Consider the following 133,626-nt stretch of genomic DNA (forward strand, 5'->3'; position numbering starts at 1 on the left):
AGTGTAAGATCAGGAACATTCTGCTTTCTGGTCCAGCTTGTCCCAGCTCACAGAATGGACCCTGGCTGACTCCAGCCCTGCAGCCCCAGCATGGCTCCGAGCTCTTTCCTCTGAGCGTGGTGAGTATCCTGTTTGCCATCCTTCCTGCTGCTCTCTGCCATTAGCACGATAGCATCAGCTTTTCCACTTAAGCTCCCACATCCTTTTCCTGGTCAACACTTTGTGCAATTGTTCCATTGACCATGTTCTGATGGAAAAAACGTACTGAGATTGAGCCTCATCCCCCGAAGGGCAGGACAGCAAGGGGCTGGTTTCCTTCTTCCAGCCTATTCTGGTGAATTTACCCAAAACTCTACCACATTCTCAAACAACAGCATTTTATAGGATTTACTTCACTGCATCATTGTGTATAAATGATTTGCAATTTCTGCCTGTAAATATGTGACAAGGTAGGGATACCCACAGAGTCTTGTTTTACAGCCTGGAAAGCTATGCCAGCAGTCGCTGTTTCCTGATGTGTTCTAGCAGACCCAACACCAGCTCGTGCACTCCTCCCACAGCCAGTGATTCCTCCAGCCACGTCCTCATCCCTGCTGGACAGCTACAGGACTCCTCTGCTCCTACACAAAAAAACACCGACGGGAGTTTCCTGGCAGAGCTGTGCTGTCGCTCCTGCCTGGCCTGGCCGTGGTTTCCTCCACCAAGTGCCGCCTCCCTGCAGCACAGATTTGTGTCTGCACATTCCCTGTGACAAATCCATTAATGTTTTGCACATCATGGAGTTCCCTTTGCAGGCTGTGGTGCAAAGCTTGCAGACATGCACCTAAGCCAATGCACAGGGACTAAGTCTTGACCAATGTGTGCCATCAGCCCCTGCTGTCAGCCCTGACCGGGAGGTGAGGGCTGCCCAGGGAGGTGGTGGAGACTGTCCTGGAGGTGTTCAAGGAATGACAGATATGGTTCTCCTTGCTCTAGTCTAGCTGTCAAAGTGGAGATCAGCCACAGGTTGGGCTCAGTGATCCTGGAAGTCTTCTCCAAGCTCAATGGTTCTGTGACTGTGTGAGGACTCTGTCCCAGCGACTCCAGCCATGTCACCGCTCCAGGAGGGCTGGCTTTAGTGGGGAACTTTGGCCTCTTGCGAAGGGACAGATGATGCTGTGCAAACACTGCTCACATGGCAGGGAGACACAGCACCCGGGGCCTGACCTGGGCCGCGTGGAGCATCGGGGAGCACAGACAGACACAGAGGCACAGATGGACACACATGGACACACACGGACACACATAGGCACAGACAGACACACACAGGCACAGACACACACACAGACACACACGGTGCCCCAGGAGGGCTCCAGGCCGTGTTTGGGGTGCCGCTGTCCCGCCGTCCCCTCACGGCCGCCGCGGGGTTTCCCTGCCCGCTGCTGCCCCCTGGCGGGGCGCGGGCCCGGTGGCGCCGCGGCTGTGGAGCACCGGGAGCGGGGAGGACGCGGGGTCGGGATCGGAACCGGGATTGGGATCGGGATCGGAACCGGGATCGGGATCGGAACCGGGATCGGGATCGGAACCGGGATCGGGATGGGCCCGGCCCCGCAGCCCCCACATGGCACGGCTGGGGGTACCTCCGGTGAGCCCGAATCTCCCGTTTTTCCCGGAGGGAGCATCAGTGGATTCCTGCTCGTTAGAGCCCGCCTGGCGCTTCCATAGCTGCACAGCCCGGACCTAGGGAGAGGCTCTGGCTGAGATTCCCAGTGGAATAAAGAGAAGCCTGAAGGGCTGTAGCACACAGGGGAGTGCTTGGACAACCTTTCTGGAGCATTTAGTGCCCATGGAAGGGAAAAATCCAGAGCCCCGAAATTCTCCCCCATTCTCTCGCAGAGAGAGGCTCCTCCCCTGAGTGGGAGCATCCCTCCAGCCTCTGCCTCCTGTCTGGGACGGGGTTCCCAGGCTGCAATGGCAATTACTCCTTCTAGCCTTGGGCAGGGACATCTTCCACTGTCCCAGGCTGTTCCAAGCCCCGTCAAACCTGGTCTTGGATACTCCCAGGGATGTGGCAGCCACAGCTTCTCCAAGCAACATGTACCAGGGCCTCCCCACCCGCAGAAGGGACAATTTCTCCCTAAAAAGGCATCTGTGATCCAAACGTATCAGTATCACTTACCATGGGATTAGAAAGGCTCCTGGAAGTCAGGTTCCCCACTGCATATGCACACACTGGAGCAGATGTACATGGATGCTGGCTCTGGACCTCCCCAGTTCCTGGAAAACCATCTCCTGATGGCATTGTGGAAGACCACACACTAAGGTAACAGACATTTGAGTGAGCAGGCCACTGGTGGTTACATTTATCAACATGAAGTTCACTTCCCTTCTGCATCTCTAAGAAACAAGTATCATGGTATTGTTATTTTGTAGATTAATACCCTTTTGAACACACAAATGACTGGTTTGTCCCCAGTTATGTGACTAGATAGCAGTGCTTTATTCACACCTGGGAGTCTCCACATCCAGCATCTGTCCTAACAACAGCAGTCCTGGCTCCTTCACTGACACAATACACATCACCGTATTGGTAGAACACAAAAAAAAAAAACATGCTTTGAGGCAAACTGTAACATGGAGATATTTATTGCATTGCAGTCTTAGCAATTTTAAATATAAACATTTATATCTGGAAAGCAGAATATTGCAAATTCAGTATTATCCAATATGTTTATAGCAGCATCAGCTTCCTAAGAAACAAAATGTTTAGGAAGACAGAGAAGGAATTGTTACAAACAAGTTACACCCTCATTTATCACCATCTGACCCAAACATGGAACTGCAGCTGTGAAACAGATATTGAAGTCACCAAATGTGACCTTGAAGACATCAGTGATTTCAAGACTGAAGAGTGTTTTTGTACCTGATTCCCCACATGGTTTTTGTGTGCCAAGGTGAGGTTAACTAACAGTCACGAGCCTGGAGAGGGCAGAGGGTTGATGTGTCTGCATTTCCTGACAGACAGAGTTTTGATAACAACGCTTGACACTTGTATAGCGTTTACCACTTCCCCAGCTCCTCGTAAGACAGGCAAGGAGTGCCCTTGGATGTGTTACAGCTGTGGAGTCAGGGAGAGGGATGGAAGCGACTTGCCATGGCCGTTCAGTGAGAGAGAGGCAGTGAAAAGAGCGGAATTTGTCAGCCCCTGACATCCACATCAGTCTGGTGGCTCATGCTGCTCCTCTGCAGCTCCCTAAGGAAGTTTTACAGGTGACTGATTGGTTAACAAGTCCCAATCCGTGCAACTACAGTGGGTGTGTGCACCACCTGAAAAGAGGTCAACCCATCTGCTCCCCTTGTAATGCCCATTTTAGTTTTAGGGAAACCAAACATTTCTCTCATCTCGTCCTCTTAGAATAATGTGTCAGCTGAAGACACCTTGGCACAGCTGCACTTTGCTCTGAAGCAGTGGAAATCAGAAGCAATTGCTATAGGAGCAGCTTTCATTTCTTTCCTGAGGGAGAGCACTGATCTTTTGAGAGGAAAAAAGGATGGATATGTTTTCACACAAACTGATCAAACTACTTTTCATTCTAAACGAATAGAAGACTGACTAAAAGTCTCAGGTGTACTAATTTTTTTCAACAAAGTCATCCAGGTATACACCAGAAAGCTAAAAGCTAATAAGATAGTTATCCAGGAACATCAGGAGGCATTTCCTTTCCCTGACAGGCCTTCGATTCCACGAGCTAAGAGCAAGAGCACTTACAGTGACATCTGAAAGGACTTACAAACATCATGAGACAAGCACCTCTGCTGTTTCCCCATTAAAGCAGTCCTTTCTCCTGCACCCCAGGAGGCCAACAAGGAAAGCCAAGCCTCCTCCAACCGCACCTCAAAAGGGCAAATTTGTTTACTTCCATCTTCTCCCACTGGGTTTCCCATGCAAAATGTTAAGAGGCACGATCATTAGGGGTGGAGCCTGGCAGAGATTCCAGGGGCAGTTCAGGTGCTCTGAAAGGCTCACAGCAAAAGGGAGGCTGCACTCAAGAGCTGGCTCAGCATTCTCCCCTTCATCTACAGAGTTCAGCTGCACAGTGCTGCCAGGATTGTGCCCCAGGCATAGGCTAGAAAGCCTCTTCCCATGTCAAGGAGTTATCACCACCTGAGTAATTCCTCTCCCCTCCTTTGCCTAATATCCCATCTAACGCTACTCTCTGTCAGTGTGAAGCCATTCCCCCTTGTCCTGGCACTCCAGGCCCCTGTCAATAGTCTCTCTCCATCTTTCCTGTAAGCTCCCTTCAGGTACTTGAAGGCTGCAGTTAGGTCACGCCAAAGCTTCTCTTCTCCAGGCTGAACAATCCCAACCCTCTCAGCTTTTCCTGGTTTGCAATACTTTAATTACAATCAGAATTTCACAAATCCCATAAAAACTTACTTTTCCAACACTATTTCTAGTTAGCAGCAGCCTTTCCTAAAGTTCTAATGAACTGTCTTAGGATTGCTATTTGTACAAACTTGAATTTTTTAAGCCAATGTCAAGAAGCGAAAGCATGAACTGAAGTAGTTCTGGGCTGCAGACGCTGCAGACCTCAGCATTCATATTTTACATTTGGCAGTGCAGGCAGGAGAGAAAACATCCTCATATTAATTGGCAGTATTTGCAGTTACGCTCTGAGGCAGACACCGGTATATACCTGAGCAGATTCTCAGGCAAGAGCTGTCCTGGCTGAGGGAATCACTGCATCACCTCTGACAAGGTGCAGGGCTGTGCCTTCCAATTTTATTCAGTGGCAGAGCTTGCAGTGTAAATTGGTGCTTATAACTCTGATCTTTTTAATGAAAGACAGGAATTTTGCCTGGAGATAAACATCTTCATAAACTGTGTTTTCAGTCTGCTGTCCCTGCTCCATTTTCCTTCAAGATTCTGGATGAAATACTTTCCACCTGTCTCAGTTAGGTCAGTGCCATGAAGAAACAGGGTGAGTGTGGGCAGAATGTTGGACAGAATGTCAAATTCAATAAAAATTAGATACTTTCTTTCTGGTTTTTTATCCTGCACACCTTTTAACCCAGTGATTCACATGTGCAAGTGGGTGACTGCAACAACAAACTAGGAAAACCTAACACTTTGTGAAAGAAATAAAGTAACAAAATTATTTTTAAAAATATTCAAAAAATCAGCTTACTCCAAAAAGTAATATTATCCAAGATAAACAATTCTTCTGACCAAATAATTCCAAAAATTTAAAGAGAACGGTATGAAAATCAAGAATAGCTAAAGGCTCTCTGGACTCAAAACTGGATGGGGTAAAATTCCTTAGGGAAGGGTAAAAACCACTGGGCACTCAGACCTGTTCCTGCTGAGACACTGCCATGCTGAGGGGGAATGCTGCAAAAGAAACAATGAATCCAAACACTGAAGGAGAAGAAGCAGATGGAAAACAGCACTCACTGATTAATTCAGTAATCACCTGCCGAGGACATGCTAAGTATTTCACTGTAGGTCAGAAAAAAATCTTCCAGACAATTAACAACCTGGACAAGTCAGTTGAGAGAAGGAACCAAACACACACTTTTTTATAAGCCTTTTCTCCCCTTTGGCCTTACCTTCTTTACTACCACAGCCAAAGAAGTGTTTGATAAAAATGAAGCACCTGTGCAAAAACATTTCCTAAGAAATAATCCCAGAAATGAGAAATTATTTTAAAACTTTCTCAAATTATCCCAATGCTTCTTCAAAGTTATTGCAGAAAACTTCTCCCTGCAGTAACTGGGTACCTCACCCCAAACACACTTTAAGAACCTCTGCTGAGCACCAGGCTGAGTAAAGTCCTAGAGATACAGGACAGGTGGCAACCTGTGGATCCTTTCCAGGGAGGATTTCACATCTGCCCAAAGCTTTTTCACTCTCACATTGCTCTCTGTTTCTTACTCTTCCTTAGCACAAAGATTTTGGTGTGTCTGTGCTCACAGCATCACTGCAGCAAGAGAGGAAGGGCTGGCAGCAAAGAACTTTTTGAACAAAAAATTTTATGTTGAGTTTGGAAAAGGAAAACTATAGAAAGAAACAACCAGAAACAATTAAGAAAAACACTGGAAACCAAAGCTCATTTGTTTTAAAAGCTTGTTTTCTTTTTAAAACAGATTTAGGAGAATACTTCATTGAGGTAGAAGAATTCATTTCTGAACATGACATTCAACTTTAAATAAAGAACAACATTATGTGCAGTATTGAACAAGCAAGTGACAACACACCTACAGGATCACTTGCTTCATCAGAATCGTGATGCTTTAAAGAGACTAAATCTGTAAGATAGCATTTTATTAATGCATTTTAAAAATATGCAATGCCAGAAAAAGTGGGAAAAGGAAGATGTTTTGGAAGATCTGAAGTTGTAGAAAAGGAAGCAGTAATTAGGAAGCAGCTCAGAAATAATGAGAAAGGTGGATAGGAAAGTAGGAAACAAACAAAGAACCAACAAGTAATTAATTAAATCTAAATTGGAAGAGAGCAGTTTAACCAACTTCACAGATGAGAGGAGGAACCTTTTAACAATGAGGTAGTACAAAAAAAGCAGGTAAACTATTATCCTTTACCAGGTTTGCTCACCATGGTGATGATTCTGGAAGAACAGGTAAGGGATGATATAAAAATCAAGGCACAAACTTAAGTCTAAGCACCAGCATTTTTCATAGAATGTAAACAAAGAAACTCGTAGATGTGAAGCAACAAACATCTGTAAGGTTTCAGGGAAAAACCCATTATGAAAGGAAACACTGAGACTTCCAGCAGCAACTGAGAACTTGGGGAAGTGTCAATGGACAAAGAAGGGCAGCACAGCCACAAAAACACTCATAGTAGTTGTATCTTAGTTAATGTCCAAGACATAATCTAGGCAGACAAACAGAATTAAGAATATGAAGTGAAGAGAAGCATGAATTCAATGAGTTGTCACTGTATATCAGCCTGGGGGTGATCTGACACCCTTTGGTCAAATATGAAAGAAAGAGGAGAGATCAAAACCAGAGGCCTTTGGTACTAACAGAAAAGGCAGAGAGGAGTCATCCCAAGCAGCTGAAATAAAAACAAAGCTGCCAGACAACAGAGAAGAAATCCCCATAACCAAAACATAAGGAAGAAAATATTCACTTGCAATAAAAGCTGCTGGGAAGTCAGGAGCAGAGATAAGCACCTTGTTCCTAGCTTCACATGTTTCTAGTAATTTGTGAGGGTTCTGGTTAGTACATAGAAAGCCAACCAGGAAAAAGTGCAGAAAGCCAGGACAACATGAACAGTCTTTGTAAACCAGAGTTTAGAAAGTCCTCAGGAGACAAAGTACTGACAGGAGAAAGGGAGGGAAAAAAAAAAAATGAAGAAAGAAAAAAAGGGAGAACCTGCAGAGTACATGAACAGTAAAGAAGGGAGGGGAAACAAGAACCTCCATGAGAAGAATCTTTTCAGTGCCTAGTCTCAGTTCACAGAGGGATGGGATTACAGCAGTAAAGCAATGTTTCAGAAGAAGCTGTAGAGAATGTTTATTTTTTTTTCTTTTCTTTTTTACCCATGATGAAACTATTTTGCCTCAACAGTACTTTTTACTCTGTCCCAGGCTGAACTTGGCTTTGAGCTCAGTGGCTGAGCTCATCAAACCCCATGTCATGTGAAATGTTGACATAAGTTTCAAGCTCCCCCAGAGGCAAACAGCTGCTTTGTGTGTCCAGAATGCCTGCTAAATGATTTCTGTGATTTACCCAAACACCAGACATATCCCTAATGACCAAGCAAGCAGAATGCTGCATCTGCAGCAACAGAAATCCATGTCACCTACATGTACAGCCACTCAATTTGAGAACTCAGGGCATCTATATGCAATGTAAGTCCTGCTATAAAGCAATTTCCTATCTTCAGCTTAAACACACAGAGTTGCTGCAAAGCACAAGGCAGTTGAGATGAATACAGAATAGCAGCATGAAATCTCCTTTGACAACAAAGGGGACAGGCTACATAATGGAACAGCTTCATTTACTTCTGCAGGTAGGTTTTTTGGAAAGCAGTTTATAGCTGCAGAACCCTGGCCTGGCCTGCAATAATTTAACACCCTTGCAAAATGACATACTGATGAGTTGAGTTTAACTTCTATACTTCAAAACCTTTTCAGGCACATCTCCAAAGATGGAATTAGATGATGCATCCCTCACATGGACAGGAAAGACCCATGAAGATTCCTGTTCCATGAGAACTGCTAGAGACACAGCACCTCTGATTTCAATAGAGGGAGCCTTGGAAGGTGTTTAAATACAGGACAGGTGTGCTCAGCACAAACACACCTGAGAAAAACCCAATCTTTGCCAGCTTCACTGCTACACTAAGTAGCAAATAGGTGAAATATAAAAGGATAGTTTTCCATCTTCACCCACAGATAAACTCCAAACAGGGATGTCTCTGGATCAGCAACATCATCTGCTTGCTGGTGACACAGAGCCAAAGCACAGCATTACAAAGAGAGCTTAAGCTTTGTTACTGGAAACAAGTTACAGTCCTGCCATCACCCACATTAAAAGAGCAGTTTAAAATTAAGAGGTTTTCTATCACACATTACAGAGCTAACTATGACAAAGAGGCCAGTAGCCATCAGCAGGATGACTCCTATGTTTTATAAACTATTTCAAAATGGCTGTCAGAATTCTGCCTGGAAAAGAGGACATCCATGTAACAGCAGCAGATAAACGGTTGGTTCCTTTAGCAATTTCCTCGTGATATTACTCAGAATGTGCAAAAGAGCATTTCTGATTTATTGCAGGTCCAGATCTTATCCTTAAATGTGTGTCACAAGTAGCTCCTGTAACAGAGTACACCAAAATTCTCTTACAACCCTCCCCATTTAGCTCCTTTTTAAGAAACAGTGGGATCTCTGCTTAACTCCCTCATATCACAGAAACAACTGCATTGCTGACCTTCTCCTGAGACCCCCAACAGGGATCTAAGGAGGCTGCTTTGGCATCAAGCCCAGGATGCTCAAGTTACAATTCTTTCCCCTACCTTGTGGTGGCAATGGGAAACCAGCCACAGTACATCCTACTCAATGACAACTCTAAATAGCAATGGGAGCTGCAGCAGCAAGTCATGCTATCAAATAAATACTCTGACAAAGGCTCAGCCAAGTCAATGTGCTAAATGGACAAGCAAGACATTCTCTCCTCGAATAAAGATCTGGTTTATGTGGCGTGTGAACACCTGCTGATAATCCACCTTGGGCCGCCTTCTCCTCCGGGACTGGCTCCTTGCTCGGGCCCCAGCAGCACTGGCCCCCTCTGTGTGGGCAGTCCTGCTGCCCACATCAGCTTCACTTCTGTCACCTGGGGTCTTCTTCTCTCCAGCTCTGCCCAAGTGTTTCTGCCTCTCATGCTCCTCTTCTGCTCTCCCTCGTCCAGATCCAACTTTCAAACTCAGCGTCTGAGAGTCATTTGTCAGGGCCAGCTCCTCTGAGACAGTCTTTGATTCAGCTCCCTTCTTCCTCGAGGATTCCTGCAGCTTGAGTCTGTCAAACAGCTGTAAAAGAACAATTGTATCTATGACCACACTCTAAAAACAAGAGAGGCCACTTACTCCACGCTTCTACATTGTATTTTCACGTATCATCCCAAATCAGCTCACAAGACACAGTGACAAATCTCCACCAGCAAAAAAGACCATGGTTGCTTACCGAAGTCAAACAGTGAGAGAAGGTAAATAAGTCTCTTGCATGGTCATGACTGTCTTAATGTGAGCACCAAGGAATTTAATTTGGGGTGCAACACTGCTTTGTGGTAGCCTTTAACCTTGGTCAGGAGAAACAGAGATACCAAGTTGCTCCTACAGCTCACTTTTCCCCATGTTCTTTTAATGTTGTCAGTTTTAGACAGATCTCCATCCTTGTGACATGAATCCCTAAGATAAGGGGCCTCCATTAGCAAAGTCTGTACACTGAAAAACTGAGGGATCTTTTGTGTTCCCCAAAACAAACTAAAAGATGACACGTGGGTATTTGGGGAGGTGAGCAGACCACAAACAACAGAAAAATAATAAAAGCTACAGCAGCAGACCCAAAGCACTGCATGAACTCATTAATCTAAGAATACATGGTGCTGAAACTGGAAAAGAAATTGCTTTTAATCTGGCAGCAGACAAGCTTTTATGAAATAATGACAAATGAGATTTTTGGTTAGCTTCTCTCTTCCCAGCAACAGGATGGAAAGCCAACGCCTGTGAGAGTGAGCTAAGGGAACAATGACAACTTGATTATTTTTAGCTAGTCTTTAAAAAAAGGAAGGGTGGGATCTATCAGAAAACAGATTTAAATGGCAGGAATTTGAAAGCAAACTCCTCACAATGAAACAGTTTAAATGTTTCTGTGGTGCTTCTCTGATGTTCAAAAAGCCCGGAGCTGCTGCCATTCAACGGGCACTGCCCTGTCACTTTTTTTTTCCCTTCATTGTTCAGAAGTTCATCTATCATCTCTTCAGTTGTCAACGTGGTAAACAACTCTATTTGCAGTTGGATCCTAGAGAGTGGACAGCTTTGGAGATCTTGAGCTTCACAGTACCCAGACTGGAAGCTCAAGTTACCAAAGAGCTGTGTTGTTTCTCTGGATGCAGACATAGACTGTGCCATGAAGAACTTCAGTACCAGAGGGATGCTCTGCCACATTCCCTGGCAAGACAAACACGGACCTGATCAGTCACAGGTGCAAAAAAACACAGAGAAAAAAATCGCACTTCAAAACCCAGAGTGAGCTTCTAGAAGCTCAGCATGTTACATTAAGCAGTGGCAGCAACTCTGATCTGATTCTAAAGTGGGGCTTCAGTAACACCAAACTCCTAAAGTACTTTCAGAAAGATCAGAAAACATTTTGGGTATTTTTTTTTCTCAGTTCAAATTATTTTAGAGTCATCTGCAATAAAAGGAGGTAAAATATTTCAAATATAAACATGGGTTCCAAATCAGTGCTCCCCTTTTATTTCTTTGAAAAAGGGGCTCCTAATAAGAAAGAAAACAGGAGATGTCACCTACTCGGGTCAGTGAGAGCTGAGGTTCTGCATAGAAGGCTTTGCCCATTACTGGTTTCCTGTAAGTCTCATCCACATCTGTCAGGGCCTAAAAAAAGATAAAAGAAATTAAAATATCGAAACTAAAATAAAAAATGAAGCAGCTTTGGACCAGCTTTGTGTCAAAGCATTATGAAATTATGTTCTGAGAGAAAATCCATCCCAGGAACAAGCTGTGCTTTGGAGCTGGTTTGTTAATCATCTAAATTGTACTGAGGTATAAAAGCAGCAGCAAAGTTCATTCTGAACTACTTGCAAAATCTCCATGATCCTTGCCTGCAAAATCCTTCCCTCCTTCCCACTTCCAAACTTTTCACACCTCCAGGCTCACAAATATTTAATAGCTTCTTTTCCATCTATTTCTTTAAGATCTTCACAAGGTAGAAAAGAAGGAAAAGCTTTTGTCACTGGCAGCTCAGTGACGTTGTGAAAGAAAACAGAGAAGCACCCACCCCTATAGAAAGATTGGGTTTTGCAGAGAAAGCTCTGGAAGCTTCTGATATTCTTCATATTCCACCTTCCTGTGTTCTTATACAAAATCTCTGAAGATGTTGGGAACTCTTCAAAGCTTCTCTCTCACCTAAAACCTCTCTAAGATGGTTGGGCACCTCCCAGATGTACCAGTCCAACACCAAGTACCACTTCAGTTTGAAACCCAGCACCTGGTACCAGAGCAAATTCATTTGTGAACCACAAAACCACATTAACCTTCCCCATATGTCATTTGCTTAAACCTGTTGCAAATTTCAAGTTTTCAATATAACAGTTACAAATCAAGGCCTAGAACAATAATTACCATATTCCAGAATTTGTCAAATGCAACCAAAAACCCTGTGCAGACTCCACGAAGCCCTTTGAAAGTGCGGATGTGGACATTAATTCTGACACCGTCTCGGACACAGCGATGAAGCTCCCCCAGTGGGCTCCCTTCATGGACTAGAACAGAAAGAGAACATCACCAGTCTTCACCAAAATATACAGAATCACAGAACAGAATCATAGAATGGCCTGAGTTGGAAGACTGATTAAGGATCATCCTCTTTCAACTCCCTGCCACAGGCAGGGACAGCTTTCACTAGACCAAGGTTGATCAGAGCCCCATCCAGCCTGGCCTTGAACACTTCCAGGGCTGAGGCAGCCACAGCTTCTCTGGACAACCTGTGCCTCACCACCCTCACAGGCAAGAATTTTTCTCTCATATCTAATCTAAAGCTACTTTTTTTCAGTTTGAAACTATTCCTGCTTTTCTTGTCACTACATATTCTTGTAAAAAACTCTCTCTTCAATATCCATCTATCTAAAAACCATGTAGAAATACACTCTATGTACAATCATGGCAGAGCTTGGCACAACACTTGTGTTCACAACAATAGCAATGACAAACCCCCAAGCACTGTAGCACACTGTGGTTGCCATTACCAGACCACCAAAACTCTTCTTACAATGGGGAGACCTCAGAAAACAAGGTTTTGCTTTACATAGCCCACAGCCAAATCAGTCTTAGCTGAAAATCTTTTTGCTACATTTCAAAAACATTCCAAGTAATCTGAACTGTAAATAAAAGTGGTTGAGAGGGAACAGAAAGCTCATGGGGGCAGTCAGTTCCACAGAAAAGACAAAAGCCTGGTTAAAGCTACCTCAGATTAGTTATGAGCTGCAAATAAAGAATTGTAGCAGATTTGTTCCTTTTCTTTACAAGGAGATTTCTGAAACAATGAATGACTCAAAATCCTTCAACTTACTAAACTGGATCAGTTCAAACTGATGAAAATGCATTGTTTCAGTTAAGATTTTAGCAGCCAGCTGAACATCCTTCAAAGCTGTACAAGTCCTTGGCAAGGAAATAAAATTACTCTAAGGAGCAGCCAGCAAACCATGCTAAACCCCAGGGCAATAATGCTTTAACCAGGGCAAAAGTGAAGGAATTCAGTAAAATGTACAGCTTGCCTGGCTCACACAAGCCTTGTCTGCACACCAGAAATCTTTGCAAGTTTAACTTACGTAGAGGGATAGATACTATTTATGACTTCCACCCATGCCTTGGTACCCGTTTGCTTGTGCAAACACAGTCCCAGGACTGCTGTACAATTTCTACTAAGAGTCAGAGAAAAGACTTGGTCTAAAATCTTCCACAGTTCTTTATATTAATAAAATATGTGAGCCAGAGATGATCTCTCACCTTGTGCCTTAGGGATTGTGCATTTAAGGTTTGATTTGCACACCAGAAAATGCTTCCTGTGAGTGTAAAGTGACTGTGTAAAACAGCTGATCTGCAGGACAGGGCTGCAGGGTAATTCATGGCCACAGCAGGGAAATCTAAATCAGTTTCCTCTGAATTAACCTAATCACATTTATTTTTTGAGATCCATTGTCTTTTTGCCAGCCCTCTCCAGCTGGATAACTGCAGGAAGTTGGTTTCACACAGAGCATAAGCTGTCTCAGCACCTCCCAGCCTTGCTTAGGGGGTCTTTCCATGAGCCTCTGTGTCTCCTTCAGCTGAACTGATAACAAACATGTTCTGGATTGTCAGATCCATCACAGGAACCACAGATGACACCATCACAATATCAAATTGATGCTTCCAATCAAAAATCAGTATTTTTTTCTAACCAACCCTGAGAACTTACATAGTAATTTAAAATCCAGACTTATTTTTAGATTTTAAGTTCCTATATTCCCTTTAAGTAGGAACTCTATCTACAACTTTTTACAGAATTCTACATCACTTATTTCCAACTATGCCTCTGCCTCTCAGTACCCAGGACAACACTACACAGCTCTACCAAATCTGCACTCTGCCCACTATTCCTTGCTGTGTAAGGTTCTGGTTCCTCCACAGCAAACCTCCAGCTTCATCTGAGCAAAAAGGCAGAACACAATACCGAAAACCCCTTCAACAACCTTCACCATTCTCAGAAAAAATAAAACCTGTAACATAAAGCATTTGTTTTTGGAACACACCTCCTCTGCAAGCACCAAGGGCTGCAAAGAGCAGCCTCTGCTCACAACTAAATCTGCCTTTGCCTTCTGTGTTGGTAAGGTCTGGCATGAACAAGGTTTCAATACATAGGAAGAAAAGTTCCCTAGTTGGAATGCAAAATCCAACCCCTACCTGTACAAAATAAGCACATGCTTAATACCAGGACTCTGAAAAATTACTCCAAAACTACTGTAAGTAGAGGGCAAGCACCCCAAAAGGGTGAAAATAAAGATCTAAACTCTGGTTAAGTTCAAGTCCTTGTCCTCAGGGCAGGCTCTATTAAGAGGCAAGGTTAGAAAAACATCAAGAGAAAAGTTGAAATAACTCAGAACACTGTCAAAAGCCTTTCCACCTGCCTTGCACATGAATTCTCTGCCCCTTGGTGAATGCAAAGTAATAATAAATAGCTCCTCCTGAACTGATCCAACACAGTCCAAGTTCCAAACACCTGTTTTGCAGACATACTCCCAGTTACAGGGAAAGCACACAATTTTGGCTATAAATCACTCTTAAAACACCCCAGGCTGCTGAACAGCACTTTCTGTTACAGATGTGCCAGTCTTCTTTGAAGTCCAGACATGGATGTGTGGATATTAAGTATGTGTTTTTAATGGTTCTTAATAAAAAATATCTCAGTTTACACTGGTGATGAAAATTGAAGAAAAAAACTGTGTAAAAATTAAGATCTGAAATCAATACTTAAGGTCAGTTTTCTGGAAATCCTGTGCCAACAGAACCTCTGAATTTGTCCAGAGCACTAAGTGTGATACTTAAGGTCATGCAGAATCTATAGCAATGAATACGTTGCGTTTAAGTGTCTAAGCAAAATGTTTTTGCCTTGGGCATCCAGAATGGAACATTTTGGGCTTTGCCTTTTTAGAAAAAAAATTGAGGTGATGGTGAAAAGATAACTTGATTCCAAAATGAACCCCAGAACTTTTAATTAAGTGCACTGACGTTACACCTCACCTGACAGCAGTGACATTTAATTCCTAGTGGGGACACAAGTAGCACCTCTTCATGTTTAGGGGATGTTTACCCTGACTGCATTTTTACAAGAAATATGTATCATCATCACAGCTGATGAATTTACATCACAACTGTCTCTCACCTCAATCCTTTTACCAGAAATGCCACTATTTCTGCCTGCAGGATGTTTGGTTAGCAACCAAGTAACAGCAGTGTGTTACACACTTACCCTGTGGTTATGATTCAACTACACCCTGGACTGACCCAAACATGACACTGATATTAAGTCAGAGAGCAACGTGCTAATACCAGTCCTGGTTCAAAATAGTATTTTTGAGAATACAGCACTGTCTCATCCTTTTTCTCCTTAAAACAAAGAGGATGTACTGCATGTAATTCACCAATTAACAGAACAGAACATCACCACAACAAAGTCAGTGTCATCTCTGTGTGAGCAGCTCTGTGAAATGCTGTTCCTCATTCCTGCACACCATTTCAGAGAATCACTGAATGGTCTGGGTTGGGAGGAACCTGAAAGCTCATTTCGTTCCAATTCCCCTGCCATGTGCAGGGACACCTTCCACTACACCAGGTTACTCCAAGCCCCATCCAGCCTGGCCTTGGACACTCCCATGGATGGGGCAGCCACAGCTTCTCTGGGCACCCTGTGCCAGTGCCTCTGCACTGGGAGATGTAATTTCTCATCAACCTAAATCATTCCCCACAGCACCCACCCACACCCCGTTGTCACCCAACCGCTTCTGCCAGCCACCGCTCTCTCCTCACCCCCAAATTCCCCAAACTCCACGTCGGGCCCAGCCGCAACCCTTGATCCACCTCAGCATGACCCCGGCCTTCACACTCTCCGCTTCCCCCTCAGCCCTGCCTCCCTTTGCCCGCCCAGCCCGGGCCCGCGCCCTTACGGGGCATCCTGGTGAGGACATTGCGCGGTGCCCGCCGCCGCCGGGTCGCCGTTCCGCCTTCAGCCGCGTCCTGCTCGGGGCCCGCGTTGACCATGAGGCTGCGGAGGCGCTGGATGCGCTCGGGGTCGGGGGCGGGCGGGCCCCGGCGGGACGCGCGGCCGGCGGGGGCACCGCGGCGGGCGGGGGCGGCGCGGCGGCCGCCCGGGCGGCGCAGGCCGCGCTGGAAGCTCTCGTACTCGGCGAGGTTGTTGAAGCAAGGCGCGGCGGGGAAGGGCAGCGGCGTGCGCGGCGAGTAGAGCGCCAGCAGCGGGTCGAAGCGGCTGGAGCTCACGTCCAGGCAGCCAGGGCTGGGCGAGCGGCGGCGGGAGCCCCGCGGCTCCGCGCCCGCCGCGCCCGCCTCGTCCTCCTCCATGGCGGGGCTGCGGGCGGCCGCACCGCCCAGCGCCGCCGCCAGGGGGCGCTGCCGCGCAACGCCGCGGGCCTGAGGGCGGAGCGGCCGCCATGGGCGGGAGGAGCCCGGAGAGGCTCGGGAGGAGCGCCGGTACCCGCACGGACACCTCCCTGCTCCACCCGGCACCGGAGAGCGTCCAGCAAAGGCCGCAAAGATGGTCAAGGGTCTGGAGCATCTCTCTTTTCTAAGAGACACTGCGGGAGCTGGGCCTGCTTAGCCAAAAGACTCACAGAGGGGTATCAAAATGATGGCGCCTAACTCTTCGTGGCGACAGGATGAGGAGCAGTGCACGTAAAATAAAACACAAGAAATTTCACCTCAGCATGAGGAAAAGCTTCTTTATGTTGAGGGTGGCAGAGCACTGGAACAGCTGCCCAGGGAGCAGCTCTCCCTCTGGAGACATCCCAGACCCAGCTGAACACATCCCTGGATTACCTGTTCCAGGTGTCCCTGCCCTGGCAGGGCAGCTGGACTGGATCATTTCCAGAAGTCCCTTCCAACCTTAACAAATCCATGATTATTTTCAGTTCCCCCCACTGGAGCAGCCCTCCTCCTGCCCACTCTGGGGACCATCCCTGGATCGGGGACCAAACCCTCCCTGCCCCAGGCCATGAAATGCCACCGGGGCAACAGGCAGTTGCAATGTAATTTGAAGTTTAATGCATAAAAGAATACACAGGGCAGAGATCATCTCTTCATTAACAACAACTGCCCAAGTTCAAGTCACTGTTCTGGGATGTTTCTGACCAGCTTGGTTAGAAGCAGTAATAGCCATATAAACACCTATCCTTATAGCTGTATTTCTACACTGAAATAGGTTATTTCCTTCAAATTCCAATTACACTGGGACAAGCCCCTATCCATTAGAAGAAATATTTCTGCTCTGAGAGGCCGATTTTGACAGTCTTAAGTGACAGTTAAACCAGAACAGAACTGTGCATAGAGCCCAGAACACACACTCCTCCCTTCCTTCTAACAAACGTGGATTGGCAGCAATGCCCTGTGTCATTCCCAGGGAGATCAAAGAACAGCAGCACAAATTGCTGGCTCCCTCTTTGCAGGCACCTGGAATGTTCTATGTTGTGCTGTATTTTTTTTTTTTAAATATGCTGTTTTATGCACAATAGGAGACAGGTGAATTCCCAGTCCAGGGAACATGAGGAAAGATGTCTTCCCATGTCCTAACAGAATTCCAGTCTGCACAGTATCTTTATTATTAACTTTGCTGTTTGGAACTGTCACCACTTACAAGTCCCAAGAATGAGAAAGGCCACATAATACAGCACAGCAGGGAAGGTACTATTATTTATATTTTTTAAAAGTATAAAAATCCTGTACATTTGACAAATACTTTAAAATCAACCATAGAAAACTGGTGGGCTACTCCACTGCATTTCAGTAAAAAATCAGACAATCAGTTGAATAGTTTGTCTCTCATCTGACTAAACACACCAGTCTTGAAATTTAATACTAAATCCCAACTGAAGTATTCTGGTCCATCTCAGGTAAAAACAAAAATCAAAATAATGATTTTCTGTTCAAATATGCAGGCTTTTTTATAGTTCAGCAGCTCAATAAAATACCTTATTGTTTAAATCCTATAGAAATACAGGACATTTCTACATACTTTTTTTTTAGAAATACACATGTACAAGACAGGAACAGTCTTAATTCATGATGAGTTCTTAATTTTCAAAATATAGTATGATTTTAGCTTTCCATATGGGCATATCCTCGTATGTCAGACAGCACCAGTGTCATCTTTTCAGGCAGCAACAGTGCTAAACCCAATGTAGTTGCTGAGGAGGGTTACAGGTCAAACTGCCAGCCACCACTCATATTCCTCACTTGCCAACAACCCAAGCAGAGCAGAATGTAAACTACCAGTTATGCTCATCAGAGATATCAACTATCCTCAGCCAGAATCTCGGGATATTCCTCCCAGAACTGGTCCCCAATGATGTCACAGTGCAAGGGAACAACTTTAGTCCTAGTTCGGGTCACTTCCACTTCTTTTTCTTCCTCTTCCTTTGGCAGTTTTATTTTCTTAGTGATGACTTCATTAACCTGAAAATACAGTTGACACATTAGCAAACATAAAAGGCTCCAGAGAGGGGATTCAAAAATTCTAATACAAAAAAAATTAATAAAAAAACACAGGACAGGAATTACTCCCACTAAATCAATGATGCAATTGTAGAATAATGAACATTTCCTTACAAGTTACATTAAAACACAAAAGGACTAAGCCAACTATGAGCTGAGCTACCTTATTGAACAGAAGTTTTTAATTCCTTTGCCATGGACATACTTGGGACCAAATCCTGGGAAGGGCCTGGTCCCAGTGAGACACACATTGTCATCTGCTGACACCTGTTTCATCTCAATGATCATAATTTGTATCTAAGCCAGCTTTTATATTGTGCTCATAGACATATAACTGGCTTTTATATTATGCTCATAGAAACAGCTCTCAAAAACATCTCCAAAACAATGAGTCATTATACACATAATTATATGGCAAATATAGCTGACATTAAAATATATTTATTCCTAGACATACACTGGAGATATATGTGGTGTTCTCACAGTGCAGTCTGTCTGCCACAGTGTATTTAAAATATGAGCCCAAAGGTTTTTTACCTTCTGCCATATTAGAACAGTTCCTTTTCTATATATCAAAGGTTCATTGTTGTAGTTGATGTTGAATTCAGAAAATAAGATTTCATTCTTATCTCCAGCCAAAGTTCCCTGAGAGGAAAAGAAAAGAAAAATACTCTTAGAGAAAAACAAATTGTATCTCTAGGGTAAAGGAGGGGTGAATATTGGAAGGAAGACAGACATTTGTAAAGGTTTTTCACCTTTAAATCACAAGGTTTAATTGCTTCTCCCGACAGAGGAATTAATTCCAACTGCCAGATGAGTATTAAAACAGAGGATTTTTATTACATTTTCAAGACAAATGGAAGACAGTCAACAGATTCCAGGAGAAAATAGGAATAACCTGCTAAAGTCTGCACAAGGAGACAAAACACAACAGAAGGGACTAGCAGTCAACAGGACCCGAATTCTGCCACTGCTCCTTGTGTTTGGATATAGAACATTTTGTGACATTTCTGAGATTTCTGAAATTGCTAACTAAGAACTTAAAACCCTGCTAATACTTTACCAAAATTACATTATTTGCTAGTGGTATTGGTATCTGCACAATGGAAGAAGTTGTTGACTACACCCGCAGAATTATTACAGTAAGAATGGACAAGCAGGGCTGCTGGGCAGGCAAGACACTTTGCAAATCTTAGCATTTAATTTTTAGCTGTAAAAACCCATGACTTCAGCAGACTCTTACCTGGAGCCTCTCCTGTGCTTGCACCGGTGTCAAACCACTTCGCTGTACAAGCATCCAGAACACTGTATTATAAAGGTTATTAATATGGCCTAGAGAAAGCACAGAAATGAGTGTGAGGAAGATTTTTACCAGCTTTATTTCCAGAGCTGTATCCAAGAAACAGCCAAGAATAATGGGGAATTAATAGAATCAGTTTCTAAAGAAGATACAGTGTTTATAATATATTTTTAAGGTACTGCATATCATGAGTAGAAGACAAATTTCATAAGTGAAAAGGGCACAGCAATGGCTGAAGGGTGTTTACGTATCATGTAAATTATTTTCATTTGACCATAGGGACTAGGTAGTGACAAAGATCTAGAGACAAATTCAGCACTCTGTTCTAACATGGAGTATTCAGCACTTTTGATTACTACCTCCTGTGAATTTGAATATTCACATCTCTTCATTAACGATTACCTCCACTAATCAAACTCTGAACATCAAAATTAATTTATTAATTCTGTTACCAGTTGTAATATTTCTTCTGCTGAACTCAATCTCAGGATGCAATAAATTCATTTGTAGCCTGAACACTTCAAATTTCAGCCAGTACACATACAAAGCCCAGCAGAAATGTAATATTATTGAAAACTATCACCCCATCTGCTGTTCATTCACTGACAACTGTATATATAAATACACTGGCAGAAAGGACATTTCAGAGGAAGTGAACTCAAGTGCACAAATCTCTCTTTTCTAGGAACACTTACAGTCTGCTTGCCTCCAGCTGAGGTAGTCCTTCAAATTCTGGTTGCTGGGATACAACACAATTCGTCCATCAAATCCTGGTGGGTACAGAAGCTGCTGGTCCTTAAAGTAATCCTTCCAATAGAACACGTAACTTGAGGAAAACTGGGAGACCACATGAGTCATGAACTTACTTGCAAACACAGAACAAGAGAAAAAAAGAAATAAATACATGAGTGTGATTATATATGTGTGGTTATCTGAGGTAATAGTAGTGATAACTAGCAGAGAGCAGCATTTCTTAAATCATGGCCAGACAGATGAGGGATGGCACAGACACTTTTGAACAATTGAGGTACTGAGAATTGTAACATTATCTTAAAAGAATGTCTGTTCATAATGTTTTGATTGTTTATATAATAAGTTGTTTATATAAACTTTTTACAAGCTCCATATTATTGAACATATTTTCCTGAAATATCACATGTAAAGAATCCATATGAAAAACTTCAACTAATTGCAGTGTAAGCACCAGCCCTCCTCCTAACCTCTGTGTGTAGGTAAAGTCAAATCTGTGGAAGAATTATAAAGAGATGTTAAAAACATGTTCACTTCAGTATCAAAGCAGCTGTTACCTTGCTCTTCTTTTAAACCACCTGCTCTTCTTTTTGAAGACAAAACTATATTCATCACTCTGTCCATAAGCAATAGCAATATCCTCCAGTTCTTGCATCACTGTCTGGGCACACTTGGTCATCAGCTGCAGAGCACGGTCATCATTTGGCTTTTTGAATTCATGCTGCTCAGAAAACCTTCAAAGCAAAAATGGTTGCATAAGAATCCCTCAAAAAGCGACTAAAAATGCTAAGCCATTCATTTTCCTCACATTTGCTTTAGTTAAATATTGATTTCCAGTATCCTGTCAATACTGACAAAAGAATTCCCTTCTTCAAAAATCCTTGTTATCCACTCTGGATAACCCATTCTCTTTCCCACCAGTATCTGACCCTAACCAGTCTTTCAAAGCAGCTGATTTAGGTATTTTAATTGGAAATGGATAACAAATACTACTTTCTGTAAACTCCCTTTCTCACTTCAATATTCAGCCCAATATTCAATATTCTTCAATATTCCAATGTCTTCAATATTCAGTCCAACAAGGGCAACATTATCAATGAACTTGTCAGAACTCAAGAGCTTTACCAAAACCAGAGATAATATCCCAACAAGACCCTGTGTTATCTACCAGCTGAGGGAACTGTGCCCTATTTATGCCGAGGGAAGGCGAATACCACACAAACACTGACTCCAAACACCAATACACGTCCCTGCATAGCAGCTGCTGTCCCTCCCCAGCACACCCAAGGCGCTGGAACCATTTCCCTACGGGGACCATTCCCTACCACCTGGCCCTGAAGCCGCCCGTGAAAACAAAATCCCGGTGGAATCCTGTGCCCTGGAGAGGCCGGGTGGGGAACACGAGGATCTGTAACCCCGCACCCGCAGGACTCACCCAGGCCGGGCAGGAACAGCCCAGCGGAACCCGGGCACCACCCCGGAGCCTGCTCCCGGCTCTGAGCCCGCACCCGCGGGGTCCCCGCAGCGCCCGGCCCGGCCCGGCCCGGCCCGCCCTGCCCGCACCTGTGGAAGTTGCGGCCATCCAGCCGCACCACGATCCAGCAGTTGGGCAGGACCGTGTCATCCGCCTCGAAATCCCGCACGTACTCGAACTTGCTCTTGGCCATGGTGGGGCCGCGGCGGCAGCGCAGGGAGCGCGGGGCGCGGCCGGCAGCGATGGCCGCGGCTGCCCGGCAGCAGCGCAGCATGACCGCCGCGGAAGCGGAAAGAGCAGCGCCGAGCCCTTCTGGGCGGCCCGGAGTAGCGCTCGGTGGTGCCGGTGGAGGGCGGGCGGAGCCGGCGGGCGGAGCTCGGCGCGGCTCCGGTAACGGTGCCCATGGCGGCTGCGGGGCGCGGAGCCGGGGTGCCGTGTGTCCCGCTCCGAGCGCCCCGAGCAGCGAGCACGGGATGGGCGGTCGGGGCGGCCCCAGCGGTGGGCGCGGGACCGGGGGACAGCGCGCCCGAGCCGGCGGGGCTGGGGCTCGGTGCGCGCCCCGCGGTTGGTGCGGGATGCGGGGTCGGTGCGCGCCGGGGCCGCGGGGCCGCGGGGAGCGTTGGCACAACGGTGGCGGCGGCCGAGGAGCGGCAGCGGAGCGATGGAGCGCAGGGTCAGGCACTGCCGCTTCCGCGCCCGGGGGAGCCCCGCCTCGCCCCCCAGGCACAGAGAGGTCGTGGACCACCTCGGAGGGCTGCGCGTCCAAGTGCAGGAGCATCCGAACCGGCCCGGGCTCAGCGAAGGAGCAGCGAAGAAGAGCAGGTGCATCTCGGCTCAGGAGGCGGTTGAGAAGGAGGCCCAGAGTGCTATCAGGAGAGAAAGGGACCATGAAAGGGGCAGCGGTGACCGCCAGAACGAGGAGAAGGCCCTGGAGCAAACTGGGAATAAGACCTGGAGAAGAGCTACAGTCCAAACGGAGCGACCCAACGTAACCTATGAGGCCCGCCCACTGAAGATGGACAAGAGCGATGCCCCGGCTGCATCCTTGTGCGAGCTTGGGAACCCTCCTCAAGATCAGAACATTCCGGTCTTGTTTCAGCCCTTAACTCCCAGGTCCCACGTACAGCTCCAAGGCCCTCTGCCCTCGCAGCTGATGCATGTGACTCCGGTGCCGGTAAACCAAGTGCCAGTTCAATTGCAGCCTCTACTGCAGCGGCCAAAGATTGACACAAGAAACGTTCCCCTCACAGTCCTGCCCTCGGATTCAGGTATTCTGGTCTGAGAGCTTGCAGGGTGGCACGCAGGTGACACTCAGTGGCACGCAGGTGACAGGTCATCAGGCAGGAGAACACAAGTGGAAAGGACGTGTTAGAAACCATCCCTCTGCACAGGCTGTGTTTAGCACAGCTCTTGCACAGCCTATGACACAAAAACTTGACGAGAGCACAGAGTTCTGTAGGGGCTTGTTACAATCAAGGCAGTTTTGTAACATTGTTCCCTGTCTGCATTGAAACCCTTAGGACGATGTTCAGAATTACACCGAGTTGTGACTGCAGTTTTAAGGTCAGGAATCTGCTTGATTTTTAAAACTATAAGGTACTTGTGTACCTCTCTGAAAATCCTGGACATGTTAAATGAAGAGCATTTTGAAACATCTCTCTTAGAAGCTTTTTTTTTTGTTAATATCTAGACTTTCAAAATTAATTACTTAAGTAAGGTCTTAAAGAATTTTTCCCTTTATCAGTCATGTGAAAAGAGTTAATTTCTAAACATTTTCCAGGAGAAAATGGCTTGCTCAGGGATTGGTTTTAAGGGGCCAGCTCAGTTTAAATGCAGCCTGTGTTTACAAAGAGCCAGAGCCAGGTATCATGTAACAATCGTTTGGGAACGCAGGATCTTCCAACCAAACAAGTGTCCAAATAAAAAAAAAATAAAAAAAATATATATATCTATATATATATATATAGATATATATATCTCAAAAAACACTCAACAAAACCCAAGCAGAAACCTAAAGCAGCAACAAGTGTGGTTTAGAAGGCAGGGACTGCATAGGTGTGGGACTCTCACATCCTTAGTCCTAGTCCCTGCATCCTTAGGGCTTTGGTTACATAGTTCTGGTGGTGCTAATCAGTTTGGAGTAGTGTGGTGTGTGCTATATAGTGATTAGTTTATAAATTCAGAAGAAAACAAGACAACTGAAATCCAAACTAGTGTGTTAGCAGTCCCTGTTTCTTTCTTTTTTTTTTTTGTTTTTTTAATTATACCTAACAAAAGCCAGGTAACTGATTCATTGTGACTCAGCGAAGGGCAGTGGAGGATTTTGTAGGAACTGCTCTCCAAATGTGCACTGAGTTTCATTTGTTCCAAAACTCCGCTGATGCTGTTGCCAAATATCCTCTGGGTGTAATAGTGAGTGTGACCTGCTGTATTCCCTGGAAGGTGATATCTTTCCTTGCCTTGTTGCACAGGGATGCCAGACACTCCATTCAGCAAGACCAAAAGTGGCCGTGTGAAGCGTCCCATGAATGCATTCATGGTGTGGGCCCGGATCCACAGGGGTCCTGTGGCCAAAGCCAACCCAGGTGCCAACAATGCAGAAATCAGTATTCAGCTCGGCCTGGAGTGGAGCAGACTCACTGAAGAGCAGAAGCAGCCATACTATGAGGAAGCTAACAAAATAAAAATGAGGCACAGGGAGGAATTTCCTGGTAAACATCTTAGTTTTTACCTGAATGCTTTAGAAGTGCAGGGATTTTTGGAAAATTGATCTCTTGCATTGTAGCAATTAATAGAGATAGAAAAAAAATTAAAAATACTTCAAGCACAGAATCCTTCTGTGTGCTTGAGACTATGAATTTTTTAAAGCATCCAAAATGCTGGTGCTTAGAACACTGCAGCTATGGCAGCTCTTCTGAATGCTTTAGTAGTCTAATGGCCAGAGAGTGATTTTGTTGTGAATGTGGCCTGCTGCATCAGTTTCCTTGCTCCAGGAACAGCTGCCCAGGTGGCCTGTGATGACACATGCATCCATTCCTTAAAAGCAGGAAAGGGAAATGTTACAGGAAGCACAAACAGCATTGTGTTCTGTGGGATTCTTCAGCATGTAGACTTGAGGTTCCCACATAATGGTGTGGAACACGTTTCTCAGCCCTTTGTCAAGTGTTAAAATTTGTATCCTTCACAAATTCATTTATCCAGAAGATAGTGGAGCATAAGTACTTTGAACACTTTTAAAAAGCTGTTGAGATACCAGGTGTTGTGATCCTTTCTTTCTATGTTGTCATTATGCTACTCGTTCATGATCCTGCCTAAGGTGTCATAAACAAGGAGAGGAGCATCACTCTCCCTCTCTCCTTGCATCTTTCAAAAAAAGAAAAAAAAAAAAAAGGCATTTCTTAAAAGTTGCTTTAGGAGTTAACCTGTGTAAGAAACCAAGCAGCTCAGTGTAAATTCATAATATATTCTTATGTCTGTCAGTGTTTGGTTAATGTTGTTAGGCAAAGGCAAATGTGCTCTTCCAAAATCTATCCAGGGTTCCCAGTAGGTCATATTTTCTGTTGTACAAGACTGTAACCTGCAGATATGTGTGAGACTTAAGGAAACAATGAGGAAAGACCACATTTTCAATAGTTATGATTTTCCTCCACACTGAAAGCCCATGGTGCAGTGAGCGTCATGTTCTCCTCCATGTGGTTTCCACAGGGCCACATCACTCCCCAGTGTTCAGTATTTCTCTGTCTCACAAGCAGCTACTACTTGGTAACTTCTAAACAACACCCAAATATTTCTATTTCATTTCCATCTCCAGTAAAATTCCCCATTCCCAGCTCACCAAAACAAGTGGAGCATTACCATTGCCTATAGAAGCAGGTATTGGATTTGTCTTACCAGATCCTTCAGAATTACAAATAACATAGGTTTAGGCAAATAATGAAACCATCCAGAACATTGGATGTCTGCATCTTTTTTTCATCTCTGACAGGTTGGGTTTATCAGCCGAACAAAAAGAAATGTTCTCCACCACCTGGCTCTACCGCATTTCTGGGCACTTCCCAGAGTACCATGACTACAAATCCAGCTGGCACCCTTCCCTTCTCATCACCTACTTGCTCTTTTGTCAACTCCAATGTTAAGAACAGTATTGGACATCCAGTCTGTGAGTTTTCAGCAGTGAATTATTTTAAAAATTCAGAATTTACTTGTTCCAGTAAGAGTTTGTATTTACAAGAGCAGGTAGTGACAGGGCAAAGAGGAATGGCTTCAAAGTGAAAGAGAGTAGGTTTAGATTAGATACTGGGAAGAAACTTTGTTGTGACAGTGGTGAAGCTCTGGCACAGGTTGCCCAGAGAAGCTGTGATTATTTACCAACACTTCCTTTCTACTTTAGATGTTAAGCTACAGCTGCTTCTTTCGCTTGTTTGGTCTCCACCTCACACACACCCTGGAAGGATTTTTCTTTTTACAAAAGATCCACACTGGCAGTGAAATAATGTGAGAGCCCCCAGACCAGTGTAAGAGCTGATCTGCATATCATATTCCTTAGAGAAGGAGCTGTGGCTCTGTCAATGCCTGGATAGTGGATATCAACAGCAAATAGCTCAGATCCAGGCAATGGCATTTTCCTCTTTAAGCATCCTGGAAAGAGCTGCTTTCTTTGCAATGAGACAGGAAAATTAAATGCCTAATTATGCTATGTGGTAACACTTAGATATTAAAATAAAAGAATACTCAGCTTTGTTCTGGTGAAGTTCTGAGTGATGTTTGAAAATTCCTATGCAATGTGTTTTGAAATCTTTCCCTATAAAGGCAGCCCTGTTGATCAGGTGTGATTTGAAAGTGTACACAGAAGTTTGCACTCTGCAGAGCATTTCAAAGTAGAATTTTTCTAGTGGGTAAATTAATCGATGAAATAGGGAAACATATTGGAGATTAGGGTTCTTTAGGCTCCTCAGCACACGGATTTGTTATCAATTTGGCTCACTTCACATCAGTAGACTTGTGAGGTCTTCTAAGCTGAAGGCACACTCCACCCCATTGTGGGGCCTTACCAGGGCAAGACATATCCTCACCAGAGGCCAGACCCTCATTAGCCGCTTCCTTCCGCCCCGGGTTTCTGTGGAATGAAGCTTTAATTGTGGGCTCCAAACCCATCTGTCCCATTAGGTATATGATATGAGTTGCTGGGAAATGTTTCAGGGGGGAATTACTCTGTCTGTACCCGGAAATGCTGTGGCTTGCTATGATGCTGTTTATCAGAACTCTGTGTTCATGTCTGATAAATAACTGTTTTGTTTCCTGAAGGTGAATCTCCTGCCATCCACCTGCCAGCTTCTTCCATCCAACACGCTGGGCCCATGACTGTTTTCCAGACCACGGCTGCAAGCACCACATCAGTGGCTGTTGCAGTTCCCACCTTGCCCCTGCGCTCTGGGGTCTCATCACAGCACTTTGCTGAACCTGCTCAGACAGAAGCTTTTGTGTCACCTGGGCTCAGTTTCTCCCTGAAGAGACCTGCACCCGTTTTCACTGAGAGCTTCAGCAGCAGAAACCCAAGTAACATCAGCAGCACCAGTGGCAGGTTTTCTGTCTCTAACAGTGAGATCCCTGGGATTTCTGGTTTTCCTAGAGGCATAGCTCTTCCCCAGGCTACCCCTTTTATTCCTTCACCTGCCTATGTGTCTGCTCCTGTTGGACAGCCAGCCAATTTGTTTGGAGGGACTCCTCAGTTTCCATTTTGCCACCCTTCCTTTATACCTGGACCTCGCTGTTTCCCCTCAAGGTAATGAAACCATTTCAATACCAGTAAGAAAACATCCTGAAAGGCAGAGAGTCTTTTGACTTGCAGACAGCAGGTGGAGCATTCAGAGTGAAAGGAGCTCTTACCTTCCTGTAGCTGCTGTGTGATGGGACCCCTTGGCCTCAGCCTGCTCGTAATATGTGCTCGGTTACTGAAGGCTCCATTGAACTATTGCAGTAATTGGCACTCCCAAGGCCATGGAAAACAGAAGTATCTTCTTTCCACCTCGTGGGTCTAAGTGCAGCTGATTTTGGCAGAAGAGCATTAGGTAGAGATAATGCAAATATACTTTGAAAACGGTCAGATAGAATTAAAGTAGGTGTGTCCTGGAGATGTCTCCTGGGTACACTATGGTTGCCTTAAGTGCTAATGTTTTTGCAACCCAGCCTGGTGGGAAGTGTCTGCAGAATTCTGGTGTAAGTAGCAATTCCTAGCTCTTCTTTTTCAGTCAATCAGAGGTCCCCTAATCAAAGAATTTCCAAGCTAACATATATAGTGTCCTGTGGGTATTTGCTGGGCTGAGCATGCACGGGAAGCACCAGTGCCCTGGTGCAGTGGGCAGCTCAAACAGCAATCACCCGATGCTTTTTCTTTACAGGGCATCATTTTTCTTTCATCACTGTGCAGTAGCAAACCTAACAAACTATTATGATTTTTAGACTTAAATTTTACCTGTCTATACACTGCTTATTTCCACTAGTAGCAGCAACCAATATGTTCCTTTGGCAATAAGACCACCTGGTCTTTAGTTAGGGCTAATGATGAGCCACCACATTCAGGAGAACTTTAGCAGCTGATAAATGCAATAGAAGAAATTTCTGGTTTTGAGGTCCTTTAAAGAAACACAGGATACATATTTGCAAAATTGCTAAAAATTATCTTTGCACAGTCTTGGTGTCTGAAATGAGATGGTTTTGTGAGGCCTCTGATAGAGAAGAGGGTTCTTGTAGCATAAAAGACTGTTCTGATTTTACACATTGAAGGACTGCTGAAGACTGACAGCTTTACTAATGCCAGGGTCTTTCTAATACAATGGTTTGTAGGTCCTCTGTCCTATAAACTAATTTATTGCATACAAGAGTCATGATTTCTGAACTGAAAGTGCAGATCTATGCACTGAAAATTTAAATATTAGATTGGAATGATGAATTGTCCCCTTGAAGTCTCAGCAGATATTGTATCAAAGTCTTCACAATGCCTGCACTGTAGAGCTGTATTACTTCTTTGCATATTTTATTTTCTTCACAATGCAGTAGATTTCTCTAAAACAACTGTAAATTACAATCTGTGTCATTCTGCATCAGAATAAAAATTCAAGAATCTGCCACTGGAGGACTACAGTTCCATTTGACATAGTAACTTCCTGCAATTTACTATGTGGTTACTTTTTAAAAATGTATCACTGTGAGTTCTTTAAATATTAACATTGAGAACCGCATATTGGGCACAAGGATTCTCTGTCCTGTTTGATAACAGTATAACAGATGCAAGGACTCACTAAAATTTATAAATAAGAGCATTTTACCCCAAGTCTGTCACAAATTTTGGCATACAGAAATTACACAGATTGGCTTTTGGTGCTTTGTTTTATTAATCCACGTATGTTGGTTAACTCACTGCATGCTGGTTTATCCATGGTATTATTTGATTGAAGAATACAGTGGGGTTTATGTTTGTTCTCAGAGCAACCTCGTGTGTGCATGAGGTTGAAGAGATGCTTATGCACAGAAATGGAATCTGAATGATTCTTGTTATGGCCCTAGTGCTGAAATTAGGCATGGTTTTAAATTTATATGTTTTTAAAAACAGAATAAGCTGAGTAGCACAGAACATCAGTGTCATCGTGCAGCCTTACATTTCTGAAAGCCAACCTTGAATCTCTTCCCTTGCAGCACATTCCCACTCAGAGCTCCATTTGGCTACGGGAATTTCTCCAGCTCAATGCCTCAGTGCTTTGGCTTTTATGAAGAGAGGAACCAGAGGCAGGAGGTGATATTTTCCACTGTGGATGAAGACTATCGTTTCAGGGCATACTCAGAAGAGAGGCTACATGAGAACCAGCGTGTCTGCGGGACCCCTGAAATTGTTCCCTGTCAGAGCACCTGCAGTGAGGAGCGGGTTCTGAGCCCCCTGCCACAGCTGGATGTGGAAGTGGTAGAGAAGGTTTTGCCATCCCCCCCATCTACTCCTTCCAGCAGTTACATCGTCAATGTAACTGACAGTGATGAGGAAGAGGAAGTAAAGTTTTTTCAAGTATTGTAATTTTTAAAATGTATAATTATCCAGAGACATATTATAGAATGGGAAATAAATGTTTTCCTCAACACCACCTTTTCAGTCAGTGTGTTCAATGGGAAGCCCATGTAGCTTTAGTAAGTTGCACAGGCCATTTTGAAGAGTCAGATGAGCTGTTTGGATTAGAGGAAAGTCTTATAAATAGCAGAAAATGCCTGTTCATTTCTAAATTCTCACTGAAAGCTGGTCTGGCCTGCAGGAATGCACATGGCCAAATGTATCAATTCCTCCACAAGTATCTTTCAGGGTATAAACCAGCTGTTTGTGAGATTATTCTCTAGATCTAGATCTTTCTTTTTATAGCCTGTGGGGTAGGATATTAGACGTATTTCAATGCACCAGAACTGGAATGATACAAAACTGTTGTGATTAATTCTATCAAGTCCAGAGAAAGGGAAGACTGGTTTAACACATCCTGGACATACTAATGGGAAACTACATGTGAGGGTGATCCCTCTTCCCCTCCCAGCTCGAGCTGATGTCCTGAAGAGTTTGTTGGGGGTCTGTGTCTGCAAGTCGGTGTCACTGCAGCCACTCCTCAGCTGAGCTCTCTTGAAGGCTCTCCTGTCTTGTCTACAGCAGAAGTGGAAGTTACACAAACAACCCACTCAAACCTGGCTTCCTCTGCACGTCTGGCAGCCCTGCAGCTGGGAAAACATGATCAAAGAGGTTTTTAGTTCCAATTTCTAGGTAATTTTCAGCTCACCCACAAACATTCCCTTAATGCAGATTTTCTGAAGTGCCAACTATCTGTGCTGTTACTTCTCCTGAAATGTGTGGTGGCCAGGGTGGGCAGGGCCAGTGCCTTGGTGACTGTGTGCCCTCCTGCAAACCTTCATGGCAGTGCAGAGGGTAACTGGGACAAACTGGGACATGTTCTACTCTCTTATGATTATTTTCTTCCTTACTGTTTACCTTAAACACCTTGCATCCTTCTCAGCTTGAAAAACAGATGCAGATTTTCTGTACAAAGTTTGTTTTCCTCCTTCTACTGTATAAGTCTAAAGACACTCAGTGCTTCCCAGTGCATCATTGCTATCCATTTACAAAGACAACTTTCTTCTCCAAAATTAATTACTGGACAGTTTTATGGACTGGAAGTAATTAAAAGCCCTTGTGCTGTTGTGCCTGTTTCTCTTATTAAGATTAACTATTTCAGTCACAATCACTGCTGTGTTGGAGAAGTTTGCAGGCAGCACAGAAAGGATTGTAAGTGTTTCACATGTGGAAATAGAGTTAAAAAGATGTCTCTGCAGATATAATCATCTTCAAGTTCACTTGCCTGTAGGAATGAGACAAAAGTCATAGCAGAAAGTGGTAGCAGTGACCCACCCTTAAAAAGAAGCACAGGGAGTGCTTTGATACTCTTTTGCTATCAGCACATCGGGACAAGCCCTTGTCTTGCTCCTGATCATCTTACAGCACTTCTCCCTCTTTGGCAGGACAGCTGCTCCAGGGCCTTCCAAATATTCCTGCTGTCCTACATGGGTGGTGGAAAAGCAAAGCTAAACAGAATATTCTGGGTAAGCTGAAGCTGCTCTCAACTGTTGAGACACTGGAAAAAGGAGTTAATTCTTGAATATCCAGTTTCCTTCATGGATTCACAGCCTCCTTCCTTTGATCATTTCAAATGATCTGAACCAGAGGAATGTTCTGTAAAATGGGAGATTTCACATTCCGCTCAAGTCAGCCAAAGTTGTAACATTTCTCTCATCAGTGAGAGTGTCTGTAATGCAGAGGTCAGGCAGGACAGTCCTCTCCCTTCTCCTGCTAAGACTTTGATTCTGGGTAATGTTTCCTTCAGCATCAGCAGGAGTCTTCTCAGAGCATTTTGTTCCACAGCCTTCCCTAAGAGAGGGTCCCAGTGAAATATTACTGAGCTCTGATATACGTCTCAGTCATTCTCTGCTTCTTGAATGTGCACTTTCCTCTCACTAGGTCCATTTCTTTCTAGGTGCCTAATTCCTGATTTACTATGAACAACAGGAGAATGGTCATCTTTTGCTCTCCAGCTAACAACAATAGCATTAAATCATCTTGAAAATTGTTGAGCAAGTGCAGGACCCCCTTTGCAAAAGTTCTGTCATCAGCTTTGCCCTGGGGAGGCTGAAACACCTCATTGTTGAGTTTAATGAGGGACCCTTGCTCAGAGGCTGCTGCTCTGTGCCTTGGCCACGGCGGATGTGACAGATGAGGGAACAGAGCAGACTTGAAATCCTCAGCTGATGCTCTTAATCAGGCAATTTGGATCCCGGAGGAAATGAGTCTGAGCCTGTGTAATTCTTAGACAACCAGAAGTTTGACCTTGTTCTGTGAAATCCAGCAAATGTCCGGCTGACTTTGGGGAAGAGGTTTTGAAGAGGTGGGCACAGGCAGGATCTGACTCACCCTGTGCCAGAAGCAGCATTATAACACCTGAGCACTGTTAATCAGGCTAAAATACCCTGAATTTTTCCATGCAACAACGTCTCAGTAATGTAAATGATATATCATAGATAGATAGATAGATAGATAGATTAACCTATATATAACCACAGGCTGTTGTTATATTTTTATACAGGGAGTTTCTGGTGGTTTTAAAGTGAGATATCTGTTCTCATATTACCAAGATCCAAAGGTAAAAATATCACTATATGACAAATGCAAATATAGCACATATTTTATTTTTATGATACTTGAACGCTGAAAACAATCACAAGCAGACAGTTGTTGGCCTAAATATCTTAATGTTCTTAAAATAAAGCTAATTTTATTGCATTTTGTGCTTTTTTGAGCTGATCTTCTTTTATAGAAATATATCAAGCAGTCCCTGTGAAGATTTGTTGCACTGAGATTTGTGGCAATCTTTTAGTACAAGCATACATGTTCCTCATCAAAGCGTTGGGTTTTTTTTTCCCTTTGGGTAGGCAGAAATTTTATGCAGGGATGAAAGCAGAGTAGCTAAATGTGTCTAAATTTGGCTTGCATTTTTACTTATTTATAATATAGACGTGCACAATAGTGCCATTGTTTTCTTCTATATTACAGGCATCTATAAATAAGTAGGGGAATTCACAGGAAAATAAAAATCAAGAATTCCCTTCAGGATATTTCATATGATTAGGAAAGAGCTGAAGTTTTGCCCCCATATTTTTTGCTCTTCAAAACAAGAAGATTTAGTTGTGCCATGAAAATTCGTGACCTCTCCATGGGTCAGCTAAAATGTCACTATAAGCCGTCTCACCCTGATTATTCCCTCTAGGTATCCCTATAGTGCCTGACTTTCCTCTGCCAGGGTGATACCAGCAATAAACTGACCTTCACAAGATCAGAGAGATTCAGTTTGTGAAGTGCTGGGGAACAAAGGGGACACATGTCACATACAAACCAAAATGGCATCTGCAAATGGGAACAGTCACATTTCCTTTGGGCAGCTGTGGCAGGAGCCTGCAGAGACCTTCAGTACAAAAGAGATAAATAATCCTCTGGACAAGAGATAAAATCATTACTGTTATCTGGCAAACCTTTATTTTGAAGGGAGTATTCACTTCCTACCAGCCTGATTTACTTACACACTCTGAAAACCTACCCACATGCAAATTCTCCCCATTTCTCATTTCCCCGGTGGTTCACCTACACAGAGACTTTAAGTACAGAGATGAATGGAAAGGGTTGAATGGATAATGCAGATCAATGTCTGTCTGAAGACTGTGGCTAAGAGGTAATGGCTCTTCCTGCCACTCCGAGCTGACCCCATAAAAATCCATGTCAGCCAAGCCTTGCAGCCTCGAGTGGGGCTGCAGTTGAGCTGGCAGTCACAGAGGGGAGGCAGCTGCTCTCTGTGGGCTCAGCATGTGCAAGGAGCTCCTACAGCACCACGGATTTCCCCAGTGTTTGCAACTGGTAACCTCAGCGTGGCCCCACTAACCTGGACTCTCCTGTCCTGGTGTGACCCCGACCCCACGGGCTAATTGAGCAGTGAGACACAGTCGTGCAGTCCCCCAGGTGCTCAGCTCCCTGAAGGGCAGACATCCAGCAAAGAGATGATGTGTGGACTTCAACCCTTGGCTCAGCTCTGAAGGATGCAGGAGAAGACAGGGATGCTCCTTTGGGAGCCTCATGGCGATGATTGGATATCCCTGCTGGGCAGCATCGGGAGTATGAGCTGTGGATGTTCCCAAATCCTTCCTCAAGCCTGGCCCTCCCATCGACCACAAGGGGAGAGAGGCAGTGAACATCCTTTTGTTTCTGCCCTTTCATACATAAAAATCTATCCTGCATCCCTTCAGCTGTCCAGGAATAATGCATTTCCCAGGAAAGGAGAAATTTAGGGTATCTCTAGAACCGCGGGATCAGCGATGATAAGATTACACATAAATATAGCAAACAAATAAATAAACAACTCTAGAGCTCCTTCCTTCCCCCAGCTCTCCCCTTCTTCCTAGCTTTGGAGGCACAATGGATTTCCGTGCTGGCGAAGGCGCTGGAGGGGAGGTTTTGCAGAGAAAGCCCCAGGGAGGTGCTCAGAGCCCAGCGCAGCCCCCACCGCAGGGCAGAGCCGCCGGAGCACCGGGAGCATCCCGGGCTGTGCGGAGGGAGAAGAAGAGAGGAGGGGGCTGCCGGGCGGAGCCGTGGCGTGCTGGGAGGGGACAAGCGGCGCCGGGCGGGTTTATAGGGCGGCGGCGGAGGGAGCGATCCCTGCCCGGAGCCATGCGGGGCCGGGGGCTGCTCTGCGGCATCGCCCTCTCGCTGCTGCTGCGGCCGCCGCCCCGTGAGTGCGGGGTGCCCGGCCCGACAGCCCCGCGGCAGGGCTCCGGCTGCGGGAGGGAGGGAGGGAGGATGGATGGGTGCGTGGGAGGCTTGGGGGATCCTTCTCCAACAGTCAGCACAGAGCTCCCTCTCCTCTCCTATCCTCTCCCGGCCCGGCTTCGCGCTGCCTGAGCGCGGGGTGCGGAAGGGCCGGGGATGCTGAGGCGCTGCTCTTGTCTCCGCAGCCGCGGCCGCTGAGGTGCGGCTCCAGCCCGAGGTGGTGCTGCCGCGCTGGGCAGCCCCGGGTGGCCCCGGCAGCCCCAAGGTAGGTCACGCCTGGTTCCTCTTTTGCTTTGTTTTGTTTGCAGACCTGCCTGTGCGGGGGCCGGGGGGATGTCGCGGGTAGCACAGCGCCTGGCAGTGCGCGTTTTGGGTTTGTGAAGCTGCCGGGATGAGGCAGGAGCTGCCATAGCTCCTGCAGATCGCAGTTTCGGCTGTGTGAGCTGGCTGGCGCATCTGGGAGCTGCGTTCACCCTGCCCTTTGCCATGCCTTAAAGCCTCTGTCGGTATTACCTGATCGGTGACTGTGAAACGGGAGCCACACAATCGGTGGCGTTTGGGGAACAGCTGGATAGAAGAACCTGCTGTAGAAGATAAGCTCAGAGAGCCATCTGTGTCCTGGACTACATCACAATAAGTGTGCACAGCAGGTCAAGAGAAGGGCTTCTGACCCTCTACTCCGGTCAGCTGAGACCCCACCTACAGCGCTGTGTCTGGGATCCCCAGTACAAGAAAGATAGCGACCTGTAGGAGCCAGGCCAGGGTTGGGCAGGGAGGATGCTCCAAGATCTGTAACACCTCTCCTATGAAGACAGACTTGAGAGAATTTGGGTTGTTCATCCTGGAGAGCTCTCTGGAAAGACCTGGTAGCACTTTACCTAAAAGAGTAACAAGAGAGAGGGACCTTTTACAAGGGTGTGGAGTGACAGAACAAGGGAGAATGGCTTTAAGCTGAAAAAGGGCAGGTTTAGATTAGCTATTTGGCAGAATTTTTTGACTGGGAGGCAGTGAGGCACTGGGAGAGGTTGCCCAGAGAAGCTGTGGATGCACCATCCCCAGATATGTCCAAGGCCAGGCTGGATGGGGCATGGAGCCATCTTCCCTAGTGGAAGGTGCTCCAGCCCAATGGCATGGGGATGGAACAAAATGATCTTTAAGATCCTTTCCAGCCCAAACTATTCTCTGGTTCTGTGAATCCCAGCTGTGAGGGTGCTTCATTAGGTAAGAAAAGCCAGCCAGCAGCTCAGGTGGGTTTGGCTGTGTCTCAGACACTGTGTTAGTACAGATCTCACCCCTGCTGCTGTTCCATGGGTGCATAAAGGGATGTGTCCATAGTCTCCAGACTCTAAAAATCACTGAAGTCCAGACAACATCGAACACAAACCACAGGTCAGTTTCCCAGACTTGGTGTTGTTGCAACCAAGAAGTAATTGCAGTTGCGTGATCAAGAGAAAGAGGAAAGTCCACAGGGTGTTTTTTACATTGTGAACCTAAAAAAGGGAAGCTCAGCATTATAGAGACATGCACTTTCTCTTGAATATAGTGGTGTTATTTGAGAATTTATTAATGGGTGTTTTCCATATGATGAGACTTTCTAAAACTTTTCATCGTGTCTTATTACACACAAAAAACTCTACAATGACTCTCTTGTGATCTTTTAGTTTTAAGATGCCCTTGTGATACCGCCTGCAAGTTTTGGTTCTGTTATTGATAGTGATGCAAATACATCTGGAGAGCATTTCCCCTTATATAAATTTGCTGGGTCTCAGGGGTTGCACTTGGTTTGTTTCAGGCAAGTTCCCACTGGCTCTGGAATGAGTGTTAGCAAAGCTTTTATGCAGCTGGGCTATTTCATTTGCACAGCAATTGATGGGCTGAAGCAGTGGGATTGCTGAAGGAGAAGGGAGGGGGATATTAGTAATAATGATGTTTGCACAACCTTTGTGAAGAGATTTTATGGTGATGGAGACCCTCAGCTATGGACAAGGCAACCTTACACTGCTTTCATGTTAGTGAGTGAAGCACAGACCTACCCTGAGATGAACTGAGCACCTGTGGTTTAGTAAAAGGAGCTCTTGCCTCTTGCAATTATCCCTTTCTGTATGTCCTAAATGTATTAACTTGTTTTGCATCATCTGCGTGGGCCTGATGCCACGTCCTGGAAACTGAAGGAAGGATGAGCAAAACCCAAAATATGAGTGGGGAACTGATTAAAAGAGATATTTGTATTTGCAGAAATTGCAAGTGAGCATATCTCCGGGCTGACAGAACATCCCATTCAGTCAGCCTTGCTTCCTTTCACTTTCAATGTTCTGTTCTGCAAAGTCTCCTCCAACAGTGATTTAGAAAATACTATAGATTAATGACTTCACCAACCCTCATGATTTCTTTTTTTCTTCCAGCTGAATAAAGCACATTGTTATATTAATATGAGCTATTTCTCTTCTGGGAAATTTGTTCATCCATTTTCTCTACAAGAAAGCATTCAGACTTGGAAACCCCAACCTGACTTTACATAGTGGTTCTGCTTTGAGGGAGACAACACTGCAGACCTCAGAGCCTCTTCTAGCTGCTCCTCTGAAAGTCTTACTCTGTGCTTTATATCTCTGGAATGATTTTTTTTTTTTTAAATGTTGCAGTTAGTGTATGCATTTGCCATTGCACTAAGAAATTGGGGTGCATTCTGTTCAAACCAGCAGGCCCTGGGGAGAAGGGCTGAAATACTCTCTGTGTAATGGCTGGAGTCTGAATCCAAGGGTCCCTCTTTGTTCCCTGCCTTTTACTGGCACTTTCTGCAAGTAAAGGAACAATGTGAAAATCTCTGGAAGAGGCGTGATTCCTCTCGTCCTGAAATAGGCTCCTAAAAATGTCTTTCTGCTGTGCCAACAAAGGAAGCTTTGGTTAACTAGCTCAGATATTTGACTCTTCAACCTCTGGGGCAAGCTGGGATGTCCTGTGATGGTGTTCTGAGCACAGCCTACAGCAGAGGGAGGCACAGGGAGCCCTTCCCATCCAACTGCAACTCCAAGCACTCCAGCACCAGGACTTGTTGCCTTGCCTGAGCATTTTATTCCTCCTGAGACACCAGGTGATGTCTCTAGCTCAGGTACAGCATCCCAGCAGATGCCTGTGCTGCTTCCTGGCTCTGCATGGCTGTGCTGTGGGATGCAGCAGTGTGCCTGGAGCTGGGAGCCACTGGTGCATCCCTTCCCTTCCTCATCACTCCTGGTCTGAAGTAGGAGGAAGGCAGAGGGTGGTTTAAGGTCAGCTGCAATTTCCAGTTTGTATTTGTGGATGTGTTGATAATTATGATGTATGAGTAACAGGCACCCTCTCTCCTGCACGCAGCATCCACTCCGAGCTGAAGTTACATTAAAGGCAGAAGGTCAGGAGCTCGTCTTGGAACTGGAGAAAAATAGGTAAGTGTGCCCTGCACTGTGATCCCACTTAAATAATGAGTAAGGATTACAGTGAGATCAACAGGAAAACCTCCACTGACTTCAACAGGGTTTTGATAAAGACAGGATGTGGAAGTCCTTCACTTTTTTCAAGGCTATTGCGAGTCCCCTCAGATGTTAATCAGCCAAGCAGCACACTATAGCAGAGCTTTGTCAGCAAAAAAAACAGATGGTGACCTGGCCCTCAGTGTGTAAACTTATTTTTACATCATAATTCTTCCTACATTAACTGGAAAATGTTGCTGATATGAAGCTCCCTATTTACCAAGTGGCTCAGCGCTTTAGTCACTGTGACTCTAATGAGGATTTTGTTTGCTGTGATCCAAAGAGGTCTTGCTCTGCTTCCTAGGAGAAATGATCTGACAATTTCATTCCATTAGTGCCCTTCATGATAAAGCAGACTGAAAAATTGTTTTTGCATTAACTGAAATGCAGAGCAATGCTGTGTGCTATCATAAGGTGTGATTCATACTGAATTCTGCTGAAGCTGCAGGAGATTAAGGCAGGGAGAAGGATTCTGGTGTGGAGGCCACCCCAGAGCCCCTCTGCCCTGTGAGTACTTTAGTTTCCAGTAGTGCAATAGCAGCTGGGAATTTAGCTGCAAGAAGCTTGTCTTTGCTCAGTGGTCCACTTGCACTGTTGGTGTTTTATTTATTTTTAAATGGGTTTGAAGACTTATCTCTGGAAATATAACCAAATGTTTGTCTGCTAGAATCAGAATAGTCACGCTGTTTATATTTTAAATATATTTTATGGACATCCCAATCACAGAGATTGAGGGCTCAGCTTTCCTCCTGAAAGAGTGAAGTGTCAGAAGATCTTAGTGTTCTGATGGCAGTGCATATACCTAAGTGATACTCAAGGTGTTTTGAAGGAAAACCAGATTTTTTTTGTCACTGTCAGCAGTAAAACCTGAAATGTGATGGCTGATGGAAGATGAATATCTCCTGTGAGGTGTTTTCTGTAAAAAGTCACAAAAGCCACTGAGAGTTCCAGTGCTGCAAAAACAGGATGCTTTCATGCACCTGTGTAGAGCTAAACAGAAACAGCTATAAATTCTGTGGTTTTTAGCATGTTTCAGCTGGGAAAATAAGACCAGGTCCCTGAGCACTGCTAAGCCAGTCCTGTGTGGAGGAACAGCAGCTGCTGATGGCAGTGGTACCGTGCCAGGTCTGAACTGAGTCTGGAAGCAGCACAACCTCTGATGCTGCTGGGGGCCTCCTTCCAGCACTGCCAGGGCTCGCTGATTCTGCACTTGCTATGCAAAGGTGAATTTTTCTGGCACAGCAGAAGCTGGCCAGAGAAAGGATCCTTGCTGAGTTGATCAGTTTGAGCTCCAAGCACAGTGATGTAAGCTCCAGGTGCTCACGGGAGCGGTGCCGTGCTATTTTCAGCACAGAAAAACCCTCTGCTGCTGTTAGTAAACAGAGTTATAATAATAGAAGGTTCCTATTGTGTTTATTTCCTGAAATGCATTTTCATTCATTGAGATGTATACACACAGGCTTGGAAGTGTGTGCACACACTTCCACTGCAGGATGGATCTCCTTCACAAGTTCTAATGAAATACAGCAACTGGTTTGGAGCTTTTCATTTTTATTTTCTGTGGAAAATTCAGACAATTCATAGACAGCAGTGCTTCATGTGGGAGTCTTGCCAGGCCTCAAGTCCTTGCTCAAGAAATGTGATGGTACAATCACAAAATGCAGTTAGTGGAAAGGCTCCTCTTCTCAGAGACTTGTGAAAGCTGAAGTAGTTTAGAGACTTAAATTAAAAGAGGAATGAAGAAGTCCCTGGGAACCCTGCGTATTTATCAGTATCCACAGAGCACTCTTAAGTGAAGGCAAACCTCTTCTCCTTGTTGAAGAGTGTGGCAAGGCAGAGCCCAGCCTGGCCCTTCAGGTTCCCAGCCTGGGGTGGTTCCACAGCACCCAGGAACTCATCACTGCTTGTTTTTCAGGGGAAGCTGAGGTTCTGGGTGAGGTTTGGGGTGCTGAGTAGCTGCAGCATCCAGCACTTCTTCTGAGAACAGTTTGTTTCCCAGGCAGCAGGTGAGAAAGTGAAACTCCCCAAGGGAGAGGTGTTCCTTCAAAGCTGTACAAAACCTGTAAGCTCCAGGCTGCAGATTCACATGGAAATGGGCATAAGAGAACTGCAACTTAAAGGAAGGTACCTGAGGCTTTTTAAACTAAAAGAAGCCTCAGAATACTGGGCCATTTAATTGCTTCAGTTTAGATGAGCCTTTGGAAACCAGTTTTGCTGCTGAGGTTGGTGCTGTGCTCCCCCTCTGTCCCTGGGCTCAGCACAGGGATGTGAATGCACCCACCTGGCCCACATTTTACTCTTGTATCCACATCCCAGACTCCCATCATTCAAGGAAAGCACAAAAAGGTTGGCATCATTTGGGTTTGGTTGGGACATGATTTACCCAGTGGTTCCCAAAACCAGAAAGAAGATATGCCAAGCCACTGAAACTGCTTCAGGTGATGTTCTTGGTGGATCAGGCAGCCTTATTGCACACTCTCCACTCCTTCTGGAGAGATAGCTAATAAAATTACTTTGAAAAGTGGGGCAAATGTCATAATCTGTATAGGGATGCACTAGCTTTGGAAGAAACATTCTAGTTTTGATATGTGGAACTAATGTTCACACCATCCAGTTTCATATTCCATATGAAAAGGACATTATGTTCATCCACAGAGGTGAAATACAGAAATTACTGCACATCTTGCTTCAGAGCTGTGCCCAACCCGGTGTTTTGTAATAAACTCATCACACATCTGCATTTGGGCTTCATATATTTGTTAATACAATTATTGCATTAGCAGTTAACATAATATTGCATTATTTCCCGTCCAGGCATTTGATAAGAAGTCAGAAGCACACTGGAGTTTCAAGCAGAGTTCATGACACACTAGCATTTCAGGATAATGACAAAATATATCACTCAAATGACTCTGGCTTGTTTTAAATGACTCAAATCCATGTCCTGCAGCTGTGGGATTGGAAAGCTCAAAGCTACACAAACAACAAATATATGGAGAGCTGCCTATAAAGCAGCTTTAAATTTGGCTGGGGCTTAGGAGCGGAAGAATCTGAGTTGCAAACCTTGGATGAAAAGTGACTTTTTTTTAAAAAGGCATTTGCAGTTGTTAATAAAAAGCAGCTTTGAGCCAAGCAGGGACAGGCTGAGAGCCTCTCACTGTGTGTGGCAGCACTGCCTGGTGTGAGCCTTGTGTTAGTGAAGAGGAGAGCAGAAACCTGCATGGAATTTGTCTTCTCACCTCAGTGAAGGAAAGGGAGCAAAAAGAACCCTCTTCATGTCTCTCATGGGAAGAACAGAGTTGGGAAAGGCCCTCTCAGCTGCCAGGGGTATTGGAGGCTTCTCCAGGGGGTGTCCCTGCCTGTGGGTGGATCCCTGGGACAGCCTGGGGCTGTTTGTTTCAGCTCCTTATTCTGGCCACTGCACAGGCTGGCAGAGCCCCAGGGGAGAGGTGCAGGAGCTGCCTGAGGACACAGCAAAGGAGGTTCAGAACTCATCTGCTTCAGAGCTCATCAGGAGCCAACAGAAAGTTGGTTTTAGGCCACTCTGATAGGGAGCAGTATCATTTCCAAGCTCTGCTGGCCCCACCTGGGTTGGTGACAAGCGCTCCCACCCAGCCTGATGCTCTCAGTGGTGCAGTAGAAGATGTGTGTGTTGCCTGTATTCCTTTGTTTCCTGCTTTTGCACACTTCCAGGGCCTCTCCTACTGAGTGAGTGAGGAAGCTGCTGCCTATTTCTGAGCAGGAAGGATATATGAGATTATTCCACTGATGGGCTATACATCATCAGTGTCTGATGGGCTTCCTTCATGGGCAGGGGTTAAGGGTTATACAAAGGGGAGAAATTGAGTTTATCCTGCTCTACTGTATCTTGGAATCATCAGAAAAACAGGGGTGGGACCTGGAAAGCCATAGCTGCTTTTCAGCTTCCTGATTCCCTTAGGATATTCAGTGATTCCTCTGTGTAGGGCAGAGAGGAAGAGACCAGGAAATGAAGCCTTTTAAATCTTTTGTGCACTGACTCATTATCAGCCAGTTTTCCATTTATTTCATTTCCTTTTTCCTCTCCAGGCAACCTTTATGGTTCCTATTGGTAAGCCGAGGGTCTATGTGACAAATCTTGCTTGTGTCCTGTAACATAATTTACACAGTAAATGTCACAGATGATGTGGGTGGGAGAAGTGGATGGAGAGTCTTTAGTCTGTGATGCTTTCCCAAGCCTTACAAATGGCTTGTTTAGTTCCACCTGAATAGTTGGGAAGCCACTTTTTCCTTCCAAACTGCTGTGTTTACACAATAAACATGTTCTTAGCAAAAGCTCTAGAGGAAAGGAGCTTAAGCTTAAGCTCCAGGATTCATCTGGATGGAACTCACCAAGAAAAAAAAAAAATTTTGATTTCATTGGTTTTAAGAAGTGCCAGGTTTTGACTGCAATATTCCACAGGCTTGAAATCTCCCATTTCCCACTAGTGATGGATATGGAAAACAGGCCTGCCTGCTTGTGTTGTCATGAGTCATGTGCTGGTGATGTTCAAGATGGGGCCACTTCAGGTTTTGATAATAAATTCTGGCTTTAGGGAACATTTAAGTGACTGAGAGGCAAGAGTTCACATTCCCCTTCTTACCCTACTTGGATCCTGTTGAGAGGCAATGGAGTGGGACCACAAATTGTAGATGGAAATCTCATGTCTAAAGTTTCTTGGGAAAATCAATTCCCTCCACCCCCAGATGCTGGCAGCCTGGCTGGACAGATTTATTGTGATTTGAGGAAAGGGACAGGGAAAGAGATGTAAGAGACTGCAGGCTTCACTTTTCTTAGTCCCATGACTGAAAAATCAATGTCGATGTTTCTCACGAGAGCTTCATGGACCATTTGGCTTTTGTTTTTTGGGAGGAAATAAAAACCATGTCCATCTCCTAGATACTGCTGGGTATTTCTAAACTGGCAGCTGTCCATGTAGACTTGCCCCTCTGTAAAATGAACCCAAACAAAGTTGCTGATGGGACCAAATTGTTTAAAGTCCTTCTTGCTCTAATTAGTAAGAACATCAGAATGCTGCTGGGGCACTCTGGGTGCCTGTGGGTGATCTCAGGCTGGTGCAACTGAGTGTGGTCATGGCAGTCCTGAGCTCCTCTTAGGCTTGTGCTGACAAGTGATGTTTTATATGCAAAACTGCTCCCATTTATCAGGAAAATAGGAAAATAGCTGTTCTCTCGAGCAGCTGGGAAATGTGCACTCCCTCAAGAGGACATGGCCATGCGAGCAGGGCCCCAGATTTCCTTCTGCTGTTTTTGTGAGTGTTTGGGTGTGCTGTGCAGCCCCTCTTCCCCCAGCTGCTCCTCAGCAGTGGCCACATGAGCTGAAAGCCATGTCCTTTCCCCATCCCCAAGTGCCACAGGGGTAGCTGCCTGCCAAGAGAGCTGGATTTGCCCCGTGCCAGCTTGCCTCTCCTGGTGAGAACCACCTCAGTTCATGAGTGAAGGATGTGACCCTCTGGCAGTGCATCCCAGCAGAGCCAGGCTGCCCTGTGTCAGGGCAGGGAGCAGCCCAGGGAGGAGGGCTTTGTGTCAAACAATGATATCATTGACAGGCTGGAGCGGGACCAGGACAGCTCCACGACAGCCATCAGCAGGAACCAGCTCAGGCCATCTGTACATTATGGCACCGAGCCACTCTCCCTCTGTTTGGCTTCCTCACTTGTATTCAGGCTGCCTCCCAAGGCTTTCCGGGGAACAAATCCTGCCAAGAGCACGCTATTCCACCCTGAGCTTGGAGGCTGAGCTGGATCTTGGGGACTGACTGATCTTGCTGAAAGCTGGTCCCTGTTGGAAAGGTGAGGCTCCTCTAGAACATCCCAAGCACTCGTGTGCAGCTTCCCCTGGCCCCAAACTGACTGCAGCTGCTATCGAGCTTCAGCAAAGGAGAGTGCTCCCATCCCAAACCAGCTTTTTCTCTGACTTCATCAATTCTTCATGCTGATAACTCCTCTAATGGGAGACTCTGTGCTGCCTTTTAGGAAGATGATGTGTGCTAGCGATCTGCCAGCTGCCTGACTGGATCTCAGAAGCCTTTAAGTAATGTTATTTTCCATCCAGGCTTTTGCAGCTTCAGTGTGAGCTGCTGGAGAAATGGTCACTGAGGCATGTAATGTAACTGAGAAGAAAAAATCAAATTGTGCCATTTTTTCCAGACTTTCCTTCTCCAGCAAGGAGGTGATCTGTGCTCTTCTGGAAACTTCCATTAGTGCTTTGCCAGGCTGAGCTCCCCTGGAATCAGCTGTTCAGCTTGGCAGGGATATTGTCCTGAAATGATGGCAGAGAAGGTTTTGGGGTGTGTGTGTTTCTCTGCTGTTTATCCTACAACTGGTACATGTGGAAAAGAGCCAAGACTGGCTGATAACTCTGGTGCACTCCTACTGACAAGAAGGTTTATTTGCTGCTTATTTACAGGTTGGTGGAAAGCTTGGTGCTTGCTAAAGAAGTGAGTTGGGCTGGGAATGAAATTTTACAGGCTTTAAATAAGACACCAAGGGTGTTGCAAGATGTCCTGTTGTTTTTCCTCTTTCCTCACTGCCCTCTCCACCACACCCTGTGCAATCCCCTGTGAAAGCCCTTTCTGGCAGTGCTGCAAGACCCCTAGGGCCCCCCTGAATTGAGGCTGGGAACTGTCTTCAAAATATGACGGTTTCAAGCTCAGAATAAGAACTTGGCCTTTTCTTAGGGATGCTGTGGTGCAGAGTAGGAGTCTTGGAAGTTGCAACGTGGAGATAACACAGGCTTTCAGCTGAGCAGCTGTAGAAGTGTCCCTGAAAATTCAGGCAAAGTTCCTCAATCCACTCTAGGAGGGGCTGGAATCTGAGTGTGCAAGTGGGAAGGGATGTGCACACCCCTTGTGCTGTGTGGCCTCATGCTGTGCCCTGGGCTCTGGTGCTCAGCAGCGGGGCTGGGCAGGAGCCACATCTCTGAGGAGCCTCCTGGGCCATGCTGAAGGGGAGATCAAGTGGCTATTCATGGCTAATGCTTTCCAAGGATAAAGGAGCAGGAGGAAAACACAAGCGTGCTTGTTTGGGAATGAAACAAGCAGGCTGTGCAAAGCCTCAGCTACTGGAAATCCACGGGCTGGTGTCTGGCTTTAATAGCATAGGGCAGATCACACTGCTTTACTGTCTGCCCCTGACACAGACCAGATACCTGCCAGAGCATTGCTCAAGGCAATTTCCTTTGAGTTAATGCAATCTGTTGATTAAATATTTGTTTCGTGCACCCTTGCTGAGCAAGCTGCTGCAGTCAGGGAGATGAAGGGAGTTATGTCTTGTGGGATGTTGCTTATCTTGGGTTTACAGACCTAGGACAGCTGAAGGCAGCAGCCTTGCCTTCAGATCAATGACAGCATCTGGTGATAAGAATTAACACATCAGAAAGACACAAAATGAGCTTTTCTGGGCTATGCTGAATTTTAAAAGTGGAGATAAAAGCTGCTGTTTTCCTGACATCAGATGCTATCAAACACAACAGTGGCACAGTTGTCTGTCGTTAAGCTGTGGGTTCAGCTGTCTGGGCCTTTGGACCAGGTAGGTGAAGCACTTTCAAACACTGATAAAAGGTTTGGTTTCCTGTTGTTCTGGCATAATTTAATTAGATATCACAGGCACCCAGTCCCTTTTTTAAACAGAGATGCTTTCAAGGTTGATAAGATCTGACTGACTGGTACCAAAAGCCAAGATGGAAAAAATCTTTGTGCTTGCTTGTGATACAGCTTTCTTCATCCAGCTTAAAGAAATCAGGCAAAGAAAAGAAGGAAACTTTTTTCCTACTTTCTAGCAGTTTATTTCTAAATCCTGGAGCATGACATGCTTTAAACAGGGGTGCAAAGGGATTGAGCTGCAGCTGCATCTGGCAACACATTGCCCAGGATGCATGTGGCATCCTCATGGATGGCAAATGTGACACTTTGGTGGCCTGACAGCACCGTGGGCTGCTGCAGGAGTGTGTTTCATCAATAGGCCATGTTCTGTGATCCTTCTCCAAATTTTTGCATGACAAATTATTGTTTTTAAAAACTGCTTTAAACCTACATTTTATGGCTGCTGAGATGGACACAGGATATGACCTTCTTGGTTTGGCCCAGATTTTGACTTGCTGTACTTTTTACATCACTGTTTAGCAAATGCAGATGTTTAAAAAGAAGGAGAAGGCTATTTCCTCTGGAACAAAATCAAAATGCTTTCTATTCAGTGCACAGGAGCTCCTTTTATAGACTTTTGGTCTGATCCTGGGTTGAAGACAGGGAGAATATTGTGTACATGGGGATGACATGAACAAATTCAAATTGGGGAATCAGCATTTTCCTATAACAAAGATGGGAACCAGCTTCTGGGCAGCAGTTGAAATGCAGATACAGATTGATTTATGATCGTACTCAGATTTGGGCAGTGGAGACAGTCTGGGTTTGAGCTGAGGACTCACACCAGCACCCAGATGTCCTGAACTGACCTGTGTTGTGTTTGCTATGCTGGACTTGGTGCTTTGAATTTGATCCCAGTATATCTGGGGCATAATTTGGCAATAGAGAGAAAACTCTGCACAGAGACTTGTACCCATTAAGGGCCAGTGATTAGGTTGGGATGGTCTTTAAAAGTCCTCATGTAAAAATTGAGTTGTTCACTTGCAGCAGTTGGAATTGGATCTTGGTGCCTAATTGAACTCAGGGACAGGCTCTCTGTTATTTTTTATTTTAATAAATGGCTTGAAAGAGCACTTAGTTGGCTTGTGGGGTCCTCCAGGAGTAGATGTGCTCCTTGAGACATGCTCAGCTCCTGCCAGGGCAGCGGAGAGATGGAAATGGCAAGGTGAGCTGTGCTCCCACCTTCTGACCCTCTGCCATCACAGCGTGGTCTGCACAGGTAGCACAGCCCATGGTGATGGTCCTGACATGGATTCCATGGCTCCTGGGCCACCAAGAGCTGTCACTGCTCCCTGAACAAGTGCCTGGCAGGAGGGACACGCTGAGAGCAGAGTGCAGAGACAGAGCACAACTGGTGTGCTGTGAATCCCTGTCTCTCATCTGCTCTCTCAGGTAGTTTCAAGCTGTGGGTAGAAAGCAGTGACTGCCCCAAATCCACAACAGTGGTTCACAGCAGCAGGAATATTTATACTGACTTCAGAAAGAGCTGCATCTAACTGATTTTCCAGCACTCTTAAGAAGCAGAAATCCAGGTTAAAAAAAAAAAAGTGATACCATCTTGATTTTTAAATTGACTTTTCTTTCACCCCCTCCACTGTGTCTGCAGAAACCTCTTTGCACCAGGCTACACCGAGACCCACTACAGCCAGACTGGCCAAGCCCAGAGCACCCCCCTGACCCACACGGTGAGTGCAGAGATCCTTCCCTCCTGTGCCTGCATGGGACACCAGGCTGGGGCTTGGAGAAGTAGGTGAACCTCTTCCTCCTGAGCCTTTGTTTTTTATGAGGGCATGGATCCCCACAGCTTTAAGCTAAAAGGGATGGCATTCCAGCTTTCTGATCTGGGAGCTTCCAGTGGGAAAGCTGCTCCATCCCCCAAAAATGGTAAAAACATCTTTCTGTTTTGCCTGAGCTCTGTTATGAGAGCCAAGGTCAGCCGCCAGCATTGCTCCCCTCTCTCTGGGTGCTGGGGAATTGTTTATTCCTCACACTACTCACCCTCTTGCTTTTAGTTTTGCTGGGGACCTTCCCAGCCTTTGGGGAAAACAGCCCCTATAGCGAGCTCCCGTTCAGTAAAAGCCCCATAAATTACTGATCTCACACAGGCTTGGCTGGCTCTGCTGCAGCAGCACAAAGCTATGCATTGGTCACAAAGCAAAAATAAGAGATAAAATCCCCATGAGATCATCTTTCCCTCTGCTGCCCCAGGGTGAGGGCAAGGGATATAATGAATATGTTGGCGTTTCTGCCCCAAAGGCTCCTTGTCCCAGCCAGAGGCTGCCTTTGTCTCACCAGCAGCCCTGAGACCAGGGCTTCCCCACTGCCCACGGTGTCACTCTCTCTGCCACATCCCTTGGTACCCGACCCGGAGCCAGCTGCCATCCATGGGCAGCTCCTGTTACAGGCAGAAAACTTCGCAGCCATCCCAGTCTTTTCTTGGGGATTCAGAGCTCTCAGTTTTTGCTGGCAACAAGGAGCTGCTTGATGCTCTGGCCCTGGCGGCTGGGATGCCCTGGAATGGCAGCTGAGAGGCCAAATTTCACTCTGGAGTCACAGAGATTTCGTGGTGATAATCAGCTGCCAGAGGCAGCGGAAAGGGAACAATTACTGGAGCGTCGGCAGCGCTCGCACAGGACTCGGAGACGCCTGAACAGAGCCCGTGAGCCATGGCCTGAACAGGGCCCGTGAGCCATGGCCTGAACAGGGTCTGTGAGCCATGGCCTGAACAGAGCCCGTGAGCCATGGCCTGAACAGGGTCTGTGAGCCATGGCCTGAACAGAGCCCGTGAGCTGTGCCCTGAACAGGGTCTGTGAGCCATGGCCTGAACAGAGCCCGTGAGCCATGGCCTGAACAGGGCCCGTGAGCCATGGCCTGAACAGGGCCCGTGAGCCATGGCCTGAACAGAGCCCGTGAGCCATGGCCTGAACAGGGTCTGTGAGCCATGGCCTGAACAGAGCCCATGAGCCATGGCCTGAACAGAGCCCATGAGCCATGGCCTGAACAGAGCCTGTGAGCCATGGCCTGAACAGAGCCCGTGAGCCATGGCCTGAACAGGGTCTGTGAGCTGTGCCCTGAACAGGGTCTGTGAGCTGTGCCCTGAACAGAGCCTGTGAGCCATGGCCTGAACAGGGTCTGTGAGCTGTGCCCTGAACAGGGTCTGTGAGCTGTGCCCTGAACAGGGTCTGTGAGCCATGGCCTGAACAGGGTCTGTGAGCCATGGCCTGAACAGGGTCTGTGAGCTGTGCCCTGAACAGGGTCTGTGAGCTGTGCCCTGAACAGAGCCTGTGAGCCATGGCCTGAACAGGGCCCGTGAGCTGTGCCTGTGGTGTTTCTGCAGCACCAGCCCTGCCTCCCTCTGCCTTGCAGGAGCACTGCTTCTACCACGGGGTCGTGCGCGGCTGGGAGCGCTCCAGCGTCACCCTCAGCACCTGCCGGGGGCTGCGGTGAGTGCCTGGAGATGGGGATGAGGGAATGTCCCTGGGAATGCCCTTGGGAATGCGCCTGCCCAGGTGCTGCCACCCAAGCTCTGCCCCCAGCAGTCTGGCTGCCCTCTTTCTCTCTGAGTGCTCTCAAAGGCCACCCAACCTGGGCATAAAAAGGGGCATGTTGGGGAAAATCCAGGAATTGGGGTATCATTAGTAGCCATGGCCTCCTAACCAGCTCCAGGATCCTTTACCTGTGTGTTGCCAGTGTGGACTGGTGCAAAGACCGAGTTTCACTTGAGTCTGCTGCAGCAAAAGGCTCCTGTCAGTGGCTCTGGGCTGCAGCTGTCACAGGCAGGGACAGGACTCACCATGTCCCAGCCCAGCACTCTACACTTGTTAAGAAACCTTCTCCCAGCCTCTCACAGCTGGCAATTCTCTGTGTGTTTCGGGGCAAAATCTTCAAGTCTGAGCTCCCTCCTGGGTTGTCAGCCCTTCTCTCTGCTTTCTCCCCGGGTGGTGTCAGGGCTGTGTGTGTGAAACCTTTGCTTTGGGAGTAATGGAGACTTTGGCTGAAAAAGGGGTTCTGTATCCTCAGCCAGGAGTAAATGCAGCAGTTTGTTGTGTCCAAGGAGCTGCATTCATTTACACCAGCTCAGAGTTTGTTTCCAAAACATCACACAGGCTTTATTGACATTAGTGGTCATGGGCTCGGGAGCCCAGCTGGAAGCTGTGCTGATGGGACTAGCTCCAGCCAGGAAACAGCCCCTGCCAAAGCAAACCTGAGACATCCTAGCGAGTGTAGCACAGGGCAAAGGGCCCGGTGAGATAAACAGGACAGTGCAGACACCTGTGGCTTGCAATAAATACTCCAAAAGCAAAAGCAGTGGCAGGTGTGCTGTGCTTCTGTCAGCCTGTGTTTTCCTAGGCTCTGCTTTCCAGCTCTAGAGAGACAGAGATGTTCATTGTGCCTGTGTAGGAGTTTTCTGCACTCCTGAGCTGTCAGTGTCTGGTGGCAGCTCCTTGATATCTTTTTCTAACTGCTGGGGAGGCACAGGAGCTGAGCACACATGGCTCTTCTCACTCTGAGCCTGCACAACGTGTGTGGTGCCCATGAAGCCACACATCTTCTAGAGGGCATCACACACAGATTTCCAGCTCTCCTGGCTGTAAGATGCTCATTGGGAAAACTAGAACCATCTGGCTATGTGCATGACCCAGAGAGAGCTCCACTTTTCCTGCTGACAAACAGAGTCTACACATTTTTCTGGTCAATTCTGTTAAAGGCAAATTTCTTCTATTGATAGAAAAGCTTCCACTGCCCCTAAAGAAAAAAACTGTAAGTTAAACTTCTCATGTTGCAGCACATGCTCCAATAGCCTCTCAGAGTCTGAGGCCCACTGAATGGATTTTAATATATGGAAGCTCAGGGATTTCCCCTCTGAACTCAGAATATTCCCACCCTTTTTATCAATGAGCTGACTGGCCTGGTAAGGATAAGTGTCTTGCCAGAGTCAGATGGGAGCTCAGCAGCAGCAGAAGGATTTGTCTCGAGTTGCTGTGATAGTAATTAACTTCTCCTTTTATCACTTCCCGTTTCAACAGAGGACTTATCGTATTGAGCAGCAATTCCAGTTATATCTTGGAGCCAGCTCCCGACAGCCCAAACCAGCACCTGATTTACAGGGTGGACAACCTGAGACTGCAGAGAGGAGCCTGTGGCTACCAGGGCACTGGGGATGAAGCTGAAGATTGGCTCAGGGACTTCACAGCTGGGATGAAATCACCAGGCCAGAGGGTGAGCAGAGCTCAGCCCGAGTCCATGCATGATGCTCCAAATATCCCACCTGTTCCCAGCCCTGCTGTTCCCTAGGAGCATAGATGAGAAAGTGAAATGAAGAACATTCAGCAGGGTTTGCAACAAGCTGGTTGTGAAATAGTGGCTCCAGCAGGGAAATAAAGGAGTGTTGGGGGCTGCAGTGGGCTGTAGCTGTTCCTACATCCAATACAGGAACAAAAGGTGGGATAAGGCTTGTGGGAACCTGCTGTAGCTGTACTGACCTTGGTTGCCCTAAATGAATCACATTTGGAGGTCCCTGGGTATGATGGGGTGGGGTGAATGGCCAGTGAGAAACAAACTGGGAAAAATGACCTCTACATGTATTTTTGTGAAGAGTTTCTTGGGGAATACTGGGGAAGTAACCCAAAGTTGCTGCTGCTGCAGGTAAAACGGGAGACTCTGCAGGCTACAAAGTACGTGGAGCTCCTGCTCGTGGCTGATTATGCGGAGGTAAGAAATGGGATTTTTATACCCACAGAGCACTGGGCATGGAGCATCCCCTGGGGTAGCGAGGGCTGCTGGGGCTCAGCAAGTTTTCTCTTGCAATCCCAATGGTTCTCAGTAGACAGGGACAGATGTCTTGGTCACTTTTGTCCTGGCAGCCACCATTGGCCCAGAAACAGATGCAGATTTGGATGAGGCCTGAGGGTCAGCTCTGGTCTCCCAGGGTAGCAATGGCCAGTCCTAGTTATGGCTGGGAGAGTCTGCCTTCAGAATAGAGAAATTTGGGGGTTTCCAGGAGTGATGTGCTTCTAACTGCAGTACACTTAATCTCTGGAGAAGATAACCGTGATTATGCTCTGCTCTGAGCTGTTAGCAGATATATAAATAGACATTTTTAAGGCTCCAGATCACAGAATGGGTCTGGGAGAAGCCGAGTGAAGTCAGCAATCCCTCCCCCATCCCCAGCCTGGACGGCAGGCCAGACACACTGACAGTGCAAACCACACAGTGGTTTACTGATTGTTTAATCTCCAGTGCAGACGGGAGCCAGCCTGGTCCTATCCATAATTTACAACTTGAAACTCCAGTAGGGAAAACCACACAGTGCTCTGGGCTATAACTTATTCTCAACAAAGCTAAAGAGGCAGAACCTATTTTGGTTTCTCTGTTAGGCAGCAGGACACCAGGGAAGCTGAGAAAACACATAATATCCAGGAAGTGCCATATGTTGTTCACCATTTGATCAGACAAACTGGGACAGTCTCATGGTGTTGGTGCTAGCTGCCTGTTCTTTGCTGTGTCCCTCATCAGAAGAAAAGTTCAAGGTTTTGTCATCTATTAAATAAAAATCTGAACATTTTGCCACTTTAACTCTTTGAACCAAACAGTTCACTAAAATCAACTCGTTAATTGTCAGGTGGTTTAAATAGGCAAATTGGTTGTATGAGTGAGATGTGATGAGATGTCCAGCAGCCTTGACCTCAGACATGAAGTCCTGTTATCACACATTTTACCTGGCATGTTTGCCAGTTCTTTGCCCCTGGCTCTGGGGGCACTGGTAAGTTTAGGTTGCTGTGCTGTGCCAGCACTTGAGTAGCATCACTGCCACAGGGTGCCAGGGATGAATTCTGAATATACATGTACAGGTGAGCTTAAAGTCAAATGTGCAGTGCAGGAGACTTGGCTTCATAGTTACCTTCTTATTTCCACAATAACGTGGCTTGTTTTAACACATTTCAGCTCTTTGTGGTTGCCTTTGTGCTGCCTGATGTATTCATTTTGTTCAGTTTCAGAAACATCGCTTCAGCATTGAAGCAACAAGGAACAAATTAGTGGAGGCTGCTAATTACGTAGATAAGGTGAGATTGGGTGTGTGTGAAAGGAGGAAAGCAAGGCCCAGATCATGAAATATGAGATTTAATTGGGTCAGAGGAAGGCTGGATTTTTGGGAGAGAGAATAATATTTTGGCAGTTCTTCCCAGTGACTTAGGGGGAATATCTGCCAAACAATTATCTTGTTCCAAATCCAGAACAGGGTGGGGGGATCTCCATTCCTTACCTTGGAGCAGCATGAGCATCTTGTGTTTTGCTGCACCTCTGTAAAAACTGTTACCTAAGTAAAGCTTTTTGGAAAGGGACGAAGTATTCACTTGAAATGGTAGAAAACCTGGGAAGTAGAGCTGGAAGGAGCCTTCAGAAGTCATCCCTCGAGTGGTATCTAGTGCTGCTGAAGTAAAACTTCCTTGCTTTTCAGATCTATTCCCTTTCTGCTCCCCTTAAACTCCTTCCACCCTCCCTTCACCCCACTACCCATGAATGCTCCTCCTGTTTGTACTTGACATGGGCAGAAGATTATTTCCTTACACTTTTGAAGAATTTTGACATACTGGAAAATGAAATATGATGTCAATTTCCAGTCTTTGTTTCTTCAGATTATGTCTTTGCCATTCATTCAGAAATGAAAGTTCAATGTCTCTATTTCAGTCAAGTTCAGATTTTTGGGTGGTTGCACATTTCTGTCTGCAGAGCTCAGCCCTAAGCTGAAATGCATTTCCAGAGGCAGCATCTTCTCTGGACATGTGGATCTCTAGTAGCAATTAGCAGTATATATTCAAGATTTAAAACACAGTAAAATAACTTTGTGGTGCTCATTTTATCATCTTTCTTTTCCATATCTTAGTTTTACAGGGCTTTGAATATCCGGATTGCCTTGGTGGGGCTGGAGATCTGGAATTACGGGGATAAATGTGAAGTAACAGAGAATCCCTACTCCACCCTAAAGTCCTTTCTGGCCTGGAGTAGCACAGAGAGGCTGCACAGAAAACATGATAATGCCCAATTAATCACGTAAGCTCCTTTCTCCTGTTTCTGACAAGCAGGTTGAGTTGGGTGGGAAATCAGTTTGTACCACGATACCCTTCCAGGACACAAAGTGGCTTTGTGGGAAGCACTCATTCCTAACCCATCCCACTGACACACAGAGCCCCAGTACTGGGAGCCAGCTGATGATGGCTTGTAATCAATGGGCCACTGATATCACCAGGGCCAGTAGCCTGGCCAGCAGTGCAGATGGCATTGGAAGAACAATTAGCAGCAGCTCTCAGATCTCCTTACCTCTTCCATGGAAATTCATCCACCAGGATGAGTCAGAGGACCTCTAGGGTTGAAATGCAGAGATACAAAGCCTTTTCCCTTGGTTTCTTTGGTTGGGTTTTTCCCCTTTAACATTACTGTATTTCCTCTCCATCTAGTCATGTCCTGAGAACAATTTCCAGGGCTCCCATTTCAAAGATGCTGTCAGGATGGTGCAGAATTCCTGCTCAGAGGCAGGAGCAGAGCATGGCTGCACCTCAGGTGTTACCTGCTACGCTCTCAAGTCCCCATATCCCCAAGCTGGCTTATGGTAAATTAAGTATTCACAAACAGTACTCAGCTAAGGATCCAGAAATAGTATTTTCTGTGCTTGTTGCAAAGCTCAGCAGGAGCAGTTTTTGGAACCAAACCATTATAAAAAATAGGATTGTCTGGCTGGCCCATAAAACAGAGTAGCAGTCCAAGGTAAACAGACCTCAAGGCTTTGTAGTTCTGCTATGATGTCCTGCACTGGAAGACACTACAAAGACAATGTGTCCCCCTGACACTGTGTAAGGAGCACTGCAGGGTGCATTTCTCTGCCTGCCTCCTCGAGTGCCTCAGTGCCATTTCATGCTCTTTCTGGGTTGATTTTAGGGGTGTGCCCTTCAAAGGTACCACAGTAGGCTTGGCTCCCGTGATGGCCATGTGCTCTGATTTCCAGTCAGGAGGAGTAAACATGGTAAGTAATTGCCAATACCCAATCTAAAGCTTCTTGCCAGCAGTGAATACATAGGACAGATACTTCCTAAAGCCCAGGGAGAAAATATTTCCTGTGAAGTTCTCCATTCACCTGCTTTTAGGCAGGAATACCTTCAGTAGATATTTTCTACATGTACAAATGAGAAGTTCCCCTCACCCAACTGACCCAGAGATGCACAGGACAGGCACAGGTAAAATGCTGATGTGCCTCTTTGACCTTGCACAGGACCACTCTGATAATGCCATTGGTGTTGCTGCTACCATTGCCCACGAGATGGGACACAATTTTGGCATGAATCACGATTCTGCTGGCTGCTGTACCACCCCTGCAGCAGATGGGGGCTGCATCATGGCTTCTGCAACTGGGTGAGTTCATCTTGCATGGGCTCAGGGAGGAATGCAAGCATTTGTTACAAGAGTCTTGGTGGAATAAGAACTAGGAATGTAGAGTGAAGATGGGTTTGTTTCTGCCTGCTGGAGTCAGTGTTTATAGACAAAAACTTGCTGGACAAACCCTGGGTCATGGAGCAGTAGCAATTTGCTAACTCCCAAGGAACAGATTCCTGCCTGAGACTGGCCTTTGGTAATGGCAGCATTTAAAAGTGGAGCTCTGAACTCTGGCAAAACAGAAAATTTTTGTGTTCCCTTTTCTTAAGAATACTCCTTGGTTCTGAGAGCCTGTGTTTAACAGGAAAGAAGCCTTTGAGAGAAAGGGGAAGCAAGAGTAGATCTAGAAGCGCATAGGAATTCCAAATTTGATTTTGGATGAGGAAACATAAAGATTTCTACAATTCAGTCACGAAACATGCCAGAAGGACCCTTACACTTAAAGCTACATTCACCATTTCCTCAAGCCTTTCTCTGTTTAAACAGATTTTATTATTTTTTTTTTTCCATAGGCATCTTCTTTCATGTGCATCATTTCCTCCAAAACTATTTGGGTGAGAAGTGAAAGCACAGTGGCACGCAAAGTAGAGCACACAACATCCCATCCACACACATGCACAGCTACACATGGAGCGCACAGGCATTGTAGCAACAGAAATTAATAATTCATGTCACAAAAAATATTCACATTCTTCAAAATGAGATGGTAGATAGGAAAAATTAAAGATTATTTTTAGCAGTTAGGCTCACAGGGAGTTATTCACAGGCCAAGTGCTGGAGTCTCAGGCTTGTTCAAGCAGGAATAAGCTACAGCTCCAGTACTGAGGAGGAGAGGACAGCTATGCTTATCAGCAATCACAGGCAAATGTAACTCAACATATTTTGGTTCTATAAAGTTTCTTTTTTAAGGCAATTATATTATTAAGCCATCTTGCAGTGCAGTCTCACCTTGTCTTCAAGTGTAATGCAGGCACAGGAAATCAATCTGCTTTAGCACAACTCCAAGAATTTCAGGGAGAGACCTGTGTCCTTTGGCACTTGCCAGGATTTGCATGTGCTCCTTTTTGCTTCTCTAAACCACTGTCCAGACCTGTCTTCATGTTTTTCCACCCTCTCTATATTCAGGCACCCATTCCCCAAGGTGTTCAACCAGTGCAACAGACAAGAGCTGGAGAAGTACCTGCAGTCTGGTGGAGGGATGTGTCTCTCCAATATGCCAGACACCAAAAGAATGTATGGTGGAGGGAAATGTGGAAATGGCTACTTGGAAGAAGGGGAGGAGTGTGACTGTGGAGAGGTGGAGGTAAAAATTGTTCAGATCCAACCATTTGGGGTTTAGTGGGACACAATGTTTTTATTATGTATTTTGCAAATATGGTTATGTGATCTGTAATCAGCTTTTCTTTGTGCAGGAGACAAAAATATCTTCCCTGTATGTAAATGTAAATTAAGGTTCTAAAATATGACATCTGACTTCACAGTGTGTGGTACAATCCACCCCAGAAGTCAGGGATGGAGTGGTCCAGGGCTGAACAGAGGTGATCAAAACTTTGTTTAAAAAGGAGATTAAAAAATGATTTTAGGTCACAGATTCACAGATTCATTTAAGTTGGAAAGGACCTCCAAGATCATCAAGTCCAACCTGTGACCCAACAAGACTGAACGCCACATCCAGTCATTTCTTGAATATCTTCAGGGACAGTGACTCCACTGCCTCCCTGGGCAGCCCATCCCAATGCTTAACAGCCCTTTCAGTGGAAAAATCCTTCCAGATGTTCCACTTTCTTATATAAGATTTATATATTCACTTCACCTATGGCTCCACTCTTGTTAAGGATGGGGCTTCTCTCAGCAAATCCACTCTGCATCTCACTTCTGCAAATGCACCCTTTGCCTCAGAGAAACAGAAATTAATAATTAATAACAATTAATAAAATTAATAATAATTAATAAAAGAGAAGAGGGAGCTGGAGCCAGCAGCCCAGACTCCCAGATGTGATAAGCACAGCAGCTGTATCCCATCAGCCCATCAGAGGTTGGCTGTGCAGTGCTGGAATTCAGCTCATGCTGGGTGCCACGAGAGAATGGGGAAGGGAGGATGTTACTTTGTGTGTGAGAACTCGTCAGTGCCAGCCTCAGATCTGCCCTGTGAGCTCTGCTGCATCTCACTGTCTTCCAGGACTGCAGGAACCCCTGCTGTGACCCCAGGACCTGCTCCCTGAAACCTGGTGCTGAATGTGCCCATGGCAGCTGCTGCCATCAGTGCAAGGTGGGATCTCTGGGTTTCCCTAAGAGGAAAGGAAATAACAGGGAAGCAAGTGTGAGGCTGAAAACTGGAGGGGGAAGGGGAGAAAACACAGCCAAGTATGAAGTCCTCATCTGGTTTGATTTTTCTTTAGGTGCAACAGCTTGAAGTGTAATCAGACTAGTGGGGTCCTTTCTTCTGGCTGATTAAATTTACTCCTATGATATTTTAAGATGAGCTGTGAATGCTGTTGGAGTGAAGTCACACTGCCTCTCTTAAACACTGAGGGATAAATCAGAGCTGATATTTCTCTCCATTGGCTCTAGAAGAAATCTAGACAGAACTCTTCCTCCGGGATTAGGCTGGGTGCTGTGTCTGCTCTTTTCTGGGGTGCAATTGAAGTCCTTCAGGTGTTTGCTGAAGAACTGTTGGCAAAGAGTATCATTTTAAATCTCAGCTTTCCTTACACTGACTGGTTAAAATGTGTTTCTGGTTTTGGAGCCAAAGATCTCAAATTTGACTACAAGTTAACTCAAAAACGAACAAGGGCAAACATTTCTCTTAAGCTCATCTTTCTGTTTGCACATTGACTGCATGCTCTTACTGACCTATCCTGACCATGGGGAAAACTATTTCCAGAAATCCACCTGGACTCACTTGGAGCAACCTCCCAAATGCAACTTTGCCAGATGTGAATGCCCTTTGTTCTCCATGTGTGTGGTGGACAAGAGAAGAATGAACTGAGTAAACTCATAAGCAAGGGAGACATAAGTTATGCATCAGGAAAATGTCTCCAGCAGAAATGACAGGCAAACACAGAAACAAACTTCCCAACCAGGGAGGTTTTGAGAAGAGATTACACAAACATCTGTCAGAAATGGTTCAGGTAAATTGGATCCTACTCTAGGGTAGAGTGAGATGGATCAGTGTCCCCATGAGATCTGACAGTGTTCTGTTCTGTGCATGATCTCATTGCTGCCTGGGGAAGGGATCCAGTCATTAATTTTATTCTACACAGTTCACCCAGCTAATGAAGTCCCTGAGGCACGAGTCACTGCTGACCTCAAAAAACTTTAGACAAAGAGGACAAAGTGACACACGCAAGGTTCTGCCTTATCTACAGACATGAAACCACAGAGGAGCCAAGAGATAATTCTGGGTTTTCCCACTGCCTCTTTTCAGCTGATGTCTCCAGGAACTCCCTGCAGGAAGAGATCAGGACTCTGTGACCTCCCAGAATATTGCACTGGCGAGTCCCCATTCTGCCCCCTCAACTCTTACCAGATCGATGGGGCTCCCTGCGACGGAGGAAAGGCCTATTGCTACAGTGGCATGTGCCTCACCTACAGGGACCAGTGTGTGCAGCTCTGGGGGCCTGGTAAGGACACTGCCTGCAGCAAAACGTGCTGTCCTTTGAGCCAGCAAATGTTCTACTCCTGCTGCTCCTCACCCTGCTGTTCCTCACCCTGTGCAAGGCAGGAGTACCTTCCATCCCTGCTGTCAGTAGCAGAGTCTGAGGAGCCTTTTCTCCTGCCTTACTCACGTGGAGGAGACAGCAAAAAATTTCCCATGCTCCAACCATTCCAGAAAAAGGAGAAGTGAGTGGTTGCCATGGGGTGAGATGAAACAGCCACTTGAGTCTCTTCTATGCAGGAGCACAGCCAGCACCAGATGCCTGCTTTGAGAAGGTCAATGCTGCTGGAGACATCTACGGGAACTGTGGGAAAGACATCTACGGGAATTACAGGAAGTGTGAGATGAGGTACAGAGTGGCAGCCCAGAGTTGCTCACTGGAGAAGATGTTTTTATATGTTGCAAAATTATGGGCCAGGAGATAAAAGTGATCCATGCATTGGTTCACTCCCTCCCTCTGCCTCCTGAGAAAGCAGCTGCATCCTTGTGGGACTTGCAGCCCTTACAGCTGAAGCTTTCAGTTCACCATTTTCAAACATCTAGTTGGTATTCTTCCAAATCAACAGAAGAGGGGGGATTTTTTTTAATCTCTAAGATAAATGTGACTTTCTGAGACAAAAAAAGTCTTAGTCTTACTTCTGATTTTGTTGAGGTTGGCCATCCATGGGGACATCCCCCATCCGTGGGGACTGTGGGGCGGTACCATCACTGTCCATCAGACACTGTTGCTTGGGATAATTCATGGGAGGTGCCTGCTCATTTAACAATGACTCAGCACTGCTGCTTTAATTTACATTTAGAGCTCATGTCTGCAAAGCATGCAGCAAGCCAGGAATAATCACTTTAGCCTTTTTTTTGAAACCAGAGATGCTAAATGCGGGAAGATCCAGTGCCAGAGCTCTGCTTTCAAGCCCTTGCAGCCCAATGCAGTGCCCATAGACACCACTGTGAACACGCAGCGGTGCCGGGGCACACACGTGTACAGATCCGACAGTGAAGAGAAGGAGATGCTGGACCCTGGCTTGGTGTTGACAGGAACAAAGTGTGGGAGCCATCATGTAGGTACAGTTCTGCCTAGAGTGGCTTGGGGGAGGTTCAGAGTACCATTTTTCCAGCCAGAATGTGCTTTGTGGTTATCAAGTTATTAATCTTTTATGTCTAATGCTTTTCTAGGAGGTTTCTGTATTTGTTAGAAAAATAATTCCTTAGAGGCTTCGGAGAGGTGATGGAAGGACACACCCCAAAGGCTTTATGTCTTTGCCAGATGAAGTTCAGGGCCAGTGCTAAATCTGGGATTTGCTAGTTGGTTGAAGTTGTCTCACTTAAAGATGAGACTCAGTTGGAAACCAAGACATGTGAGAGCTCCTTCAGGGCCTTGCCACATGGGCATGGCCAAGCTGATGCCAGCTGAGCTCCCACTTCTCTCTGATTCACATTGACTGGGATTTAGGGTAGTGATTAACTGTTTTCTTGGGAACCAGGTTAACCTCATTTCCTGTTCTGCCCAGGGAATTAATTAGTTGTATTTCCAAGGTGTCTGGGACCTACAAGTCACAAAATAACACGAGGCAGTGACATGGTAGACAACTCAGAGAGCTAACACTGAGGTTTTGGGTGCTTTTTGTGCAGGTTTGCTTTGAGGGGCGCTGCCAGAACACGTCCATCATCTTTGATTCTGAGAGCTGTAGCAAGAAGTGCCACGGGCATGGAGTAAGTGTCTTCTTTTTCATCTCTGAAGCAGGATGGGCTTCCATTCTTCTGTGGCTGCTTGTTCAGCTCACTTCTGATACCTTCCTTAGGTTTGCTTCTTGGCTATCAATTTGCATATTTCTTTCCTGTTTGATGCATTTTCTGGTCCATGAATGTCCTTTTGACATAGGATTTAAGGAGGTCTGTTGCAGGGATATGAATTGCAATAAATGAAAAACAAGGAGTAATCTTAAAGAAAAATATCCTGGGCTGAGTTTAGGTTGAGTAAAAAGTATCAGACCTACTAAAGAAAAAAACATAGCAAAAAGTAACATTTAGGGCAGTTTATCCCAAATTGCTTTGGGATAAAGCCCCCAGGGGATGGAAAGAAAAGACAAATACCAATGGGCCAAGTTCTTAAGCCTAAAAAATAATAAATCTTCATTTGATGAAAGGGAAAAATCATGTCCTTCAGTTTAGAGATAAGAGAAAGGCATTTCTAAATGCTCCTTTTCTGCTGAATTCAGGTTATTGGCACTTCAGCTGAAGAACCCTTGTCTTTGGGAGAAAGGGGGAATTTTTGAGAAAATTAAAGGCACTTCCACTCCCTGAAGAAAAGAATTTCCAGGCACTCAGCTCCCACTGGAGCCTCTCCTGTAGTGTTTAATTCAGCAAGGGCTTAATTTGTTTTCACCTTCAGGTTTCTTAGTAGCTTCCACTTGAATCTCTGAATCTCCCCACTCCAGGTGTGCAACAACAACAAGAACTGCCACTGCAACCCAGGGTGGGCCCCCCCATTCTGCAACAAGGAGGGGACAGGAGGAAGCTTGGACAGTGGTCCTCCTCTGCCTGAAGGTGAGAGGGACCAGCTCTGCTATGGGGCCACTTCAGAAAGATTTGATTTGGTTGGCAGCAGAGAGTTTTCCTTTTTAAAAACCTCTACTTTCTTACCCTCAGGCTCTTCAGCGGTTGTGATAGCTCTGGCAATCCTGGCTCCCATTCTCCTTCTCAAAGGGATCTTGTTTTTATTCTATTATCTGAAATGCTGGAGTAAATTTTCTATCTGTTCTCTGAAGAAGACACCTCAATTCAGGTAAGTTGTCAGTGTTGTGCCTTGTCTGCTTGGCCCCCCTCCTGCCAGGACAGAAGAGACATTGCAAGTGCTGTGAGGATTGTCACTAAATTGATTTGTTACAGTCACTATTGGCTTCTCATTTTTTCACTCCAGTGAAGACAAAGTAGTAAATACAGGAAAATAAAGGAGGAAACATATCTAGACATTAACACTCATTTCTTTCTCTCGTTGTCAGTGACACCTCTGGAACTGGGCATGCAAACCCTGCCTTCAAGCTGAGAACCCCCCAGCAGCAGAGGAAGGTAGGGGCAGGGGCAGCTTCCACCTGCAGGGCAGAGAGGCAGCTGCCCCAAGGTGTGGGATGTGGCTTCTCCTCACGCTGGAGTTAGGGAGTGGTTTTATCAAAGGATGGGAAAGAGACTGACATCACACATGGCTGAAAGTCAGTGCAAGCTGAGTGTAGCACCTGTTCCTAGTGATTTCCTCAAAGGTTGGGATTTGGCCAGGCCTGTGTGGCTGTTTGTCTCTCCTGATGGATCCTCTATTGTCACATCACCCATCTCAAAACTGGAGAAATGGCAAACCCTGGATTTGTTCGCAAGTGTCGCACTGATTATCTGGATTATCTGTTCTCTTGATTTCCATTTCTGCCTTATGATCCCAAGTTGTCCCAGCCCATCTAATCAACACCAACCAGACATACACAACACATCCTGCTGTTTCAGGCAATATTTTCTACTCTGTCTCAGACCTCACAGAGATCCTCAGAAGTGTCGCAGCAAGTATAAAGGGTGGTTTGAAGTGGAAATACATGAGGATTTGTGTCTTCTCTGCACAGGTGATTGGCTTCCCTGAAATCCCACCCAAACCTCCTTCTCATCAAGCACCAGGGCTCCAGATGAACAGACAGCAGCCACCCACCTTCTCTGGCAGCCACAGCTGCAGTGTGGGGCAGCCCATGGGACCGGTGCAGCCGGCACTTCCAAAGGACATTCCCAGGAGGACACCCCCAAGCAGGCCAGCACCTCCTGCTCCCAAACCTCCAACCTCTCAGGTATGGAGTCCTGCTGCTGTCCTGTGGATGCTGTTTAGTGGGAGGTTTGTTCTGGTGAAGCCTCTCACCCTGGGGGAGCTGTTAGTCTTGACCCAGACTGGCCCCATCTGATGTGAGCATCCTCTCAATGAGGTTATTTTGAGGGTTAAAAGGAAAGATTTATTTCTTTCCCTGGCAGCTCTGTTCTAAACTTACTATGGACCTCACATTCTTATTGGGAAGATGGTAAATCACTGACTGACTTAAACCCATTTTACAAAATAGTATTATTATATTGGGTCCCTCAAAGAACAAAGGGCCCAGTTACAGCAGGAGGCTGGCTCCAAGGCAGTCTCTCTCTGAAGAACATGGAGGAAAACAAACACTATGGAGGAAAATCATAGCAAATGTTTCTAGCTCCATTGTTCCTGTGAACAGCCAGCACTTCAGCAGGAAAGAAAACTAAAACAAAAGCAGGAAGCTGAGTGTTGTTAATAAGGAATAGGTATCCTTCCCAGCTGCTTGTTGACAAGTTCCCCTTGATCTCCTTTTTGTTCCTTCCCCATCCAGTCTCTTTATCTCAGTCAGCCTTATGAGATGGAACATTTTTCATAGGATTTCCAGGAGAAACCTTGTTGTTTCTGGGTTAGTGGAGAGCCACGAGTTGGGGAAGACACAGGGGAAATAATCCATGTCATTTTTTGCTAGTTGCAGTGTCCTTCCTAGATGTTTGCAACATCTGCCAGATTGGCTCTCTTGCTATTCCTATAGGAGCTCTTCAGACTCGGCAGTCAGTGGAATTTAGTCTGCCTTGTCCTTCCTGGAGTCACAGGGCAAGATCCTTGGAGAGCAATAGATCCCCAAGCCATCAAGCATTGCATTTATGCATAGTCTGAGGAGGCTGCAGGGGTTTTGGGTGCCCTCCAGGTCGTGAGTGCAGCTGTGTTTGTTCAATCAACACCTGTAAGGCAGCAGCTTAGCACAGAGCCTGAGCAACAACAGGCAATTGGCTCTTGTGGGGGTAACTTCTCCCCACGGGACATGCTTTCCACTGAAATTCATTAGATGAATGGAAAATATAATGCTCTGAGCATCCTATTAGGGACAGCTGTGTGAACAAACAAATAATAGCTGCTTGTGGGTCTGTGCGTGTCTGTATGGGCACAAGAGCATGCACATACATAGTGTTTACAGGTATTGTATAGACAAACAAACAGTGAATGTATGTGTGTGGAACTTGCTTCCAGCCATGAAGTGCATCAGTTAATGTGGCTAATTAAAAAGGTTCTAGAACACAGATCACCTATTACTTCTAAAAGTTAAGGCTTAAATTCAAAACTCTTTCTTCCGTAGGATATTTCAAGGCCCCGGCCACCTCAGAGAGCTCTGCCAGCGAATCCCATCCCATCCCGATCCAGAGGCTGGCAGGGGAGCAGCCCAGCTGTCCCACTGCCTCCTGGGCACTCCAGAGCCCCAGCACGCCTCCAGCCCGAGGCAGAGGTAGGCACTGAGAGGGTGGTGGGAAGCACCACTCACCCCTGGGCTCTGAAACGCTCTGAAGGGAATATCAGCCTGCAAAACACCTTCGTGCACAGCCCAGCTGGGTGGAGACAGAGAGGCTGTGGGTTGGTCACCTTTATTGCAGGGGGTCTCTATTTTTACTTGTTTCATATTAAGAATTTATTGAGCTGAGCAAAACAGTGAATTCAGTCCTCCCATGTCCCTGAACACTTCCTCAGGCATTTATGTGAGTGGGGCAGAGCAATGGGGTCAAGGGCTGTGGGACCCAGAAGTGTTAGTGAGGAGCAGCAAAACATGAAGATTCACACAAGACTTGAAGATCCCAGTAAAGAACAAAAATTCTTTCCAGCCTCTCTAGCTGTGGCTAAGGAGATGCTTACTCTGCAGGGAGTGTTTCAAAAAATCATCCTGAGTACAGGCATTTAATAAGGGACTTCTAGGCACTGTGTTCAGTGGGCCCTTTACCACAAAACATCTCCACACAGCACAGTTATGTTGTCTCCAGCCTGCAATATACTGGAGGCCAGCTGTGGAAAATGGAGAAAATTGCAGAACTTCTTTGTGGGAGAGTTCCTGTGTGAAGCATTGGGTTGTGAATGCAGACAGGCTAACATCAGCTCCAGGAGAGGGTGAGGATGGTGCTTGTTCTTCCCTCAGTGCTCACTCCTTTTCCCCTTTTTCCATCTCACCCAGAATGCTGGTGCCTGGACAGCTGGAGCACTGAAAAACTTGAAAATGGGACAGCCAGGCTCCCGTGGGCATTCCTGAAGCAGCTTGTTCCTGGCTGGCTCTGGCCTTCACAGGGCACTGGATGGCCTTCATCACCCAAAACCACACTCACACCTTCACTGCCAGGACAGTGTCTCAGTTCCCCTCTTCCTGCCCCACCCCTGTTTCCTCTGTGACTCCCCAGGCTGCAGTCAGGCATGGCAGGGCTGCCCCAGGTACACGCCAGGCTCAGCTGGACCCTCTCTGCCTTTTCCACGTAGGGATGACTTGTTTATACGGTATTTAAATATTGTTGTGCAATATCCAGTGCAGGGATGGGGTGATGGGGGTTTCACGTGTTTTTAATCAGTTATTTAAGTGTTACCAGGGAGAACAAGCTGTGAGTGCAGGTGCTGGCCCCGATGGGCTTTCATGTGAGCCCTGTTGGCTTCCTCAGCCCCCCCATGCAGCTGCAGGAGCATATTGGTGCTATACAGAACCCACTGCCTCTGGGGAGAGCACAAGGCAGCTGGTGATAACATTCTTCAGTTTATTCTCTGTTTACAGGGGGTGGCAAGTGGGGCCCCAACAGGGACCCAACCGTAGAAATATAATTTGTGGAGCCACTGTGGGTTTTGATCAGCTTTAGCAGAGGGGATTGTTTTCCCCACATAACCCTCCTCAGCAGGAGCATTGCAACCCTTCTGTCCTCCAGCACTTGCCTGTCTTCCCTTGGTGCTATAAATCCCAAAAGCAGCCCCAGCATGGCCCATGAGCTCCAATCCTTGGCATTGGGACACACTCAAGGTACGACAGGGTAGCTCAGGCCCAGATCCAGAGCAAAAGGCCAGCAGGAAGCTCAGCAGAAGGCAGTGCTGAGACCCCTCTGCAGCGTGCGGTACCGTGAGCAGGAGATGGTTTTGCATGTGTCTCCTCAGGCTTTGGTCTGTGCTGAGCTGTAACTCAGCTGTCTGCTCCCCAAAGTAGTGAGAAACCTACCTGAAGAATGGCCAGGTTGGGAAACAGCCAAAATATTAACACAACACATGGTGCTTTTGTAGGGCAGCTCTCTTCCTCCAGGCTTTTTCTCCAGGCCATGGATGGAGAGAGCTGTCTGTGTGCACTTTAAGCAGCTGATGGTTCTGACCCTGAGGACCCTCCCTTATGAATTTAGTTTTTTCTTCTCCTAATAGTTTGGCTTTTGTATGTGTTTTTTATTGTTTTTTTTTAATTTCCTCAGGATTTTAAAAATAAGATCTTTTGTTATGCCAGATTTTTTTTTTTCTTGAAATTATTTCCTAGGAGAACACAGGGAAATCTGGAGCTGTGGTTACAACAGTCCTCTTGTGTCTCATTTATTATAGACAAATCCTCAAAGAGCATGACTGCTGTTCCACATGTGAGAAACTGTATTATTGGCATAAAGAAAAGGAGTCTTGTTTGCTGGTTCTCTTTCCCTAAGATCTGCTCATTAAAGAAATCCCAGATAAACCCTAAGAACTCATTAAATCTGTAGTTAGATGTAGAAGTGTATCTGTAGGATGACTTAAGTCACATTAGTTTTCACAACTTTACTACCTCTTTCTCCACAAGGAAACAGTTCACATGGTGTGTCTTGAAATTCTCACAGATTATTCCTTATCAGTTTCAAACCTTTTCTTACCTTCTATGTGCCTGGAAAACAAACCAATCTAAAAAACTTCTTTCTGAAATGAGGGAGGGCAAGGAAAAGGCAACAGCTTTTGTCTTTTTCCATAGTTGGGGTATATTACATATAAAGATGTGCATTCAAACAACCCCCAAACTTGTTGTCTCTTGGTATGTAATGGCAGGTTTGGCTGCTCACAGTGCAGGACTGTACATACACTGTAATTGTTGATTCAACCACAAGAACTTGATCTCATATCTGAGCCTGCACTGAGGGCAGCAGCACTTCTGCTCCACCACCTGATCTTCAGCAAATGGCCACTAAAAGTCACTAAAATGATTTTCACTGCATTTCATGTGAGCATGGGATCAAGGTCTCAAAAAATGCCCCTGGACACACAGTGCTCAGAGAACAACTGGACATGCCCAAACTCTAATAGAAAACTTTATTGCTGGAATATCACAAAAATCTCCAAAAGGTAATTTTAAGTAAGTCCTTTTAAATTTTCAGATGTGTGCAAATTGAGTGAATGAGACCAGGGGAACTGTAGGAGGAGTAAAAGATGGTAAAACCTGATTTTTTTGAAAGATAATATTACTTAGGAGAACTTATAAAAAAATACATCTCACTTTCTCCCGTCCAGATGTTAATGGTTTACAATAATGCTCTCTATGCATCTATGCAAATACTTGAAGAATGCAATTCATTGTGCCTTTTGCCTAGTTTTAATAAAATTTGTTGGTTGTCATTAACAAATACTCTTTCACTGTCTATTATTTCATTATCTCAGTTCAAATCTTCATTTTCTACATGGTATTTCTCCAGGGATGGCAGGATTGCTTTAAAGAAATGCACTTCTAGAGTGAAGAAAGATGAGTCCCATTTACAGCCATTTTCTAAAATAAAATGCACAAAAGCACCACGCTGATTAGGATGCCAAAACCAAAGCTGGAGTGAGTGACTTGGATTATTTTCTGCCACCAAAGGAGGTCGCTGCTGTTTTACTCTGCTCCAGATGCTCTTTTTGTTGCTCTCAGCTGTCTCTCAGCCTCTTCATCCTTTAGGGCTACACCAGTAAGATGAAGTAATGAAAAACTTTCAGATCCACCTGAAACTACGTTGTTGGTTTTTTTTTTTAAAAAAACCCTTTTTTTCCCTTCCCACATTCCAAAAAGATAGCACTGAAATGTTATTAAAATAGATTGCATTGTCCTCTCTCCCAAAGCCCACATTGTATTTGCTCAGTGATGGTCACACCCAAATATAATCAGGTGAGCATTTCAGAGGACAGCGGGACACCTCTTAGGGCTCAAAGAATTTGGGGGGTTTTTCAAGGTCAAGGTATTTCCTGAGGGAAAAATACTTAACATTTACAGCCACTTGGTCTTTCAGACTGGAAAAATTGTCACGAGAAATCTTGGAGACAGTGGTAGAGTTTCTCTTGACCTGGGTTTTGCCCTGCCAGAGCTCCCCAACCTGAGCAGGGATTGCCCTTCTTCCGGTGGGGTCTGGGTCAGGCCCAGCAACTTCACCAAGGCTTAGGTACCAGAGCATCTCAGGAATAAAAAACCCCAAACAAAAAAAACTCCCATAAAAATAATTAACACTGCTCCAGGGAAACTCCTGCACCTCACAAAAAAACAGAAGCTGGAAAAGATCTCTCTGTAAAAATGCTCCATGGCTTGAGTCCTGCCACTGAGCCTGAGTGAGCAGCTATTGCAAAATTCACCATATTTTGCCCATATTCACGTCCCCTTATTTGCAGAGCAAGTGATTAAACATGGATGAGCCGAGTCTGAATAGCACCGTTCAGTCCTTGTCTCCCACCTCCTCTTGAGACGCTGGTGTGTATTTTAGAGTTCATGCAAGTGTCTAGAAAGGAAACAAAAAAAGACAAAAACCACTGATCAATGATCCATCCAGGCCTGGAAACAAAGACATCAGTGGCCACCCGGGGGAAGGAGTGAAGGGTAAACATCAGCCCTGCCAAGAATAAGAGATGGGAAGGGGCCTCAGAGAGAAGCTTTGTTCCAGCACTATCATATTTCTAGAGGATTTTTGTTTCCAGTGGCTGCATGTATTAGGGTCCAGAGAGGATTAAGCACACCCTTTGCTGCCACACCATGACAGAGATCCCGTTCAAAAGCCTGGAGAAAGATTTGACTTCGGAAAAGACAGTTAATTTTATCTTCTGCTTTTCCTTTTTAAAATTTTCCCCTGGCACCTGGAATACTGACATCACCCACCCAACCTCCAGTCCCCTGCATGTAAATCCCCAATGTAGAGCATGAATACTTTGGGTTTATCCTCTGGGGCGATGCTGGAGTTGTCCACCTCTATCAGGATGTTCTTGTCATCTCTGGTGACCGGCGCTGGCTGCTCATTCTGAAGGACTTGGGGTAAATTCCCTAAACTGACATCCATGTCTTTGAAAGCATGGAGTAAAAACACCCCCAAAATGATGGTGAGGAAGCCACAGACTGTGCCAATGATGTCAACCACGGTCATGGTGACCCACTCCTTAAAGAGGATGATGGAAGTGGTGATGACGATGGTGGTGAACAGCACGTAGTAGATGGGGAACACCAAAGAGGTGTTGAAAATGTCTAGAGACTTGTTGAGGTAGTTGATCTGTGTGGTGATGGATGCCACCAGCGTGATGACCAGGATCCAGGTCAGTGGGTGCTGCAGCACAGGCTGGCCAGCAAAGAAGCCCTTGATGGCAATTCCCAAGCCCTTGACTGAGGACACGGAGAAGGCGCCGATAACGGAGCAGATGGTGAGGTAGACGAGGATGTTGCTCTGGCCATAACGGGGGGCGAGGTAGAAGATCAGGAGGAAGCAGAGAGCCAGGAGGATCGAAGCATAAGCCAGGAAACCTGCAGGAGGGAGAGAAGAAGTCAAAACTCCAGCAGTGGGCACGGGGAGAGGTTTGCACTTTCCCCGAGAGGGAAAACACGGCTGGCTGCGTACCCGGCTCCTTCAGCTTGGAAGTCATTTCCTCCAGAGTGGTGACTGCCTCATCCTCTGGGGCGTGTATGACCATCACAGTGCTGCCCACCAGGCTCAGCAGGCAGCCCAGCTTTCCCAGCAGGTTGAGCCGTTCTCCAAGCAAATATGAGGACAGAATGGCACTGCACGGGACAGAAAAACATCAGCCGGTGCTTTGTGCTCCTTTAAAGAAGGAGCAGCAGCTCTAAGAAACTTAAGAATGCTTCCATGTGATACAAGGATGCAATTTCGGTGTAAATTAGTTGGATTCCAGTGGGTTAACACACAATCACATGGCATCTATCACAGCTGAACCTGCAGGGGTGCAGGTGTGACCTGTAGATCACAGCTCTTGTGTCAGCAAGGTGCAAAAATGCTGAATGTTTTAGCACATCCTCAGAAATATTTTTTCAGGGTTGGAAGAATCATTCAGGAGCTGCTGAGCATTATGAAGCTTTTAGTGATCAAGAAAATTACTTCAGGGGTCAGTGTAACAGAGAAAAAACCTGAACCTAACAACAAAAAAGCTATGTTAATTTTGATTAAATCATCAGCACTATTAAGCCTCAGAGAAACTCTGAAAGTACTGGGGATACAGATATATCTGCAAAAATATCTAGCTGTCCAAAAATAATCTGGGGAAAGACACCAGAGCAGTCCTAACTCTCAGTTTGCTTATGCATTTCATAATACAGTCTTTCTATAAAACCTTAAGAAGCCAGAGCCATGTATTTTGGTAGGAATCTCCTATTTAAAAAAAAAAGCTATAAAACAGGGTTTCAGCCCTTTTGAGAACAGCCAGAAGAATAAAACCCTACAACATGAGAGGACCCTAAAAGCTTATAAAATAAAAGGCAGGTGAAAGGCAGTTTGAAAACAAGCTTGGTATTTTTGACGCTTTTGAATTTTTAGTACTCTTGATTACAAAAACAAAACCAAACCAAACAAACAAACATTAAAACCCCACCAATCCTAAGTGGTTAAAGAGCTGGAATAAGGAATGAAGTAATGCAGATATTTGCAATAATTTAACCTGCAGTGTTTGTGGCTGCTCTCCATATCCAGCATTTCCAGAAGGGCAAGCTACTTAATTCAGTGGTTCCCAAATGATCCCCTAAAAGGACAACAACTTTTAAAGCATTTTTTAGAAAACACTGAGATTTTTTTTTCCCTTTGGACAGAATAAATCATATTAGTATCCCTTCAAGTCTATTTTCACAAGTCAAACAGTCAGAAAAGAAAAAATGAAAGTCAAATTGCAAATTATAGACACAAAAAATCACCTTATGAGCACGCTCAGAGCCCCCAGAGGTGTGACAATAGTTGCAGGAGCAAAGGCATAGGCAGCGAAGTTGGCAGCTTCCCCTCCACCCACTAAACAAACACAAGAAAAATAAATACCAGTGAGTTACAGAGCACCTTCTGCGTTTTCTCTTGGGGGTTTGCAAACCAGCAAGATGTCACTTGGAGCGTGGGTTTTATGCTGGGGGTTTCATCCTGCTGCTAAACAGGGGCAGACAGTGGGTGAAAATCAATTTCAAATGAAAAGAGGCACCCCTGGAGAAGGGAACCCCTCCATGGGAAGGGCTGGGGGTGCCAGGGCTGAGCCAGGTCAGATTCGAGCCAATTTTAGGAATTACTCTAAACACTGCAGCAGGAAATGAAAGTTTTAAGTCTTGTTTCAAGGGAAGGCCAAGTTTTTTTCAAGGAAAGAGGTAACACCGCTTTGCTATCTCCCTGTGCTGCAGTATGTGTGCTCATTCCGGGAGCCCCCAGGCACTCAGGGGAGGCTGTTTGCCCTGTGCCTGGTACACAGGCAGACCTGCTAGCTGCCCTATTTAAACCTGGCTTTGCACACTTTTGATCAGGTAAAACTGAGCTAGCAGGTCCTGCCAGTCCTGCAGGAGGATGGAGAGGGAGATCCTTCGTGGATGACTGCCTCTCCTCTCCCTGAGGAACCACTGCTGGGGATGGGGGAACTGGACAGAAAACAGCACGATACTCAGCTTCTTCCACACCTCATTCACAGGGCCAGGCCCTGGAAAAGCTGCAAACCCAGGGAAACAGCTCCTACTTACTGGTTAACAAGCCAGCCCACCAGAGCCAGTCCTTTAGGTAGCCGTGGCCTCCATCTCCTGGGGAAAAAAAGCACATGCAGGAGTTAACAACCATATTCTTCAGAGCAAGAGATGAGAATGCCCCTTTGGAGAGGGATAAATTGCAAGGGGAAGAGTGTGACAAAAGAACAGGGAAGAATGGACTGTGTTGGGAGCTAATCCAGTACTGGTCCTAAGCCACAGGCTGTTGGACATAAGGAGCTTGAGCCTGCTGACATGGTGAGCCCTGCTTTTGCTGGGTCAGGGAGAGACCACGTTTTTGATAAATCTGACCTGGCTGGAGCTGTCAGTAACAGCAGTGTTTGGCTTGCCTTGGAGGAAAGTGATGTGCTCACATAGCAGGGGTGACACACAGGGACTGAGAAATTGCAGGGTGAGCTAGGACAAGGGTCAATGAAATGTTGAACAGGAAGACTTCAGGATACTTTTGCTAAAGTTCAGCCTCTTCTGGTTCCTCAAGAACTCCATAAATGCTAAAGTTCAAATGTTATGCTTTGATATTCCTTAGAAATTGCTGGTTTATTTGTTTTAGGGTCTTTTTGCTTGGTCGGGGTTTTTCCCAAGAACTCTTTTTGTCAGTTGCAATTTTCTGTCATTAATCTCTAATTCCTTTCAGAATGTTAAACATTCTGAAGCATAGGGAGGGAGCATCTTGTTTTACTCACTTGGCTCTGCTGTGGGAAGAGTTCATGGAAGGAAGGAGAGAGACATCTACAGCTGAAGCAATACTGACATTTAATTGTGCAAATATAATGTCAAAAAGCAAATCCCAAATCTGTGTTCAGCAGCTGCATGTGGCCAGCTGAGTGACAGAGGATGGAGATGGAGCTGGGACTGCCCAGTGGCTCAGCTGCTGTTGGTAGCTTTGCTGGCTGTCTCTGGACAGTCACTTCATCATCCCATGCCTCTGTGTCCCATATGGGCACAGAGCAAAATGGGAATGGTAAATCCTCTGAAAGATTATTTAAGAACTATTCCTAGGCCAGAAGTGGGAAGCAGCAGTATTTTAATTATCATTGCTCTGTTTTGCAGTTATGCAAGTAGGTCAGCTGCCAGGTAGGACTTACCCTGCTGCTGGAGCACGTTTGCAATGCTGATGGGATGTGTCCAATTCCACAGCGCAATTCTGCTCTAGGCAGCGCTGCTCCACCACTGCCCATCCTCACCCTGAGAGCCTGGTGCTAAAGGAAAATTATCTGCAGGTTGTTGTGCAACACAGCTCCAAAGGATCCCTTCTGAAGCCACAGGGCTCCCACAGAGCCGGCCTGTCCTGCTCACACACAGCTCCTGTAATGCCATCCAAGCACACAGAGCTGCATCCCTGTCTCGGTGACCTGCTGGCAAAGCTGCTGGTGCTTCACTGAGAGCAAGAGTGGGGCTGTGCTGCTCTGCTCCGGGCTGGGGCAGGCTTTCTGCAAAGGGACCCACTTTAAAGAGCTTTTAGCACATTCCTGAGTGAAGGGCATGCATTGCTCTGCTGTGGTGGCAGGTCTGATCGCACAGGACAATCACTTGCAATTTGTGGTGCCAGGCAGGGGAATGCAGCTTTTAGCTGAACTCTTCCAGTGCAGGGCTCTGTAAATTAGCTCCTTTCCAATGCCAAGAGTGTAAATTAGCTCCTTTCCAATACAGAGGCTGTAAATTAGCTCCTCAGCTCCCACGGAGCACTGCTGTCTGGGTCTCACACGCAAAGATGCATCCACAAAAGCTCCTATTTATATTGCTGATGGAAGACTGACTGTACCCAGAGGTGTTCCCTTGCCTCAGGAGTGCTGAAATTTGGATTGTGTGTGCAATCCTAGGAACAGGTGGTCCCTTCCTCTCCTGTCCCCAGGTAAGCCTTACCTGCCCTGGTGCCTCCCTTCTCCACCAGCCGTAGCAATCCCTTTTTCTTGAGGATGACGCTGCTCCCGATGAGGAAGCTGGAGAAGACAGCCAAGCCCAGGCCAATGTAGAATCCATAATTGTTTTCCAGCTGAGTTATCCAGGAATTACCTGAAGTCCCATTGTCCTGGACAAGGTCAGCTGGGACAGCACTGCTGATCACTTGGCACACGACCCGGTGGGAAAGGCACGAAAGAGTGATCAGAGAGCCTTGGAGATAAAACAGCAAATCACTGACATGACTATAAACTGTCCCTACTCCCCTGGGCTCATCCAGGTGTCCCCCTGCACAGCCACCTGTGCTGCCCAAAGGTCTCCAAAGCTCAGGACACCTCTTTACTCTCATGTGGAAATGGCAGGGTGTTGTCTGACAGATTTATGGCCTGCAGTTCAGGCATCTCTTTGACACTGAATGAGTCTACATACCAAGCTGGCAGGCCACAAGGACCTCCAAAAAGTAATTTGAATTTCCAAATATATATGCCAGAGTATCTCCACCAAACTGCAAAGTGATGGGGTTGAACTAGGCTTTATCAACACTTAACCTTGTTGATCTAAAGGCTTTGGTGTTTTCCAGCCAACTAATCCTCACACCTGCCAGCTCATCAGCAGTTGTAACTTCTGGTTTAATGTGGAGTGATGCCAACACTTTGTAACTGTGCATCTGTTCCTGCTCTGTGTGCTGAGCTGTGTCATAAGGCAACATCAGATTCATCGTGGACAATTCATTTCCTCTACTCTTTAATGGTTTTATTCTCTTTGCAGAGTGCCTGAGTGCCCCCAAAGCAAATCCAGTCGTGCCAGTGTGGAAGGACTGAGAGCAGGCACAGCGTTCTGCTGTTAACACCAAAAGCTCCGCAGCCCTGTGGCTCTGGCCAAGGTGTGCTGCTGCGTGGGGGTGGGAAAATTGCTGAGTTTCTTCCTCCCCTGGCACTCCTACCACACCCAGCACATCTTTCCATCGCAATCTTTACTCCAAGTGTAGTAAAAGCGGTGTGACTGTGACCATGAGGTACAGAGCAGCCAGGTGGAGTACAAAAGTCTCTTTGTAGTGAAAGACTTCGGGTTTGTTGGTTTTTTTTTGCCTGGACTCACATAGGAATTATAGAGTAAGTATTTACGTCTCTGCAGGCAGGAGTGGCTCCCAGCAGTGTCAGGAGCCTGGGGCATGGGCCCCTCATTTTTCCTGAACCAGAAGCCTGGCTTAGATCTTAAGCAGCTGCAACCCTGGCCCCAGCACACACAGCTGAGGTTTTGGACCTGAACAGGCTATAAACGTTTTTCTAAAGGAAAAAATACCAGTGACTTTCTAGATGACTTTCCAAGGGTTCCCTAATATTTTTCTTTCTTTTTTTTTCCTACTAGAAAAACATTCTTGATCGGGGAAATATTCCCTTGGGTATAAGGGGGGGAACTTGCCTCCTCGGTTGGGTGAAAATCTCCACAAGGTACTACCGGGCACAAGCATAAAGCAGCGGGATGGCGAGACTACTGACAGGATTAAGGGATCCTTAAAGGAAAAAAAACCCAGCTCCTGGTTTCTCTGTGCACTCGAGGGCTGGCAGAGCGTGGTGCCGGCTGCTCAAGTTTCCCTATTCCTACACAGACTTCAAAAAAAAAAAAAAAGGGAAAGAACCCCCAAAGGCAGGAAAGAACCCGAAGCAGAGCAGTGACAGAGAACAGCCCCAAAGCCGGGGGGACGAGGCCGAGGGGTGCGGCGGGCTCAGCCCCGCGGGCCGGGCCGGAGCGGCCGCGCCATCCCGGCCCTGGCCCGGTCCCGGTCCTGTCCCGGTCCTGTCCTGGCCCGGTCCTGTCCTGGCCCGGTCCCGGTCCTGTCCCGGTCCTGTCCTGGCCCGGTCCCGTGTCCCGGGCTGCACCCACCGTTGCCGCAGCTGCTGTTGGTCTCCAGCGGCTCCATCGCCCTCGCTCTCCGGCCCTCAGCACATCCCGGGCCGAGGGCAGGGCCGGGCACACCTGAGCCCGCCCCGCTCCTCCCCGGGCCGGCCCCTCGCTGGGCTGGGAGCGCTGGCAATGCCCTGCCGAGCTTTGCACCGTCCCCTGGGCCAGCCCCCGCATCCCCAGCCCTTGTCCCCATCCTCCCAGCCCTTGTTACCGTCCTCCCAGCCCTTGTCCCCATCCTCCCAGCTCTCGTCCCCATCCTCCCAGCCCTCGTCCCCGTGCCCGCCCCCGCCTGCGGTGCGGTTCCATCTCCGGGGGTTCTGCCCCTTGGCACAGAGCCGGCACCAGGCTCTGCCGCAGGGGTGTTTCCTCTGGAGGGTGTTTCCGTGCTGCTGGGGCAGCAGGAGGGTGGCTCAGAGGTGTGTGAGCCCAGGTGCGGGGTTAGGGGAGCCTGCTGTGCACCGAGGGGCTGTGCGAAGCCAGGGGCTGAACGCAGGTGTGGCGGAAATAGAAATTAAAGGTAAACGAGAGAACTGTAACTGGCAATGTCAGCTTAGTTGCTAGACTCGAGCTTGGAGGTATTTTTCAGCCTTTTGGGCTGAACAATATAGGAAGGATATAAAGTTCTTAGGGAGCATCCAAAGGAGGGCCACGAAGATTGTGAAGGGTCTGGAGCAGAAGCCATGTGAAGAGCAACTGAGCTCACTTGGTTTGTTCAGACTGGAGAAGAGGAATCTCCATCAACTCCCCCTCCCAGGGCAGCCTAAGCCTCCCTTGCTGATTCTGGTGTGTGAACGTTTTGGAGTGTGTGGCACATCCCTTTTGCCTTCATCCCCATCCTCCCCTGCCGACCTCCCTCCCTGCATTTGTGCTCGGTGGCTGTGTGTACACAGAAACCTCATGCTGATAGAAAAGTCCTTTCCTTGTCATTAGCCAAGTTCTGCTGTAAGTCAACAGAGATAAGTAAAACCAATAGTGAAACAAGAGCTTTGCTTCAGCAAGCCCACATTTATAGGTAGAAAGGATCCGTGTCATAAGGCAATATAAAGATACAAGATTCGCAGGACCTGAATGTCTGAAAAATTGCCTTTTTTTTCCCCCCTCATAAAATAAATTGCCTGTTACTACAGGAATGACCCTTAAACTATCAGGCTGCAGCATTGCTAACACCTCATGATTCCTTCATTCAGTGCCTGATCCTATCTCTGAGCAACTGTTTTCTCCAGCAAATGTAATGCTCAAGTGCTTTGTGAGTCATTTGATTTTAATCAAGTCTGTTCATCCATCACAGTCCTGTGGGCCATTGGCTGGGAGAGACTGTGCCAGCCAAATCCCACGTCCTCCCCTTTATGACAGGGCACTTGATAATCAATCCAAATCATATGGCAGCAGGTTTTGATGTAGGAAATGAAATGTGTGCTGATTTATCAGTGTTCTGGGAGCAACTTCTGCTGCTGTTATTTATTATGCAACCAAAAAGGACAAGACCCTGGCAAGATGATGATGGTGGGATTTGGCCTCTGTTTAGTAAATTTCCTGGCTGATGCTGGTTAGGAGCTATTCATGCAATGTGTGAATACAGGGCTGGTTGTAGAAAACCAGTGTGATGGTGAAGTGGAACAAGTATTTGCTGTGTTTGCAGTGCTGACTGCCTGTGCTGGCTGGGGGAACTCGTGTCCCCTGTCCCCTCACAGGCTGCTCTGCCTGTTCATTCTGGTGCTTGGGGATCTCCTCTTTGCTGGACCTTTTCCAACACCCTGAGGTCTTGCTGGCAGCTGGGGAGGCCTAATTGTGGTGTGGTTATTGGCAATTAAACTGTGTCCAAAACAATTTCCAAGCTTTTTCAGATGAGTGTTGTTGACATCTGTGCTCACTGTGCACAAAGAAGTGTGAAGGAGGCAGCAAATTTTTATGGAAGAGATCTGGGGTTAAAATAATCCTTTTGGCCATGGTGCAGCTTCATGCATTACTGCCACAGCATGGTGCAGACAAAAGGAAAAGGCACTTTGGGCCACATCTTTACCTTCCCCTGTCAGCTTTGTTTCCTAAAGGAAAAGGCTGATGTGGCCACATACACAAGTGTTTATGTACTCCTTTTCCCCCCCAAAGATAAATTTGAGTCTGTGGGCCACTTCTGCCAGATTTGACAAGGGGTGAGACCTCCAAAATAAGCCATTCTAAGTCCTAGGAAGAGAGACATGATAAGAAAAATATCCCCAAAAGGAGGGGACACTGCGGTGTGAGCTGGCTCGATCAGACAGTGGGGAATTAGTGTGCCTGGGTGACACCACTGAGGGAGAAGCTTCAGTCAGATCTTGCAACCAGCCATGGATACAAGTGTGTCTCATATTTCCTTCTTTCTGCACAGGGACTGTGTGGGGTGCAGACCATACAATCACGAAGCCACAGGAGTTGCATTTGATGAATTTAGCAAGGCTGTGTATGGCAATATGGGAGTAAAGAGCCAGGTAGAGTTGGCATGGAGCCTTCTGTGCTTAGTCAAGGGCAAGTTGAGACTGATAACAATAAAGCAGGGATGCAGCCAATGTCTCTTTTATTGCTTCATATCCTCATTTTAATGGGAAGGCTGTAATTAAGGGAATTTAGCTCCAAGCTGTGACCTCACGGGCTGATACTCACATCAGATGCTGCCTTAAAAATAACTCATTAGAAATCAGGGAGTCTTCCTTAGCAGTTCATCTTTTAACAATGCAGTTCCTCCTGAAATACTGGTTTCCAGGCCAAAACCTTGACTGGAATCCAGGGGACAGAACAAGGCAGCTTTGCATGCAAATAACCTCTCCAGCAACATCAATAGGCTGTTCTTTCCTCTGCTCTCCTCTGCTCATCTCTTCTGTTCTGGAAAAAGTGATGGAAAGCTACTGAGTACCAATTGTCCTCTGTTAAAAATAATGGTGGAAGTATCCTGCTAACAGGTGATGGAAACTTTTGCCCTTGCATGTCTGCTAGGCATGGTTTCTGTGGAAAGTTTCTGAACAGCTTTGTAATATTCTGCTCTGGCTTTGTGTAATTTTAGAGCTCCAAAGAGCTGTTTGCTGCTTCAAAGAGAGGGTGAACCCTTTTTCTGGCAATGATTTGATAAGGTAGGGGTTAAAGGAATTGCCTGGTGGTGGATGATTGCAACACTACATGAAAGGATGCCCAAAGCTTGAAAGATTGAACTTTGATGAGCAGACAGCTTTTAATTCAGCCTATCTCAAGGTAACCGTGTCTGCAGTGGCTGAGGCCGTCATTTGGTGCCACCAGAGTTTAGACAGCACCAACAGACACAGTTCCCAAGCCTGCCACACCCATGGTGAGCTCCAACCCTTGCAGTTCTGCCCTTCCCATGCCAGTGCCCACACCTGTGGGTCTGTGCTGATCCGCTGAGTGATGCAGGGTCACCGGGCCATAAAACACATCCCGGCTCCTTTCTCCCAGGGTTGCTAAAATATTTTATCCAGGTCACTGTGGCCCCACAGAGCCACATGTTGGCAGAGCAGGAGTGGTGGGCTGGTGATGGACAGCAGTGGGTGAAGTGACACGTAATCAGCAGATCGTTTGTTTGCAGACTTCTTATCTGGAGGCGTTTGCATCAGAACTCTAAATCAAGCAAAGCTGTATGTGAAAGGCACTCCTGACTTGCAGAGGGGGTCACAGGAAGGGTAATTTTGTTAAGCTTTTGAAATAATAAAATAATCATTAATGAACTGTTCTCTGCATTGGTGAAGCGACATTCATCTGGAGATGTAAACATATTTAGGAGCATTAGAAAGAAGATGAGGGCTTGTATCTTTGATACTGCTCCCTCAGAGTTGGTTGTTCAAAATTTAGAGCCTTGGACCCTGACACTGAAAGCAAGAATTACTTCTGGCTCAACTCAGACCATGTGAGCTCTCAGTATTTCATAGGGCTGGTGTGAGAACTGAAGTGTCCATGACGCAGCAGCTAAAATTAGTTTTGAAAAAAAAAAAAAAAAAAAAGAAAGAAAAATCTTGATGGGAGAAAGGATAAATCCCAAACAACCTGCCCAGGATCAGTGGCTGATGTAGGAAGAAAGTCCTGCTCTCCTCTCTGCCGTTTCCTGTAGCAGAACCATGTTGAAATCAGTAAACATTGGACAATTCTGCACAATCAACCAGTCCTGCACAGCAGGATGTCACCCACAGAGCTGCAGTGCAGCCTCAGGGCACATTGGAAAGATCAACAGAGCTGCCTGGTCATGGTGTAAAGTTCATTCCCGGTTTTATGTGAAGAATCATTGCATTTCTGTTCCTCTTAAACTAGGAAGCTGTTCCCACGAGGAAACCTTGGGAAGAAGCTGTGAAAGGGAACAGCATTTACAGTGTTTGGGCTGGAGCTGATGAGCACAGGAATCCAACTCCCTTAGACCCATGTCAGTCGTTTCTCCCTAATTCCTCAGCTCCCAGAAAATCTTTTCCCCTTGGTTCCCACTTCTCTTCTGCAGTCAACAACCACGGCTGCTCCTTGGATGCTTTCAACACAAAACTAAGAATGGTTTCAAATGGAAAATTGGGAAAATAATAGCAAGGAGAATCTCCTGGAATAAAAAAAAAGGTCCCTGTGGAGTTAATAAGGCTGCAGTAATGAGAAGAAATTAGCTCCTCAGCTTAGCTTTGAGTAGAGCCTGTCAAAATCTATTAAAAATGATTATATGATTTTCTCTCCCCTGACCCTCTTATACTAAAACAAGTTTTAAAATGAAAAATGTGTTGTGCAAGGAAGTTCTAGCAAGTTCTTCTCAAAAATCATTAACTTTTTGATAGGAAAATATATGTGTTTTGGTGTTGGCCACAAAGCCTCATATTTTTTTCCTTTGGTTTTTACAAAAGCTTGACATTTTCATCAAATTAGCTTTTTTTTTTTTTGTGCAAGGTACAATTGAAGCCTCTCCCCAAATAACAGTCATCACAATGATGATGACACCACAAGCTAAATTCTGCCCATTTCATGAATGAGCCCAATTTTTATTTCTCTTCATCACAAAAGTCATCCCACATTTGTTGTACACACTGTTGGTTGCTGTGTTACGGGACATATCACCAGGTATCAGATGCTTTGCTCTTGCAGAAGCACTTCTAATGGAGATGGAAGCTTCTGTCGGCTGAATTTTAGAACAACAGCAAAAAATAATAATACAAAACCAAAATATCATCTTCAGCTGCATAGCAAATATGGATCAAAAATTTAACACTGTATCAGATCACAAGCGTAAATATACCTCACCATAAATAAAATTCATTGTACAAAATAACTCAAGCAGCTTTTCATACAAATATGGTACATTTGACAACAGTTTTTGAGAATATTTTCTTGGCTTTTTTACACCTTCGATTCTTTTCTCTTTTGTTCTCCAATACACATGAACCTACCGGACTGGAGTAACGCAGGAGGAAAAGGACTAATGTTCAACGCTCCTAAGTGCTGTCAGAGTTTAAAAAGAAAAGCACTGAAGTGCTGAATTTGATCTAGTTTGCTTCCCCTTTCTATTGTAGCATTGCAAGTCAAGTGTAGAAAATCCCAGAAAAGCATGTGCACTGCCAACAGTGACATTTTATAATGGCAGAGCCAGAGGGAACATTAAAATAACCCAGTCTGACTTGGTGCAGGACACAGACCATCCTCTCTCCCCCTGTAATTCCTGTGTGGAGCCAACCACTGGCCTCTGGAGTGGACATTCCAAGTGGTGGCTGGTGAGTGCTGGGGAGTTTGCAGACCACTTCAGCAAAGCAGGAAAATACAGGTTAAAAAGCAAGTCCCCTGTCAGTGGACTTGGGAGGATTCACACAGGGGTCAACATTTTCCTGAGAAAACAACATTAGAAGTCTGCAGATTATAAAAGGTGGAAAAATACAGGAATGAAGCACAGACTCCCAAACTTGGCAGAAAGTCTGCAAGTGTGGGGAATATGCCTGACCCCCTGGCAATCTGCTACAATTTAGCCCTACTCTTACAAATTTTCTCCCTATTTTCATTAGCAATTATGACATTTAAAAAAGTTTGGGAGGAAAAAAAATCTGTTTTCATGGAGTTGTTTAACAACCTAAGCCTGGACCTTTCTCATACACAAAGAGGGTGAGAAAACTGAAGATAAGCAGTATATTAATCCTTGAGATAATCAAAGGACAGTGACATCAAATCTCAGAAATTAAGACTGTGATTATTACTAGCTGATATCTCACACTTCTTGAGCAACAAGGCAAAAGATCTGCATACACTCTACAGTCAAAACACTTTACATTTTGTTCATGCACTTTGACATTTTGCTCAAAACATTTAATCCCTTGGAATCTGGAGGGATTTTACATTTTTGCTAGCAAATCTGAGGGCAACAAATAGATTTCAACTACCTGTTCTTTCAAGAACAGCCTGTACAACTTTCCAGTACAACTGTGTTTTGCAGGGTTTCAGAGAATTATGGCAAAAGTACAGGAAAAGAATGCAAAGAGATTTACAGATTATTAGGAAAAATATCTCATGACTCACTCCAGACCTAAACTGATGAAAACAGGGATTTAAATTCACCTTACTATATCCCATTTTGTCTCAGTAGCTGAGACTGGGCCATTTGGTAGAGTTCATCCTTTTGTAGCAGCTTCTTGTTCATGCTGGTTTCCCAGAAGACTCCAGCATTCCATAGCTTGTCAGATGTAGTAGGACACTTAATTTGTGCTGTGCCTAGAGGTGGCTCTGAAAGCCAGAGAGGGACTTGTGCCAGCTTTTCAGCAAGACTTCCATACCAAAATAACAAGCACTTATTATTTAGATCAGGAGAAACAGGATCTTGGTCAGATCTATCTTCCTCGCATCTTGTTTTCCACAAAAAATAAAGTGCTTGATTTTTCTCTTCCTTTTAAAAATATATTTCTCTAGATACCCTCACTCCAGTAGTGTAGAAGTGCTGGAACATGACGGAATGCCAGAACTGACATTCTTAGTGGAAGAGTGAGTAGGGAGCAAGTCCCAGATGCTCTTCTGCTGCTCTTGCTCACGACATGGAGGAAAGAACTTGCCTTGCTGGGCTGGGTCCTTCCCTGTCACTCCAAGATTTCAGCCAGACTTCCTGAGATTTCATTTGACTTTCAGAGTACTGTGCTGCACAATTTCCTCCCTGCAGCTGCAAATGTCTGTCTCAGTAATTAAAGGAAACTCAAGGTGTGAAAATGTCCAGCACTTGTCACATGTGGGTTATTTATTGATTATCAAGGGAGCAGGTGATGAGAGTCTGGGAGCACAAATTCATGCCACACACCAAGAGCTCCTCTTGCCAGCAGTAGCTTGCTGGCTGCTGTTTCCTAAGACAAAAACTCCAGCTGGGATATTTCTACTAATTAATTATATGTTCCCTCTGAGAGAATAAATGCCCAGGCTCTGCCTTTTAAACATCTGTAACAGCATGCAGTTTACAAGCATGATGAAATGCATGGAACAAATACATATTATCACATCTGGACACAGCAATTTTTGCTGTGGCCAGGCTAAAGCTGAGAAAACACTGCCAGTGGTGAGGCTGGCATCATTTTCTCTTGGAGCACATGGTTTGATCTCCTTTCACATCAAGCACAAGCTTTTGTATCACTACAATGACACTACTGAGGGGAAGCAGGTTAGACCAGGAGTTATGAAATCCTCCTTGAAGTTCCACCTGAATTTGTTCTCAATATCCAGGGATCTTAGATTAGCTGACTGGGCAAAGGAAACAGACTCCAGTGTTCTCTCTGAACAACTCTGAACTGGGTATTTTTTAAATTCTGGGTATTTTTTAAAGCTTATCCTGTATTTTATCTTTTCTAAACAATCACATGATTTCTGAGTGATGGGAAGTTTCCTAAGCCCTGCTGGTAGTCACCATTCTCTGGCGAAAGGTATTTGTTTACTGTGCCACTAGGAATTTGTCTAAACCAAGGGAAAACAGCATCCCAGAACACACACAGATTACACACCCTGGCTCTCACCCTTGGCTGAAGAACAAAGATCCCCTATGTTCAAGGTAACTACACCTGCATCCTGTCAGCACCAGTCATTATTTCCACCCAAATTAATATGTTTGAGAGCACATTCAAATGAATGCAGCCTCTTCTGTAGTCCACAGGAAATCTGGTTTAGTCCATGGAAGATGTGTCTTCAGGGGAGAACCTCTGCGTAAAAATAAGTGGACGTCCCATAGCATGGAAAAAGCCAGGCTGTTTTCTCTTTCCCCAGCCCTCTGAAGTGCTGAGGAGTTATCTGGTGACTGCATCACTGCTGTTCTCAAGCCCACATGCCAAAGCTCCCCCTACAACTGCTGGAAAGGCCAAGGACACAGCAGAGAGCACAAAGAGAGAGCACAGAGAGACCCCAGCCTGGGGCAGGCATCCATCCACAACCAGCCTGGCAGGGCTCCTCTGCACCCAGTCCTCGATCCTCAGGGCACTGCCATGGCTAACACCCTGCCTTCATCCCTTCTTCCCCTCCAAGAGCGGCTCAGGGACTTGCCTTCAGCCCCTCCTGCTCCTGGCTGGTGGCACATGTCACGGGGGTGTTGACTTGTCCCGCTGCTGCTGCAGTGGGAGCGGGTTCCCAGCACCGTGGGAGCGTGGAAATCTCCCACCTGAGGCTGCAGTATGGCTTCAGAGCGACGTGTGGACTGGGTGAATCACAGGGAAAACCGGACCACTTCATGGAAGAAAAGCACATTTTGCCCGCCCACCCCCACCCCCCCTCAAGTCCGAAAGCTACGAGAAAAACCGATCACAGGGATGGGACAGAGGAACATGCACTCAAACGGGGCTGAGGGGAAGATGTGTCCTCGTGTGGAGAGGCAGACCCAGCCTCACTCCCTTGTCAGGCCTCACACCATCAAGATTACCCCTCCCAGCTGGTTTGGGTTCAGTCCCTGCTCCCTTCCCAACCCACGCAGGGTCCGTGTCCACACTAGCAGGTGGTGGCCAGCGACTGGTGGATGGGGGGCTGGAAGCAGCGCACGTGCTCCACCGTGGAACTGTCTGTTTCCACTGACTTCATGTACTTGTTCAGGATGGCAAAGATCTCGTTGTTCAGGATCTGGTACTTCCTGATCCTGTCGGCCATCTTCTTCAAGGGCTGGAGGGATGGTGAGGGAGAGAAACAGCGCATGAAGGGTCTCATGTCATCTGACCAGCTCAGAAGTAGCAGAACCTGTGCCCTGCTGCTGCTGGAAAGCTCTGCTGAGGCAAAACAGCTCTAACACATGTTCCTGTTCCACTTAGCACCTTGCAGGGACCGCTGACTCGCTTCATTATTGGCTTTAACGATTCAAGACAGAGCATTAACAGGATCAGTGAGCGGTCCTAAGTTAACTGTTCCAGAGTCTAAGCTCCCAACTGCTTATTGATAAAGCCACCGAGATCACAGGATGGCTGCTGGAAGTACCAGCTCCTCAGGTCCAGCTTCCCAACCCCAGGAAGAAGAGGAAAGCTTTGGGAGAAAAAAGATTTGATTTTCAAGCCAATTAAAACCTTGGCTTCTCTGCTGAGACTGCAGATGGAAACCTTACAGCAAGGGCATCCAGTAGGAATAAGATTAACACCGGGCTTTGTTGTAACTGATGAATTTGGACAAAGCAGGATAGAAAACAGAAAGAAGTGTGCTGGTTTGGATCCTTTGGAACCTCACCCTTCAACTTACCACGTTTTTTATGATTTCATCCTTCCCATCCTGCCTCTGCACCTTCAGCAGGTGGTAACAGAAGTCAAAGAGGTCAAAGCGCCGTTGCTGTCCAAGGAGAACGATGATAGAGCAACCTGCCCAGTTCAGACCATCTCCAAAGCACTGCCTGGAGGGAGGAACAGGGTGATGGGTGGGAAGAGATGACAGGATAGAGTTAGGCAAGAGAAGTACCACAGTACCAGGAACCTTCCTTGGTGAAATCGGGTTCAGTCCTGCTTCTAGAAAGTGAGTATACACCTAGAGAAAATGAACCCAGAAGGAGATAATACAGAAATACACCCAGGCCAGGCTGTGTAGGGTGAACCACAGGGTAAGATGGGTGAGAACTGTCGCCCTGAAAACTCAGCTTCTGAGCTTGCTAACATAGTTTTCTAAAGACTTTCCCAGGACAGTAACTGTAAACATAGATATGTGTACATTCTTTCTGTTACACGTCTTGTGATGGACATCTCTCATGGCCAGTGCAGTGAGAAAGTGTTATCCTGACCATCCAATCCCTGGCTGTGGTCAGGAGCCTATAAATCCTGGAGGGAAAAATAAACTCTCTCTTCTCTTCACCACACCTCGACCTGTGTCCGTGTGATCTATTCATCTTCAGTGGTAACAAGAACCTAGTTGTGGGTTGTTGGCCCATCTACCCATCTCCTGCCTGTCACCTTGGGCATGTCCCTTTACCCTGCCCTTTCCTCCAGCTGCTCCAACACAATGCTGAGCACAACAAAGTCCTTCCAGCAAGGACCCACATTCCCACTCCACCTCCACAGAGGCTCTCACCGCAGCTGAGGGCACCCCGGGGGCTGGTCAGCCCCGTCAGAGCTGCCTGGGGACACTCACTCTGCCGTGAACTCGTTGGTGCCCACGGGGATGCAGTACACGAACTGCATGGCGCTCCAGAGCCGGTGGAACTCCACGCACTCGTCCACGTGCATGACCCCGTTGGTGGGGGGCGGCCCGCGCCAGATGGGGTCCTGCAGGTAGCTCCGGATGCGCGTCAGGATCACCTCGAACATGGAGAGCCCGCAGCACAGCCGCTCCTTGGTCAGCAGGTCCCCCTCCCGGGCGATGGCTATTTGCTGAGGACAGGGACAGCCAGAGGGACACGAGTGAGGGTGTGACCCACACATTTAACGCTGCCTGGTCTCTCCCCGGCTCTTTCGCCTCGGGGGAGGTCCAACCTTACCTCTGATGGCTGTTCCCATGGCACTTCCCACCAGAGAATACATATCCCTCAAACAGGAGGTTTAACACTGTGCTCCACTCTGTTTCACCAACCTCAGTATCTTTTGGAGTAACTGTGTACATCAGAACACCAGAGCTGAAGGCAAAGCTCTGACCAGAAATACTGATCCTTCACTCTGCTAGCATGCTGTTCTGCCCTGTTAGTGCTACTCAGCGTTTGATTCCAGGATTTTCATTTCATGGGTTTCGTCTCATCATTTCTGCAGATTATGAAGATAAAACAGGACAGAACAGGGACATTTTGCTTCCCAGGACATTGCCATCATCTCTTCAAAATGCAGATAACCTACGGCTTTCTTGATTTCTTTTGTAGTTAGAGTTAAAAAGCTCTGAGGAAGATGAGAAGCCACTGCAAACTTGATTCTGAAAAACCTGTGGTTTGTAAGAAAGCCAAACAATTTTTTCCCAGATGTGGAAGCTTTACAGGTGTGGATAATTTCTGTGACATCCCTGCTCAGATTTAGATATACAAATCTGGAATAGCTCCACTGGATGAAATTATTTTGGCTTTTACACTAGAGGAAAATTAAAAGAGAATTAACTTCATTTCAGACCCACTGCTCCCCAAGAGGACATAAAAAAAAGCAGGGGGGATTTAAAACAAGCAAGTAGGGCCTTCCCTCAAGCTCACTGAGTGGTGCAAGCGTGGGGGTCTGTCACTGCCCTGGTATCCTCTCAGCTGCCCCATTTCCTGCTGTTCCAGCGGCAGGACTGACTTCTCTTTGCAGTGCTGCCAAAAATAACTCAGGAAATGGGAGCTGAGTGCTGTCAGAGCCGTGCAGTGGCTGTGGGAGGCTCTGTGCTCACCTCGGCAGAGTGGCAGAGCCTTTCAGCCCTGCCACCACTCTGGAACAGGCACACAGAACAAGCGTGGCACTGACTGAGACCCTGCCTATCCCAGAGGACTTCCTGGAGCTTTAAGCAGTTTTTAAGCATTTGCTCCATTTCCTGCTGTCCCTGTAATGCCTATAAAAATGTTATCCCAATCAGTCACGATGGGGACTCGCAGCAGCTGGGACAAAGGGCAGGCACATGTCCTGGCCAGACATTAAGAACATGAATTATGCTTGGTTTGCTGGGGTCATCTTCATTCCGCTCTGAAAAATGCATGAATGTGCCTGCACATCCCTGTTCCTGATTATCAATTTATGCTGGCAGTAAGCTCAAGCATTTTTAGTTTGGTTGCTCTTGAAATTAGAAGCATTTGAATTCTTGCTTGTGCCACCATTTCAAGGAGGTTCTGGGGACCTCAGCTCAATTAGTGGTCAACTAATAAGCAAATATCAAGGGAAAGCTGTCATCATGTGCAGAGGCCACACCTGGTGTGGGATCCCTCGATCTGTTAAAAGCAGGAATGGTATCACTGGTTCCATGGCACACACCTGCATGTGGTTGGTAAGTAAAGGTTTATTTTATCCAGCTTTTTAGCTAAAGGCTGTACACTGTTCCTCTCCTCACCTGCTCCAAGCTCTTATGGGCACAGATCTGCACACACTGGTCTATCATGGCAAAATAAGGGCACAGTAGAAACAGAGCCATTTCAAATATAAATTAGGTGTCAGCATTACTAAAACATAGTGCTAAAAGGGATACATTTGAGAACAGACTTCTCCAGTGATCTTGGTACACGATTTTTGAAGAAATCTTAATTTAGAAAGGGATGCATCTGGCTTTCAGTGTAGGTAGTGCCACTCAGTTATGCACATTCACAGAGTTTGGTTCTAAAATTCATCACAGTAAGACCAGTCTTTGACACAGGACTGCCATCCTAGGGTAGGTATCTTAACATGGGAGAGCTGTTGATCCTGTGTTCAGAGCTGCCTCACAGTCTGGGGTCCCACTGGTTTCTAAGATCAGGAGAGAAAGGATGCTCTCAAGGTAAATTGTCACAGGATGCCACTGTGCTGACTCTATTATTCCTTCTGTCTTCAGAAGCAAAGGCTCTGATTATTTCCAGGGAAGAAACCAGACTGACCAAGCACTTTTGAAAACCCCTTACTAAATACCTTTACGGTCAGCATTAAAAGGGTTAGGATTCCTTTAATGAACCACTTTGACCCCCCTGGTTCTTTATAGATGGTCCATCAAACAGCAGCTTCTGGATTTCCAATGCAAAGTAATTATTTACAACAATCATTGGCAGTTTTCCTGCCATTGCACAAATCCAGTTTTGATTTTCTAGTTTTTGAACCTCTTTTACAGCCTCTTTACTGGTGAACTTGCCAGAACCCTACCCCCAAAACCTGCAAAAACCAATAGATCCCCACTGTAATATGCATGGGGCCACCTTTTGGGAGAGGCATCGGGCAGGCAACTTCAGCTTAGATTCTGGACAATTGCTACAAGGCATTTATGCATTCTGCAGGAAAAAATCCTGTATGGCCTGTGTCCAAAACTGCATTTCCAAAATGCATGTCCAAAACTGCATAAAAGGAGCAAGCTTAGAAGCTATGGAGGCACCTATAGAAAGCAATTCTTGTGTTCATTTACATTTAAGCTCAAAAAAATTAAAAATCTGGTACCCAACTGTACCTGTGTAATGAATATGGGAACAGTTTACAGAAAAGTAACTTTTTAGGGGGACATGAATTATCTTTTGTTTCCATCACCATTATAACTACAGCAGAGATAAGCAACGAGTGGACTCTAATAGCAGAATTCAATGATGATTTTGCATGGAAAGAAGGAGAGATAGAAAGACCAACACAAAGACACAAAAACACAGAGGTGAATTCTTTTTCTCGAGTGTCTCCTTTAAAAGGAATTGTCTACAGAGTAAGACAAAGTCCTCAGTTATCCAGCCAATTTCTCTGTTTCAGATGATTTCCAATGATGCAAAGTTCAAAATGTCCTTGATCCATGAGAAAAAAATACAGGAACAAATATCAACCACTTTCTGCCTGCCATAGATCTGTCACCTCCTACACCAGCTGAGTGTTCGTTCCATTCCCTCTTCAGTACATTACAGGAAAAGGGTGCTGATTCATTTGATACTTCAAAAGATTTTTATCCCATCAACCCCAAGTAAATGGGCACTTGAAGTTTGATTATTATTATTATCAATGGAGCACAAATTCTGCCCATTACACTGATCAGTCTATGGAGATATTTTAAAAAGTACTGAATTTCTGCACAAGAGATCTTTCCCAAGCTGATACCCACGTCAAGAAGATAACTTAAATGGAGCCATAATTTTAAGCATGTGCTGAAGCTCTAAGCATGTGCTAGGAGGGAAACCATTCTCAGATGTATTCCTTGACAGGGATGAGCTTAATGGACCACACTGCAGTCCTAAAATGGGGTCCCCAAAAGTGATGGCAATTGATCGTTAGGACAGCCCTGCAAAGATTCTCCTCAAACCACTCCAGCAATTCTCCATCTTTTTGAAGTGGAGAAGAGGTTTTTGGAGTTGTTCTGATTCAGAACTGGCTTCTAGCACACTAGCCTTACAGCTCCCTGCCAGCTCTCCTGACTGGAGGCAGCAACACATCTCTGGACCCGCTCACAAATTTCCTTTCAGAGCGTTTGCTCAGGCAAGGATTCAGATTTGTTCATCCAATTGATGTTTTGGGGGGGGAAAAAATCAATCAATCAAAAAAAAAAGAAAAAAGAAAAAGAAAAAGAAGGATCACTTTTCCCAAGGCCAAGCAGGCCGTGTGGGGACTGCTACGAGTTTCCAACAGCCATCCCTTCCAATGCAATCCTTACCTGCGGAGTGCCCAGCCTCTCTATTAGGGGAACCAGGTGAAGTGGGGCATACTTGGCTTCGAGACGCTTCATGCGCACCTCCAAGCGTTCTCCTTCTGTCAAGCGAGCAGCAAACAGTGAAATGAGAGGAGGAAGTGGAGACCCGCAACTTTCCGCCGAGTTTGCTCAGAGCTGCCCCCCAGCAACCATCCGAGGAGACTGTGGGATCAGGGAGCCAAACCGAGCAATGAGGGGCCAGTGATGCAGAGAAGGGAGGGATGGGCGAGTGCAGTCTCAGCAGCAGCTTTATCACACATGTCCAAAGCATGTCCCTGTTACCGAGCACTCCTGTTGAGATGGACATTTCATGCTGTCATTCTCCAAAGAGGCTGTGAAATGGCTTCCAAACCTTAAAGGGAACCCCCAAACTGCCTGAGGTTTCAGGTCACAGCTAGGCTACGGGAAATGCACCCCTGGCTTTTGTTTGCACCTGACGTTTGGCTGTATCCACTGATCTGTTTGGAGGGGGAAGCAGGGTCAGAGATAATCCTCAGCAGAGATGGGAGAGAAAACAGCCTCTGGGCAGAGACCTCTGAGTCTGCCCACTGCTTCCCTCTCAGCTTCTTACCTTTGATGTAGACCCTGGGCAAAATATTTTGGAAAGGAGCAGCATGCAGCAAATCACAAACTTCTTCCTGGGACTGAGGCAGGAAGAAAGAAAGATAAAGTAAGTTAAAAAATATCTGTGGGGGAGACTGAATGGCTCAGGGGCCTGGGCAACACTACAACAGCTCACACCTACAGCACCTACTCAGATCCAACCCAGCTCAGTAGTAACTCCAGTGGTTTGAACCTAAATGATCTAAAACTGGAAGCAACACTTCAGCTTCAGTCAGGAAGTTTCCCTAACTCAAATAAGTTACTTCCTGCCTGTACAAGGCCAGGCCTTTATACTGATTTTCTGTCCTACTTACTAGCCCTGAAGGTAAGAGGGGATAAAGAATATGGAAGCTTCCATTTCATCTTACCCTGAATGAATTCCTGCAGCCTGTTCTTTAGGAGAGGGCCCAGGCAGAAATTACCTTTTGGTTTAGTTATTTTAGGAAGTATACATGAAAAATATACTGACATGTGACTCTTCTGCAAATAGGTACATCGCAACTGGTCTGAAATGATTTGGTTGTTGGTGTGGTGTTCTCAGCCAGGGCTATCAGAATCCCAGTGGTGCAGGCACCAGGAAGTATAAAACAGAAGTCCAGAGAGGAATAACACCATGAGATGCCACCTGAGGGGATGCATGCCAATGCACTTGAGAAAAAAATAATCCCAAACACAGATGCACAAGGAGGAGAAACCTAGAAATAGGCAGGTGGAGACTGAGGAGCGATGGCCGACAGTACATTGTACACGAGTCTGCAATGGGCAACAGCAGCGAGGAAACCAAAGCTGTTCAACACAGAGGCATCGTGTCACGACAAGGCATCAGCCTGCTCCTACAAAAGCCTATCCTAGGACATGCTTTCAGTTCTGAGCTCACTGGAGAGATGTAGACACACTCGGAAGCAGATCATGACAGCGCAGCAGGAGGAACCCGGGGCTGGATGGAATGACTCGGCTGGGCCTGTTTGGGATGCAGGGGGGGACATCCCCCCTTCCAGCCAGCAGGACAGTGGAGCATGGAGCTGCAGGAGGCTGCACTGGCGCATGGATGCTGGGATGAGAGCAAGTTTGTGGGAGTGCAGTTTGTGACACAGTGCTGGAGGGACAGGAACAGTCTGGGGCCCCTCCGTGGGCACAGAGGTGCTGATGCTAACAGAGTGGGCCTGTCACCTTGGTCATTTTGTTTGCAAAACACTGTTCACTCCTAGGTGAATGTTCTTCTGTTTTCCTCTAATAAAGTGAGCATTTTCAGCCATTTGCAGCCTGCATTCACCTCATATGTGTCCCAAAATTAGTCACGTTACTAACAGACCTCTTCCCCAAGGCCCATTAACCGAGAGCACAAACTCTGCTTACAAATTTCATCCCAAGCAACCCCTCATTCCTCAAACTTAAACAATAAAATGGGGGTAAAATGCAGCAGACTGGACATCTGCATCAGAGCCATTTTTGCCAGGAAATACCACCAGCCTTAGATCACTCAGCTCTGAAGGTAATTGCAGTATAAAAGCAATTCCTGCTGATGCACAAGAGCTCCATTAGAGGGAAAATCTTGTTCTGTGATGGCTCTGTGCATCTGACATCCTCCAGCAAGTGGGAACCAGAGCCCACTGCATGCAAACAAGTCTATCACCATGAGGAAAAACAGAGGATCCAAGAGGGAGAGGCTTTGTCTGGCACAGAAAGTAGGCAGATGTGGACTCTGATGGGCAACCTTCCTTAAAGGATCCCCAAATTCCCACCATCTTTATTTTCTGCTATTCTAAAATGCCAGTACACTGCTGATGTACAGTTCCTGGGACTGAAGGAACATTTCTGCATTGAAATGAAGGAAGAAACCACCATGTCCCTTGAGTGTCCCATTACAGATGTGACAGGAAAGGCAAATGCAGTACATCCAGCAGAAAACCCAACACTGAGAACAGCAGAAAGCACTGACAAAGCCACAAAAGAAACAGAAACTGCCAGAATATAGTTGGCAACTCTGGTCATTCTATAAAATTCTATAGAAGCCAAGCTGCTGGGTGATACACATCTCTTGTTTTCTTAATCTTATGCAAGCACTGCTCACTGAATGTGTTTGATACACACCATCAAGAATTAAAAGTCTCTAGATTTGGAGTTAAAATGCAAAGGGCAAGGGCAGATATATGCATTTTGAGGACATGCAGAGACTTTTAGTTTTCTCTGTGCTCTATGGCCAGATAAAACTTCAAATCTTTGAACTTCCTTATGACTTTGCTCTGAACAAAACTTCAGGTTTTGCTTGGAAAGCCTGTCTTATGTTAGGGCAGTAATTTTGAAATACTTCTGAAGAAACAGAAACAACCCTGCCCAAACCATTCTGACACAGTATGCACATTTAATGCACAATTGTGTTGTTGAGCACTCCTCAGCTGGCTCTGGGCAAAATTATGAGATAAATTCATTGCTTTGTAAATTTGTTATGTGAAAAACTAGAAGCTAAGAAGATGAGTGGCACCCAGCCACAGCTTTTGCCCCCCACCAGAAAGGGCATCATGTGAGCTGGGGGCCTGAGAGAATTGTGCACGTGTAAAACTCCTGTGCAGGGGGCAACACCAAGTTGTTACTCCAGCCAAATTTTCAGTGAAGATGCCCTAGGACATATATACTCAGCAGATTTCCTTCCTGTTGGATTGCTTTATCCATTTCACCATTACAATCAATCAGGCCGTTTCCATTGCACTGGCACCCCAAAAGAGCAGAGGGATCAAATCTACTTCTCACTGTACAAATATGTGTATAAAAAAGTATTGATCCCTGCCCCAGAGAGCTTACAATCTAGAAATTAACTCCAGTTGGTTTTGTTTCTAAGCAGGACAAACAAGGGGCAGCTTTGGGTCCAAGAATGTAATCTGGATCTTCCAGTACTCAGATTCAGCCATCCCAGAGGCCTGACCGAGTGCCAATGCTCACCATCCCCATGGACATCCCCAAAGACTCCAATAACACAGCCCCAGAGAGTCCCTGAGAACATGAGAAGCTGGAAAATAACATTTCCCAAACTCTTCTGCTGGAGAACCCACTTGCACTTCTACTCTTGAGCTGGAAATTTCGGGTACGATGTTGGTGTGGGGGTTTTGCCTTACCAAAGCCTGCTCGATAAGGAGGCAGAAGAGAATGGCATTGCCCACTTCTCTGAGGCTCTGGAACACGTCAGTCTTCAGCTCTGCATACTCAATGATATCCTTCAACTGGTGGTGGAAAAACTCCAGGATTCCTTAAAAGAGAAGGAAGGACTGTCAGAAAGAGACTGGAATCACTTCCCAGTAATTTGGATAAAAAGATGATCAGTGTCTGGTATTTCCTTGATCACAAACTGCAGATGCTAAATGGATACACAGAGGCTGGCATTGGGAAGAACTAACATGCAGTGTCTTATCCTGCTTTCAGTAAGCCTTGGGAAATAGGGAGTTACTCATATAAACTCCCTGGATTTCTTCATCAGAGGAGGAAAGAGGTTCCAGACTGTGATGGATGACTTGGTGCTGGCCCATGTACAGCAGCCACAGTTTCTGACTGCAGCCATGCTGCAAAAATTCTCTTCACCAGCTAAGTAGAGCATTTAAAAACATTTAAAAAGTACCAGTGAACTCACAAAAGCTTACACAAACCTGAAAACATAAGAGAGGCTACCAGAAGACATTCCCTTATCACCCATCTATGTGTTCAAAAGGAAATTTCCAGCAGGAGATTTCCTGGAAAGGTTTCCAATACACATTCCAGTGTCAATAGCAGAGCAGCTGAAAGTGTCCCAGCAAACCTGGCTGCAAGTGGCAGTGGCAGGACAGGAGCCCAGCCTGGATTAACCATGAGTGTGGGCCTGAGTAAATGCTGCAGCAACACATGGCTGAGCTCCTGCTCAAGGATCCATCTGCAGCACCCACCTGGAGAGCCATATTCATGTCTTGGCAAGCGGCAGATCTTGGGCATTACTTCAATCAGAGTCTTCACATACTGCAGGATGGTGCCTTGGAGCTGTTGGAGACAAAAGGAGGTTAAACTGGAATGCCAGGTCTCCTGGCACGGGTTTTGCAAGAGGCTGGCTGTGGATGGATCCACATCTGACAGCACAGGATGAAACTTCAGCTGGAGTCCGAGAAGAACTCGCTTAATTTGGATTTCACTCAAATATGAAATTCAGTCCAAGTGTATGGAGTCAGAGTGCTTTTACAGCTTCCTCCCAAAGAATAAATCCCAGCTGCATGGATTTTCAATTTCAAAATACAGCTTGCTGTGTTTGCACTGTTTGCAGCTGAAATCCAAAACAAGGCTCAGTCTTAGATACAGCTGGACTTGTGCTTCTAACCCAAAAAGCATTTCACCAGAGCTGCCAAAGGACTCACTCCCTAGCAAAGGAAATGCTCCTTCTACCTGAGGAATGATCACTGGACACTGAAGAGTTTAATAAAGAATTTATGTTCATGTAGAGCAAGTTTCTGCAGATCTGATGTTCTGGACATACATGGATTAGAGCAGAGCTTAGTTTAAAGCCCTTGCTGTCATATGGAGTCCCACACCTGCACCCTGTGGATACATTCTATGAGATAATGCACTCAATTCCATTTAGTCAACCATGAAACCTTTGTGCTGAATGCTGTCTGATCCTGCTGGGAAGGCTCCATCACCCCACAGGACTCACTGGGATTCCTCACCAGTGCAAATCAGCTCCAAGTGCTCCAGTGTGGATCAAGAGACACGAAGGTCCCCAACAGGAACACCCCGATCCCAATGCCCACACTGCCTGCCTCTACCTATCCAGGCTTTGGGGTTTCTCCACCACCAGGGCCAGGCTCAGAATTACCAGGCTCTTGACAATCTTCAGCAGCTCTTCCATGACCACGGCGATGCCTTGGTAGCCCAGGAGCCGACAGATGGTCTTGAAATGAGGCGGCCCCACAAAGTTGCGGTAGGAGCTGTAGATGTGGCTGTAGGCGATGTTGAGGGGCTGGGAAATTGGAAGCAAACTGACAATTAGACAGGGCCATCGACCAGACCTGCAATGCTCTTACCACAGTATTCCCTTCCATCACTACAAATAAGTTTTAAGGAGGGGAAGGAGTAGAAATAATAATACCAGTGGTCATTCCCACTTCTGCTTCTTGTAGGAAAAGAGTTTACTTTTCTTCCTGTGTGCTCAGATATACTCTAACCTCAACACTGTCATGGCACAAGGTTTTATTATCCTCCTATGTAGCAACTCCACTTTCATTTCCAAGGTAATTTACTCTCCCATAGACTCCCAATCCAATCAGTTCAGTGGCCCTTTGCCTCCTCAAAATCAAATTGTTCTCTACTAAAATGAAAAGTTTTATGTACGTTTAAGCAGACAGATTTTTTTTTTTTTCCCCTATGAGCACTTGCTTTAAATAAGGCATATTAAGAAAAGCAGGAACTGAAGCTTAAACTGAGTTTAAGGGCAGATGGAAAAGACAGAGAAAGATCCTTTTTGCATCCTGCAAAGCTTTACATCAGCCTCTATTTAACAGACATCCCATGGGTCCATGACAAGGGTGAGAATCTGACACTGGTCCAAGGAGAATGGTACCCAGGACATTGTCCCCAAAATTCTTAGCAGCAGAGAACAGAAAGTGATTTCCAAGAATGTACTCTACCAGTGTCATCTTGGAAATATGGAAATTGCTGCAACGTTTACAGGATCCATTTGGTGTGAGACAAAGAGAGGCAGAGGGAATTAATTCACTTGTGTGTTCTGCAGAGAAAAAGTACTGAGAATCAGATTTAGCTGAGACACCACATGCTCAGAGAGGGCTCTGCAATGGATGGAAGTGTTGGCATCATGACTCAGCCCAGCAGAGGGGCTGCACTCTCCCCCCATGACATCTCCAGCCACAGCAAAAAAGCCATCCTGGAAAAGATCCTGGCACATAGTGCTCCCTCCAGCAAAACACAGATTAACCCCGGGCTCATGCTCACCTAAAGGTAAAACAAAGATAAGGAAACAAATTAGACTGAATCCCAAATGCCCCCCTCTGGATATTGCAGACTCCACTCCACAAGCATCCCCTTTTCTGCCCGTAATGGAGCCAAGGGAGCGCTGGGATGAAGGCTCTGAGGAGGTTTGGATGAAAGGGAGAAAGGGCTGAACAAGGCAAAATGTTGTGTTTGCTCCACCACTGCTGCAATACCCCCAGCTGGAGGTTCCTGTCATCCCCCACTCCTGACTCACTCCACAAGATTTACTTTCAGTGCATCATCTGAGCTGCTAATGGGTTACAAAGCCATTTGCTAAAAATTGGAAATGTATTTTCTTTAGCTCTCAGCTATAGAATTTCACCAATTTGACCATGCTTTCACAGACTTGTCAGTTACTTTAATCAATTAATTGTCCCTCATTTTGTCACAGCCCTACAGATCTGGTCCAGCAGGTTGTTACCTGCTGTAATTCCCAAGTGCTCTTTGAACCAGCAGAAATAAGGCACAGCTAGAAAGTCTCCTATTTTCTGTGAAATGCAATCTCACCTCTTGTTCCTGGTAGGTGCAAATAGCCCTGAAACACTATTAAGTGCAGAAAGACTGCTTTGGAGGCTTGCTCACAATAAGCAAGAACTTTCTTTCCCATCAAAACTTTTTAAATAAAAAAGAAAAAAAAAAAAGAGCCCTGGGTATGTGTCAGAGTTACGAATTATTCAGGCAGGCAAAAGCCTACTTTCAAAGCTCCAGCTCTGAAGAGAATTGAGCACCCTGCTTAGGCTTCTGTCTCAGATAACCAAGTCTTTAAAAATCTGGTAGAGACAGAGCCAAAGCCACTGCTTCTGCACCCTGATACATATGAAAAACTGCAATGTGTTTTTTTGAAAAGTGTTTCTGTTTAAACACCAGGTAATGCCCAGCCTGGAACATTTGCCAAATGGCCAACATGACTATCCCAGAGGGAAATCAGCGCCCCAAGGCTCCAGCCCAGCCATATTCCCTTAGCTCTTATTGCTTTAACTTTTGCAAGGCACTGTCCCAGTGCCTGATGTCCCCAGAAAGCTGCAGGGGTGATCCAAGTGGCCCAGAGATGGCTCCTTGCACCTTCCTTCCACATCTCCCTGTAGGCTCCTTTACCCTGCTATTTCCCCAGGGTTAGTACACTGGGGTTCATCCTAGCGTGGGGGAATAAAAAAATCCTTATTTCAGTGGGCTCATAAATCCACATTCATGTCTGGAGGCCTCTTTGCTATTCCTTGGCCAGGGGAGTTGTGTCTGTGCATGTTCCTTGTTCCTCTGAGATGCACTGGCAGCAGTTGTGGTGCAGCTGGTCAGATTTTGCCCACAACAGGGCTGATATTTGGCTGGTGCTGCTGCACAGCCCTCGCCTCGCAGCACGCCCTCAACCCTCAGTGGGATAAAGGGGCTGGAGAGCAGCTCCCAGCCAGCTCCTCTCTTGAGTGAGGGTCTCAGCAATTAGCCTGATTGGGAGAAGACAGATTTTAGGATGTGCACTGGCTGCAGATGAGCAGGATGATTTACACCTGCCTGTCTGCAGGATGAGGTGGGTTCATGGAGCTCTCTGCAAAGCCATACAGCGCACAAACAGCAGGCTTGTGTCTAATAATAATGCTCTGCCAGCAATTAAAAATATAACTCCATTTAAGGGTGAGATACACAGCTTGGGCTAAAGACTGTAGGATGTAAAAAATTACACCAGTGGGTATTTTAAGACAAAGCAGCTGAAGGCACAAGCTGGCTGCACAGCAGAGCACAGCACAGCACAGCACAGCTCACTCCCCCACGCTGGGTGGCCGCTTCTGACCCCTCAGAGAACCAAAGCCAAAGCTTGACCCTGACATTTCCTGGGAGCAGCAGCTGCTGGAGACACTGAGGAGGTTTGCCCCACCCTTGGTTTGGGGCCAAATGGGCAGGTTTTGGGGGTGGGAGGCTGGGATTTGCAGCATGGGGCAGAGCTCTCAGTGTCCTACAGAGCCCACCCTGCACCCAGGGACATCCATCTGTCATTGTGAGAATGTGGGCAAGGTCCCAGTGCTGCTTTAGGAGCTCAGGAGGTTACCAGCAATGCTCTGGAGAAGCTTTAGCAACAAATGAAGCAAATCAAAGCTCTATTTCCATGTCTTTGACCTTGTTGTTGGCCATCACTCAGACCCATCTGAGCTCACCTGAGGAAAGCCAGGGAGAGTTTTATCTGATAAAATTGAACAGAGAGAGATAATAGACAGTACTGACTGTTACAGAATTCCCTTGGAAAACTGAAGAGCTAATGAAGACCAATATACTCAGAGACAAAAAAAGAACTTGCACACAGCCCCAGACAAGTCAGGGATCCCAGCCAACCTAATCTCAGTGCAACAGCTGAGGGTGTCTTAGAAAGTGGAATGAGTAACTCCAGACTCAGCAGCAACATTTCTGGGAAAGTTCCTCTCCAGCACATTTTGGCTTTAGAGAGCAGCAAGTCACTTGTTCAGAGGCTCTCCCTACCAGGCCCATCTGTCCCCTCCTGGCCACAGGCTCAACCTGCTCCCCTGAACACCACAGGCACAGGCTTTGCCTCTCCCTCCTGCCCTCTCACCAGACTGACAGGGGACGTCCCCAAGTTGTCTGTAAGTCAGAGGCATTCAAAGGAGAGCGAGTCTTAATCCTATGTAGTTCAGCAGGAGGTCAAAGTCTTTGAAAACCCAATTCCTACTCCCATCACACAGTTTAGAAAATACTAAAAGTCTACTGGAAATTGCAGCACCGTCAGGGATCAAAATGTACTGCTTATGGCTCTAACTTAAATCAGTAGTTCAAGTGTGCAAGAAATCACAGAATTAAAGACAAAGCCCCTGAGTCAACGTGTACCAGGATCCCAGATTTCACACCATGTACCAACATGTCTGTAACCCCGGACCCTGCTGGGGCTCAGCGATGGTTTTGCTGGGAGACTGTGGATACAGGAAAAAAATCCAAAACAAATAAGCCAGCAAAAAAAACCTACCCAGCTTGTTTTCTCCTGCCTTGGAGACACACACTTCTCCCCGAAGCTTTTAGGGATAACATTCCCAAATCACTGGAAGATGCCTGCCCATCCTTCCCTATTGGTTGCCATGGTGAGAGATGACGGAGCCCGAGCTGGGTATAAAGGAGGGAGTGCAGGGAAGGGATTTAGCAGAGGCAGGAGGGAGGTGAGTGCTGGCAAGGCACTGCCTGAGGCCACCCTGTCACAGAGCCACCGCCACGGGGCCACCGCGACCTGGCCACAGGTAAGTGCTGGCTCTGGGAGGGCTCAGCATGGGCTCGTGCAGCCTCATGTAAGGACAGATAGGCAGTCATTAGGATGAGCTTATTCTTGAGTGAATTAAAGGAAAGTTATTGTCAGAGAGAGAGGAAAAAGGAAAGAATAAAGCAGCTCAGCTGAGCAGAGGTGCTGCCCTGAGCACTCGCTGGCTGGGAGGGAGAGCCCTGCAGTGAGGCTCAGAGAGCACTTTGGGGATCTAAAGGAGTGATGTGCTCAAGTAATTTGTGGCTGTTGCTGAACAGCCACACAGCTCAGAGAGTATTAAAAACTACTGGACATTGTCCCATCAGGGATCATAGTCTACTACTCACTGGCTCTGGCTCAAAACAGTTTAAATGTTTAAATTTATTAGGTGGGCAGTGTCTTTTTTCTGTCTTTGTTCTTATTATTCATATATTTTTGTTTCCCTAAAGCCACTGCTTTTATATTTCACCAACCTACAGACTTCACATTTAAGATCCTGATATTGCAGTGTGAGATGCTGCAGGAACAGAGAGTTTATACTTTATTAAGCAAGGAAGGTACAGAAAATTCAGTGACAATTTAAAATAATGAATTAAACATTATGGAGCTTTCTAAATGGCATTTAGGCATAAAATCAAAATATCTGTTCATTGTCAGGTTGAAAAGGCAAGCTGGAGCTAGTTTAATGATCACTTTACGTTAATCACACTTGCAGTATCTTTTTTGTTTTGTGGGAAACAAAAAGCTAAAAAAGCTTCTGATAAAGACAGGCAGGCAGAGAGAGATTTTAAAAAAAATATAACCGGAGCAAAAATATACTCTGTACTCCAACTGGATGTTTTTGTTGTGAAGCACAGTGATACAGTAGTCTGGGCAACAGCAGGATTTGTCTTTTGTAATTTTGGCATTATAATAATTTAACCTAAGTGAGCCAGGATAGTTTTGAGTCCAACTGAAGGGAGAGTAAAAGTCAGTGGAAAGATTTCACCGATGTCAGTGTCCTTTGAGCCCTGACACAGATGAGAAACCTGAGCCTCTCCCTGCATCTGGTTTCAGGGGCACGATGAACATCGAAGTGCACAACATCACTTACACCAGTGCCACCGTGTCCTGGGCCATGAGCAGCCCCTGCCCAGAGAACTACTACCACGTCATGTACCGCCCCAACTGGAACAGCGTCTTTGCCGGTTACCTGCGGCAGAACTTCCACCGCGAGCAGCGCGTCCCGCACCCCCTCAGCTCCCTGGTGCTGCACCGCCTCACACCATCCACCATCTATGTCCTCTGCATCACCTGCAAGAACTCCTACCCCTCCAGCAACCACTGCACCACCTTCCACACTCTGGACAAAATCCCCCTGGTTTTCGGCGGCTCCAAGCACGAGCCCACCACGTCCATGTGGATGGTGAGCAGCCTCCTGCTCCTCTGCTTCCTCGCCCTCCTGGCCTACGGCTGCCTGCAGTTCTGGTCTGCACGGTGCCAGCGGGCTGCCAGGCTGAAGCACCCCGACAGCAGCCCTGAAGATGTGCTGGAAGGAAGCAGCTCACCAGAGGAGCCACTGAGTGATGGACTGAGAGAGGAGCTCCTGGAAGTGCCCATGACCACTGTGCTAATGAGGAGCTCCGGTCTCATGAAGGAGAGCCCCTATCACTCCCCTCACTGCTTTTTTTCCTATAAAAACAGCGATGATAAAAGGGCCATCTTGCCACAGCATGGCTTTCAATGAAAGCAAAAGGAAACAAAATCTTGCTTAGAGGCCTGGTATGTCCTGCTCTTTCCCAGCCCTTGCCAAAGGACTGTCTGTGTGTCCATGGCAGCTGTCTGTCCCAGGGTAGAACATGAGGCATAGACATTGGTCACAGGGAGAAAGATTTTTATCAAGTGACAAAAGTACTCTCATTTGCTGAGGGTTTTTAAAAAAAGAAACCAAGTTAGCTCTCTGGGAACAGCCAGGCTTGGCAGACTGTAGTGTCATTAGCTCATGTGCATCAGTGCTTTAGGTTCACTTCAGAGTCATCAATCAATGTGCACAAGAACTAAACTCAAGTGCTTTCACACTTGAGTGCCCCTCCACTAGCATCACAACCCAAGACCTTGTAACCCCTGTATAAACAGTCATTGCAGCCTGAGAAAAAAGCTTTTTTGTCAGTATTAAGCAGTGCATACACAAGTATTTTAGGAATTCTCATTTTGAACAGAACAAGGGATTCCCGGAGTGGTACCTTCCTCGGGGAGCATCACTGCATCAGAGCACTAACTTGCTCACTTCCCTGTGATGGATGTGACTCAGTCTCAGTGCCAACACCAAGAAAGAGCAGTGCTGACATCCCTTAACACGGGTATTTTATGGAGAAGAATATGGAAAAGCAACAGCACACTGAATTTGCTTCTTGCATGGCCGTTTGGTTGCACACAGCAATGTGACGCTGCTCATCCACACCCACCACTCTGTTAATGACCTAGTCCTTGCATTTCTGTCCCTTCCTAAATAAATATTTCCAACATCCACCCCTGCTGGCTGTTGTGGCTCATTTACTGACCTTGGACCCGTAGAGGTAATAGGGCTGGACGTTGGCAGGCTTGTCCCGCTGGGGCTCCTGTGTGAAGGGTATCGCTGTCCTCACAAACCTGCGGTGAGCACGGGAGACAGGGAGGGAAGTGGTGAGAGCCTGGTTAACAGGGCACAGTCTGGGATGCCCTGCAGCTGCAGGCTTGTTAGAATTCATCACCAGAGCTACATCAGCTGGAATGCAAAATCTTGTCACAATCTGTTTGTTGCATACAACCCACCAAAAGAGAGATTTCTTCTCATTTTTGGCAGGCAGGAAAACAACATCTGAGCAGCTACCAGAGCTCTCCTGCTGAGTAAACCAACCCTCAGCCACTGCAATCACTGTCTAACTGCTGCTTGAATTTGTCACTAATATTTTCAAGACCAAAGGAAGATGCTGGGTTTCAGCTTCATTTTAAGAGTAACTGTTGCATCCCACAGGGAGCACAAACCTTGCCACAACGCATGTCAATTTTATGTGGCAGAGGTTTGACGTTCTGGAAAGAAAAGCAGGGTCTCCAGGTGGCCTTGCTTCCCCTCCTCACCTGTTGGTGGATCCATTGTAGCAGTAGTTGGGCAGGAAGTCGAAGTTGAGCTCCCAGAAGACGTGGAGGGTGATGCGCCCATAGGGCGCGGACACGTTGTGGTTGGCCTCGCGGAACATGGCATCGAAGCTGTCCAGAGTCATGTGCTTGCACAGCAGCCTGTGAGTCAGGCGATTGATTTCCAAGAGCCACTCCAGCTCCTGCAGCACATAAAGCAGCAGAAAATGCTTTGTATTTCAACAAAAACAGCTGATTTAATTGCCAGGGGAATGATTTTTTTTATCCACACGCACACAGAACTAAAGACATCAATTTAACTCAGCATCAAGGCCAATTGCACTTCCACTCAAGGGGGTCCTGGGCCAGTATTTTGTGAACCTGTAGGAAGCAAAATTAATTTGTTCCCCACTGAGCACTGGCTGGCTTTCACCTCAGAATCCTCCAAAGGTGGAAACTGGAAATTTTACACTACTTGACTCTGATGCTCCTGTAACATACCAAAGACAGCAAATGCTGTACACACATGAAAAATGTCACAGCTCCCTTCATCCAGCTGGGAATTAAAGCCAAGATTTCCTTCTCACAGCTTTCAGGACTCTTATATGAGCTCTGCAAACTCTAACTGCTGACTGCCACCTTATGATTTACACAGATACTTAATGGTCTGATAATAATGCAATTAAAGCTGCATAAACAGAAATAGTAAAGACTCGTCAGCATAAAGGAAGATACATGACTGGCTGAAACCTACTGCAGGGGAGCACTGCACTCAAAACAAAAGACAGCTGACTGTGTATCCACAGCAGTTTATTAGTCTCCCTGCTCATACTCAAGAGTCAATGACAGTTCTTACCACGATGGATGTCAGGTCCTCGCTCTCGAAGCGGCTGATGGCCTGGTCTAACGATTTGTACATGGCTGCAGAGATGCGCTGGGTAATGAGCCTGTTCAGGTCGATCGATCTGCCCAGCAACTGGCAAAAGAAGAGATTTGCGTGTTATATACTGATGAGGAAAAGGTATTTTAGTTTTTAGTCAACACACAAATGAAAACCAAACCTTGAAGTTCACTTAAACGTGAAAGCGGTGGTGCAAATGCCTTGGTTGAGTGTAGATTACTTAAGAAGAGAGGGAAATGTGGAGCTTAACTCATTTCTGTGTCACAAACAGATTCAACCCTTCTCAGCCCAGAGCCAGCCTCAACTAGGATGCCCTCCACCACCAGGAGGATAACAGACCAGGAGTGATGAGCACTGGAATCTGCTGCTTGCACTGTACCTGGACGTGCCTCTGCTTGAGCAGCGTTTCGTAGCGGTTGGACGGTGGGTATGGAATGATCACCCCGTAATTCTTGCATTCAGCCCGGAAACGTTTGTCCAGTAACACACTGAAAAAGGGAAGCAGTGTCAGGAAAATAGAAGCATACGCTATCAGCTTGTCTATGCATCTTTCCTGAGCTGTTTTTGACCTTCTTTTAATCTTGGCTCTGAATGTCAAGAAATCTCTGCACACTAAATCACAGGGCAGTGGTTGTTATCTGGGGACTGCCCTGCTTGTCTTTTGTGGCTAAAACATTCAAAAATATTAAAAAAAAAGTGCTGAAAGATATCAGTGCCAGGTACTGGGTGGTTCCCCATGTGTGCTCCCTCCTTGAAGATCTGCTGTGGGAACATTTGGTTGGTGATGGTGATTGTCCTCCTTCTCTGAGGCCAAATGTGACCTAGAGACAGAACTTGCAGTCATGTGGAAGACTCAGTTCACCTCTGGGGCCACGAGAAGAAGACTCTCACTAGATTTCATCCATGCCCTTTAAATTGGAAAGGAGGATATGCCACAAAGGGTCTATCTCCCCAAAGGGAGAACAAGTCCTGCTGCTTTACTAGGATGAAGACAAATGCATATTCCTGTTTTGTAGAGATGGGAGCTTTCCAGTCCTCTGCCTGGTACACAAGCAGAAGTCAAGCAAGGACATGCCTGTCATAAGCTCAGTTTGCTTTTCTGCTGCTCTCACAAACTGTACTCCCAACAGCTACTAGAGATGCCAATTATTATTTTTTCACTTTTAACTGTGTCTCCTTAATTAATTTTCCCCATCTACAGCAGTCTGGCATGGACAGCCAGCTCTGGGGGACAGGGATGATCTATGTTTTGTCTTCTTGCAGTGGCTGCTCCCTGAGGGAAACCTTTTGGTTAACAGCAATTTGAATCCAGCAGTATCATCAGTCACCATCAGGGTCTCCTACCTGCCAGCCATTGCTTTGTAATAGGCAAAGATCTGATCTGCCAGCTTGTACACAAATTGATCAAAGCACAAATTCACCTGGGGGAGAAAAAACAAGACTTGGTGAGGGCGTCACCAGCACAGAACAGCTCCTTCCTACGCATGCAAGATCAATACAACCCAACACAGATCTCTCATTTAACACAAACATGTTTTAAAGGTCACACTATCTAAAAAACACACTGCAGTTCTCACAATGCTGAAGGTAAGCAGAAAATTGCAGTTACATTTCTCTCTTTATAGTTTCTGCATGTTCTTACAGGTCCTGGTCCCCCACCCTCAATCATCCTTCCCTCTCAGGGAATTCTTCACTTTCCTCTGCTCAACAGACTCTGCCATGTTCCCAAGCTTTTGGCTTCCATGGCTCCCAACACGTACAGCTGAGCTGAAGCCCTTAATCAGGAGAGTCTGTAGGGTCTCTGGAAATGCTGATCTTTTTGAAAATGTCTCAGTCTGATGGGATATTTCTTTCAGGAGAAAGGTGCCTACAGTGAACTGCTGGGTCAAACAGGGCAGTGTGACCCCAGTGAGCTTTTTCCATACAAGAAAGATGACGAGAACTTACTTCAGCTTCAATTTCATCATACAAGAACTGCTTTTTGAACTTGGTCAAAGCATAGTATGCACTGTCATTGTAGAGGTCCAGGGGGTACAGCACATACCTGAGGGCAAGAACACAGACCACATCTAAAATTAACTTTGGAGCTTATCAGCATAAACTGCAGGCAGTGCATGTCGTGCCCTGCCTGATGCAAAAAAAGTGATTTTGCTCTGACTTCATGCCTATCACTGCCACCCCCTGCAGCCCCTCAAATGGCCCTTCTTTATCCCTGGATTCTGCAGGAAGCAGCTACAACCAAACTGGAAGTGAGATAACTAAGAGTTGTTCAATCAACACTTGCTTCTTTGCCCTTGAAGAAGTTTTCACCCTGCCCTCACTCCAGAGAGTGCTCTGAGAATGCCCATACAACAGAAAACCAAGTTTTCCTAACAAGGAAAACATTATGGGGATGATTACAATTGCAGAACAACAATTCCTCTCATCATTTATCCCACATATAAAAAAACAGTTGAGGTGGCTTAGCCTGGGCCCACCCCCTTTGGTGACACATCTGTCTCAGTGCTGTGTGCAGGTGACAGTGCCACCGTGTCCTGCCCACATCCCAACAGTTGCCAACTGCTGTTTATGACACACAAAGAAGTGCCAGTGCCAGGAAATCACCCCTGTGTCTGCTAACGAGGTGTTCACACAGCACCATTCACGTGACAGCAGATAAAAGAACATCTATTTACCTCCCACATCAAAAGGACTGCTCATCACCAGCCTACCCTTCTTCCTGAGCAAAATCCCAAACCCCAGCACATGCACGGTCCCAACGGAGCCCATCTGCTCTTACTCCATCATGGAGGGCTCTTTGGTTTCCAAGATATGGTCCGTGAGGATCCAGGGCATGGACATCTCGATGGGGAACTGGATGCGGCGGCCCATGGTCAGCTCCAAGAAGAACTCCCGGAACCAGAGCTGGGACAGGTCACAGCACTGCTGCAGAGCTTCTGCAATGCAGAGAGGATCCATGCTAGCCCAACACTACTCCCCTGGGGATGGCAGTGAGGACACAGGAGGCAGCTGCTGCAGCCACGATTTTGGGTATGGAACATTTTTCTAGGATGGCTCTGGTTTTAAACCCAGACAATGTCCACACTGCCTGAGCACTTGGTAATGCAAGAAGGAGGAAGGGATCATCCCTTATGCTCTAGAGGGCCAGAGAAAACATTCAAATGGCTTAGAATTATTCTGGAAGACTTCTTCTGTGTCCAGTGGCTCAGTTTTTCTGGGACCAAAGGAAAGTCTAGTCCTAGAAAATAAACTACCACCTGCAGCTCTTTGCTCTTGCTAATGGCCCTGCTCACATAATGACTACTACACAGAAGCATGCCCAAACCAGGCATGAGGACATTTGGGAAAAATCAAGGAAAATCTTCTGCACAGGTCAATGGGGAGCAAAGCTGATCTGCTTTTGCCTTTATGAACATGCAAGGGCTGTGTTCAAACCTCCCCCTGCCAAAATCTCACCACTGATGTTGAGAAGGTGGGTGAAGAAGAAGGACTGCTTGTGAAACTCCTCAATGGCCAAGACTATTGGCCCATCCAAGCTGCTTCTCAGAGTCTTCTTTGAGCCACTCTTGTCTGCTATGAGGGACTCCAGCATGGTCCGCACCATGTAAAGCTTTGGAAGAAAGGTGTCACACAGTTACCACTCTCCAGACACCATCACACACAGCCCTGCTACTCTGGGAACAAAAAAGTAACACTTCTCCCAGGTGCTGACCACCCTCTGCACACATAAACCACTATCCTTGGGAGGTAGAGATAATTAAGACACTAAAAGAAGAGGCTTTGAGAATTATGCAACAGATTAGGCACCAAAGCAACATTTAACACACAGCAGAATGCAGACTTTGTGGAACAGAGCACAGAAACAGCTGCTAATCCACAGGGTGGGAGACTCCTACACGGCTCTGAGACCATTAATTCCCCACACAGGAGACAGACATTCACACACCTGTGTGCTTGATGGTCCTACAGCTCGTCGTGGGACTTTAATATCAAATCCACCCTTGGGATCCTTCTCCCCTCTCAGGCAAGGATCATTTGGAGGCTCTCGACCTCCCTCCCAGTCACAGATTGTCTTCCGAATCGCCTGCAGGACACTGGAGTGGGGGAGAGGGAAAGCAGTGCTTAAGCTTGATTTCATTTCAAGATGAAAATAGCTATGGCTGTGCACACATGAGAGGAAAGGTACCTGAGGTGGGACCATACACAGCTGGTATTGGTGGGGTTATGCCCAGAAGTTACTCTGGAGGAGATGCTGGCCAAGGACTGCTGGCTGTTTGTGTACTGGAGCATACCCAGGGCCACGTGCTCGTACATTATGAAGTGTAACACTAACAAATATATGGGTTTTGCACTGCATTCAGGGACAGACTGACCTGATCAGAACATTCTTCTTCTTCCTGACAGCCTGTCGGAGAGGCTCCCTCAGGGTGACCTGGGCAAAGTCCTGCAGGGCTGCGTAGATGGTGTTGCGGATGGCTTGGTTGAAGACGCTCTCCATCCGCCCCATCAGCACTTGCAGGCCTTTGATCATGGCAATCACCTGGAGAAAAAGTTAAACCCAGATGTATTTGCTGTTTTTCCACTGTGTGAAGAGGGCTATAAAATCCAGCACTGAGAGAATTTGGGACTGAATTAATTCTGATCATGTAACTGGTGATCAGGCAGCTAAGTTTTGGGTGTTAGCTGCTTTACAGGTCACAAAAGGCTGAGGAAAGCATTTATACCATCAGTTCCTTGCAAATGGCCCCTGTCCCTTGTTTCTACTCCATCTCTTGGTATCTTTAACACCACACAAACCCAGGAAACTGCACATGCTCCACATGTGGGTGCAGCTTGCACAGAGCTGCATCTGACCAGGGCACAGCCCTCCCTGCCCAACAGCACAGGGGAGGAAGCCATGAGACAACATCCAAACCACCCTGGACTGTGTAAGGCAGAAGAAAGGTGAGGACATCCCAGAGCCTGGCTCAGAGGACTGCTCCCACTGTTCCCAGACAGCCAGGCTGAGAGCTGATGTGTCCTGGGGACTGGCTGAGCATCTGTGTTTGCAGAGCTCTTGAGTGCAGCCGCTGCTCCTGCTCCAGATCACACTGCTCTGCAAGCCCCCTGTTCTGGGCTTGTGTGGAAACATTTTGGAAGCAGAAGGATACAGGGGTGACTTCTGTGAGAAGCCCCCCACATGGACAGAGCTGGCTCCACGACAGACCCAATTGCCAGGGCAATTTAAAGCCCAGATTAAAGGATGTGGGAACCCTTAATCCCTTAACATGGGTCACAAGGATGAGGATCTGGCAGAGTATGGTGAGAACACCTTTCCATTCTCTTTCCCTGGCCTGAAAACAAGGACAGGAAACCAGCATGGACTGGCTCTGACTCCTGTGCAAGTGGCACCTACTTCCACAAAGGCAAACTTCTCCTCGCTGGTGTAGTTGTACCGGGTGGCTCTCTCATACTCTTCAGCTGTTCCTGGGCAATCCTTGTTACAGAATTTATCTGTGGGATGAACCAGCTTCCAAGAGTACTAGAAGATGAAAAGAGACCATGTCAACATTGCAATGAGGAAGAAGATAGGTTAGAAAGACTGAATTAGACCATATGACAAAAAAAACGTTTCCTAGACATCACTACAGTTTGACATCCTTGGCTTTATTATCACTTAGTGAATTGGTTTTCTTTATCTGGGAGACTGCCAGTCTTACCAGGCTTTTGACATCCACGGACTTGTGTTGAGATGTGGTCAAAACTTTGCAAATTAAGAATTCCCATCATCATTTGAATTACAGTTTTAGTTGCTCAAGACCCAGACTCACCCCAAACTGCTTTCAGAGCTGCAGGGATGCACTCACCACTTCCATGACGTGGGCACTCCACTTGGACAGCAGCTGCAGCCCCCGTAAAGCCAGGTCAAAGAGCTCCCTGTACTCCTCATCTGACTTCTGGCTGTCCAGGCCTGAGCCAGTGACAACCTGGAAGACATCACATCATGTCAGGGCTACAACCAGCAACTTGCTGCAGGGGCTTCTCTCAGTCAACAGGTTTTTCTACCAAATACCACCTGAAATGAATTTCTGACCTTATGACCAAGCTAGAATTGAGTAAAGCATATACTGTTCTTCAGGAAAAGGAACCTTGGCAAGGCTCTTTTTACACAGGCAGTCAAATTATTCCCTACAAAAAAGAATTAGTCTGACCTGTCACCTCAGAGCAAATAACTGACTGTTTTTATTCCACTTTCCTATTCCTTTTTGATGTCTAATACTGCTGAAATCCTTGAGAATCCTTGACCGATTAAAGTTCAAACAAGCTCTTACAAATGCCAAGAAAGAAGTGCCTGAGAATGCAATGCTACGATTTGTTAAACTGGCACTGATGAATGAGGATCACACCCACAAAAAACAGTCCCAATGGCATCAGACAGGGCACTGGCATTCAGCAATGAAAAGAACAGAGGTGCCTTCGTGAATTCTCCTCTAAGCCCTGACTGATAGGCCTGTGTAATGGAAAAGCACTATTTGCAAGTCATGGGTGTTCTGACATTTGCTTGATTATAAACATTTAGTTGCCAGTTCTTTTTCTGCTTATTTTAACGAAGCTGTGGTCAAGGAGTAGAAGCTGTTGCTGTAGATCTCCTGGTGCACATGATTTTGTACCTACAGGAGCCTTTCACAAGGTGTGAGATTTGGAGAGAACAAGTCAGCTACAGCTCAAGGTAGTCACGGGTTTCTTCCTCACAAATATAGAACATTTTGGTCCAATAGACAGTTAACACAAAACTTGTTTCTACTTAATAACCTATCACTTTTGCTTAATTCTGCCACACTGTGTCTGTCTTACAGCCAATAAACTGACAGGTCACATACTCATACACATCTCTATTATAGCTTCTAGATCCTTAGCCTACCCTATAAGTCACATTATTACAGCTTAAACTTCTCACTATTTTACCTAATATAATTTCTTACCTACTCAAGGCATATTCTTACTCACAATTTAGGAACATAAATTCATAATTTTTCTACTTAATGTTTGTGTACCTTCATCCTTACATTAACTCAAGCTCTTTCTAGGACTGCAGACTGAGCCCTTGAGCATCTGTGGAAGTTTCTCTTTCTCCATTTCCTGCAGACTGAGCCCTTGAGCACCTGTGGAAGTTTCTCTTTCTCCATTTCCTGCAGCCCACCTGAGGAGCATGGCTGCAGGGGGTGCAGCTGTACCCACCTCGCTGTTGCTGTAGCGCGCGAGCTCCGAGATGAAGCGGATGTGGTCGTCCCGGATCTGCACCATCTGCTCACAGATGTTGTACTGGGGGCTGATGCTGCTCTGAGTGCACGTCCACCTGGGCAAAAGAGCAATGGTGTCAAGGACAGGACACAGCTTCCACTCAGACAGCCCAGGGACAGCTGCTCCCTTCGCTTCCACGGGCTCCAGGCACGCCACCCTCCTGGGAAATGTCAGCCTGTGTCATCTCCCTGGTGTGTGGGGTCTTCCAGAGGTGGTCTCACACAGCATGATGGGGACTCTTGCCTCACCTTTCAGCCTGAATGTGTCTGCTCCATCCACCCTGAAGGCTGCTCTCAGTGTGGGCTCACCTACCCCAAGGGCAGAGATGGCAATTTCCCAGGCCATCATGGGACAAGCTCTCAGGGAAGGATGAACTTCAAAGACCTGCATCATTTGCATCCTTTCTGCTAAACCTAAGGATAATCATCCCCTTAGAGGTCCTCCCTCCAGGTCTTGGTTGTGCTGTCTTCTCCTGCAAAGAAAAACCCTGCAAAGAACTAGTCCTCCCATTGTTTTTTGTTCTGGCTTATGCTACCAGCTCAGTGAACAACCCTCAGTATAAACCACGAGCAGAATATTACCTGAACTAGATTTTCATTTACATTGAGCCATAGGTACCATGTAACAGTGTAATGTCATCCTAAAAAAAGGCAGCACTCTCCTTCCAAAGGCACAGTTGTGGAATGGGACAAACCAGGTCTATTTAATTTAATAACCCCTTTCTCCCTGTAACATATTAGCCCCAGATGTAGAACCAGAATGGCTCCACCAAAATGTTTTGTTGCAAGCAATTGTCTATCAGTGAGGTTCTCATATCTTACTCTGTCATCACAAGGTAGAAATTCAGATTAATTTTTTTTTCCCCACCTAAATGATTGTCCACCCTATGATAGTCCTATTCTCCAATTTACACTGGCCATACAAAAGGAAGGTGAGAAACATGCCCCTGACATGGACATGCACATATCCCTACACTTAACTGCACTTGTTGCCAGGATTTGTGGTGGTAGATGGTCCTGGAAATGCTGGGCCACATCACCCCTTGTGAAATCCATCCTCCCCCAGTGCCCCTGTTTGGCTCTTACCCGTTTGCAGGTGCTCCCCACCGGACAATTGGCAGGTTAGCAGGGCTGGCCAGGGCTGCCCCAGCCCTCCCTGCCACACACAACCTACTCCACAGTGCAGAAACAAAGCGCCATGCGGGAAAAACACCAATTAATTCCACTTGCACGGAGACAAGGAGGGAGAGAAAGTGACAAAAACAGTATTAGTAAGAAATGGGGATTACATGGAGGCACCTTGGCAGACTTAGGGTTGGGAGTCCCATGCAATTTGCTGGGAAGGCAAGTGAGTGAGGAAGAAACATTGGTTAGTAGGGTACGGCACACAGACCTGGTCAGACAGATTGCAAAGACAGACATTAAAATTGTGCACAGGTAAAACAGCCCATGAGCTACCCTGGTTTTGAGATGAGAAAATGAGGAATGCTGCTGTCACGTTTCGTTGAAATGTGCTTTCTGAATGGTTTGGGATAAAAAAGTGCAAATCTTCTGAAAATTTATTATTTTTTAAAAAGAGTTTTCAATATTCTTTAAATTCACATCACACAGAATCATATTTTTTTCTCTTCCCCCCCCCCCCAATTTTAATTGAGAACTTTTTGCTTGGGAGTTTTTCCACGTTGTTTTCAAACCTCTCCTGAACAATTTAACGGGCACTTTTCAACCAGTTTTTGGGAGGGCAGGGGAGGAGGGCTGCTCCTGGCAGGCAGAGAAGGCAGACCCTTGGGGGTGGCAGGGGATGAGCAAACAGAAGCAATGACACTGCAGGTTAGTTCCTGTCCTGCTGAAGGGACAGCCTGGCCTGGCTGCTCCTCACAGACACCAGAGAATCCTGATTTCCACACAACACAGTCCCCCAGGTGGAATCCTGGCTGCCACCCACCACCACAGCCCAAACAGGCTTTGCTCAGGTGTGCTTGCAAACCTTATTCCAAGGATATCCAAACCTAAGGAGGATTCTTCTGGCAACCACTGAGTGTGATGCAAAGCTACAAGCACAAGCAGCACCTCTCCCGTGCCTGCTGTGACTGAAACATCCTCTGTGGATTCACCTGATGGCAGCAGCCCATGAGCCCAGGCTGCTCCTGAGCTCTCCACTCCTGCTCTTCCCTCACAATATCCAGAATCATAGAATCATTGAGGTTGGAAAAGACCCCTAAGATCATCAAGTCCAACCTTTGATCACCACCCTGTCAACTCAACCAGAGCACTGAGTGCCACATCCAGTCGTTAGTGCCACATTCAGTCTTTTCCAGTTCATTAATTTCCAGAGCATCTGAGACTCTGGTCAATCCTCATTGCTGCTGTCCTTCTTCATGAACCCTGCCTGAGCTAGAGGAGACACCCTGGTACTGCAGGGATCCACTGCTGTGTCCATGCTCTGGAGGATTTTGTCCTGGGGGTGCAAACTGCGGATTAAAATCTCCCCAGAGCAGGGACACGCTGCTCACACTCACACAGCTCCAAGCACTCGGCGCTGCCCCAATCCATGCACCAGCCTCCCTTCCTTCCTCCTGCCTCGCTGCCAGCCCCCTCCCAGCCCTGTTCCTGCCCTCTTCCACGGAGCCTGGCAGCTGGCTGCACGCCCAGGGCGGGTGAGGACATCTCCCCATGCAGGGACAGGGAGGAACACACGGGCACACAGAGCTGGACTCACACCTCACGGGACACACACACGGGCACAGGCCTCACACACCCAGGGGCTGCAGCTCCCTCAGGCCCTCAGGACACACACAGAAGCCAAGAGACATTACGGCAGGCACTCACTTGGATTTGTTCTCCTCATAGTGAGCACTGGTCTTAATGTATCTGGCCAGTTCTATCTGCATATCGCCGAATAAAGGAACCACCTGCAGCTGCTGGAAAAGAAAACAAAAGACGGTTGAAACATGGCAGAGAGAGAGGGAGAGAGAGAGAGATTGAGAGCCTGGCCCCAGCACAACACAAGGGACTCCAAAAAGGCATGCTGCACCTCTGAAGCTTTGGAAAGTGTCAGAAAGTCAGAAAGTGTTTGAGGCAAAGTGCAGACCTGGACCCAGGGTCATTTCACACCTAGGAAACGACTGAGAATGATCACAAGGGTTTCTGTGAGAGGAAATCACCCCCTGTGAGTGCTCTGGACAGCTGGGCTCACTGCTGCCAGGCTGGTTATGGCCAGAACAGTTCAGTGGTGGAGCCAGAGAGAGAAATGCTCTTTTTACAACAAAAAGAGAGAAGTGGGGTCCTGAGCAGGCCTTATTGTCTCCCAGCCTAATCCTCCAAGAGAACAGAGGGATGAAAAGCCAGCATGTTGCTATTTTGGACAGCCAGGAAGGGGTCAGCTTTCCCCAGGGACTCAGCACTGTGGTTGTTTAGATGTGTCTTAAAACTTCTCCATAAAGAGAAAGGCAGAGGCAGTGTAACATAGCTGTGCTTGCCCTTTGTATCTCAGAAGGTTTTAGATGGGAAATGAATTCCAAATGCTCTAAAGATACCTCAAGCTCAGACAGGTCCCTCCTTCACTGAACCTCCACCTGCAAACAAAATCCAGCCAAGGGCTACTGATATCTTATCAATAAAATATGAAGCTTCAACTTCACCCAGGTACAAAAGCCTTGCCGCAAAATTCAGGGAAGATGGGGGCCAATTCCCTGTCCTGTTATCACACACTTCTCTTCTCAGGCTGAGCTGTGCACAGGATGTGTAATGCTGTCATCAGGCACTGGCACTTCCATAAAAGGTTGAAATGAAGGGGTAGTTCATTTTCACTACTCAAATTCCTGGGCAATCCACTAGAAATTTAATCAGAAGGCAATAAGCAGATGTAGTGAAGGAGTAGTTGGTCTTTCCTTATTGAGATCTGATGTGGTCCTTAACTGATTAGGTGAGACCACAGGATTTGCTGGAGAAGTGCAAATGGAAATCAAGCTGGAAAGGAGAAAGTTACTCCATGCAATGGAAGGTATTTTACCGCATTCTCTGATGGCCCACAGCAATAAACAGCAAATCTGTCTGAATGCACCAAGATGACCAAACTCTACAGACTACACTGAAGGCTTGATTTAGAGATTAAGTTGAATTAGCAAAGCTGAATCAGGGAAAACCCAAAGACTCTAAAGAATGACATGATAAATCACCTTTGCAGAGCAGTCTCCCCAGAGATGGGAGGGTTTTAAACACATCATCGCCCTGTCCATAAGGTTATGGTGTCTGTGTCCCCCTGCTCTCAGGGCTATCACCAGGAAATGGTGCAGACTGGGGTAAACAGGTCCCCCCTCATCAGGGGAGGATGAAGCAGCTGGCACACCAACCTTCCATCAAACCTGAGCTCACCTATTCCCTCCCCTGCACACACCCAGCACATCACCCATAAACTCAACCTCGGGGCAGTAAGCAGGGAGACATCCTCGATCCAACACCACAACCAATCTCCTCATCCAGGCTCCTCACTCCACTTCTGGGTGAAGTACCAAGGAGAATTCACTGTGCTGGAAGAGTGAGGGGAAGGAGCCCACTGTGCCCTCCCACAAATCATCACCTTCTCATTATCCCTGATCTGGAGCAAGTGTTGGTAACAGAAACTCATCTTTCCATCTCAGGGGAAAGATTAATGAAGGACAAAGGAAGGACTGCTCAAGCTCAGCAGGTCTCAAAGAAAACTAATTGCTCCACCTGGAAAATTCTGCTGTCCTCCTGCTCTTTGCCACCAACTCATTTGCCTTTTGCTAGATCCCACCATGACTCCTACAGCTACCTGCTCCAAACCCAAAATGCCTCCCAGTCCCAGCCTGTGCCCAGAAGCAGTGGAAAGGAGGCACCACCTTCCCTGAGGTGCTGTGTGGGCTCTCAGCCTTCCTCTCCACCAACAGGGTGATCCCAAACCTTTCCTGTGCTGAGTGGTCCCCGGGCACTGCAGCCTGGCCTCCAGCTGTGGATCAGACCATGGCCAGATGTGCCTCAGCAGAGAGAGGATGTGAGGCTGCTTCCCACCCTGCCACAGGTTTCATGGGCCTTTCCCCAAAATCCACAACTCACACTAGACAAAAACAGCTCATCAAACCACAGAGTGACCCTTTGAGGATCTTTCTGAGCACCTCCAAGTCCCAGCTGACACAAATTCCCCCAAAAGCTTTTTCTGTGCTACAGGGAGCAGAGTTTATACATGAAATAAAACTGCCAGATCACACACTGGCTCGCCAGCTGTGTCCTCTGTCCCTCAGCTCAGCAGAGGGAAAGAGAAGCAGAACCATCACCCACACAGACCTCAGCAAACCAGCCAGGTTTGCTGATGGCCTGGAACCACAGAGGCTGCAAACCTGCCTCAGGAACGTGCAAAGAGAGAGAAGCTATGGCAGTTGGGCACATTCTTCCCTCATCCATGGAACAGCCTCTCCATCCTCTGTGCCCTGGCAGGAAGCAGCCAGAGCTGCAGCTCCCACTGACTGCCCAGCTCCAGAGCCATGGGAGCAGAGCCAGTCCCAGCACTGCCCTACATCCCCAGCCCTGCAGGCACTGAGGGTCAGCACTGCTCACCTCACCCCTGCTGCAGCTCTGTGCCCAGGCCTGGGCACAGAAATTCCATTCCTCAGCCTTTAGCCCAGATAATTTCTCAACTCTTGGGTTTTTTTGACCTGTAAATGATTCCTGTGGTTGTATTTTGCTAGCAGCACAGGCTGCTAATCCACTGGTCTGCAATAAACACCAGCCTCACACAGACAGGCCACTGACCTTGAAGAATTTGTCTATTTTGCTAAGGTTGATTCTCTTCTTGGCATCCAACTTGTAAATGTTGCTGACATTCCCATCCATGAGATACAGGCCAAACCCCATCACCTGGAGGAGATGGAAAGGCAAGGTTTCATCAGCATGAAGTCAGCAGCACAAGTGAATTTAAAATATTCTCCTGGACTGATTTTCCTCCCTCCCCATTAACTCAGTACAAATCATTACAGAGAGTCAAACTCCCCACATTACGCCTCAGAGAACCTGAGCTGACTCACACTATTGTAATGAAGTTTTTATGGCAATAGTGACTGCAATCATTGCCAACAACTGACTGATAGAAAGGACAAATACACCAAACAAAGAGAGACTTTGGCATGTTTATCTATGAGGACTCTTTACAGCCAGAAAAACAAACCTGGGAGCATCTGCCTTTTGCAGGAATTATTGTTGGGAACAGGCATCAAGAAGAAAACTCTGGGTTACAAAGTTGGTGGTGATTTTACAACATCCTCTGCAGTTACACAGGTCACACCCATGATCCTGCACTTCCATGCACAACAGAAAAACCCTTTCCAGCCTTGGAGGATGCAGGGCACCCACCAGGCAGAGCTGCTGGCAGCATTGGGAAGGATTGTGGGGAAAACAAAGAGATGGAGATGGGGAAGAGAAGAAGGAAGATGGAAAGAAGGGAGAAGGCCATAAAGGACAGCAGATGATTGATGGGAGAAGGTCCAAGTTGGGGCAGCTCATGGCACTGGCCAGCAGAGCTGACACTTCAGAGCACTGGGGTGGGACATGCCCAACTCAGGGCCATGTCCAGCCTGCTCAGCTACAAAAAGAGGCGAGAGGGAGGACTGAGGTACCACAGCAGAGGACACAAAGCACCAGGGGTCAGAAAAGGAACAGGAAGAGGAGGAAGCAAAGCAGCTCTGCTGCTGCCTGCAGAGCACTCAGAGCAACTTGTGTGAGCAGAGGACACTGTTTCTGTAGAGAAGGGATGAATGTCAGCCCAAAGGAGCAAAAAAAATCAAGACACTGAAGAGAGATGTTGTCCTAGGAGTGAATTTCATTTTGCTAGAAGAGTGAAACTATGCAAGCACCCAGCCCTACAAGCATGGCCCAACCTCACCTTCAAGAGCATGTGCTTCTCACTGGGGGTGAGATACATCTTGTTTTCATAGTAATCCACACAGATGTTGACAATATCAGCCAGCAACTCCTCATAGCCAGGGATAACCTCTAGTTGTTGGTGCAGACACTGAAACACAACAGAAGCCACATTATCCACATGGGCAGAGGAACAGCAGAAAGCAGGCAGGAAGCATTTTAAGGATTAAGAGTAGAATAATAAGAGGTTCCTTTAAACCTCAATTGTGTGTTTTTCTTAAATTTACCAGCAGAAGACTGAGCTCATGGTACCACCCGGAAAGAACAATCTTCCTCTGCAAGACAACTCTTTTCAGACTGATCACAACACCCAAACATCAGACAATGAGATGTAAAGGAGGGTGTCTGAATAAACTGACTCCTGACTCTGTGCAATATTTTAACTAGTTAGCAGAACCAATGGAGCCTGTCAAGTGTGCAGGGCCATGGGGGCTGAGCTGCAGTCCCCATGCAGCATCAGGGAATGGAGTTCTGGCAGAACCTTCACCTCCCAGAGCTCTTCTTACAGCTTTTAGATCTTCATCTTTGTCTTGATACAGAGACCTTCAAAGCCACCCAGGATGTCACATGAGGGGACATGGCTAGAATTACACAGCCTGACCAAAAAACCACCAGAGTCAGTGACAAGGACCCAGCAGCTGCTGCCACAGCCTGGTCTGAAGTGCTGTCAGCCCCAGCAAGATCAGTGCTTCTCTCTGCTCAGAAAGGCTCCGTGGCTCAGAGCAAAGGGACCTGCCTGAGTGATGCGGTTGTGGTTTGCCAGGAACATGGAGAGGTTCTGGGACTCCTGGATGGACTGGGGGTCTGCCATCTTCCGCAGGAACTGGGCAGCTCTGCAAGGGACAAATCCAACATCACCGAGGGTCACTCAGCCAGTGTCACTGCCCACCTTCCCAGTGTTGCAGCCCCAGACCCCCCTGCATCACAGCTCTATTCACCAAGAGGGAATTGAAACACAACAGGCTCAGAGATTTCCCTAAATTCTCAGAGAGAGCCTGGGACAGCACAGAAGCCCCATCTCCAGCCCTGATGTCCTCCTGCCATCATTGCTGGTCACACCAGGTGCTCCCTTGCAGACCAGGCACAGTCCTGTCCCCATTCCCACCACTCCATCCCCTCTCACCTTTTGTAGGCAGAATGATCGTTTTTGACGCTGCACTTCATGTTCTTCAGCTCATCCAGGACAGCAAACATGTTGATGAACTTGCCCAGAGTGAGGAGATAGGCCTCAGACACAAAGTCCTTCCTCCTCTCAGCGTGGCACAGGCGCTTCACCTCGCTGCAGAACCGCTCGATGGCCTTGCGCTGCGGGGCAGGGGCACAGGGTCATGCACCACCACGGGAACCCCCTCCACCCACCACCAACCAGCTCCTTTAAAAAAAGCATTTTTTGGCTGGGGATGGAGGCTCCAAGGTTCCTCCCCGCTGCTCCCATGCAATGAAGCATTGTTACAAATCACTGCTGACAAACACACTCCGTGCTTGAGGGGAGAAAGGGGCTCGGACACTCCAACCGCATCTGCCCCAAGTGTGGGGTGTTCTGCAAAATCAGGCTGCATTTTTTAGGTGGGACATAAAGACCTCACAGGATATAAAACCTAAAAATGGATGTGGAACTCAGCTGCAGCCTGTTGTAACGCCGGTGGTGATGGGGAGCCCACAGCAGCTCTGTGACTGCCACATGGCAAAGGAGAATCAGCTCTCCACATCAGCCAACATCCCCAAAAAACAGGAGCCTGTGACACCCTTTAGCTCCAAACAGTGGGAGCTCTGGGTCTCCATGAACTTGGAAGGGCTGAGGTCTATCCTAGCCAGTATAGAAGATTTTGGGGCTATGTGAGGGACACACAGATTTTCCTTCACACAGGTCTCAGGTTCCTGCAAGGAAGAGACCTACTGGGGGCAAGCAAGGATAGCACAGCTCTGCTTAGGATGTTAACACCAAAATAAATAGATTATTTTTTCCTCTCTCCTTGACCTCTTACCTGAAAATACATGAACTTCATAAGCTTGGTGACTTCTGGCTCCAGAACTTCCACTGTTTTCTCATAAATCTCCACTCGGTTTGGCTGTTCATTACATTTCACCTGCATTGCAAAGAAAATCATCTGTGTCAGCATCAGCTTCTAAGCCAGCTGTGGGTCACTGTGGCACCATCTTCTTGTTTCACAGGAGTCCTGTCCCCACCCAAGGACAACGGAGAAGGAGCTGGTTCTCAAAAGCAAAAGGGATTTCAGATCTGAAATTCTCTCCATGCATTCTAAACAGGCACAATCCTGACTCTGGGGGATAAAAGTCTCCCAATGCATTTGGCACAGAACAAAAGCAATATGGAGTCTGGACTTGCTGTATAATGTGGGAATGTTGTTATCTGAGATGTGTGTTGCAAGACACACAAGGCACCAGGTTACAGCTCTGCCAGAGCCTCACTGGGATTATTCTGGTTCTGCTGAGGATCCATTAAAAATCACTGGGCTTGTCTGTGGCTGACAGCAATGAACTGAGTTACTGTTGCTAGACTCCTGGGAAGCTAAATTTAAGGACTTACTCAGTTGTCATCCATCTCACTTCCAAAACAGTTACTTGGAGTCATTATCAAACTTGGAGGGAAAACACCAGCTGCCCAGGGCATCCTGCTGTCCTCTGGTTTTGTGTGCAGCTGTTGCTCCCAGAGGCTGTGATGGGGCTGACAGCTCTGGTGCACATTCAGTAACCCAGCAGCTGATTCTCAGGGCATGGGGGGACACATCAGCCAGCCTGACAGGGGGAACAATGCCAAAGGAGCCTTGTCCTCTCTGCAGTGGGCAATCTGATCTAATGTCCCTGCCCTGGTTCCACTCTGCAGTTAGGCACTACCACAGTATCACAGAATCCTCTGAGCTGGAAGGGACTCACATGGATCAAAGTCCAGCTCCTGGCCTTGCCCAGCCCTGAGGATCCCACCATGCATCAGTGGCCATGAGGATGCAGTCGGGGCAGGGAGCAGTGCCGCACACTCAGGTGCAGGCTCTGCTCCTCACCTGTGAAGCCACAGCCTCTGATGCAGCAGGGAGCTGCACCTGACCAGGCAGGGGGACTGGGGGGCTGAGCACAGAACCCCCCTGTGCCCCATGGCAAAGCACAGGGGTCACTGCAAGATCAAACCTGGTCAATCTATAACTGAACCCTCTGCTGTGGCATTCTCTGCTCCTCCATCACACACAGCACTGACAGCAGCCCTGAGGGGAGCATGGGGGGAAAGGGCAGGGACCCACAGGCTGCTCAGAGAGGCACAAATGTCACAGGGTGGCCACTAAACCACATGATTTGTAGTGATTGCAGGGATTTGTAGTGATGTCTTGCCATCAGCCTTCTGCTGGTGTAGCCAGGGGAGGAAGAGCAGCACAGCAGCACATGTGAAGTACCCAATCAACAGCAGAATTCTCCTCATGGCCAAGTCTCAGCATCATCTGCCTTAGTTTGCTTTGCTTTTCCTGTTCTTCTGTCTCCACTCCAAACTAACCCACTGTCAAGACAAAACCAAAGAGGTGCTCTGGGAGCCCCCCTGCCTGGGAAGGGCTTGACTACCTGAGGGATGGCTCGTGAGCAGCTCCTCCACGTGTAGAGCATGACGGCGTACTCGTGGCCCTCTTCCAGCATCTCATTCTGAAAGACAGAGGGGTGTTGGTGGGACAGGGCAGGCACTGCGGGCTCAGCACCCTGGGGACACTGCTGGGGGACTCACCATGCTGGAGTGCACCGTGGCCTGCTCGATGTACCGGGCAATGCCTGTCACAAAGGCGTTCCTGTCTTCAAAGTTTGTGTCAAAATTAGCCTGTGAGCAAAAGGGAGAGATGGGGATTAAAACACAGCTGCTGCTTGCTCACCTGGTACAGCCTAGCATGGGATATGCTGGCAAAAAGAAGATTTAGTAGGGTTCCTGGGGCATGACAAGAGCTTGTGAACTATTTGAGTTTGCTGCGCTTCTAGGTCTGAAGTAGTATCATACATACACATACCCTGAGATGCTCTGGAATCACACATGGTCATCCTGCAGGGAATATGTGTGGAAATATGGCAGTCAAGACTGACAAATCCTTGTCAAATCAAGCCCAACTTTACTGCAGCCACACCAGAGAGAAAAGCTACAGCAATCATTCTAAGGATTTTAGCTTGGTAACTCATAGACAGATGCAGCCTTATTAATTTCTGGTTTTGCCCTGGCTGCTAGGGGAAGACCACATCCTGTCAGCAGGAAGTGCAAGGGATAAACACAGAGAAAGGGCAGGGAATGAGCTGTCTGGAAAACATAAATACGAAAGTCAGCCCTCATCCAGGTGCTATTATCAGTGCTACTGTTGCTCTTGCAAGCACAAACAGTCATTGGGACAAACACTTGTTCTGGGAGCTGTGGTACAGTTTTGGGTTGGAACAGGGGAGCAAGAAATTGCAGAGGCAGGTGGGGGATGGAAAAGCAGCTCCCCTGGCTCTTTGGAGAGCCCTTCACATGCTCTGTGCTTGGAAATTTCCTCTGCCAAGGCTGGCTGATGGTATCTGCTGCAGGGCAGGGCAGGCAGAGGTCCCAAGCACCCAGAGTTGCTCCTTGTGATGACAGCAGCACTGCAGCCACCTCACTCACCTCAGTGACTGATTTCCTGAGTAGGAAAGCTGGGAGCACAGACCTGTGGCCACAAGGCTACTCCTCTTAGTGCCTCCACGACATCACATGTGACCAATGTGACAACAAAAGCTGAGACTGCATGTGCATTTCTGGCTAGCAGGGGAGAGGGCTACACAGAAACAGAGTATGATGAGGAAATAGGCTTGGCCAACATCTCCAGATACTGCTTAGAGGAGGATTTTAGGCCCAGCTGTGTGCACACACTCGTGGCCCTGAAAGGAGGCTGTGCCATAAGGCTGGACCCTGAGCCCCTCCTGAGACACAAGCCAGCAAAGGCTAAAAATTTATTGAAAGAAGAGATAAGCAAATAATTACATCAAGATTTTTCAGGGACAGCTGAAATTTGAACAGCCCAGAATGACCTTTGGGTCTGATAACCCATAGAGATACCAAGGCTCTGGAATGAGCCTGGGGTCTGACCTGCTGAAAGAGATCCTGCAATCCCAGAGCTCTGCATACAAGGCACAAGATCACAGTGCTGGTGTATTATACACTGCCAGGGGTGAGCCAGCAGCATGGAGAAAGGAACCCCCTGTTATATTTAACCCTGGGTGTGTGCTATAGGGCAGGGTGTGGTGGCCAAGCAGCTGAGGCATCCCACTGTGGAAGCAAAAGCAGGAGCTCAGCCGTGCCCTGGGCCCTCGCCAAGCTTTGCTCGGTCAGTGCAGCTGCAGCTAAATCTGAGTTGCTCAGGGCAGAGAAGTGGTTCTAGCAGCTGCCCTCCCCTGCATGCCAGCAGCTCCAGCTGTGCTAGAGGCACAGGCCAGCCAAAGTCAGGCAGGACTTTGAGCCTGCCCTGCTCGGTTCGACGCACGCACGAGCGTGGAAAGGAAGCACAGAAATATGTGCACAAATAAACATCGCTGAGAACTTTCTGCTGTTATCACAAATCTTATCTCCTGCTTCCTACCCATTCATGCACTCTGGTCCTCATTTTTGCTCAGCCTTAAAAGCCCCTTTCACCAACCTCTGATGCCTTCCTCTTAAAGTCCTTGGGAACAGATTTGTGGCTAGATCTGTTCTGAACGCTTCCTTCAACATGCTGAACCCTGGATGTTTTCAGCTGGTTCTCACAGCACTGTGCTTTGCATGAGCCACTGGAACAAGCCTCCCTACCCTGTGCCTCGGGGAGCTGAAGTACCTGGTACATGATGGAGGAGGGAGGAGGTTCGATGCATGGCTGCTGGTCTGGCAGGGGCAGCTCCTCCAGCAAGTCCACGTTGGACAAGGCATCCTCGAGCGTGACGTGGGTTGTCATGGTTGCAGATGTTCAGTTCCCCTGCTAAATCCAAACCAAAAGAGAGGGTGATAGACAAGACAACCAGCCAGCAGGCAGGAGACTGAGTGGGAAAAGATAAAACCAGAGCCACTACTGGCTGGCACTGCAGGGGACAAAATCCCAATTTATCTGTTTTCCCTTTTCTCACGCATTAAACCTACATCTCTGTGTCATCTCTCTCCTGCAAACAACAGCAGAGCAGGAATGCAGAAAAAGAGAAACTATCCACCCATGCACCTCTCTCTTAACTCTATGCAAAACTCTCTCAGACTGAACAGCTGGGTGCTGCAGTGCAGCTTTAGCAGCCCCGGGTGAGAGCATGTGCTCCGAAATGCAAAGCGGTGCTATCAAGAATATCTCCTGAAGCAGCTTGATTAGAGAAGTATGACGGATGCTGACACTCACATGCTCTCCTTCTCACACACATGAACAGCCCTGGAAACTGTAAACAGCCAATTGCATTAATTCCCAGAGGTGAACTGGAAAGGCTCGAGTGCTGTGCAGGCAAAGCTGTGACACTGCAAGCAGCAAAAAAGAAGTTGCTGTTAAATTTCCCTACTTTTACCACTGACATGTCATCCCCTGCCCAATCCCAGCCTGCCCTGAAGCTGCCAACAGCACCAGCTGCAAAAATGAAAATAAATACACAAAATAAAATCAAAGGGAAACATTTCTGAAAGTTCCCTGGCGCTTACCCCAGGCAGGCGCCCAGTGGGAAGCACGGAGCAAACCTGTGTGTCCCTGTCTCCCCTGGCACTCACCTTGGCTGTGAGTTCTCAGGCACAGGGGGGGACTGTGCTGTCACCCAGGCTGAGCCCTTGTGTAATCACAGCCACAGGGCTTCCCCAGTTAATGCCTAATCCTGTGCAATAGCTGTGGCCGACCTAGAGCCTGTGTCTCCCAGAAAAACACCCTGCTGCACTTAGACATTTGCAGAGAGACAATTCTTTAAATATTGACACCTCATTCAATTAGCAAATCACATCCCCTCCAGTGCTTCTTGCCTCACTCAGAGCCTGTCTAGTTTGAAATGTGAGCCTTTGAGTTTTGTTGCTCTGATCTGCAGGCCAGTAGAGCTCCCTAAATCAAAGTTCCCAACGAGATACTCACACATTTCAACAGAACACCCTGCAAGCCAGCTAAGCTCTTTGCCTGCCTCATTACAGACCATGTTTTCAAATCCTTTAATCATCTCTTTGGCTTTTCTCTAAGCTTCTGCAACTTTTTTTTGCCAGACACAAGCAGGCAGGACACAAGGCTCTGGCAGTGTCTGCACAGGCACCAAATACAACAGCAGCAGAACATCCCTCGAGTAAAACCACAGCAGCTCCTTTGGTGACAACAGCATCTCCCACTGCTTCCAAGAAACTAAGTTTGCTTTTTATTTCCAGCACTGGGAGCAGGAAAGATGATGGCTTTGGGACATCCGTGGACAGACACACACGCACCCAGCAAGGGCCACAGCCAAGGGGTAGGCACAGGGTGCACTCCTGGGGTGGGCTTCACCTTGGGTCATATAAGAGGGAAGGAGTCTGTAGCTGTGCCTCATCATTGTGGGCTGCAGGAATACCTATGAGCCTGGCAAAACTCATTTCTGCTCCACAAATGCCTCCCCAAGGCACCAGGCAGCTGAGAAATGGGTTTGGCTGTACCGGCAGCTGAAACATCATTGAGTGCCTGGAAAAAAACCCCAAAATCTCAAGCAGCTTTTCCCCTCCACACTCGAATTTCTGTTTCCTTCTTTACCCCTGTCTGGTAAAATGGTTTCCTGTTACAAATTGTAGCAACTGTCAAACCCAGACATTACACTTGTGCAGCTTCCTCTCTGCCTGCCTGCAGGCTCCCTGGGCTGCTCAGCACAGGGAGGCTCAGCCTGCCCAGCCCCACAGATGGACACAGAAGTGCCCACCACGCTCTACCACCATCCTAAAGCACCTCTGGACTCGCCACTGGGATCCCAGAACAACACTCCTGGCTACTCACTCATGCTTCATTACTTACTTCAGACTTCAGAAGGCAGAACTTTCCATTTCATAGCTTTGAGGGCTGTGGCTGTTTATTTGGGCTTATTCCCCATTTTTCTCTAAGTCCAATTCTAAGGCCTTTTGTGCAAGGTGTTGTCCATTTGCTGTAATTAAAGGCACTCCCACGACAATCCTGTGACACCCAAAGAGCTCAGCGACTCAAGGGACAAAATTATTGCTGCTGTTTGGGCCACCCCAGGAGAAAGAGTACCAAATCCAGCATCAGGGTCCTGCTGTGCCAGGCATGCACACACCTGGGAGGCTAAGCCAGTCCCTGCCCTAAAATTCTTGCACTCAAACAGGCAGAGAGGAAGGGTGCAGAAATGCATGAACAGAAAAGAATGCATCAAGTGATTGCAAGTGAGAGGTGCAATCAGCCACCAGCCCACCCCATGCTTTGCCATGGTTGAGCAATGCAAGGATCCAGTTGCAGTTGGAAAAAGTACAGACTTGGAGACTTTAACACACGAGTTTTTATGGGGACTTCCAGTTTCTTCTCCAAGCTTTCTCAAGATCAACTGGGAGCCCAGCAGCAGCTGCAGGGAACAGCGTGGTCAGCCAGGACTTCCCCTGGGCCTTATGTCTGTAGCACATTGCCACAGAGAGCAGCCTCACAGACAGGCTGTGTGACAGAGGGACCACTGGTCCAGGGCCAGCAGGCCTGGATCATCACCCCAGATCACCCAGAGAGGATGGCAGGTGAAGCCCTACTCCCCAGACCTGTGCTGCCCTCCCTCACCTTCCTGCCAGAACAGTTCTAACACAGAGGTGCAGGGTCCTGTAAATCCTGTAAATCCAGCTCCATCCCCTCTGTCCACAGACAAGGGGGGCAGCTGTGAGGTGATCTGGCAGCAGCCAAGCGGCTCCAGCTCAGGGAATTCAGGGATCCCTGGGGATACCCATCAAAAAGCCTTAACAGCCATCCACCAGCGGGGTTTGGGGTGGGGTGGCTGTGCTGGGAAGGGGAGACTCAGCCCATGCTGGTCTGTGGCAGTGCTTGGGCACATGTGGCCATGGGGCTGGGCTCCACACAAGCAGGAGCAGCACAGCAGAGTGCCCAGGAACGGGGCTGTTCTCTGTCCTAGCACAGGCTCAGTGGGGTGAGGCTCTCCCCTGCACACCCGCAGCATATCCTGGCCCTCTGCGCTCACAGGCTGCCAGCAGCCACCTCCACATCCCGCCCCTGGTCAGAGAAACCAAAGTTCCTCCGGTCCTACATGTTTTGGCAAAACTGAAGGTGAGCCTGGCAGAAACCAGCCCCACCCCAGTGAAACCCGAGGCAGGGATGCTGCACTGGGCTGCTCATCCCTTCTGCTCATAAGCATCGGTGTTAATGGGTGAAGTTGCCCACGCTCTCTGCTCGTTTGCTGCAGAAACTCCCCTTCCCCTTCCCACAGCTCAGCTGCAAACCCTCTGGCCATCTCACACACCTTCTAAAGCCAAATGATCACACAGAGGACCTGGGGCTTCTCACACACCTTCTAAAGCCAAATGATCACACAGAGGACCAGATGCTGCGGGGAGCCAGCCAGGCATGGCCCAGCAGCCTGAGATGCAAAGGAAGAGTTCCTGACACAGGGACTGGCAGCAGCCTGGGGACCAGATTTCACAGGCAGCACAGGAAGGCTCTGAGGAGTGAGGATGGACATCCCAGATGTCTGAAATTGCAGGGCATGTCCTGCCTTCCCCACCAAAATGCTTGCCCAGCAGTACTGGTGCAGTATCATCCTCTTTGCAGGGAGAAGCACAAAGGCAACTTCGCTGCTCAAGCAGCTTGGGGAAAGAAAGACTTTTAAAAGTAGGGCCATAATGAGTATGTTGCATGCATGTGTGCTCAGCTCCCAAGCTGCACAGCCCAGAGCTCTGGGGAAGTGGCATGGGCTGCTTAGGATTTTCAGCTTGCCTGCTCCTTCAGCAGACACTCACACTGGTGCTGTAGTAGGTACCAAGAGCAGGAAAGGAAGCAAGAAAACACAGGAATTACCCAGACAGAATCCAAGCCCTGTGAGCCTGGGGTGAGGTGAGCAGCAAAGTCTTTTGCTGGGGAGGTGGTAATGTAGAGGAGGACAAACCTGGTCACCCTCTGAGGATCTGAGATTCTTCTCCAGCTCTGATTCTCAGCCCCTGGGTAACCTGGGAAAGTCACTGAACTTAGTTCTACCCGTGTGAAAATGCTTCTCTCTCTTTCTCCAAAAATAGCACCAAACCACTGGGCAGGCACTGTCCTGGCCCAACAAACACCCAGCAGGACAAAGTGTCAGTTGCATAAAAGTCAAGTTTCTGGTACCCACTGCCTGACAGCAACAGGAGGATAAAGGATTCTGGCTACCAACATGCATTTAGTAAAAAATAACTTCACAGTGTAAAACTTTACTCCTGCACAGGACTTGTAATTGCAACCACCACCACAGCCAGGAGGTTCTTTGCAGAGTGAGTGAGGCTGGCAGAGTTGAGCCTCTGCTCTACACAGACAAAGATGTTAACAACCATGAAATTACCCTTCCCATTTAAAAAAAGGAAGCCAAACTGCACGATTCCTGAAGCTGTTTTTCTCTATCTCCACTCTATGTTTCCTGCCATCCCATTAGGGCTGAGTTCCAAGCATCTGCACCATCCCTGTCTCTCAGCAACAAAATTATCCTGGAATTTATTTATTTTAGAATAACTAAATAGTATTGTTTTTTTCTGGTGCCAAAGAAAGCAGGTCAAGGAAAGAGACAGGTATATGAAACTACATTTCCAATAGAGTTGAGAAATTTAGAGCAAGTTTATAAGCAACCCACTGCTGACAGTTAAAGCACACAGTTAAACCAAATCATACAGGCCAGCATTGTTAATAGTTGACCAATTATTGATCTTCCAAAACCAATCTTTCCCATTTCTCATGCAATGTGTGTTAACAAAATTGGATTCAGTGAAAATGAATTCAGCATATTCTGCTTTACTCCAGAGACCCTGGTCAGAAGATGGAAGATTTTCCCCTGTTCCTCAGGCTTCATTAATAATAATCAACTGTACAGAGAAAAGGAAGGAAAAATTTTTCTTTGCAGGGAATTAGCACAGAATTATATGGCTGTGACACCAGAACACTGGGCTAGTCACCCACCTCTGTGACTAACCCCAGACTCCGTCATCATGCAAGACATGAGGGTGATTTTCCTTTCGGTATCTCAGGCAGGAGGGTGCAGAGGCTTCAGCGACTCAGCCTAATTCTTTGCGACCTTTGTGATCCAAAGCCCCTAGGCAGGAACCCCCCGTGGGAAGCGGCAGATGGCAAAGGGGGCCACGCTCTGCTGCTGGCAGTGTCCCCTTGCAGCGCACAAACCCTGCACCCTGCCCCCTTCTCCAGAGCAGCCCTGGCCACGCAGGGAGTGTGCTTCTCCTCCTCCTCCTCCTCGTTCCTTCCCGGTCCTTCCAACCCACGGAAATTTCCTGCGGAATCCATGCACTCGCTCCCTCCCCCTGGGCCCGGTGGGATGCGGCATTTCCAGCGGCATCGGGGGCAAAGTTGAGCACAAAGGAGCGCTCGCTGCCCGGCCCCGCGCACGGGCACCGGCGCCTCGGGGCGGGAGAGGCTCCGAACCTGCGGCCGCCGCTCCGGCCCTTCATTCCCAGCGCTGCCTCCGACTCCGGCGCTGCCTCCATCCCCCTCATCCCCCCGGAACACCGTATTGCCACGCCACGGGCGCTCCGGCAGCCGGCCGGGGCCGCCCCTCCATCATCAGCATCCTCTCCGCGCCCCGTTCTCCAGCACCGCCGCCACCCCGGCTCGGGCCTGCAGCGCCCGCGGGCCCGGGGCTCGGCCCCTTCCCCCGTGCTGGGGATGCGGGCGGGGGGAGGACAAGGGGGATTTGCGCTATTTTTTCCCCGGCGCCGTGCGGCGGCTGCGGGCAGGCTGAGCGCCGCAGGTAGCTCGGGGCATTGTGGGATACATCCCATACATCCCGGCCATACATGCCATACATCCCGGCCGTACATCCCGCACATCCCGGCCCATACATCCCGCACATCCTGCACATCCCGACCCGCCCGCACCTGCCCCGCTCCGCCCGCCCGGGGCTGCGGGGAGATGGGGCTCGGCGGCGGGCACAGCCCCGGGGAGGAAGGGAGGGAGGGAGGGAAGGAAGGAGGGGATGGAGCCGCAGCCCCCGCGCAGCCCCGCGCCCACCCCCGCCCGCTCACCTGCGCTCCGCGGGTGCGGTGCCCGGCGCCGCGGGATGCTCGGCGGGGGATGCTCGGCGCCGGCCGCACAAAGAGCAGAAATGGCTGCAGCAAGTGCACTTCCGCGGCTCTCGCCGGCCCCTCGGCTCGGCTCGGCGCGGCGGCGGGGGGAGCCCCGGGCCCGCCGCGGGAAGGGGCTGGAGCGGCGGGCGGCTCCTCCCCCAGCGGCGCGGGGGATGCGCGGCGGGGCCGGGGCCGCAGCTCTGCCCCCGCTGCCGTTCGGGGCCGGGGCCGCAGCTCTGCCCCCGCTGCCGTTCGGGGCCGGGGCCGCAGCTCTGCCCCCGCTCCGGTTCGGGGCCGCAGCTCTGTCCCCGCTCCGGTTCGGGGCCGCAGCTCTGTCCCCGCTCCGGTTCGGGGCCGCAGCTCTGTCCCCGCTCCGGTTCGGAGCCGCAGCTCTGTCCCCGGGCGGGAGCTCCGGGCTGGCGGCAGCGCGGCGCCGGCGGCTCCCGGCGAGGAGGGAAAGGCCTCCGGCACCCCCGGGGCACGGAGGGGAGAGAGCAGGGGCCCCTCGGAAGCTTGATGCTGGCACAGTGGGTTTGGGTGAGAAAGCAGGAGCGGGCTGGGATTGTCCATCTCGCTGCTGCTGGGTTGCGGGCGTTCAGCCCCTCTGCCCCTCGGAGGACCATTGTTGGGCGTCACCTACCACCTAAACAAACGCCCTGGTGGCAGAATACATACAGCTTATAGAAAACATACAGAGCCTCGGATGACTGAGGATATTGGGGATCAAAACCTGAAGGCAACGCCTTTGCTCAGAGCTCCAGTCCTCTTCTGAGTCAGCATCGCACCAAAAAGTCTTTTGGCATTTTTGGCGGCTGGCTTTATCAGGGACAAGTTTCCAGTCCTTCTGCTCGTACTTCTGTTTAAAGCTCTAATACAGCTGTACTGTGAAATCCAAACTCACAGCTTTCAGAGGGACACTGCCTGATGGCAACAGATACAAACCCTGTATGGAGCTGTCTTGTTTGTTGGAAGACGCTGGTGGATTACCCAAGGACCGACCAAAGTCTAGATACAGGTCTAGGTGTGTTTTTGTGGTGGCCCTGGCAGTGTCCCTCTCCTGAGCATGAGCCTGTGCCAGAATCAGGTTGCTACCTGGCCTTTCCTGCATTAGAGTGACCCCTCCAATTCCTCAGAGACTGCTGCTGGTGTCCGTGGAAGTGTGGGGCTGAGCTTGTTCCTGTGGGTGTCTGTTGGCTCGGCAGGGAAGCTTGGACACCAGGTTTGCACTGCAGATCTGCTGCTGTCATTTGAATGGATGCCATGGGCTGATGGCACTGGGGTCTGCAATCTAGAAAAGCAGCAGAACAGTCTTGGGAGCTAGTTTTGTTTTAAAGGACAGGACCATGCCTGAAAAATTTATCAATAAATCTCTGGGCATAGAACATTTCCCTGCATAGTATTTCTTCTTTGGGGGTTGGACTAGGTGACCTTTAAAGGTCATCTCCAACCCAAGCTATCCTATGATTCTGTGATATCTGTGACTCTATCTTACCCTTGGATAGAACACATTGTAGCCATCATTCCTCTTTTTATTATTTAATACTTGTCAGAAAAATTCAGTAAGTGAGCATTGTTACTGCAGACACAAAAGATTTAACAGCAAATATCATTCTGAGGCCATGGGTGAAACAAGGTTAGTTTGAGAAAACTGGCAGAAAAGACTGCTGTGGACTTTTTTTTTCCACAGTTTAATCTGGTCCCATTATCAGCCAGGCTCAGTGTGATAGGAATTCCATTAATGTTATGATACTATTTTAATTTTCTGCTCCATGTTAGCTGGTATAAGGATAGAATGAGCTGCCCTGCATTTGTCCTGCAGAACTCCCTGCAGGGACAGCGACAGCGAGGGGCAGCCCCATGCAGCTACAGCAGCAGTGTGTGCATCAGGGTGTGGAGAGGAGGGAGGACACGGTGGTGGGGTGAGCTGGACACAAGGACACACATGAATTTGTGGTGGCTGCCAAGTGAGCTCTAGCAGAGCCATTCACCTGAATCCTGCTGTGATGACATTCAGAGAGGGACAACGCCAAACATCACATAAAAACATGTTCATTAAAAAATACTTCAAGAAGTTCTAGATTTTTTTTATTTCTTTCAGGCCTGATTTTAAGGTAATTGTGCACTGGAGCAACACCCACATCCCCGGGGGACTGACCCATGCCCAGAAAAGAGCTTTTTATGGCTAATGCTGCCACACTCCAGTCCCTGGTCTCCACTGAGAAGCATCAGCTGTTCTTTCTAGATGAGGTTACTGCTTGGCTGCCTCCTGCTAGCAGGGGCTCCAGCCTGGCTGTGCCTGTGCCTGGCCATCTCAGCAGCAGCCTGGGGACATGCTGGGACACAGCTCTGGGGCCTGGGGACACGCTGGGACACAGCTCTGGGGCCTGGGGACACGCTGGGACACAGCTCTGGGGCCTGGGGACACGCTGGGACACAGCTCTGGGGCCTGGGGACACGCTGGGACACAGCTCTGGGGCCTGGGGACACGCTGGGACACAGCTCTGGGGCCTGGCTCCAGCCAAGCGTGCAGAGCCGTGCACCCACCCGCGATAACCAGCGGGGAGAAGTGGGGACAGGCACAACCTCCCACCCTGGAGAGACACAGCCAGGCAAAGGGACAGCAGCTCCACTGTTCAGCACGTTGGGAATGCTTTCTAAGGAGGCAGGGAAGGGGTGTTCAGAGAAAGGTCACTCACTTTGCAGTGGGAGACTGATATTGTCACCTCTGCTTTGTGGGGAATGGGTCTGGTCAAGCCACAATCTACCTAAACTTGCCTTAGACACTGCTGTGGTGAGGGAAGACTGTGTCAGAGTGCCTTAATATCATGCACTTACCCCACTCTGGCACTGCCCTTTTGAGATTCCTGAAGTGCCCTGTCAATTTCAGGGAAACACCCTCTGGGAGCACTCAGATATTACCACCCCTAATTTTACAAAGATTCAGAGAATTTAAAGCCAGCATCATGGATATTTAGACCT

At 47.2% G+C, this 133,626-nt stretch overlaps 7 protein-coding genes across 18 annotated transcripts; 3 read left to right on the plus strand and 4 right to left on the minus strand.

Annotated features, from left to right (window-relative positions):
• Positions 1-2,607: 2,607 nt before the first annotated feature.
• LSM11 (LSM11, U7 small nuclear RNA associated) lies at positions 2,608-16,484 on the minus strand. The gene is made up of 4 exons (XM_058848921.1): positions 15,940-16,484; positions 11,864-12,003; positions 11,033-11,116; positions 2,608-9,532 (listed from the first exon to the last, which is right to left on the minus strand). The coding sequence occupies exons 1-4, from the start codon at positions 16,349-16,351 to the stop codon at positions 9,146-9,148; spliced, it is 1,023 nt and encodes a 340-aa protein (XP_058704904.1). The 5' UTR covers positions 16,352-16,484; the 3' UTR covers positions 2,608-9,145.
• Positions 16,485-17,038: 554 nt separating this feature from the next.
• On the minus strand, positions 17,039-22,322 carry THG1L (tRNA-histidine guanylyltransferase 1 like). 3 transcript variants are annotated; one of them, XM_058848922.1, is made up of 6 exons: positions 22,110-22,322; positions 21,104-21,280; positions 20,492-20,661; positions 19,740-19,828; positions 19,034-19,141; positions 17,039-18,457 (listed from the first exon to the last, which is right to left on the minus strand). In XM_058848922.1, the coding sequence occupies exons 1-6, from the start codon at positions 22,292-22,294 to the stop codon at positions 18,296-18,298; spliced, it is 891 nt and encodes a 296-aa protein (XP_058704905.1). In that variant the 5' UTR covers positions 22,295-22,322; the 3' UTR covers positions 17,039-18,295. The 3 variants fall into 3 exon arrangements, with proteins under 3 accessions (XP_058704905.1, XP_058704906.1, XP_058704907.1); XM_058848923.1 differs by lacking the exon at positions 22,110-22,322 and having other exon boundaries at positions 20,492-20,657; positions 21,104-21,242; XM_058848924.1 differs by lacking the exon at positions 22,110-22,322 and having other exon boundaries at positions 20,492-20,566; positions 21,104-21,170.
• A 51-nt stretch (positions 22,323-22,373) lies between these two features.
• SOX30 (SRY-box transcription factor 30) lies at positions 22,374-30,149 on the plus strand. Of its 2 annotated transcripts, XM_058848917.1 has the most exons (5): positions 22,374-23,288; positions 24,492-24,731; positions 26,006-26,179; positions 27,325-27,802; positions 29,713-30,149. In XM_058848917.1, the coding sequence occupies exons 1-5, from the start codon at positions 22,682-22,684 to the stop codon at positions 30,080-30,082; spliced, it is 1,869 nt and encodes a 622-aa protein (XP_058704900.1). In that variant the 5' UTR covers positions 22,374-22,681; the 3' UTR covers positions 30,083-30,149. The 2 variants fall into 2 exon arrangements, with proteins under 2 accessions (XP_058704900.1, XP_058704901.1); XM_058848918.1 differs by lacking the exon at positions 24,492-24,731.
• Positions 30,150-34,754: 4,605 nt separating this feature from the next.
• ADAM19 (ADAM metallopeptidase domain 19) lies at positions 34,755-67,978 on the plus strand. Its single transcript, XM_058848914.1, has 23 exons — positions 34,755-34,865; positions 35,089-35,168; positions 38,252-38,322; positions 47,694-47,772; positions 49,454-49,530; positions 51,115-51,307; positions 51,734-51,799; positions 53,080-53,151; positions 53,973-54,139; positions 55,022-55,106; positions 55,353-55,492; positions 56,639-56,816; positions 57,693-57,782; positions 58,941-59,136; positions 59,412-59,520; positions 60,037-60,229; positions 60,801-60,881; positions 61,607-61,715; positions 61,818-61,953; positions 62,171-62,237; positions 62,774-62,989; positions 64,322-64,468; positions 65,183-67,978. The coding sequence occupies exons 1-23, from the start codon at positions 34,805-34,807 to the stop codon at positions 65,255-65,257; spliced, it is 2,688 nt and encodes an 895-aa protein (XP_058704897.1). The 5' UTR covers positions 34,755-34,804; the 3' UTR covers positions 65,258-67,978.
• On the minus strand, positions 65,292-75,805 carry NIPAL4 (NIPA like domain containing 4). 2 transcript variants are annotated; one of them, XM_058848919.1, is made up of 7 exons: positions 75,719-75,805; positions 73,799-74,047; positions 71,915-71,971; positions 71,120-71,210; positions 69,819-69,979; positions 69,141-69,724; positions 65,292-68,717 (listed from the first exon to the last, which is right to left on the minus strand). In XM_058848919.1, the coding sequence occupies exons 1-7, from the start codon at positions 75,753-75,755 to the stop codon at positions 68,706-68,708; spliced, it is 1,191 nt and encodes a 396-aa protein (XP_058704902.1). In that variant the 5' UTR covers positions 75,756-75,805; the 3' UTR covers positions 65,292-68,705. The 2 variants fall into 2 exon arrangements, with proteins under 2 accessions (XP_058704902.1, XP_058704903.1); XM_058848920.1 differs by having other exon boundaries at positions 65,293-68,717; positions 69,332-69,724.
• An 8,634-nt stretch (positions 75,806-84,439) lies between these two features.
• On the minus strand, positions 84,440-130,816 carry CYFIP2 (cytoplasmic FMR1 interacting protein 2). 8 transcript variants are annotated; one of them, XM_058848913.1, is made up of 31 exons: positions 130,606-130,816; positions 124,262-124,402; positions 122,185-122,274; positions 122,028-122,105; positions 120,446-120,547; positions 119,584-119,765; positions 119,197-119,293; positions 118,423-118,551; positions 117,297-117,401; positions 114,357-114,445; positions 111,466-111,583; positions 110,094-110,213; positions 109,643-109,768; positions 108,621-108,787; positions 108,194-108,341; positions 107,704-107,857; positions 107,027-107,183; positions 106,195-106,291; positions 105,592-105,668; positions 104,627-104,735; positions 104,203-104,322; positions 103,350-103,549; positions 102,794-102,881; positions 95,856-95,999; positions 94,939-95,029; positions 94,141-94,271; positions 90,999-91,071; positions 90,392-90,486; positions 86,279-86,517; positions 85,403-85,550; positions 84,440-84,838 (listed from the first exon to the last, which is right to left on the minus strand). In XM_058848913.1, exons 2-31 carry the CDS (start codon positions 124,376-124,378, stop codon positions 84,671-84,673), a joined length of 3,759 nt encoding a protein of 1,252 aa, XP_058704896.1. In that variant the 5' UTR covers positions 124,379-124,402; positions 130,606-130,816; the 3' UTR covers positions 84,440-84,670. The 8 variants fall into 8 exon arrangements, with proteins under 8 accessions (XP_058704896.1, XP_058704891.1, XP_058704888.1 ...); XM_058848908.1 differs by having other exon boundaries at positions 114,357-114,448; positions 124,262-124,399; positions 130,606-130,815; XM_058848905.1 differs by having other exon boundaries at positions 114,357-114,448; positions 130,606-130,815.
• Positions 100,159-102,759, plus strand: FNDC9 (fibronectin type III domain containing 9). Its single transcript, XM_058848925.1, has 2 exons — positions 100,159-100,254; positions 101,310-102,759. The coding sequence occupies exon 2, from the start codon at positions 101,317-101,319 to the stop codon at positions 101,977-101,979; it is 663 nt and encodes a 220-aa protein (XP_058704908.1). The 5' UTR covers positions 100,159-100,254; positions 101,310-101,316; the 3' UTR covers positions 101,980-102,759.
• Positions 130,817-133,626: the final 2,810 nt, after the last annotated feature.

The sequence above is a fragment of the Poecile atricapillus genome, chromosome 13 (genome assembly GCF_030490865.1).
Source record: "Poecile atricapillus isolate bPoeAtr1 chromosome 13, bPoeAtr1.hap1, whole genome shotgun sequence".
Classification (NCBI taxonomy): Eukaryota; Metazoa; Chordata; class Aves; order Passeriformes; family Paridae; genus Poecile; species Poecile atricapillus.

What these genes read in the sequence shown, in the direction of transcription:
- LSM11 (XM_058848921.1), bottom strand. Translation starts at nt 16,351, where the DNA reads ATGGAGGAGGACGAGGCGGGCGCGGCGGGCGCGGAGCCGCGGGGCTCC. An exon ending in TTGACAAATTCTGGAATATG is followed by an intron (nt 11,117 to 11,863) that starts GTAATTATTGTT and finishes ATCTTTTTTTAG; the next exon opens with GCCCTGACAGATGTGGATGA. An exon ending in CTCAGCTCTCACTGACCCGA is followed by an intron (nt 9,533 to 11,032) that starts GTAGGTGACATC and finishes GTTCTTTTACAG; the next exon opens with CTGTTTGACAGACTCAAGCT.
- THG1L (XM_058848922.1), bottom strand. Translation starts at nt 22,294, where the DNA reads ATGCTGCGCTGCTGCCGGGCAGCCGCGGCCATCGCTGCCGGCCGCGCC. An exon ending in TGGTTTAAAAGAAGAGCAAG is followed by an intron (nt 20,662 to 21,103) that starts GTAACAGCTGCT and finishes TGTGTTTGCAAG; the next exon opens with TAAGTTCATGACTCATGTGG. An exon ending in AAGCACAGGAGAGGCTCCAG is followed by an intron (nt 19,142 to 19,739) that starts GTAAGAGTCTGC and finishes TTTTCCTCTCAG; the next exon opens with GGAACTTTGGCTGGAGATAA.
- SOX30 (XM_058848917.1), top strand. Translation starts at nt 22,682, where the DNA reads ATGGAGCGCAGGGTCAGGCACTGCCGCTTCCGCGCCCGGGGGAGCCCC. An exon ending in CAGTATTGGACATCCAGTCT is followed by an intron (nt 26,180 to 27,324) that starts GTGAGTTTTCAG and finishes TGTTTCCTGAAG; the next exon opens with GTGAATCTCCTGCCATCCAC. An exon ending in CCTCGCTGTTTCCCCTCAAG is followed by an intron (nt 27,803 to 29,712) that starts GTAATGAAACCA and finishes CTTCCCTTGCAG; the next exon opens with CACATTCCCACTCAGAGCTC.
- ADAM19 (XM_058848914.1), top strand. Translation starts at nt 34,805, where the DNA reads ATGCGGGGCCGGGGGCTGCTCTGCGGCATCGCCCTCTCGCTGCTGCTG. An exon ending in GCTGCTGCGGCCGCCGCCCC is followed by an intron (nt 34,866 to 35,088) that starts GTGAGTGCGGGG and finishes TTGTCTCCGCAG; the next exon opens with CCGCGGCCGCTGAGGTGCGG. An exon ending in ATCATGGCTTCTGCAACTGG is followed by an intron (nt 55,493 to 56,638) that starts GTGAGTTCATCT and finishes CTCTATATTCAG; the next exon opens with GCACCCATTCCCCAAGGTGT.
- NIPAL4 (XM_058848919.1), bottom strand. Translation starts at nt 75,755, where the DNA reads ATGGAGCCGCTGGAGACCAACAGCAGCTGCGGCAACG. An exon ending in GCTCTGAGCGTGCTCATAAG is followed by an intron (nt 69,980 to 71,119) that starts GTGATTTTTTGT and finishes TGTCCCGTGCAG; the next exon opens with TGCCATTCTGTCCTCATATT. An exon ending in TTCCAAGCTGAAGGAGCCGG is followed by an intron (nt 69,725 to 69,818) that starts GTACGCAGCCAG and finishes TCCCTCCTGCAG; the next exon opens with GTTTCCTGGCTTATGCTTCG.
- FNDC9 (XM_058848925.1), top strand. Translation starts at nt 101,317, where the DNA reads ATGAACATCGAAGTGCACAACATCACTTACACCAGTGCCACCGTGTCC.
- CYFIP2 (XM_058848908.1), bottom strand. Translation starts at nt 124,378, where the DNA reads ATGACAACCCACGTCACGCTCGAGGATGCCTTGTCCAACGTGGACTTG. An exon ending in ACCACAACCGCATCACTCAG is followed by an intron (nt 118,552 to 119,196) that starts GCAGGTCCCTTT and finishes GTTGTGTTTCAG; the next exon opens with TGTCTGCACCAACAACTAGA. An exon ending in AAATAGACAAATTCTTCAAG is followed by an intron (nt 114,449 to 117,296) that starts GTCAGTGGCCTG and finishes TTTCTTTTCCAG; the next exon opens with CAGCTGCAGGTGGTTCCTTT.